This window comes from Mya arenaria, chromosome 9 (genome assembly GCF_026914265.1).
Source record: "Mya arenaria isolate MELC-2E11 chromosome 9, ASM2691426v1".
Taxonomy (NCBI): Eukaryota; Metazoa; Mollusca; class Bivalvia; order Myida; family Myidae; genus Mya; species Mya arenaria.
This window is the reverse complement of record NC_069130.1, coordinates 19,947,051-20,091,229: the sequence shown is the minus strand read 5'-3', so window position 1 is coordinate 20,091,229 and position 144,179 is coordinate 19,947,051. Positions and strand designations below refer to the sequence as shown.

The 144,179-nt window shown below is 38.9% G+C and overlaps 6 protein-coding genes and 1 pseudogene across 12 annotated transcripts in view; 4 read left to right on the top strand and 3 right to left on the bottom strand.

Annotated features, from left to right (window-relative positions):
* Positions 1-7,657, top strand: part of LOC128203068 (nucleolar MIF4G domain-containing protein 1-like) — a 23,887-nt gene extending 16,230 nt beyond the window's left edge. The window contains exons 12-15 of the mRNA XM_052904327.1: positions 118-245; positions 1,819-1,983; positions 5,216-5,347; positions 6,010-7,657. Of these exons, the coding sequence (XP_052760287.1) occupies positions 118-245; positions 1,819-1,983; positions 5,216-5,347; positions 6,010-6,288 (704 nt within the window). The 3' untranslated portion in view covers positions 6,289-7,657. The remainder of the gene's footprint in view (positions 1-117; positions 246-1,818; positions 1,984-5,215; positions 5,348-6,009) is intronic.
* A 2,356-nt stretch (positions 7,658-10,013) lies between these two features.
* On the bottom strand, positions 10,014-30,893 carry LOC128245839 (uncharacterized; annotated as a pseudogene).
* Positions 30,894-35,995: 5,102 nt separating this feature from the next.
* Positions 35,996-46,173, top strand: LOC128246442 (collagen alpha-2(I) chain-like). 5 transcript variants are annotated; one of them, XM_052964653.1, is made up of 5 exons: positions 36,208-36,574; positions 37,218-37,279; positions 43,169-43,755; positions 44,443-44,595; positions 45,086-46,173. In XM_052964653.1, the coding sequence occupies exons 3-5, from the start codon at positions 43,170-43,172 to the stop codon at positions 45,226-45,228; spliced, it is 882 nt and encodes a 293-aa protein (XP_052820613.1). In that variant the 5' UTR covers positions 36,208-36,574; positions 37,218-37,279; position 43,169; the 3' UTR covers positions 45,229-46,173. The 5 variants fall into 5 exon arrangements, with proteins under 5 accessions (XP_052820615.1, XP_052820613.1, XP_052820611.1 ...); XM_052964651.1 differs by having other exon boundaries at positions 36,223-36,574; positions 37,218-37,283; XM_052964654.1 differs by having other exon boundaries at positions 36,258-36,574; positions 37,218-37,283; positions 45,095-46,173.
* Positions 46,174-49,799: 3,626 nt separating this feature from the next.
* Positions 49,800-51,519, bottom strand: LOC128245837 (partner of bursicon-like). The gene is made up of 3 exons (XM_052964062.1): positions 51,497-51,519; positions 50,632-50,968; positions 49,800-50,265 (listed from the first exon to the last, which is right to left on the bottom strand). Exons 1-3 carry the CDS (start codon positions 51,517-51,519, stop codon positions 50,113-50,115), a joined length of 513 nt encoding a protein of 170 aa, XP_052820022.1. The 3' UTR covers positions 49,800-50,112.
* A 9,290-nt stretch (positions 51,520-60,809) lies between these two features.
* LOC128245836 (titin-like) lies at positions 60,810-104,610 on the top strand. Its single transcript, XM_052964061.1, has 13 exons — positions 60,810-61,012; positions 61,296-61,371; positions 62,789-62,899; positions 63,131-63,279; positions 64,962-65,083; positions 70,451-70,554; positions 71,748-71,895; positions 74,887-74,945; positions 75,558-75,688; positions 77,231-77,922; positions 78,558-78,573; positions 80,783-104,489; positions 104,587-104,610. The coding sequence occupies exons 1-13, from the start codon at positions 60,810-60,812 to the stop codon at positions 104,608-104,610; spliced, it is 25,542 nt and encodes an 8,513-aa protein (XP_052820021.1).
* LOC128245835 (extracellular matrix-binding protein EbhA-like) lies at positions 104,607-123,212 on the top strand. The gene has a single exon (XM_052964060.1). The coding sequence runs from the start codon at positions 104,607-104,609 to the stop codon at positions 122,814-122,816; it is 18,210 nt and encodes a 6,069-aa protein (XP_052820020.1). The 3' UTR covers positions 122,817-123,212.
* Positions 123,213-126,195: 2,983 nt separating this feature from the next.
* On the bottom strand, positions 126,196-142,221 carry LOC128202847 (uncharacterized). 3 transcript variants are annotated; one of them, XM_052904006.1, is made up of 10 exons: positions 142,205-142,221; positions 137,927-138,078; positions 136,244-136,319; positions 135,525-135,644; positions 132,123-132,297; positions 130,462-131,322; positions 130,020-130,198; positions 128,946-129,080; positions 127,737-127,866; positions 126,196-126,683 (listed from the first exon to the last, which is right to left on the bottom strand). In XM_052904006.1, the coding sequence occupies exons 2-10, from the start codon at positions 138,065-138,067 to the stop codon at positions 126,512-126,514; spliced, it is 1,989 nt and encodes a 662-aa protein (XP_052759966.1). In that variant the 5' UTR covers positions 138,068-138,078; positions 142,205-142,221; the 3' UTR covers positions 126,196-126,511. The 3 variants fall into 3 exon arrangements, with proteins under 3 accessions (XP_052759966.1, XP_052759965.1, XP_052759963.1); XM_052904005.1 differs by lacking the exon at positions 142,205-142,221 and adding an exon at positions 142,079-142,186; XM_052904003.1 differs by lacking the exon at positions 142,205-142,221 and adding an exon at positions 138,413-139,151.
* Positions 142,222-144,179: the final 1,958 nt, after the last annotated feature.

The window sequence follows — 144,179 nt, the reverse complement described above, 5'->3', positions numbered from 1 at the left end:
ATTACTGCACTTTGGTCCACTCTAATTTTGGAACATTGTCAATGTTTATACGGCAATTACAAGTCAGATAGAAACACTCTTGAACTTTAATAATCAACATTGGCCTCTCTTTTTCAGGGGATTCAAAAAGTAGTTCCAGTCTTGGTAACATGGAAGTTTCCAACAAGCTTCAGCAATTGGCACGGAAACAGCGTATGAATACAGAGTTGAGGAGGAATATTTTTTACATCATCATGACCAGTGAGGTAAGAATGTCTTGTATTAGTTTGTTCTGGTTACTTTTAGCTTGATTGTGACAAAAGCTCAGAGGTAACAGAAACCAGATTTAGTCTGTTTCCAGGGGTTGGTGGGGATCAAACCCACAACCTCTTTTGTGAGAGGCGTTCACCTTTATCACTTATGGCTATTCCATTTAAACATATAATCCCCGGGGAGAAGGCACTTTTTAATTATACCACCCCCCTACAGAAGCAATTTTACCCTTTTGGGGTCCAAATCAGTGAAAAAAGACACCCACCCATATACTATTGAAATAATTGCCTTCCCCCTGTAGGTTGTATGTTTTACTGGAATAGCCCTTAACCATTCTCACTCTCTTTTTTATTTAAGTACAGTGAAAACTCACTAAACCGGACAAGGTCCGGACTGGGCAAAATTTCCGGTTTAGTGAGGATTTCGGTTTAGTGAGGATTTGATGTACGGAGTAAGTTTACTCAAAATATTAACTGAGTTAACCTTTAAAGGGAGGTTGGAAATTGGAATAAAATAAAACACATAAAGATAACATTTATTTTACATCAACGATGGTTCAAGTAACTTGAAATAATGCATAGAGTATACATGTATATTCATTTATATATCAATGTACATTACAGATACAGTTTATACAGTTTTAGACGGAGGTTGAGACATGATTAAAGCACATGCAAAAGTGATAAACATAATTCTGCGTTTTTATTATCATCTTTTTTTCCGATTCTAAAAAAATAAAACATCTCGCGTAATTTAATGCTTGTTAAGTATGTTTGATAGTTTAATTAACGCACCGCTCTAATTTGATTCACTCATAGATGTCTTTAGATAAAACAACGCTCCAAAATGATCACTTAATAACCGTTTCTAGTTCTTTATTTACCGCGCGGCAGTCAATCCACAGCGCAATCATCATTATCGATTATCGAGTTATCACAACATCAAAGGTGCAATATTTAACGACGCATCGGCTGTCAAAACAAAGTGACAAAGTGACACGCGATTCGCGAATTCCTAATACACAAAATCATTTTGACATGTTTGAACAAATATATGTCCGGTTTTGCGAGGTAAAATTACGTTGACAACTAACAAATTTTCTCGATTTTTTGTCCGGTATCCGGAATTCCGAGGTTCCGGTATTGTGGGGATTATTTTACATTGAAAATAGAATGGGAAAATCGGGACTCTGAAAAAAGTCCGGTATCCCGAGGATTCCGGTTTTGTGGAGATCCGGTTTAGTGAGGTTCCACTGTAATACATTTGAACTGTTTTGAACTTCTAGCAACAGTGTCTGAGTTATCGAAAGCTGTGTGACACAGCCTGGTGAAATTGGAGAGGGACTGATGGTAAAAAATGCTAAATCAACAAAAGACAAAGAGCATTAGAATAGTTTGGCTTGGTCATGTACATGTATATACACAGGGATAGTCCGCTAGCTAAATGTGTTTATGAAGTTCTTCCATCAGGGCCTGAAGTCTGGAAGGCAACAGGGGTTAGTGTCGGTTATTAACAATTACTAAACCATTTAACCTATCAATGATTATATTGATATTGCACACACAGGACTACATAGATGCCTTTGAGAAGCTGCTACGTCAAGGCCTTAAATCCAGTCAACAACAGGAGATGGTGTTGGTCATCCTCAGCTGCTGTATGCAGGAGAAGCAGTATAACCCATTTTACGCCTACCTGGCTCAGAAGTTCTGTGAATACCATAGGACCTACCAGGTAATTAGCCCATTCTAGGTGTATCAGCCCAAAAGTCCTTTGCATGTCCTATGACCTACCAGGTAATTAGCCCATTCTAGGTGTATCAGCCAAAAAGTCCTTTGCATGTCCTAGGACCTACCAGGTAATTAGCCCATTCTAGGTGTATCAGCCCAAAAGTCCTTTGCATGTCCTAGAACCTGCCTGGTAATATAGCCTATTCTAGGTGTACCAGCCCAAAGGTCCTTTGAATGTCATAGGACCTACCAGGTAATTAGCCCATTCTAGGTGTACCAGCCCAAAGGTCCTTTGAATGTCCTAGAACCTGCCTGGTAATGTAGCCTATTCTAGGTGCATCAGCCCAAAGGTCCTTTGAATGTCCTAGGACCTACCAGGTAATTAGCCCATTCTAGGTGTATCAGCCCAAAAGTCCTTTGAATGTCCTAGGACCTACCAGGTAATTAGCCCATTCTAGGTGTACCAGCCCAAAAGTCCTTTGCATGTCCTAGAACCTGCCTGGTAATATAGCCTATTCTAGGTGTATCAGCCCAAAAGTCCTTTGAATGTCTTAGAACCTGCCTGGTAATATAGCTTATTCTAGGTGTACCAGCCCAAAAGTCCCTTGCATGTCCTAGAACCTGCCTGGTAATATAGCCTATTCTAGGTGTACCAGCCCAAAGGTCCTTTGAATGTCCTAGAACCTGCCTGGTAATATAGCCTATTCTTGGTGTACTAGCCCAAAGGTCCTTTGAATGTCCTAGAACCTGCCTGGTGATATAGCCTATTCTAGGTGTACCAGCCCAAAAGTCCTTTGAATGTCCTAGAACCTGCCTGGTAATATAGCCTATTCTAGGTGTACCAGCCCAAAGGTCCTTTGAATGTCCTAGAACCTGCCTGGTAATATAGCCTATTCTAGGTGTACCAGCCCAAAAGTCCTTTGAATGTCTTAGAACCTGCCTGGTAATATAGCCTATTCTAGGTGTACCAGCCCAAAAGTCCTTTGAATGTCCTAGAACCTGCCTGGTAATGTAGCCTATTCTAGGTGTATCAGCCCAAAGGTCCTTTGAATGTCATAGGACCTACCAGGTAATTAGCCCATTCTAGGTGTACCAGCCCAAAAGTCCTTTGCATGTCCTAGAACCTGCCTGGTGATATAGCCTATTCTAGTTGTACCAGCCCAAAAGTCCTTTGCATGTCCTAGAACCTGCCTGGTAATATAGCCTATTCTAGTTGTACCAGCCCAAAGGTCCTTTGAATGTCCTAGAACCTGCCTGGTAATATAGCCTATTCTAGGTGTATCAGCCCAAAGGTCCTTTGAATGTCCTAGGACCTGCCTGGTAATATAGCCTATTCTAGGTGTACCAGCCCAAATGTCCTTTGCATGTCCTAGAACCTGCCTGGTAATATAGCCTATTTTAGGTGTACCAGCCCAAAAGTCGTTTGCATGTCCTAGAACCTGCCTGGTAATATAGCCTATTCTAGGTGTACCAGCCCAAAAGTCGTTTGCATGTCCTAGAACCTGCCTGGTAATATAGCCTATTCTAGGTGTACCAGCCCAAAGGTCCTTTGAATGTCCTAGGACCTGCCTGGTAATATAGCCTATTCTAGGTGTACCAGCCCAAAGGTCCTTTGAATGTCCTAGGACCTGCCTGGTAATATAGCCTATTCTAGGTGTACCAGCCCAAAGGTCCTTTGAATGTCCTAGGACCTGCCTGGTAATATAGCCTATTCTTGGTGTACCAGCCCAAAGGTCCTTTGAATGTCCTAGAACCTGCCTGGTAATATAGCCTATCCTAGGTGTACCAGCCCAAAGGTCCTTTGAATGTCCTAGGACCTGCCTGGTAATATAGCCTATTCTAAGTGTACCAGCCCAAAAGTCCTTTGAATGTCCTAGGACCTGCCTGGTAATATAGCTTATTCTAGGTGTACCAGCCCAAAGGTCCTTTGAATGTCCTAGAACCTGCCTGGTAATATAGCTTATTCTAGGTGTACCAGCCCAAAAGTCCTTTGAATGTCCTAGGACCTGCCTGGTAATATAGCTTATTCTAGGTGTACCAGCCCAAAAGTCCTTTTAATGTCCTAGGACATGCCAGGTAATATAGCTCATTCTAGGCCAGAATTTATGTAAATAAAAAAAGAAACAAGTACAGTTGAACACCATTAATCTGAAGTCGTAGGGACCCAACAAATTACTTCGGATTAACAGTGTTTCGGATTAATAATTTTCCGCAAATGACAGCATTCGTGAATCATAGATAATGTGAAATACTAAGTCGTGAAAATTGCACTGTCAGTTACACATTACCAATACGATACACTCCGCTTGAGTTTATCTTTCGTATATAAAAATATTTGTTGATTTATTGTTGAATAATTGACAAGTAATTCGTTATTATACTTCTTTATTAAAACAACATAAAAGGCACATGTATGCATTTGAAACATAGCACAGTTTATAAAAAGTTTGTAACATACACGTGATCAATGTCATTCTTTAACAAGCGCTAATTGTGCTCCATTGTCACCTCAAGCCGATGCCCGAGTGCATTCAAAGTAAGGTGTGAAAAACAATGACAGGGTCAGGTTCGAATTAAGAATTGATAAATAGGTGTGAAATACCAAATCGGGACCATAATTTTTACTTCGGAATAGCGATTATTTGGGAATAGCGATTTCGGATTAAAGACCAAATATAAAGTTAAACAAAGAAGGAGTAAAATTGGGACCGAAAAATTAATTCTTAATAGCGATAATTTCGGATAAACGGTGTTCGGAATAGTGGTGTTCAATTGTAATATAACCCATTCTACACCTGTCTTGCTCAGAAGTTCCGTGAATAGGGCCTAATGGGTAATTGAGCCCATTTTAGGTGTACCAGCCCAAAGTCTTTTGAATGTCCTAGGACATGCCAGGTAATATAGCCGTTTCTAGGTGTATCTGGCTCTGAAGTTCTTTGAATATTATAGGACCTACTTTGTTATATAGCCCATTCTAGGCCTACATAGATCTGAAGTCCTGTAGATATCCTAGGACATCCCAGGTAATAAATTACAACCCATTAGAGACCTACCTAGCTTCGGAGTTTAAACACTTAAAGCCCAATAGCTTAAAAACATCAAGGCTGACAGTTTAAAGTATTGGAAATTATCTATATTTATTGTTTTTAGAATACAGTTCATTTACTGTAAATGAACAAATTAAATAAATGGTGAATTAAGAACATGTTTACTTATCTAACCACCCGCTATTTCAGATGGGTTTCCAGTTCAGCCTGTGGGACCAGTTTAAGGTGCTTGGAAGCCTCTTGGACAGAAGCCGGGACCAACTTGCAAAACTCCTGGCTCATCTGGTGTCCACTGGGGCACTGTCTCTATCAGTATTTAAAGTAGGTGTCTCCCTATCTTCTGTTATATTTTGTGTAATATATCAGTGTATGTTTAATGGCTCTTCGAGAGAAGTTTTATCTTGCTCAACTATTCACTCATTGGGTGTCTGGTGGTTTCAGTATTAAAGATATTCATTACTGCATATATAAACTATGTTTGCTTTTTAATTGTTAAGGGCTATTCCAGTAAAACATATAATCCGGGGGGGAGGCAATTATTTAAATAGTATAAGGATGGGTGCTTTTTTTGCTAATTTGGATCCTGAAAGGGTATATTTGCTTCTGTAGGAGGATGGTATTTTTTAAAAGTGCCTTTCCCCAGGCGGTTATGTGTTTAAATGGAATAGCCCTAAGTCAATTTCCATGACTATCTATTGAATTTGAGCTGTTTATTCTAAAACATACACTGTGTGTTGAATGGTTTTGTTTATATCTTTAAGAGTCACCAATTTTTGTGTTGAAATGCAAGGCAACAGACACTTCAGTCCCAATTTTATATGTGATCTACCAGTAGTCAACATTTCTTTATCCTAAATATTCATTGTTGGTTTATTTATGTTAAATGTATATCCTCATGGGGTTTTGAGCCAAAGTCAAAAACTCAATTTGTCACGAAAATGACTGTACAATCTACTACTATAAAACCAACTTGTTATCTTCAGACTGTCCAGTTTGGGACCCTGGACAAAGCCATGGTGAGGTTCATGAAACATTTCATGACAGAACTACTTCTGGAACACCCTGATGACAACGTGAAAGAAGTGTTCACAAGGATCGCGCACATTGACAAACTGAAGCCACTGCATGAGGGCTTAAAGCTGTTTCTGAAGCATTTCTTGGTGAAAGGGAAGAAGTCAGAGCCCAAGAGCCCCATGTTGATAGAGAGGGTGGAAATGGTGGAGAGGATATTGACCCGGGGGAAGGGCCATGTGTTATTGTGATTGTGGGAAATGTATTGTTTAAGATTCTTGTTAATTGGTCTATTTTATTTCCAAAAGAAGTCAAGATATTGCCACACCTTTGTCTTGTGAGTCAGTTGTCAGGTCTTGCCAAATTGATTTACGGTAGTCTGACATTGTCTGTTAAGAGTTATCTGGCTTGGAGGTTTTTGGGGTTTTCAAACAAACAAAACACAAACGCTATTCAACAATCAAAATAAAGCTTTGAAAACTGCATTTATGAAGCTTATATACGAAAAATGGAATTATTTTATTGTTCAAGGTTTACATTTTAAACTCAAGACAAAATTAATGGAACTTTCATGACATTTGCCTGGTTGGTAGGTTTTGAAATTGGAACCACTATGCTAACCATATAAAGAAACTGGAATTTCCTCGTGCTGTTCATGTTGGCCACAAGCCCATATCTAGAAGGTCCTGGAAAACATTTATACAAATCTTGACCCGTATACTCAGAATGAAATTGATATTTTGTACTTGTGTATAAAGGCCTATACATGTAGTTCATGATAGAATACTTGCTCAACTGAAAAACAGATCATCATTGGCATACTCTAGTTGTGCTCTTGCCATAGACTGCTGTACCAGTACAGTTCTGATACTGCAATTCATACAATGTAGCCTTCAAATAAAGTTTTAACGTTGTTAATGCTAATTGTTAGGTCCTCCTTTAATAGGAGCAAAGGAACTGAAAAATATCCTATTATGCAGTAATTTTGTTAAATATCACATATAAATAAGTCACATATTGAATTGAAAATGTTTTACAAATTCAAACTACAGTTACCTTGTCCATGTGACCAGTCAAACAATTTTTTAGAGTAAATGATATTAAATTCTATGAAAACAAATGATCATAACATATGATTGTTTATAGGAGGGTCCCAGTATGTATAAGCAAGGATAGATGTCCATGGCACACCTAATTTAAGAATGCCATCAATGTCAGTTTATCTTATTGTGTTAAAAATTGTGCCTAGTAAGAAATGATATTAAGCCATTGAAGAGTCAATACTAAATAGATACATGGCATTTTACAAATATGTGTTCAGTCTCGTAGACAAGTAAATTAATGAGATTTTAAGTGTTTTATTTGAATTAATTTTACAAGTAAATCACTGATTTTGTGTCATTTTGTCAAAGTGTCTGCACTGGTTTCACGTTCAATTTGGCAGCTAGTTCATTCTGAAAAGAAAAATGAATAAAATGTATTGCGTGCACATTATATTAATTCATTTTGGTAAAACACTCGAATGTGTACCAGAATGTTTTATCATTTTTCGCATCATATGTAACTTAGATTTATGAACTAAATGTTGCAATTAGAAATAAAATAAACCCATATGTGTAATATTATGTCACTTATTTTTGAAAAAAAAAAACAGTTGCACATAAGTTAGGAAAATGTGGGACTGACAGTAATATGTACATGTTTGTCAATTGGCAGACCAAATCTTGTCTGTAAAATAACTTGAAACGGCTTAACCTAATACTATGAAACTTCAGTGGTAGGTTGCCCCCGACCAGTAGATGACTCCTAAATTGCTTTTGAGGTCAAAGGTAAACATTCTCATGAAACGCACACTAACTTGAGAATATTTTGACCTAGGACCATCAAACTTCAGTGGAAGCTTGACCAGCTATGGCCTAGGACCATCGAACTTTAGTGGTAGATTGACCAGCTGTTGGTCTTGGACCATCAAACTTTAGTGGTTGATTGACCAGCTGTTGACCTAGGACCATCAAACTTTAGTGGTAGCTTGACCAGCTATTGGCCTAGTAACATCAAACTTCAGTGGTAGATTGACCAGTTGTTGGCCTAAGACCATCAAACTTCAGTGGTAGATTGACCAGCTATTGGCCTAGGACCATCAAACTTAAGAGGTAGATAGACCAGCTAATGGCCTATGACAATCGTACTTCAGTGGTAGATTAACCAGTTGTTGGCCTACAACCAAATAACTTCAGTGGTAGGATGACCCAACTGTTGACCTAGGACCATCAAAGTTCAGTGGTGGATTTACCAGCTGTTGACATAGGGCCATCAACTTCAGTGGTAGATTGACCAGCTGTTGGCCTAGGACCATCAAACTTCAGTGGTAGATTGACCAGCTGTTGGCCTAGGACCATCAAACTTCAGAGGTAGATTGACCATTAATGGCCTAGGACCATCAAACTTCAGTTGTTGGCCTAGGACCAAATAACTTCAGTGGTAGGTTGACCTAGGACCATCAAACTTCAGTGGTAGATTTACCAGCTGTTGACATAGGACCATCAACTTCAGTGGTATATTGACCAGCTGTTGGCCTAGAACCATCAAACTTCAATGGTAAATTGACTAGCTAATGGCCTAGGACCATCAAACTTCAGTGGTAGATTGACCAGCTGTTGGCCTAGGACCATCAAACTTCAGTGGTAGATTGACCAGCTGTTGGCCTAGGACCATCGAGCTTCCATGGTAGATAGACTGACCAGCTTATAAGCCCTATTGGTTTTGAGATTGGTCGTTCAAAGTCAGTCAATATTTTTATGAAAAAATGAAAGCATTGTCTTCACTTTCACAAAGTTCAACCATTAATTATCAATGCATTTTTAGCTCACCAGAGAACAAAGTGCTCAAGGTGAGCTATTGTGATCGGTCTTTGTCCGGCGTCCGACCGTCCGTCCGTCAACAAATGCTTAAAAAACATTTCCTCTAAAACTACCTGGCCAAATTCAATGAAACTTCACAGGAAACTTCCTCATGTGACCCTCTACAAAAATGCAACAAGGGGTCACGATTGATCAACAACAACAACAACAACAAAATGGCCGACTTCATGTTTTGCTTTAAAAAACATCTGCTCTGAAACTACCTGTCTAAATTCAATGAAACTTTACAGGAAGCATCCTTGGGTGACCCTCTACAAAAATACAACAAAGGGTCACAATTGATCAACAACAGCAATAACAACAAAATGGCTGACTTCCTGTTTTGCTTTAAAAAACATCTCCTCTGAAACTACCAGTCCAATTCAATGAAACTTTATTGGAAGCTTCTTTAGGTCACCTTCTACAAAAAAAGAGGTCATGATTGATCAACAACAATCTGACAAACTTCCTGTTTTGCTTTAAAAAACACCTCTGAACCTACCAGGCCAAATTCACTGAAACTTTACAGGAAGCTTCATTGCATGACCCTCAACAAAAATACAACAAGGCATTGTGATTGATCAACAACAACAACAACAACAACAACAACAAAATGGCCGACTTACTGTTTTGCTTTAAAAAAAATCTTTGAAACTACCAAGCCAAATTCAATGAAACTTTACAGGTAGCTTCATTACATGACCCTTTACAAATATAAAACAAGGCATCGTCATCAGTAAAGGTACGTTTAAATTGCAACATTTTTATTAATGTTTTATCACAGAGTTGTGGCCCTTTCCTTAGGTGAGCGTTTTAGGGCCATTATGCCCTCTTGTTTAATTAAACCTTTATCCAATTGTCCATCTATTTCCGACTAAGATGCGCTAAGTAGGCATAATGTTTGACAAACCTCTCTTGTCAGCCAAAAACTCTGTTGCAAGAAAGTTTGCAGGCCGCGGAGGGTACAGCCCATTGAATATAGTTATAAGAAGTAAATGGAAGACATTTAAAAGTTTTCGCTGCCACTTTTTTGATTTGGTTGGGATGGTAGAGTATGCCTCCTTGTTGGTCACACTTGGCCATGTGCTTCCGCTCAGGATCACCGGGAACCAGTACTTCCGTCTCTCCGTCCGCCTGAAATATACAACACAGTAATGTTATGTGGTGTTATACAATGACTTCCACTCTAGATCACCGGGAACCAGCACATCAGATCCACCCCCCCCCCCCCTCCAACCCTTCGAACTAAACAGAAACATGCATATTATGACTGTGCGGCGACATGTAACACCGATTGTATTATACCAAAATCCCCCTCAGTCTATATGATCAAAATGGCGTTAAATACAAAACCTACCCGTCTGATACACTATCATCGTCCTGATAGAGCAGTGGAAGAGCGTTCGTTTTGGCTGCGGGGGGTCGTAGGTTCAAACACAGGCTGTGTCAAACAAACAAAAAGTTAAGTAGCTCCATTGCCTAGCGTTCGGCACTAAAAGGGTACCGTAGTTCTTGGGAAATGTTGTACTCAGTATTGGTTAAACCAAGGTAAATTATATCCCCTTTTTCGGTGCTTTACACCGAGCATGTTCAAGAACCAAGAGGTATTTTCGCAGAGCTAAGGATATCACACCCGGACATATTGTATTTCACTATTTCACTCTGTTCAATCAACTCTTCTAATAAGATTGGGCATTGCACTCATTTCTATCTCATGTCACTTCTGACATTTCAAGACAATTTACATCATCACGGCGTCACGGTGGGAGGAAGCCAGAATGCCGCCAACAGGCTCTGGCAGACCTTCATAGACTCAAATAAACAAAACTAAGACACTATTATGCATTGCTTCTGGAACTATGTGACTATCAAAACGTTTCTCTTTCAAGCGCAACTGAAAAGATATTTTAATTGCTGGAAGCATTTACAAAGTTTACCATTCATTTAATTGTCAACTGCAAAATTAGAAAAAATGTCTACCGGTTAAAGGTTTCTGCAGTAGTCTATAAGATCACTCATCCTGTCTTCAAAACCGTCCGCAAACGCCCGGGGGTCTATCGCAACGAAACACTGACCCTTGAAAATAATAAAAATACGGCGATGAAAAGGCGTCAACACCATTACTAACAACTGCATGTTCAAACAAATACTTTATTTTGAGGATCCATCCAAAACCACCCCGATTCATCCCCGAACCACCCCGATCCATCCCCGAACCACATTGATCCATCCCCGAACCACCTTGATGCATCCCCGAACCACCCCGATTCATCCCCGAACCACCTTGATGCATCCCCGATCCACCCCGATTCATCCCCGAACCACCTCGATCCATTCCCGAACCATCTTGATACACCCCCAAACCACCCTGATCCATCCCCGAACCACTCCTATTCATCCACAAACCACCCCGATCTATCCCCGAACCACCCTTATCCATCCCCAAACCACCTGATCCATTCCATTCACGAACCACCCTGATCTATCCCCGAACCACCCCGTTCCATCATCGAACCACCCTGTTCCAACCCCGAACCACCCTGATCCATCCCGAACCGACCGGATCCATTCCCGCCCACCCTTATCCGACCCCGAACCATCCCGAACCACTCCCAATCTTAAAGAAATGTTTGTTACTAATATGTGTTTCAAATTCTCAGCGCAACTACCCCGAACCACCCTTACCCAATACCGAACCACCACTATCCGACCCCGAACCACCCTTATCATACCCCGAACCACCGCTATCAGACCCAGAACCGCCCCTACCCTGTATAAATCCAAATCTTAAGAGAAACTCTTGGTTTAGTTTACAGCGTAGCTACTGTTACAGGGAGACATGATCTTGAAACAGTTAATCATACGTACCTTAGAAAACATATGAATTTACCAGGTCGGCTTGCCGGTGCATTTCTCCCGGCCATTTCCGGATGCGGGGTCCATACTGTGCTCCGGCCAGAATTCCACAGAACACCTCCACCATCATGGCTAAGCCGTACCCTTTGTAACTAGCTGTTATTGTAGTAATACAGTATGTGCGTACATTAAGTACGGATAAATCAGACTAGTCCCACAGTCGCACGACAGCGCGAGCGCTTTAACTATTTCAAAGACGTCTCAAAATATTTTGAGTTATTTTCTGATTATTTCTGTAAATGAATCTTCACAACCAATAGTATACAAAACCATCCAGTGTTATTTACATTCATATTTATTTTTCAGAAATAAAAAATGGTCTGATTGTTACAATTTTACAATAAGAAGTTTTGGTATCTTATGAAGAAAAGACAAAACGAAGTTCTATTTTATATCAAAAAGACTATGACGTCATGTTGTTTGCTTTCGCCATATCTACAATAAGATCCATTTGTATTTTTGTTTTGATTCATGAAAGCACATCTCTTGTTTGTTTAATGTTAGTACTCTACATACACGTACACATGAATATCGTCTTACATACGTACATGTACTCTCTTCAGCACCCAAGGGACACATGCCGGCCATCTGTCCGGGATCCGTGGTCTTCTTCCCGTCCGATGTAAGTACCCAGCCCTCGGGTATAGACGCGCCCTTCATTTCCGCTATCCTCACCTGTGGTGGAATGGGTATGAGTTGGTATAAAGAGCGCTAAAGTGGGCAGGCCAAGACGAACTTGCTGGTGTCGCCCTGAGCCCCAACACTTCGGAATAGCCTTCATCCACATGCGTGTAATGATTCAGGGTGACCTGGTGCCGATGGTACGACCTCAGACGTTGCTGCCACATTTTGAAACTTCAAAGAACGGCACATACACGGAGTAAATACCGTACTGAAAAGTTCGATCTTGTCAGAAGCTACGACTGAAGATGCCAATATCGAATTAAAACTATGGTGGCATATTACTACCGTAAGTAAGATACGATTCATGTTATCAGTTACCTATATATGCATTACAGTTTCAGCTCTAACAGGTTACCAAGTTATGGTTGGCGAATTCAACTTAATAAGTAACATAATAACTGGAAAACTAGATAAGACCACACACTAAAGACAGCACAATAGGTTGGTCAGTTCACACCATAGGCATCTGAATCATTGCTTGTCACTAAAATGTTGTTTAAAACCATTTTGGGTACATACAATGATTTAGATGCCTGTGGTTCACACCAATTTTCAGCTGAATCTATGATGTTGTTCAGTTATTTATTTTACATAGCAGTAACAAGCAACCCAATCCCTTTCGAACGAAACTACTATAGGGTCACCAGCCGCATATTGTATATAACCGGTTCAAATTTCGGTTTATGCCAACCTTCCTGTCAAAGTTATCCAAAACATTTGTTGATTGGTCAACATGTATCCGATAAGAACTACTAACCAATCAAATTGCTTTAATGAGTCAACTTCATGGTTGTATACAACTTTGATCAATGTCCATAGTTTTTAAGCTACTAGCTAAAAGACTATGGACATTAATGAAAGTAGTATACAACCATTCTCGTACATCAGAGCGATGATGCTAAGCGTGCAACAAAATAGATTTATTATTAATAATCAAAATTAATTATCAAACCTCTGATGAATGAGAATGAATCCAAACTCAACATTATTTTCAATGGCTTGTCAAAACGACTCGTTCATTTATACATCGAAAACCTTTAGTTGATGTTGTCTTTTACTTATGGAAAAATGGAAAAAATGGAACAATTCATATTCTGACATCTGAATTGTTTCTCGAGATTTCAAATGATATGACTAAGACCTTTTAACATTCACTATTGGTCTACACGGAGCAACAGCACAACAGTTCGCGTACTCACTTTTTACGCATGTTTATTATGTATGACAATGTATATCAACTAATTGGTGAAAACCCGACCTTGCCCATAGCTACAGTGGTTTAGGCCATATCTAGCACAAAGCCGTCCCCGTCCTTGGCCGGAGCCGCACAACATATTGGATTGGTACCGAGGACGTTCTGAAAATATAAATGTTACATGTATGTGAATTGTTTAAAATGACTGGCAAAACATTACCATTTCTGAGAACCAAAGCTATTCTTCAAAGAATTCGTCACATTATTCGTATGTTTATGTTATTCGAATGCCGGTGGACATGCGAGCAAATTCCATGAAACGCGCGAGCTAATCGAAGTTCATCCAGCTTATAATGTGGTACAATAATAAGCCAATTGTATGAAAAATGTCCATATTTTATTTTAATGGTATAATTATTTCATATTGGGAAAAACTCAATAATGTGAATTGACTATTTTACTTCTAACTTTAAAAACCACTAACCTCTTTAGCTCTGGTTGGCACCATGCCAAGGGAGGTATTGGTGAAAGACATCCCCTGAAAATAACATAAGCACCTCTTAATTCATAACAGTGTTTAGTATGTATACAAAGTGCATTACAATGAATGAACATATTCGTCCCTTTATATGTATGATAAGAGTGAACCTCGGCAAACATGACCAGCACGAATTCAAAATAAGTTATTTGATTTTGAAAATTCCCTTACAACCATTCCCTGTTCCATAGCTCTGAGTCCGTACCAGCCAGCGATGCCGAAATGGTTCGAACCTGAATGGATATTAAAAATATATGCTTTGGTGGCAGCCTTCATTTTTAAAACACACACGCACACGCACGCACGTGCGCACCCCTACAGAAAAAGTAAACATAAACCATCTTTTCGAAAGCAGTACGTACTGGATGACAATTTCAAGAATCGTTATGGTGACATGTTATAGAGAGACGGCGAAACACTTCCAGTTTTGTGTCCGTGAACTTATACACGAACTTACATAGAAATTGAAATTGAGTTAAAACGTTATTTTAAGAATAATTTCAACGTGAACTCGTTTGCGCGCTGATACTAGCATAAATCAAGTTACCTCGTGTTTTCGCACAAGTCATTCTAAACTCAAACATGTACGCATACATTGTACTTCTATAACGTAGTGTAAAGGAGAAGCCCACATGGATACGTACAAGAACCTTTGCGCAACCTCCCTTGTGAGGAGCTTACCTCTGGCGACCACCCAGCCAATTCCCGCACTCCTGGCCTTTTCAATCACAAGATCCATACAAAATTTTCCTACAACGGGACCTGTAATCAGAAAAAATAATATACATTTTAAGATTATTTTCTTTTAAATTTAAAAGAAATTAAATTATTTACTGACAGTAGCCCTTTCTTTAACAAATAATTCCATGTAGTTTGGATAAAAGCATGGCATGGTTTTATAGTGCATAACAACCTGACCTCAATGAAACAACGCATATTGACTTAATACTTACCTATCACAAAAAACTCAATATTAGATCTAGATGGTCAATTCAGAAACACGCACCTAACACGTTGCATCCGTCCACGAGATATGTTGCCACTGTTTCCTTGATAACAGACGGGGAACCGGAAGTCGCCGTTGTGCCGTTCTTTACGTTCAAAATGTAAAATTCTGAAATAACGGGCGTTAAAGAAATATCAATTAGAAATTATGTTGTTCTTTTTCTCAAATGATTACGCCTTATAACCTTATTATGAAAGCTTATGTTATACAAAAAAATAATCAATGTCATTTTATATCTTGTTTTGCCGGAAACTCGCGAGAATACACTCGTGCAGGAAATACACGTATTGATTGTAGCTTGCGTCGGTTGCTTTAGTCACAAAGACTTAAATGCTGGTATTATTTATTGTGTAAAATGCTGGCATTAGTTATGGTGTAAAATGCTGGCAGTTTTATTATGTAATATGATGGTTATATATATGGTGTAAAAATGCTGGCATTATATATGGTGTAAAACACTGGCATAATTTATGGGGTAAAATGCTTGCAATTCTTATCGTGTGACTATTTATAGTGTAAAATGGTGGCATATTATCTTTGGTTTAAAATGCTGGCATTATTTTTGGTATAACATGCCGGATTTATTAATGGTGTAAAATTCTTGCATTATTTATGGTGTAAAATGCTTGCATTATTTATGGTGTAAAATGCTTGCATTATTCATGGTGTAGAATGCTTGCATTATTCATGGTGTAGAATGCTTGCATTATTTCTGGTGAGGCCTAAAAAAATAAATTGTGTGGTTCGGGTAACATGGTCCCCAAGAATAGGTAGGGTAGGTCGGGATTTTTTTTTTTTTTTAGTTTGGTACAGGTTTGTTTGCTTTGTTTTTGTCCTTTTTCAACAGAATTTCAGTTATATAAGGACATTGCTGAGCATCGCTGCAGTTAGGTGGTGTGTCATTGCTAGTTTTGTTGTCATTCGTCACACACCTTCCGAAAGCAAAACATATTGGTAATTAAATGTGACAATACTGACCTGCTTCAGCATCTCAAAATCATTTCTCTGCCATTCTCCAAGAAGTAAAGTTAGGAATAAATTATAAACTGTACAAATGGCAACATACCCAGGTTCAGTCCCAGTTCACATTTTGTCAGGCACCAGCCTATGTCAAAACTCCCATTATTCTATATTTCTTTTCTATACTAGTAGTATGTTTGTCCTGCTGCTATTTTATTTAAACTATTTTTTATGATTGCATCTGACAACATGACAAGTGAAAAGGGTCATGCCTTGTCCTGCAGTGGTGGGTGGGGTATATTAAAATTAGACCGGCATTCAATCTTTTTTTTTCTTTTTTTTTTTTTTTTTTTTTTTTTTCTCATTTATTTTTTTACACAGAATACAAAACAATTCACATACATTAAACCATTAATAGCATTATAACTATTCTATGTTTTTTATTTATTTATAAGCCCTAATCCCCCTCATACACACACGCACCTCATACACACACGCACGCCTGCACACAAACGCACACAAACACACACGCATCCGTTCACACGTACAAATTCTTTCAGTCTCTCAAGCTTTTTCCCCTAATGGATTTTACAAGCTACGTATTGTAGTTAGTTATACATACTTAAAGGTGGAAAGGTAATAATAATCAACTATTGTTATAATTTGCTGAATCACATACTGGTTATAATGAGTAATTTATGACCGTATTATACGTTATGTTAGAATGCTGAATTTTTACTTTTATCTAAGGATCGAGGTTTAAAACTTTCCATTTCTTCTCGTGGGTATCATATTTATCGTTCAACAGTGCGATTTGCGATTCAATTCTTTTTCTCAATGTCAAATACTGTTTGTATGAGTTAAAAGTCGGTATAGTGTTTTTATATTTCATAGAAAAGATATAAAATTTCAATAACACAATTAAGAAATTACATATGACTGTGTATTTTCCATTTCCCTGAATGCCTACACATGCTTCTTGTTTTGTTATCATAATATGTATGGATTGCGAAGCTATATAGATGTTAAGTTCTTCCCATAAAGGTTGTATCTTCTGGCAGTCCCAGAATACGTGTTCTATTGTTTCTGTTTCTATGCTACAAAAGTCACATAGAGGTGTTGATTTTATTTTACATTTATAAAGGTATTTATTTGTCGGTATTATTCTTAGTAAAAATTTATACTGAAAACTGCGCAGACACGTGTCTATTGTAGTAATATATGTTTGCCTGTAAATTGACTGCCATTTTTTGTCGTCATCTAAACTTGGAAATAATGTTCGCCATTTACTTTCTGACGACGGTTTTAAAATATCTCTTTGCTGTAATGAATAAAGGAATTTATTAGTCTGTTTCGATTTTAGTAATTTATCAGTTAATTTATCTTGTGGTATTTGGTTAATCGTTTCTTAGACGGGCATTCAATCTTATGTGTGGGGAAACTTATACTTTTATCCGGAGACATTGTGTTCCATTGTATATACCTTACTCGAAAAGAGCGAAAAGTCGGGGAATTTCCCGATTGATTGTACGACAGGAATATCGTACAGCTGTTCTTCATACAAACGGGTACATGGCCCCTTGTCGGATGTTGACATGTCAATCTCGGATACAGATCCCGGCTCGAACAAAAACATTATCTCTACATCTTCGAAACTCATCTTGGGTGTTATGAGCTTAAACTCCCAACGTTCTGGAGTGTTGTTTTTTTCGCAAGTCGCACCAAAAAAACAGTAGGGTCGGCGATATTTTCCAGGTAGGGTCGGGTGACCCGAACCACACAATTTATTTTTTTAGGCCTGATTAATGCTGGCATTTTTTATGGTGTAAAGTACTTGTTTTATTCATGTTGTAAAATCAAGCTTCATCCATGTTTGATGCTGGCTTTAGTTATGGTGTAAAATATGCTTTATTTATCGTGTAAAAACTCTTTTTTTATGGTGTAAAACCCAAGCTTTAATGATGGTGTAAAATGCTTGCTTTTTATGGTGATTAATGCTTGCTTTATTTATTAGCGTAAGCTTGAGTAATTTTGAAAAAAAAGGTAACTAAGAAGGTACATGTAGCCAGGGCCAATATTAACTAACATCTCGAGTCTGAGTTTGAGTTTTACTTAGTCTTAAAGCACAGAGATTAAACGATTTGACAACTTGTTTTATATTTTTTCTTGGAACGAGCCAATTCATGCGAAAATGCATGTAAACCAGTGATATAAGACTGCTGACTAAAGTAAGATCGTAGAGTTTTGTGTTTAAGTTAAAAAAATGATGTTTTATGCATTTTTCTTAAACAGTTAGTAACGGTTTTAGCCATAAAACATTTATTTCCGAACGGAAATATGAAAATCTGCGATTTGATCTTTTGTCCGGAACCCGAACTGACACCAGTCTATTAGCACTTACAAAATTGCATATTGAATAGATACAAACAAAATAACGTGAAGTTCATGATATGTGTTGCAAATTGTTTTACCCGAATGACCATATAACTAGTTCTAAGTAAGCCTCATACCTAGTGCATTTAGCCCATGACTAAAATGCCCCCCTGTAGTCGGCCGCAACAAGCAGCTCCGCTAGGGCGCCTCCGTCCGTCTCCGTTATCCCCAAGGATGCCATACACCGGATGACAAACGCGCGCAACTCTGGTAAATGTACAATTGCGGCAACGTCCGCCATGGCTTGCCAGTCAGTGTTAATGCGATTAACTTCCGAGTATTTGGAATAATATGAAACTATGGCTAGCACACATGTAGTTCCTGTAGCATATTACTTATGAAGAGAGTAAAACGACAGGGCGACAGAATCGTATTCAATATAGCGTACAAAACACGCTGTAGTTCATGAACAGTAGGGTATTGTGTATAAATAGGATAATGTCAAGATTATTACCCGCTTATCAGAGATGCAAGCCAATGACCCCATGGAGTAATAGTAACCTAATAAATATTCAGTAACCTTACCATACTTAATTTTGAACCAAAGAAGTTCAAAGTAGTACCCGTAAGCTTATTTGGTCCCCGAACCGTTTCTATGTTTTTACTTGAATATCCATCCGCACAAATTCTTGGTAATGTATTAAAAGCAACGTTCACCATTCCCAATAAATGTACATCGATATTTATATTTCAGATACAAATATTCATTTACGTACACATGTAGTTTTGATTTAGTTATTTCACCCAAAAATGGCTATTGAAAAACTTGCCATGTTTTGTGAACTTTTTTATTCACACCTGCTAACATATAAAAAAACTATTAAATGTAAACATAAGAATTCGAATGTTATATACATTTGTAATTCAAAAATGATGTTTTTAACCAAAATTCAACAGTTTTCACACTTTATTCCTACAACTAAATTTACAAAATTTTCATTGGTGCTATGTTGAGCTTCGCCGCTATGTCGTGCTGCAAGACAAAGATGAATTCATGGTTAACACACGGAAATATAATTTAATCGGCAGAGTTAATTGAAGAGACAATATGGCGTAAACAAATGAATGCATTTTTAACACAGGGAAGTATCACGTGATCGGCAAAGTACCTTAGACGGACAAGATGACGTAAACAGATGGATGCATCTTTAACACAGGGTAGAATCACGTGATCGGCAAAGTACCTTAGACGGACAAGGTGGCGTAAACAGATGAATGTATATTTAACACATAGTAGAACCACGTGACCGGCAGAATACACTAGGCGGACGAAATGGCGTAAACAGATGGATGCATGATTAACACAGGGTAAAATCACGTGATCGGCAGAGTACACTTGACGGATAATATAGCGTAAACAGATGAATGCATGTTTAACAAAAGGTAAAATCACGTGATCGGCAGAGTACACTAGACGGATAATATGGCGTTAACTGATGAATGCATGTTTAACACAGGGTAAAATCACGTGATCGGCAGAATACACTAGACGGACAATATGGTCGATCGGAATAAAACAGTTAATATTACCTATGCAGTTAAAACTGCTTGTAAACATCAGCTAAGGATATGCAGAAAGTTAAAATTTACCAGAAACATTCAATTTGATTATTTAATTATATAGATACCGCAAATTTAATTTGGTTGGGGTGGTAGAGTATGCCTCCTTGCTGGTCACACTTGGCCATGTGTTTCCGTTCCGGATCACCAGGAACCATTACTTCCACTCCTTCTTCCGCCTGTCATAGACAAAGTGATGTCATATCAAATGAATAAGAAATAATAATGTTGATGACTTTTATGAGCTTGTTAACTTAGTTTATACCAATTTATGGTAGTTCAGGGCTGGTATCAATATATTGGTCTTAAATGGATCTGAGAACGATGTAGCTGATCGGATTACTTGTAATTAATTACTGACTAATGGTGTGAATGAAGTCAGTGATGTATGACCATAAGCTTGATTTGAGTCGCATGTTAAATACCACCAATGTGAAAAGACAGTTTTCAGCCGATATTATTCACTCTCGATATCGTTTCTGAACAGGGTTGTTTACCCTGTTCAGTGTAGCCACAAACTCGACACTCACAACATAAAATGCATATTAATAGTAACAAGTGTCGTCTGCCTCTTTACCATCAAAAATATAGTTCGGACTATATAAATTGCAAGCTATGTTTCCAATAACCGAGCTAGATTTGATAAAGTAAGAAGCAATCATAACGCAACAGCTATTTTTATTATTTAATTTGTTGAAATTTGATAAAGATAATATTAAAGTAGTATCCCTGCGCCCAAAAATGAAAGAACATCGAAACGTAAACAAAGAATTACTATCCACTCAAAGCGCGTCATTCCATCACGTGACACAATAATCTCATCCCCCTTCGCACAGTTTCCCCGCTTAAAACATCACGTGATAGCCCGCATCCAATCCTCAGTCGTTATTTGATCACGTTGGAATAACAAGCGCACGCCATTTTGACAGGCACGTACTAAAAGTGCTGACGAGTTAGCTGATGATATAGAAATAGAAGAGAGTTGCTGACCATATACAAAGAAAGAAAAAAAATATAAAGAATTTTCAAGACTTATTCTGTTTAATTTATTTTATATACTTTTTATAGTGTACGTATAGACGGGTGTTTGTGTATTTCTTTTTCTGAAATTGGCATTTCATTGAAATGAATGAGTTATATTTCTTGCTGGTTTGGTGTAAATATGAGAAAATATCACGGATTTAATAACTATTTTAGGTGTTTCATTTACAATTGTTTGAAAGCAATTATTTTAATTTTGATCATTTTAATTAGTAACTATTTCTCTTTAATCTGTTGTATTTTCGAAGTTGTTTTGTGAATAACAAGGCACACATAGGCAAATCTTGCTAATTAGTGAAGTTTGATTAGTATATATTTCATTTTCTTGGTTGGGAATAGCACAAGCATTCATCCTTTTTATATTTTCATTTACTATTATTAAACCCCACACATTTACGGGGAGGAAGGCTTCGTGGAGTTTGTTTCTATGTTGTTTCAATAATTCACCAGCCGTTGCATATTATCTTTTTATCGTTCCTCTCAGGTGAGAATATTTTTTTACGTAAATAATGTATATATCATTTTAATATACTATTTACAATTTTAACAGTGGCCCTGAAAAGGATCGTTTTCAATTTAATAATTAGGATAGTCTTGGATTATGCCAACATCTAATTACCAACCGGAAACGGTTTTTGTGTATCTTTTTAATTCACCCTGGATGATCAACCAATTTCTATTTTATTTCTCTGGTTAATAAATCCTTGGCAAGCCTAACTCATATTGAAACACCATAGGATGGAGTCTTATGCTGGGGTTAGTTTTATTCTCCATCTCCATATTAACTTTATTGTCAATAAAATATTAATTTGTCATTTACCATCATGCTCCAATAAATCTGGGGCGCCCCTGTGGTTGGTTTACACGGGGACTCTTAGATTCACTGAGCAACATATCAGCACCTTATTAATAGACACATGATCGTGAATCATAATGGTGAAAAACCGTATAAAACCCTGTTCATGCAGCGCTATCAGCGCTTTGATCTGGGATGAAACTAGAACTACTGAAGTAATATTTTGATAAGCCATGAGATCCTCTCACTGATTGGAATCGAACCCAAAATTTCTTTAAGTAAATGGAGTGCATAATACATGCCACAATCTCATCCATCCCCATACCCACTCCATCCCTCCCTGATGATGTGTTGTCTGGTCTCGTAACTCTCGGACTGCACATTTTTTTTCGAAAACGTGTTTAAGTAAAATAAATTTATATAAGGGATGAATTCTCTGAACAATCTCGACTATTTTACTTCGGTGTGACTGAGGGGAGGGGAAGACAACCTACCGGTTGAAGATTTCTGCAGTAGTCAATGAGATCACTCATCCTGTCCTCAAAACCGTCCGCAAACGCCCGGGGGTCTATCGCCACGAAACACTGTCCCTGGAAGTGAATTTATGATGATCAGACATATATATCAAATGTCAAAGGTCTAACCTGGGACTAGATTTTGAACCGTTGTTAAAATGAGACGATTGATTTTAGAGCACGTATTGTGTAACGTCTGGCACTGTATTGTTTAAGGGCAAGCGTAGTGTGGTGTTCGGCTCTGTTTTGTTTTAGGGCAAGCGTACTGTGGTGTTCGGCTCTGTATTGTTTTAGGGCAAGCGTACTGTGGTGTTCGGCTCTGTTTTGTTTAAGGGCAAGCATAGTGTGGTGTTCGGCTCTGTATTGTTTAAGGGCAAGCGTAGTGTGGTGTTCGGCTCTGTTTTGTTTAAGGGCAAGCATAGTGTAGCGTTTGACCCTGTATTGTTTTAGGGCAAGCGTAGTGTGGCGTTTGGTTATGAATTGTTTTAGGGAAGACATAATGTGGCGTTTGACTCTGTATTGTTTCAGGGCAAGCATAGTATGGCGTTTGACTCTGTATTGTTTAGGGAAGACATAGTGTGGCGTCTGTCTCTGATTTGTTTAAGGGCAAGCGTAGTGTGGCGTTTGGCTATGTATTCTTTTAGGGCAAGCATAGTGTGGCGTTTAGCTTTGTATTGTTCTAAGGCAAGCATTTTGTGGCACTTGGCTCTGTATTGTTTTAGGGCAAGCATAGTGTGACATTTGGCTCTGTATTGTTTAAGGGCAAGCATAGTGTGGCGTTTGACTCTGTAATGTTTAAGGGCAAGCGTAGTTTGGCGTTCGGCTCTGTATTGTTTTATGGCAAGCTTAGTGTGGCATTTGGCTCTGTATTGTTTTAGGGCAAGCGTTGTGTGGCGTTTGTCTCTGTATTGTTTAAGGGCAAGCATAGTGTGACATTTGGCTCTGTATTGTTTTAGGGCAAGCGTAGTGTGGCGTTCGGCTCTGTATTGTTTTAGGGCAAGCGTAGTGTGGCGTTTGTCTCTGTATTGTTTATGGGCAAGCATAGTGTGACATTTGGCTCTGTATTGTTTAAGGGCAAGCGTAGTGTGGCGTTTGTCTCTGTATTGTTTAAGGGCAAGCGTAGTGTGGCGTTCGGCTCTGTATTGTTTTAAGGCAAGCGTAGTGTGGCGTTTGACTCTGTATTGTTTAAGGGCAAGCGTAGTGTGGCGTTCGGCTCTGTATTGTTTTAGGGCAAGCGTAGTGTGGCGTTCGGCTCTGTATTGTTTAAGGGCAAGCGTAGTGTGGCGTTCGGCTATGTATTGTTTTAGGGCAAGCATAGTGTGGCGTTTGACTCTGTATTGTTTTAGGGCAAGCGTAGTGTGGCGTTCGGCTCTGTATTGTTTAAGGGCAAGCGTAGTGTAGTATTTGACTCTGTATTGTTTTAGGGCAAGCGTAGTGTGGCTTTTGTCTCTGTATTGTTTTAGGGCAAGCGTAGTGTGGCGTTTGACTCTGTATTGTTTTTGGGAAGACATAGTGTGGCGTTTGTCTCTGTATTGTTTAAGGGCAAGCGAAGTGTGGCGTTTGGCTATTTATTGTTTTAGGGCAAGCACAGTGTGGCGTTTAGCTTTGTATTGTTTTAGGGCAAGCATTTTGCGGCATTTGGCTCTGTATTGTTTTAGGGCAAGCATTGTGTAGAATTTGGCTCTGTATTGTTTCAGTGCAAGCATAGTGTGGCGTTTGGCTCTGTATTGGTTTAGGGCAAGCATGGTGTAGAATTTGGCTCTGTATTGTTTTAGGATACACAAAGTGTGGCGTTAACATGTTAACCAGGTCAGTGCGAGAACAATTTGTGGATACTTTTAGTATGAAGGTTATGTAGCATACGTACTAGGTTTGCCTCGTTTTGGACCGGGTCTTTCCACTTGCGAACGTGGTGAGCGTACTTGGCCCCGCCCATGATACCGCAGAAAATCTCCACCATCATCGATAATCCATACCCCTTGTAGCCAGCTTAGGAAACACAACCAAGTTTATTAATTTTACATAATATATATCCTTGAAACGAAATCGCTAAATTCTTTCATATCAGCATCCTAACGCTACGACACTGTGCCGTCTCTCTCAAAAATTTAAGTTGTTTAGCATGTATTAACATCAAGATGGTTATTGCAATATAAACAAACAAATACAGTGTTAACAAATCGAAAATGCTAAATACTTTCTTGGCAGAACGGCTTTATTAATATTAATGTAACAAGGAAGCATTTACACGTGTTTTCTGCGCCTCCTAGCGGACAGAGCCCTTCCGCCTGTTTGGGGTCCTTTGTGGGTGCCCCTTCCGGTGTAAGTGCCCAGCCCTCCGGGATTGGCTGCTCCTTCCGGTCCGCCAGCTCAATCTAAAAATGGATCGTATGAACAGTAGTCTTCATACGTATTGGTAACCTCTTAATTTAAACAAAAAACGTATTTTTTTTTACTTTTTAACGTCATTCTCGTTAATATTAAACACAAAAGAAACTAACAAGAATTTTATATCATTGAGATATTTATTGGTAGATTATTCGCTTTATATATAATTATTTACTAAATGCTCTGAACTTCTAAGTAAGAGAGAGTTTGTTTTGCTGCTATGTTTGCCTCAAAACCTGACCTTGCCGACGGCTACAGCAGTGGTCGCCATGTCAAGGACAAACCCGTCGCCATGGTTACCAGGCGCTGCGACGCAGATCGGGTTAGTGCCCAGTACACGCTGTGAGGAGGGGAACCAAACAGGTTGGTTAGTTTACACAATATTATATCAATGGACCAGTACGAATGAAATGCTGGTCTGTGTATATGTTTGTATATTGAAGGATATGCATGCAAGGTACATACTAGGCTCTGGGTCTGGTATAGATAATGGCCTTTGAGTATATCTAGGGACAAATAACGAATGTCTGTTAATAGAAGGGAAAGTCGCACGGGTTAGGAGTAGAACAATATGACTATATGGTCTGTAGCCCTGGTTAAAAAGCAAAACTGAAATATAATGAAAGGTATTAACGGTGAGTTAGAAGTGGGTCATGGCTCTGTTTAGGAAACAATGTCATGCCCGCGTATACCTTCCCCAGGGCTACAGCAGTGGTCGCCATGTCAAGGACAAACCCGTCTCCATGGTTACCAGGCGCTGCCACACATATCGGGTTGGTGCCAAGAACGGACTGTTGTTCGGTGTTTATGTGTTGTATTTAATATAAGTAAGTTTTACAATTAACAAGGGCTTAACTCTGTAACAGTTTAAGTACATTTGAAGTCATGCTATATTTTGTGTGTGTTTAATCATAAAAGTTCTTACCTTTACAAAAAGATCATCTCATTTACATTACACACTTTTCACATATTCTTGAGTAATGATATATATATATAGTTTTGTTTTCTTTTTGAAGCCAATTACTTCTTTTATTTCCCTGTAATATATGATATGGGGTCATGGGTCTACATTACAAAACAAAACAAAAGCAAAAAAACACAAAAAAAAACAACAAAAAAAAACAACAACAACAAAATAAAATAAAAGATAATATGATAGGTCAATTTATTTTATGTAAACAATTTTTTTCAATAAAATATTTCATAATTCAATAAAAGTACGAATAACTATACCCGTTTGCCATATGTAAGGAGTATGTTATAAAAGTCCGAATATGTGAGACATCAGTATATTTTTAATACAGCCCCACCTAGAAAATCGTGTACGTACCAGTACGTATATTTTTATCATTGTGTATCTATCGCGAAAGTGTAAGATAATGGACTTAAATAACTATAACTGGTGTTACCTCTTTTGCCCGCGTCGGTACTAACAGTGGAGATGTGTTAGTGAAAGCCATTCCCTGTGAAATAAAGTTATAATAATATATATATAGCATTAATAATATATAAAGCATTTGGGAACACGGTCGTTTTTCTAGTCAATAAAAGCTGATAGCGATTCATTATTTTTTGCTAAAGCTTCCGTCATATATTCCAAACATGATAATGATTGGCGTGAAAAATCATAATCTGTATAAAATTCGATACCATCTTAAAACATAGAAAGATTACAATGGGCCGATAGTACAGAACTTTGTTATCGTTAACAATGTGATTAACGACATCGTTGTTAATTTTTACACGTGGAATATGTGTTGATGTGCTCGTATGTTTAAATATAAAGAAATACAGTCGACCACCGCTGGCTCGAACTCCCAAGGACCAGCGAATATACCTAGAGTCTCGGAAAAATCGAGCCAAGCGGGAATACTTACATTCAGCATAATACATTCGGTCCTAAACATTCACTTCGAGTCAACGAGAAATTCGAGCCACGCGAGTTCGAGCCAACGAGGTTCGACTGTACAGGTAATCATTTGTCTCAAATCTGGTTGGAAATACAGAAGATCACATATTTATCCATTTAACTTCCACGACAGAAACGATCTGGATGATAGATTCGATGAGGTTAACATCGCTGTTAACTTGAATAAGGTTCTGGGCATTCGGCCCACTGTACCAGTACTCACAATCATTCCCTGCTCCATGGCCCTTATTCCATACCAGCCGGCGATACCGAAATGGTTTGATCCTGGAGATGGGAAATACAATCAAACCATTGAAAACACCGAAGGCAGGGGAACAAAGGGACATAACTGTCAGAGGAGTAAAATAAAACCATTTCGAATCAAACCACTGAAAACGTCGAAGGCAGGGGAACAAAGGGACCTAACTAGAAATATTCCAAACCTAGATAAAGCTTATCAAAACTTGATCACATGAAAATGCATAAGAATGGTAAAATTTGATACGATTTTTGACAACTAGATTAAAGTCGAAACATCACATAACGAATGTGTCAACAACCAATGCGACACAAGAGAACAGTTTAAATTCTTCAACTTACTCCTGGCGGTTACCCATCCGATTCCTGCATTTTTCGCCTTTTCTATGGCCAAGTCTATACAGAATTTCCCGACCACTGGCCCTGAAAAGGTGGTTTGACCATAGAAAAAGAAACGGGACTATATAAATCCCTTTAAAATATTCAATAATGAAAAACCAATGACTATAGTAGATATAGCCGGGTGTAATTGATCAGAACATATTAATATCCGTCAATTATAATAGAAATGATTCAAACCATTCCTTGGTAAACAAAATGCAATTTCACTACGTTGAAATTTTCTACTCAGGTGTTTTGTGACTATGGACACAGTTGTTCCTTCACTTACTAAAAAAACTCGAAATTTGCTGATTTAATGTATGGAGGAGTGAACGCGCGAAAAGGGCGTATCTGCTCCTTCATGTAAATTCACTTAAACCTTTTCGCTTACATCATCGCTTTTACCTAATATGTTATTTCCGTCAACAAGGGCGGTGGCCACCGTTTCCTTGACAACGATCGGCTTACCGGAAGTCGCCATGGTTTTACTTGTTGTGTCCGTGATGTACATGTCTGAAATTCCAAACCACTCAGTTTATTTCAGATTCCCTTCAATGCATTATTTTACATATATATATGGCTATGTTATATAACTATGCAAGTTGTGGTCAGATGTGTGACCATGCATGCTGTAACGTGTGTTGAAGAATATCTTCCGTTCATTTGAAACAAAGCTAGGCTAATTCTATCACATAGTTGAGAAAAATAAACCTATTCCTTTAGGTGAAATGCTTCTGATCGGCATTTTCTGAAGACAGTTTGCCTTATTGTCGGAAAAACAAATCCGACAATGGCAATAAAAACAAACATTACTGTTATACTAATGCAGAAAAATAGCTTTCGGGAGAAAATCGTCGCATAATGTCAACATTATTTGGACAGCACATATTGCGACACTGACGTTAATCTATTCCCATGGCGCGCGGGTTGCTGGTAAAAAAAACATTTGCAGGAACTGCCGAGAAATGTACGTGATTGTAATGTCAGACCCTCTCTGAGAAAAAACTTGTGGGCGGAAATGACAAGCTGTTTAAAAGATATAAAGGTCTATTTACAAACGTTTATTTAGAAAACCAGTTAAGCTCCGACAGATATTTGCCCCATAATGAACACACGAGAAGCCGGAATAAATGGCTAACGGCAATCACATAATTGGCTACCATAGGTTGAGGCAATGGGGGCACTTGGTTTCAGTAATAAAGGTCCAATTCCACTCCACGTGACAATGTTACTCTCATTCGGATCTCCTCGGCCATTTCCGTCGAAAACAACATTGGATGTTGGTGGACGGTTTACAAAGCCACAATTTTTTACATTTAACTACGCTACAAGTAGATCGCGTAGTAATTTCAATTGAGCGGCTTAACCTTAGGGCTATTCTCTTAAGTATATTAATTATTTATGCCACTCTACAATCAATTTGAACTTGGAAATGCAATTCACGCGTTAAAACACTACAAAGGATCAAAATCACTAGTATCATTAATTTAACGAACTACTTCTACTGACATTCCGGCATACATCCGAGGTTGTGGCCAAGGATTTCCGAATGCCACGGTCTTAACCGTTTTCGATTTATTTATTCAATAACTGTGGGCAGTTTTAATGATTATGGTCGTGTTTTCAATGATCTTAGATCTGAACAAACGACACAAATGGCAGGACATTGTTGTGCTCATTTGTTAAACATGTTAAATTCACTAATATATGTAGCTTAATAGCGAAAATATAACAGTAAGATAATTTCAATTTACGACGAAAATCGACTTATATCTTTATTGAAACAGTCCCCAGAACAGTATATGTTTTTGTTTTAGTACCAAAATTGTCGAAGTATTATACAGGGTCAATAATAGCTTCTGTGTAAGATAGTAAGTCTCGACAAATGTGTTTTTACAGACAGAACGAGACGTGTTCCATCATAATATCCTATATATTATACTCTATAAGCCGCTGAAAAGAATCATTTTAAGAGTGCATCTGATCTCACCGAGTCGATTTAACCCATGGCTATAGTGTCCCCTGTAATCTGCAGCTACCAGCAGCTCCGCCAGCGCGCCTCCGTCCGTCTCCGGGATCCCCACAGCCGCCATACACCGGACGACGAAGGCGCGCATCTCCGGAAGTGGAACAATAGCACCATCGTCTGCCATTTTTGGTTACTGAAACACAAACTATAATATATGCAAATTGCGGAAAATCGCAACAATACATGGGCGCGTCAGATGCAATTGTTGTATACAAAGGTTTGGTCAGACCTTATTGCATTATTGATTTAGACGAATGGTGAATAGGATACTGCTGAGTTGTACAGGTCAAGAAAGTTTTCTTGCAACTGCTGGTTATTCACAGGGGCGTAGCTTGCCCTCTATTCATGTAGATTCATAATTGTGCTGGGGGCCCGGGGGCATGCTCCCTCGGAAAATTTTGAAAGCTATGGTGCAATCTGGTGCATTCTGGGCGTTCTGAGGTGCTTTATTTAGTACTGGAAAATGGACAGTTTTAGGATCATGTAGTCAAGTAGGCATACTGCATTTTTTTTTGTTAGAATGATGTGGATTCAGCCGCGTACTCGCGTATAGGCAGCTACGCGCCTGGTTATACAATATATGCATGAAACACGTGACCGATTGGTCTTGTATAACCCAAATGTCCAAATAAACCCAAACAAACACCGCCATGAACATATTTTCTGAAGTAAACGTTCGAAAGCAGGCTCTCACATTTTACAGTCAGACATTGAACGATCTAATATACAGTTGTGTGGTATGTGCACTTTTTGCATCTATATGGTTAATATAATCGTCATGCTTTAGTTAGCGGGCAAGCGTTAGTGGGCTATTGAAAATTGAATTAGTTCAAGCTGAAAATAACGATATCCGTGGTTTACTGTTTTTAAATGCTGAAAAAATAAACACAATTTGAAAACATTGATGAAAGGAGATCAGCAAAATGAAATATATGTATGTGACAAGGAACATAACAATAAAAAGTCATTGAAGGCAATCTGGTTTCATAAATAGAGTTAATAGTGTATGTCTAGTTAAAGCGAACATGTATGTGAATGTACCGTATATCTCCCGACCAGTAGAGGAATCTGCGACGACATATGTTAGTGATTAAAATATTTTATATTTACATGTATTTTAGTGTTCAGTGAGAAAACATTTTAAGCCAAGATTGCTTCAAATAATGAAATAACCACAATAATACTCACTGTTATATGAAATCCAAAACTTCTACACTTAATAAATGTACCTCAAGTGTACATGCGGGGTCAAAATCTTATCTGTTATTATTCACAGCCACGTTCTATGGTTGTGGTTTAAAGGCGCTAGCTCACACAGTTAAAATATACATATACTACTTTTATAGATTTAGCCAGCTCATTTATTCGCTTTATGTCCTTTATAACTTTAAATTAAGATTGACAATTGATTCATGTGCGTTTCACATTACAAACAAATCACAAGTTTGCAAGTGTAACTCTATTAATCGTGAAAACCTACATTTATCAGGGGCTGAACCAGGATTTTGATGTAAGAGGTTGTGTAACTTAGGGGCGTAACCTTTTGACTTGCGCCCCTCCCTCAGAACCAAACTTTATTTTGTTTAAAATGCTGGCAATTTGTAGTCAGAAATGGTGCATTTTGGGCATATTTTATTAACTTTATCTCCTATATTGTAATATTATTTTTTTCACGATTTAAGGGAAGGGAGGCGCCGGGTGCGCCCCCCCCCTGGCCGGGGGAGCCCCCCCCCCACCTTGGAGCCGCTAGTGTTAAAATATTTTGTTTTATTTGAATCCATAATGTACGTTCAAACGTTTGTTACCCTGTTTTCATTCTGTGTTTAAATTGATTAAATATTGAAACCAATGCAACCAATGCAACAACGGAAACCTTTAATTGAACAGACTTCCTTGTCCGGATCACAGTTACTAGGTATTTGGACTGCGTTTTTTTGGCCAGTCGAGCGATTGGTCCCTAAGGTGATCACTTGGACTGAGAATCATAAAAAAATGTGTTTTAGTACCCAATGATACACATAATAAACAAATAATCAACTTTTGGTCGTTTATTTTTATACATTAAATATTTTGAAATTTCATACATTCTTTATCATTCACAAGTTATGAAGGTTAGCAGATTTCGGGTTAAGACATATGTGTGGAAACAAGTTCAGATCTACAAGAATTTTTCGATAAAACAACTGTATACGTCGCATGCATGTTCAGAAGGGAGTTATCTCCAAGGTGCAATCGCTCAACAAGCACAAACTAGACGCGTGTTCTCTATTTTCTTTAATAACACTGCCAAGAATACTGTTTATATACCGACTCACAAATCTTCGCCAATACTTTTGAGTATGCACAAGATCCGAACCCGGCATGCGCTTTTTGGCTATACCACGGCCTCTAAACGCCAGCTCCACCACTTTACGGTGGTGCAAAGAAAAAGACCTGTCGACACTTCCGTGGTGGAGCTGTGCCCTATGTTTACATGAACAAACGTGAGTATGGTTTATATTTTATTTGATAATTTCATTTAACGGACATATTTCGAAAATCGGAGAATGTGGTACCGTGTAAGAACACTTCTACTTTAGGTTGGTTACTATTTCGTTTCAATATTGAGCAAACTGTGGTGCCAGGAGTTTTTCTCCCGAATCGGACTTGTGCATATTTTGAGATCTGATTGCATAGCAAGTACATTTCGGTGCTTACACACCCCGTAAGAACATTCTCACGCATGCAAACATAACTGTTATGTATAGTACCTATGCCAGAACACAACAAAACTGATAAGCACTTCTTAAAAAGAAGAAATGCACATTTTTATAAAAGTGGTGGCGCTGTTGCCCTAGTGGTGGCGCTGTCGAGTAGTGGTGGCGCTATCGACTCCGTAATCAAGTATGTTTTGCGCTTGAAGTAATATAAAAAGTTCATGCTTTTTGAATGAATACAAAGGTTGCTATGTTTATCAATCATTGTTATGCTGGTTATGCATACTACTTGCGGAAACAAAACTCTACGCGAACTACCTTAACCTTAATGAAACCTATATCGAAAACAAACGGCTAGGTGCTGTTAATATTACCATAGAACTATAAGTATCTATCATGTGTGTCCGGTTCTTGCATACCGGACGTGTGCTCCCGGTCAATTTACCAGTGCTGGAAAAACGCATCTTACACCACCATGTAAGATGAGTAACGCGCAACAACGTGCTACTTCTTATTTTTTTATTGTATGGTTTATGAAAAGAATATTATTTCATTTCAATAAAGCGCAATCAAATATATAAGTGTGCAATAATTAAAGCTGCACTCTCACAGATTGAACGTTTTGACAACATTTTATTTTTTGTCTTGGAGCGAGCCAATTAATGCGAAGATGCATGGAAACCAGTTACATAAAACTGCTGACAAAAAACAGATTTCAGATTTTTATATTTAAGTCCAAAAATTGATGTTTCATGCATTTTTCTTAAACCGCTTGTAACGGTTAAAGCCTTAAAACCTTAATTTTCGAACGGAAATATGAAAATCTGCGATCTGATCTTTTGCCAGCAATTTTTTATCATTGGTTTGCAAATATTTACGCAAAAATTTGCTCTTTCCAAGACAAAAAATAAAAAAAGGTGTAAAAACGGTATATCTCTGAGAGTGCAGCTTTAAAATAGATAATAAATAATCGTAAAAACTCGATTTACTGTAAAGGTTACTAATTGACATCAATAATAATTTGAAATTACTGCGCTTTATGACGTTAGTAAACAACGTAGCACGCGCATTTTGGTGAAATGTATAAAAGTGCGTTTTCTACGTCAAATTTTCCACAAATTGATAATTTTAGATATGCAAGAAAAACATATCAATCATACTTTTCCGGTCCGGATCGAAAAATCCCTCCCTCTGCAAACCTTGTTACCGGCTTACGCGCGTGCACTCGGGTCGGCTTTTTCTATCCGTACCGGACACACACGATAGATACTTGGTAATATTAACAGCACCTAGCCGTTTGTTTTCCAAATAGGTTTTATTAAGGTTAAGGTAGTTCGCGTAGAGTTTTGTTTCCGCAAGTAGTATGCATAACCAGCATAACAATGAATGATAAACATAGCAACCTTTGTATTCATTCCAAAAGCGTTCACTTTTTAATATTAGTTCAAGCGCAAAACATACGCGATAGCTACTCGACAGCGCCACCACTTGGGCATCAGCGCCACCACTTTTATAAAAATGTGCATTTTTCCTTTTTAAGAAGTGCTTATCAGTTTTGTTGTGTTCTGGCATAGGTACTATACATAACAGTTATGTTTGCATGCGTGAGAATGTTCTTACGGGGTGTGTAAGCACCGAAATGTACTTGCTATGCAATCAGATCTCAAAATATGCACAAGTCCGATTCGGGAGAAAAACTCCTGGCACCACAGTTTGCTCAATATTGAAACGAAATAGTAACCAACCTAAAGTAGAAGTGTTCTTACACGGTACCACATTCTCCGATTTTCGAAATATGTCCGTTAAATGAAATTATCAAATAAAATATAAACCATACTCACGTTTGTTCATGTAAACATAGGGCACAGCTCCACCACGGAAGTGTCGACAGGTCTTTTTCTTTGCACCACCGTAAAGTGGTGGAGCTGGCGATTAGAGGCTGTGTATACGCGCGGACGGGTACCAGTCATGAGGTAAACATTACCCCGGTTCCCATTCGCGCGTAAAGTTGAAAAGCGCATGCCGGGTTCGGCCGGTCAAAATTACTGGCGAAGATTTGTGAGTCGTTAAAAAAAGTGTTCTTGGCAGAGTTGTCAAAGAAAATTGCGAAAACGCTACTAGTTTGTGCTTGTTGAGCGATTGCACATTGGAGATAACTTCCTTCTGAACATGCATGCGACGTATACAGTTGTTTTATCGAAAAATTCTTGTAGATCTGAACTCGTTTGCACACATATGTCTCAAACCGAAATCTGCTAAACTTCATAACTTGTGAATGATAAAGATTGTATGAAATTGTAAAATATTAAATATGTAAAAATAAACGACAACAATTTGATTATTTGTTTATTATGTGTATCATAGAGTACTAAAACACATTTTTTATGATTCTCAGTCGAAGAGATCACCCTAGGGACCAATCGCTCGACTGGCCAAAGAATGCAGTCCAAATATACAAGTAACTGTGGTCCGGATAGCAGATTGCTACAGGTTGAACTTTTCAACTTTTATTAAAATAATTGTAAAGCGAATGTGTATCAGTCGAATGTTATTTATAAAGCAGAACATTTGTTTCGGCGAAACCGATAAAAATGCTTAACAGATAATACACGTATGATTATTGATTTTTATTTTCAAGTCATCGAATATTATTTTTTTTTAACATATAAATGTAAATACAACAATTATTCACGGACAAACAGTGCGTTAATCGCATTTTTTAATACTCCAAGGTTTAATTGGCACACTATTGGTTGATGCGATTTTTTTTAAATCAAAAGGATTGTTATGTTTAACTAATTTGCAAAAGCATATAGGTTGTCTTCAGTAAAGAAGTATAAGTCGTAGTTAACGTGTTTTTTTTTAATTAATAGCTACGTGGCCACAAACTCTCCAGTAAAAATAAGCGCCAAAATATCGCTTATAATATGTTTCTATCTGTACACAAATCATATGCATTTTTTGTTGTGATCGTTACAATTAAATAAAAAAAGCATCTAAATTAAAAACAGAACAATATTTTGCGTTTACCAATATAGTGTCCCTTTAAGGTTGCACGCAATGTTCCAGTTTTGCCCAGTATCTCTTAAACGTCTACATATGTTGAGATACCTCAACACTACACCGCCCTTGATCATATCAGCTCAAGTTCAAGGTCACATGAATGATAAGAAAAACCCGGAAGTTAAATTTCTGCATGTTCCCCTATTTTCTAACACAGAGCACTTCGTCATATAATGGTTATACCGTATCGAAACATGGGCTATTTTCCATCTTTATAGGGTTTGCAAATGTAAAAGCACTTGTTTAAGATGCTGGATTTAGTTGGTCTTCTTTTTTGCTTACATTTTCACCGCAGTTTACGCCTACGCCAGATCGGTGGCACTATATCGTATACAACGTGGCTACATTTAACTATATTTTTTTATTGAAAATTTAGAAATCTGCTAAACTTGGTTTATATGAGAGTTATTTGGTGGTATGTAACCTGATTGCAATTCCGCCGCAGTTTAAGCTCACGCCGGATCAGTTGAATTTTAATGAAAAGGAATAGTGGCTACGTTCAACTATTTTATTTTTCATAAACATTTAGAAAATCTCTTTTATGCAATTTGGTATATAGAAAATTGATTTGGTGGTTAATAAATTAAAGGCCATGTGTAAGCAGTTCGATGTCGGCTATGTATAGTTTTGTATCTGATACAATTATTATTTTTTCCACCAAACATTTCAACAGAAAATGGTCTGACGTGCAGTGTATGCCTGAAGTGAATATTACGCATTTATCTTGAAATGAAGTTCTGACATTTGTGATTAATTACAGCATGGATTGAAAGCTGCAAAATGAAGACTATTGTGTATTGTTATGATGAACAATTGGGACCTTGGTTTTGCAGTAAAAACTCATACATTTGAACCGAAAATAAAACAGCATCTTAATTGTAGGTGTTTTTTTCTGTGGAACACGACTACTAAAAATTACACCAAAAATACATCATTCGTTCGTCATATTAACAAGTATTATTTATACTTAATTATTCATCAGAAAATATGTCCGAAGTGCAGAATGATATACATGACAAAATTTGCGTACTTTCACCATTAAATAATGGTTAGGTAGATGTCGGACGCAACTCGCCAATATAAAACCACTCGTAATGTCTTCATTCATTAGTTCGTGCTGTCAGGTTTATGATATTGTTTCGCCATACGTAAGGGTCGTCATACATCCGTATGCCAGTTATGTGAATTAATTCGTAGGAACTGTTGAAACATTTGTATTTATTTATAAATCAGTTCTGGAATTAAAACAACTTGAGTTACAAATATCAGGTATTTATTATAAGAAAATGTTTTTTTTCTTTTATATGATCTGTAGCATTTTTTAAATACTGTATGAATTTGTATTTAAAGCTGCACTCTCACAGATTTACCGTTTTGACAACTTTTTAATTTTTTGTCTTGGAATGAGCAAATTTTTGCGTAGATATATGCAAACAAGTGATATAAGACTGCTGACAAAAGATCAGGTCGCAGATTTTCATATTTCTGTTCAAAAATTAATGTTTTACGAACGGTTTAAGAAAAATGCATAAAACATCACTTTTTAAACTTAAACATAAACATATGCGACCTAGTTTTTGTCAGCAGTCTAATATAACTCGTTTTCGTGGATTTTCACAAAAATTGGCTCGTTCCAAGACAAAAAAATAAAAAAAGTTGTCAAAACGTTCGACCTGTGAGAGTGCAGCTTCAAAGAAAGCCTCATAATGAAACAATCGTGTTTAAGACTATTGAGCGTACGGATTCTCTAATTGCTTCGCTGTTCGTTGGAGATATACACTTTTATTTAATTATCAGCAAATAAGTTGAAAGTTACGTTTGAGTTACGTAGGAGAGTTACAATAGGCAATAATTATGCGTGAAATAATCTTTTACGGAGATATTATTATTATATTTATATCGCTTCTTTAAGAAAAACAGAAGCTGAAGCTGGATTAAACTCATTCCTTTCGCAAGTGGCAAGAACGGAACAAAGTAAGTAAGTACATTTTAACAAATTACGTCAGAGACCCGTTTCGTTAACATGTCGTAGACATAACGCTGCTTAAAGCTGCACTCTCACAGATTGAACGTTTTGACAACATTTTTATTTTCTGTCTTGGAACGAGCAAATGTTTACGTAAATATCTGCAAACAAGTGCTAAAAGACTGGTGAAAAAAGCTCAGATCGCAGATTTTCATATTTCCGCTCAAAAATTGATGTTTTATGCATTCTTCTTAACCGTTAGTAAGCCATAAATCAATACATTTGGAATGGTCCTATCCTTGTCTTTTGTTACACTATCTATCCTTGTCTTTTGTAACACTATCTATCCTTGTCATTTGAAACGTTATCTAACTCTTTTTATCATTGTCCTTTGTAACACCCGTTATCATTGTCCGATGAAAAACCCTGTAATCATGTCCTTTGTAATACCTTTTATCCTGGTCCTGTATGACGTCCATTACCCTGATTCTTTGTGACATTCATTATCGTGGTCCTTTGTGGTATCCATTATCGTGGTCCTTTGTGACATCCATTACCCTGGTCCCTTGTGACATTCATTATCGTGGTCCTTTGTGGCATCAATTATCCTGGTCCTTTGTGACATCCATTATCGTGGACCTTTATAACATCCATTATCCTGGTCCTTTGTAACATTTATTATCCTGGTCCTTTGTGACATTCATTTCTTTGTGACATCCATTTTCCTGGTCTTTTGTAACATCCATAATCCCGGTCCATTGTGGCATCTATTACCATTGACCTTGGTGACATCCATTATCCTGGTCCTTTGTAACACATTTAATCCTGGTCCCTTGTAACATCCATTATCCCGGTCCCTTGTGACATCCATTATCCTGGTCCCTTGTGACAGCCATTATCCTGGTCCCTTGTGACAGCCATTATCCTGGTCCCTTGTGGCATCCATTATCCTGGTCCTTTGTGACAGCCATTATCCTGGTCCCTTGTGACATCCATTATCCTGGTCCCTTGTGACAGCCATTATCCTGGTCCCTTGTGACAGCCATTATCCTGGTCCCTTGTGGCATCCATTATACTGGTCCCTTGTGAAAACCATTATCCTGGTCCTTTGTGGCAACCATCATCCTAATCCCTTGTAACATCCATTACCCTGGTGCTTTGTGGGATCCATTATCCTGGTCCCATGTGACATCCATTATCCTGGTCCCTTGTGACATCCATTATCCTGGTCCCTTGTGAAAATCATTATCCTGGTCCTTTGTGACATCCATTATCCTGGTCCCTTGTGACATCCATTATCCTGGTCCCTTGTGAAAATCATTATCCTGGTCCTTTGTGGCATCCATCATCCTAATTCCTTGTAACATCCATTACCCTGGTGCTTTGTGGGATCCATTATCCTGGTCCCATGTGACATCCATTATCCTGGTCTTTTGTGACATTCATTATCTTGGTCCTTTTTCACATTCATTATCCTGGTCCTTTGTGACATTCATTAACTTGGTCCTTTGTGACATTCAATACCTTGGTCCTTTGTGACATTCATTATCATCATTATCCTGGTCCTTTGTGACATTCATTAACTTGGTCCTTTGTCACATTCATTATCTTGATCCTTTGTCACATTCATTATCCTGGTCCTTTGTGACATTCATTTTCCTGGTCCTTTGTCACATTCATTATCCTGGTCCTTTGTGAGATTCAATATCTTGGTCCTTTGTGACATTCAATATACTAGTCCTTGGTGACAGTCATTATTCCGGTACATTGTGACATCCATTATCCTGGTTCTTTGTGACATTTATTATCTTGGTCCTTTGTCACATTCATTATCCTGGTCCTTTGCGACATTCATTATCCTAGTCCTTTGTGACATTCATTATCTTGGTCCTTTATGACATTCATTATTCTGGTCCTTTGTGACATTCATTATCCTGGTCCTTTGTGACATTCATTATCATCATTATCCTGGTCCTTTGTGAAATTCATTATCTTGGTCCTTTGTCACATTCATTATCTTGGTCCTTTGTGACATCCATTTTCTTGGTCCTTTGTGACATTCATTATCTTGGTCCTTTGTGACATTCATTATCCTGGTCTTTTGTGACATTCATTATCCTGGTCCCATGTGACATTCAATACCCTGGTCCTTTGTGACATTCATTATCATCATTATCCTGGTCCTTTGTGACATTCATTATCTTGGTCCTTTGTCAAATTCATTATCCTGGTCTTTTGTGACATTCATTATCCTGGTCCCTTGTGACATTTAATAACCTGTTCCTTTGTGACATTCAATACCCTGGTCCTTTATGACATTCATTATCATCATTATCCTGGTCCTTTGTGAAATTCATTATCTTGGTCCTTTGTCACATTCATTATCCTGGTCCTTTGTGACATCCATTATCTTGGTCCTTTGTGACATTCATTATCTTGGTCCTTTGTGACATTCATTATCCTGGTATTTTGTGACATCCATTTTCCTGGTCCCTTGTGACATTCAATACCCTGGTCCTTTATGACATTCATTATGATCATTATCCTGGTCCTTTGTGAAATTCATTATCTTGGTACTCTGTCACATTCATTATCCTGGTCCTTTGTGGTATTCATTATTCTGGTCCTTTGTGACCCACATTATCCTGGTCCTTTGTGACATTCAATACCCCGGTCCTTTGTGACATTCTTTATCTTGGTCCTTTGTGACATTCATTATCTTGGTCCTTTGTGACATTCATTATCCTGGTTCTTTTGACATCCATTATCCTGGTCCTTTGTGACATTAATTGTCTTGGTCCTTTGTGACATTCATTATCCTGGTCCTTTGTGACATTCACTATCTTGGTCCTTTATGACATTCATTATCCTGGTCCTTTGTGACATTCATTATCCTGGTCATTTTTGACATTCATTATCCTGGTCCTTTGTGATATTAAATATCTTGGTCCTTTGTGACATTCAATATACTAGTCCTTGGTGACATCCATTATCCTGGCCCCTTGTGACATCCATTATCCTGGGCTTTGTGACACAACTTATTCTTGTCCCTTTTAACAGCATCTGCCATTGTAATCTGTAAAACTTTTTATACTTATGCTTTATATTACAACAATCGTAGCAATTTGTATCATAATTAATCCCCTTTCTTTGTTCCACTCTTTATCCTTGTCCCCTCCCGTTTGTTTCGGGTACTAACCCAAAGGCGGGCAAAATTCCCCTATTCGATATTCATTTTGTTATTTTATTAAATATTTATCATATATAATGTATATATTCTATAAAACTGTTTATAACATTTCACAGCAATTTCTTGACAATCAACATGCATATAGTTGGAAAGCACCATAATTGAGTATTATAGGTAATAACTAGCTTGTTTAACCATTTATGGGGCGAAAACCACACACACATGATGGAAATACAGAACTTGAGACCGATTTTGAATAGATATGAAGTTATTTGAACCATGATTTAAGTCCTAAGAGTAACTTTAAACGTTTATTAAAAATGATAAATGTAACATTACAACAATTTATTAGTTAATAACAGCTTCGCGCGTACGAAAGTGTCGGGTCATTTATTATTAAAAATGTCAGGCACGAACAACAATATTTTCTTGAACTGTTTTAAGGTAATTCATGCACATTTTAACGATTAGACTAGTTTCCGTTTAGAAGACAAATTTCGTAAACACGCCAATATATCATTTCGTTTTCAGTCTCAAAATTTGAAAGCTATGACTTAAATGTATGGAGGAAATTTTGCTGGTGATATCGCAATAAACTTTGAACACGGAGCGAGCACAACAACTGGAAGTTTACATACTGCCGCTCTTACCAAACATACCTTTATGCTACAATAAAGAACAGAACAGAACAGATCACAGTTTATTCGCTTTAATGTTCACAACCAAATATCTTTGTTGAATCGTATCTTCTGAATTTATATTTGAGTTTTCGATTTTGGCAATATACAATATAACCGAGACAGGCCGAGACAGGCGTAGCCCGTATTTTTTTTATGTGGATTGCCAAAATTGGACAATAACTTAAAGTGCAACTCTTATTCAAAATCAATAAATACATATGTATAACAAATATACATTTTGAGTGATAAACCTTTAACTAATCAGTAAATAATGCATTTATGGAAATTATTAATTACTTATATCAAGATTGTAACCGTGTATTTAAAAGCTGAAAACGCAAAAATATTAAATGATTGGCGAATGCTTAAAGATTTACTGTGATTTACTATCGTATTATAAGGTAAAATACCGTGTTTTCAGCACATTTCTTTTAAAATAAACTCGGTGTCCTTTATAAGAAACATTGTTTTCGACTTTTCTTCACCCTTTAATGATATTTTAAAACTATTTTTAATTGTGATAAATCTTATTCGGGAATAAGAGTGCATCTTTAATTGGTAGTTGTTGTAGCATTCGTTAGAATATATCTTTGTAAAAATATTCAACAGTAATTTGATGAATCCTCGATAGTTATTTGCTCACACACAAATATAAACAAGTATGCTACCTTTAACTACTGGCACTAGTTTACTACGTGGGAAACAGACTGACATAAATATATACGATAAGTCTTTTTATGGTGCATTCGTCAGAATTGATCTACTTAAAAAGTTAGAATCAATCAACAGAAAAATTGAAAAGTCCTCGTTTGTCATTGGCCCTCACAAAAATGTAAACATCAAGTATATGCTACCTTTTACTTCAGACAAATTCTAACTGAAAAACACTTTATGAATCATTTTGGGGCTGCTGGCACTAGTTTAAAACTGCACTCTCACATATTGAACGTTTTGACAACTTTAAAAAAAAATGTATTTGAAGGAGCCAATGTGTGCGAAAATACATGCAGACCAGTCATATCAGACTGCTGACAAAAATTAGATCGCAGATATTTATATTTAAGTTCAAAAAATGTTTTATGCATTTTTCTTAAAACCGTTAGTAACGCTTTTAGCCATAAAACATTAATTTTCGAAAGGAAATATGAAAACCTGCGATCTGATCTTTTGTCCGCAGTCTTTTATCACTAGTTTGCAGATATTTACGCAAAATATTGCTCATTCCATGACAAAAAATATAAAAGCTGTCAAAAAAAACAGTTAACATGTGGGAGTGCAGCTTTAACACGTAAGCCTTGATGGACTAAAGTATGCTTGAAATACTGAAGCTGTCTTTTCATAAGTAAAATGCATGTACAGAATTGTTGAACAATACTCGATTATCATTGGCCTACACCAAAATGCAAACACCGAAAAAACAGAGTAAACAAAACTATAAATAGCTAATCGAGTGACGAACAGTAAATAAATGACACATGGTAACACGTTTTTTTTCATTGACTAATAGATAATTTGTGGTCGCACCTTAGGCGCGAAGACACCACTTAGCCGGCGCTAAAACCGTCATAAATGTCTAAAACCGTCCTCATACCGTATCGATTCTGGACAGATATTGTGCGTTTGTTTCAGAAATAATATAGTTAATGTCTGGTCTACGGTCAGTCGTCCGCTCCCACGTCGCAACTAACAGTATTACCTACAATGTAAAGTATAGAAAAACACGTAAGTAGATAAATAAATAAATACATGCACTTCTGTGGGTGGCTGTCCCAATGGCAAACACATGGTTGTTTCGGCATGTTGTTTGGTACATAGCATGTTCGTGTTATATCAGTTTGAGCTGGAGCCACAGGTACTTGGCTAAATGTGAAGGTCAGAAGTACTGTGCTAATTCAAGATAACCATAATTGTAAGTCTTGTGGTATTCAAAGGTCATACGTTTAAATTCTGACCTCACCTTGAGCCAAGCAAAATGGCCGTAGCCCAAAAAGCATCTCAAAGAACAATCCTATTTTGTATGTTTTCAGTATGTCTCCACGTGCATCAAGCATCCCCGTATTCCTCCTGGCTGTAGCCTGTGTGTGCCTTGGTCAGAATCAACAGTTCCCCTATGAAAACATGATCGTAATGGCTCGTAACCTTGACCCAACAAACAGGCTCGCAAGCGGGCTCGGTCCGAAAAGTGGGCTCGGTCCGATAAGCGGACCCGGGCCGTCAAGTGGGATAGGTCCGTCAAAAAGTGTCGGTCCTTTCGGTGGAGTCGGTCTGCCAAGTGGAGTTGGTCGGTCCAGTGGAGTTGGATCGTCCAGTGGAGTCGGTCCGTCAAGCAGGCTAGGTTCAAACAGCCGTATCGGTCCGTCAAGCGGGCTCGACTCGTCAGCTGGGCTTGGTTCAACAAGTGGGCTCGGTCCGTCAAGTGGACTTGATCCGTCGAGTAGGTTCGGTTTGTCAAACGGGCTAGGTGCAACAAGCAGACTTGGTCCGTCTAGTGGGCTCAGTCAATCAACTGGGCTCGGTTCACCAAGTAACCTCATTGAATCAAAGGTCGGTCCGTCAAGCGGGCTGGGTTCAACAAGCATGTTCGGAGCAACAAACATGCTCTTTCCTGATCAGAGTACGTGGACGACTTTACAAACAATATATAACTCCATTGATCATAAAGATAACTAAACAAAGGCATCTGGATCTCCCATTTATGTTAAATATATATGTCCCTGCATCAAAACACCTTTCATACTGTTTGCATTGTGTCTTGGTAAAGTACACGGACGTTTTTCATCCTTTATTCCAAAACGTCCGTGCACTTTATCAATTTTGTTTTTTTGCTCATTTCCCCCTTGAAATAACTAGTTGAAATAAAACCATGGCCTCTGATACCTACAAAATGCATAAAACTTAATGAAAATATGATTATCGTATGGATAACTTACGGCTAACACAACTTTTAGTAATATATGTGTCAGGAGCCGTGTACAGAGCCGAAATTTCCACTTCCCAGAAATCAGTTGGTCAAGAATTTCAGAAAAAAAGTTAAGGATTTTAGAGAAAGTTGTCTATAACCGTGGAAAGTGCTCTTAAAAATTATCCCAAAATTAAGAAAGTTATCTTTAAAAAAACCTACCTGAATCGAGACATTTTTTTAACATTTTTGCCTTGAACTTTACCAATAAGTCACATGGGTTCTCCATTGTGTTTTTGTAGACGAAACTGTCCATTGACACTGAGCAAAAATTACATAAAAACAAATTGGCAATTAATTCAACCGAAAATGATTTTTTAAATAATTATTGTTTTTGTTTAGTTCCTGATCCAGACTGTCCGTTAGAGATTCACCCGGATACCGATACAATGTTCATCCAGCGTGATGCTGTGGGAGATCCTAAACCACGCAACTGCCCACCAAGGACATATTTCCTGCGTTCTGTTTGCTCCTGCGTGAATATACCGCGCGACAGTAAGTAGGTTACATTCTACTAAATAAAGAGTATAGGTATGTGAACAGGCCGGGTGAATCTCTAACGGACAATCTGGACCAGGAACTTGAGAACCAGAAAAACAACCGTATGGAAAACGGATGTAGTCCTTCTATAGTCTCAAGTTAAGGTCATGTGTACCCACAAAAGCCTAAGTATTTCTTAATGACCATCTTAATAATAATAATAATAATAATAATAATAATAATAATAATAATAATGATAATAATAATAATAATAATAATAATAATAATAATAATAATAATAATAATAATATAAGCTTTGACACGACCTTTTCACAAGGCACTTTGAGTTCAATACCTGCGGCATTTGTAGCGAAAATTATGGCTACATTACAAAGAACAGTACAGTTATTCCAAAAGCTGTCGATCCAGAATGTATCCAAAACTGAAAAGAAATTATTCGTTATGTAATCACATATGAAACAATGCAGTATCTCAATTTTTGTAGCTTTTCCAGAGTGTAACCTCCGACCATCTGGGCTCGGTTCCGGCTGGTACGAAGAGAATGTGTTTGGAATGTGGATCCAGCGACCATGTGGACCCGGCTCCGCATTTAGCGCGTCAACGTGCGAGTGCTCGCTCGCAATATAGTTACGTCATCAATTTGTGTGTATATACTATTCGGGAAGAGTAAATTCTATGAAATAGGGCTTTTGGACAATATTTTGCACAAATATGCAGAATACCAGAACGTGTGCGTTTTATTTAAATAAACTTAGAAAGTGACAACCACACGTGTATACACGGGTTCTAGGGACCCTATATTTATTGTCTTGTATGTTCTGAAGTCCGTGTATCTGTATGTTGTCACTGTAGTTCAAATCAAAGAAAAAAGTCGAAGCAGTTTCTCAAATATTGACCTAGCTTCTGTTTCACCTGTACGACTTACTGATGGCTCATTCGGAACACCTCGGCCGTTTTTACCGAAAACTACCTCGTATGTATAATGGTACATTAGTAGAAGTAGTTCGTAAAATTTTGAAATCTATTTTAATAAAATGTAGTGTTTTAGCTACTATTTGTAGATCTAAGTATGAATAGATTGTCAGTGAAGGGTATTATTTCAAACATATATAAGATTCCTAAGTGTTAAGTCATTAAGTTTGACTATAGATAGATTATTAACATTGAAAGCCGTCCATATTCATCTGAGGTTGTTTTCGAACAAAATGTCCGAGGAGCTCCGAATGACTGATAACTTACCAAAAGTACTGTACCGCAGCTTTGAAAACGCTGCTTTCCATTGGATAAAATACAAATTAAAAAATACCACTGTAATGTTTTGGAACGTAAATGTCTGGTATTTAGCTTATGAAACTGCATTTCAATAAATAACTCGTTATTATCAAGGCATTGCTGAATAAAACATCTTTTGTCGCCAGACTGATTAATTGGTTTGACCATATGTGTGTTGTCATGTACTTACACTCATTTATTAAAACTTGTCATTTTATCAGTTATTTTTTTTCCTTGTTAATTGACATTTCATGTGTATAGTCTTGTTAATAATTGTGAAATAAATACTTCCAAATGACATGCTTGACGTTATTTATTGCCTGCACTGTTGAACTCATACCTGGTTGACGTACATGTCCAGGGAGTGTTGCGATGCTCTCGTTATTAGTTTTAACACATCACCAATTAAAGCTGCACTCTCACATATTTTTTGCCGTTTTTACAACTTATTATTTTTTGTCTAGGGATGAGCGTAATTTTGCGTAAATATCTGCAAACCAATGATATAAGATTGCTGACAAAAGATCCGATCGAAGATTTTCATATTTCCGTTCGAAAATTAATGTTTTTTTATGGTTAAAAGAAAAATGCATAAAATATCAATTTTATAATTTAAATATGAAAATCTGTGATCTGATTTTTGTCAGCAGTCTTATTTCACTGGTTTCCGTGCATTTTCGCATAAATTTGCTCGTTCCAAGACAAAATAATAATAATAAAAAAAATGTCAAAATGTTCGATTTGTGAGAGTGCAGCTTTAAAAACTACCATCGATTTTTTTTTATTAATATTTATGAACAAAACCAACACCTGATTATAACTGTAGTGTCATCCGTGCTGGAGGTGTATGTCCACCAAGCGTAGCACTGGGCCAAAGTTACTCACGTTTTAATCTGAGTTGGAGGCTGAAGATATTAGTTTTATTGTGAACTTGAAATTGAAAGAGAGGTAAAGACATGCTTCATTCCCTGCCATTATGAAGAAACATAAATAACTCATTGTATTAAACATACAAAGTAAATTAAATTCATTCTGAACTTGAAATTATAAGAGAGCTCATTTTCATTTTCACGATTATTAAGAGACATTAATAACTCATATAAATAACCATACAAAAAAATCAGACACACATTAATGTTACACACTAAAAGTGAATGTAATGAGGATATATTAATAAATATATAAATCCTCAATTTGACAACAAATAAAAAATAGTATAAAAATGTTGTTGTTTTTTATGTTTTAAACAAAAAGAAACAAAGTGGTTTAAAATGTTTTTGTTGTGCACATTTTCTGAATGCGAGTTGTAGACCTTTTCCAATGTCACCAAGTACTCGATCATCAAAAATTACCAGTCAAATCTCAATCTCAAACTCTTTTTCCCATATAAGAGCTTAGTATGATTCAAAATATCCAATGTTTTTACTACATTTAAGCTGGGAGTTGGATTAAATTGGTCCCAGATTTAAGAACGTATTTAATGTACTTGAATAATTGCTTACACACTGTTAACCGATGCGTTGTACTTAATACTTATTACTTTTTTCTGCAGTACAATAAAAAAGGAATCTTCATCAACGTTTCTAATCCACATATCATGATAAGAGAAAGTTAAACAAACTCGTCCGATTTTCAATATTTTGACGTCACATGTTCTTCACGAGTTGGAAATGGAATTAATATTAAACTATTTTTCATGATATTGCTTGCCTGTAAATAAGGTTATGAGTTTAATCGGACTGAGTCTGGTCCTTGACGTTTCAGTAGTGAATATTGGCTTATACGAATCTACATGACTGAATGAACAGATACACCTCTGTCAGCTTTCGTAACAGCTCGGCAATCTCCGGCAAGCCTCGGGAGAGACCTCGTAAATAGGCTACAAGATATACGAAAATGTAATGAGGCCACCGGCGATTTACGCATTATCATTACGCTGGGTAGACCCATTCGATAACGGACACAATATACTGAAATTATATTCAAAGACATTATACCCATTCGTTGAAATATTGACAAAGCTGAATTGTTCTCATATAACAAGTATGGTTTAATATTTATACATCAAAATATACATTAACAAGATGCGGATAGTATCCGATTCAAACACTGACAATATCATAAAAATAGTATGTATGGTGCAAAAGTTACAGGGGTCTGAACAGGGTCACTAACGCAGACCCGGCGCACACCGGATGCATTGTAATGACGTTAACAGCGTAAACGACGTCAACCTCGTATTTTTCAAAATAATCGCCGTCACAGTGAATGCACATTTGGTGCTGATGAATCCATTGGTATCGGGATACATCTGTATACGTCTCAGAGTCATATTGATTGATCATTTGTGATGTCGCCTTGAGGAGATCTGTCAGCGAATCAAAACGATTTCCTTTCAATTGGGTTTTGATTGTCGGAAAGATGGCAAAATCAAACGGTGACAAATCTGGGAAATATTGTGAGTGGTTGTTTAAAAGTTAAACTGATTTGTTAAAATACTAAATACCGTGTATTAATTCAAATATTAAGTTATATAAATCCTTACAATAGGCAACTTAGTTTAATAAATTATTTCCGTTTTTTTCTTTTTCTAATTATAATACGTTTCTTTAACATATCGATGCTGTAGAGAAATAATATTTTATATCGCACACACCATCGACAATTGTAGAACCTCATTAAGTATTCTATGAATTATTCCATAGCCGACACCGAACATCTCTGACAACGTTCTGACCTTTAACCGTCGGTCCTTAGCTTATGCGTCAGCGATTGACGTCACCAACAAGGTCGCACCGTATTTCTTTTTTTCTTTCTCTACTCTCGTCATCTTCAAGGCTCTCTCTGCCGTCACAGAAACACCGGTGCAATTCAACCTGCTACCCGTAATAACCAAAATTTGCAAAGTAGATTTCATCAGTTGATCCCTTTCGCTGACAAAGAGTTGATTAATTGTCATTGACAAGAAATCCTTCACCACTTTTTATATCTTATTTGTTGGTAATGCTGGCACTTTTTTGGACAACTGATAGGTGGAAAAGGACGCATATGATCTGTATAAAGAAAACAACATCAGACAACGAGTGGTAATAAGAGTGGTAAATTGTTTAATGAAAAGTCACCAAGCAACGTAACTTTCACCATTTCACCCGTAACGATATGACACGGTGAATGTGAATTCTATAGGGATGGCAACCAGTACCCGAGTACTCTATCAAACATCCGAGTACCCGAGTACCAAATCACTACTCGAGTACTCGAAAAGATCCACACGATTTACAGACGATTCTATAACAATTAAAACTTTTGTTTCGTGTTCATCTTTATTCTGCTTCGATAAACAATGGCCCCGGCACATGTGACTAGTATATATATAGCTTGTATATGAAATGTATATCAGGGTGGTTCAACTTCCAGGAAGAACTCTACACGGGGTTCCCATGTTACAGTGGTCGGTGGTGTGTAGTATATTTTAGTGGTGCGGCGTGGAATCGAACCTGCGACCCCCGGAATAAAAACAGCCAATACGAAGTCATTTTGAGTGCATAAGTAATATTTACATTTTCACCATATTCCCCACTATATATTGTGGTCTTTAAGTTTGAGAGTACAGCGATCAGTCATTTTTCGTTAAATGTGGAAAAGTTTTACACATGTAAAAAACGTTTCATAAAACGAAAAACTTTTTTATCTTAAGACAGTGTCACTGCTCAATTTCATTAAGTTGAGTGAACATGCTAGTATTAGTACATTAAAAGGAACTTTGCAAGAATTCTCTCAATCCATCGTGACATAGATAACATATTTGGTCGTCATGTACACATATCGTACACATTTCTAGGTGGCGTGACACTCAACAGGTAGCAAGTGAACACGTACCGAAAGTTCTTCACTGCATCACTTGTAGTTAACACACCGTCTGTATAAGAGGTCGTTTCGATAAAGGCTTTTAGTCGTAAGTTCACCATTCTTAAAAGTATTCAAAAGCACAGATTGCAACACACTGACTTTTTTTCAATTTACGTCTTAAAGCGACTAAGATTTTCATCGAAACAGCCCCTAGCGAATAAGCCAATATGGTTGTCTCTAATAATGCAAGCTCCTAGAATTAATAGCATATCGCCAAGAAAAAGTTGCAATGCTTTATATAACTCAGCGTCATGATATTGAGCGAGCATACAGGAAACACACGAAACTGGGGCGAAGAGAACGCGCAAACGAATTATCGTCGCTGATTGTTCAATATCGACTGCATTCCAGGCATGCGCACTCGGTAGGTTCGGTGATGTCGCGGGTGATATCATATCCGAACACCTCGTTCGAGTTGATATCACATATGGAGAAAGTAACAGGCGTCCTTCTTCTGCTAACGTCCTTACAGCAGTTGCACGACTGAAAACAAGACATTGGAAATGCATACTATCGTATTGGTTCAAGTGCGACGTTTATATAGATCATATAATGAAACAGAACTCTGAAAATGGCCAAAGCTATATCATATCATTATTACATTTCATTTTCTCAACGAGTTGATTATTGAAAATACTCATGGTAAACTGCGCTTTTTGGAATATAACTATAAGAGGTCAATCAGAGTGCGAACAAGTGCAAACCGTTGGATAACAATAAAATGACCATAATACTAAGATACACATCATAATAAAGCGGGGCCTAATACGGTTCAAACAAGACATGCACAAGGCAGTTCACTGAATATGGATACAAAATAATTAAGTTGAAAAAAACATCAGCACTTACCCGTTCGAACCCGTCATAGGCGGTTACATCCGGTCTGACGAGAGATCTACACAGCCCCTCGCACTTGTTAATCGTCACACGCCCTGTGCACGTGAGCAAGAGGGGCCCATTATGTGTGTCGATGTACTGCCGGAAACGCATGTCCATTTCCACCGTCTCCATTTTACACTGTTCAACGTCTCCTGATGGCCGTTTTTGTGGCGGCGGGAGAATATCTGATGAATATTTCAATTCATCCGCGTTATGAGGTTTGTTGTTTATCTCTGACGATGCGTTGACATTGTCAGAACTATTTCTACTTTTGTCAAGTTTGTTTTCTGATGCACGTTTCACAAACCTATGGGAACGAAATGTTTGACTTTTACCGTCGTTAATATTTATTCTGTTATTATATCTGTTATTTTTCTCTATTGGATACGGCGGTGTCACTTTTATTCCATCCGTTTCGATATCATCCCTTTTCGCGTAGGAATATTTACCGCCAGTCAAAATTGAATCAATGGGGTACCCGTATTTTCCCGGGGAAAAGTTATAATTCATAGGTCGCAATAATGCTCTGGACATGAGTAAATTGTATAAAAACATATTCTCCATATATTTGTGAGATATTGCCTTCGAAGAAACGTCATCACTTGTTTGATAAAGCCCCAAGTTTGGATCTGAACCGTCGGGCACAGGAACCGAGAATTTCACTCTATGTAAAACCGGTGTTTTCAGTATATTTTCGAGATATTCCTCACTGGATTCATCAGTGCCTGATTTATGTCTTAATGTGTCGCTACGGGTGTCAATTTGTCCGAATCGAGATTGTCCGAATGTATGAGCGGAAGTAATTAGAATTGCATGATGGAAAACTATCACAAACAGCACCGGGAGGAGCAGCGCCATCTTAGCTCGTAACAGCCTGAAAAATATAAATGGTTATTTTCAAAGTTACAAAACATACAATAATATATTGTGTCATATTCTGCATTATAAATTGAAATAAATATTTTTAAACGTTCTCATAAATCAGCTGACACAAGTCTGCACGTTTTCAATGTCGAACACATAAATCTTTCAAACCCAACTCTCAAAAAAAGAATTATCATCGAAAAGCCTGTCATTATTCATTATTGCACTTGATACATTCAACATGCATTATATTCCATTTTTTTTAATAAACCGCTAATTTTAGTTCTTAATGTTTGCAAGTATATTCCCATCATATCTCCGTGTATCAATGTAAGGAATATATCTGTACGAGAAATTACAGAAAAGGATCTTGACAAATACTTGTTGAAATGCGAAGTGGCGTTAACTGACAAGAGAAATACGTTGTGAAGCATCATATAAATGTCGCGTCCTCTTCAATCTTTATTGGAGTTCCACTGTGTGATGAAATGGCTGATCCTCGTGGCAAAAGCCAGATAAATACCGAGAAGCACCCACAACAATTATTTCCATAAAAGCCAAAACAAGATCTGTAATACGCCACATTCTATATAAAGACATGGCAGATTCCAGATTGTGCCTTAAGCGTCATTAAATCATCGTAAGAAAGCCGTAAATAAGTTATTAGTCGACTGTTTGGTTTAATGCGTTAAGAACTTCCATATCATTCATGAGGTATGACTTTGTCTTGCCGCTAAGTGCATGAAAATACTCCATTTTAGTCAATATCATGAGATAAATTAACCCTCTACAATTGGCATTTCATTTGCAGTTCGCTCTGAAAATAAAAGAAATAAAAAGTGTGCTGTAGAAAGCCATTTAACAGGAACACATCATGCCTATGCCCATCCCACACAAGTATTTACGAACATCGATACCTAATAAAACGATGGTTGATATATAGGGGCAAGGCCAGAAGCCAAACACAAGGCCGCATAGACACTGTCAGAACGAAAACACAAAACGTTCATAACGTATACTGTATATATCAAACTATTTATATCAATAGTTTAACTAGTTCAATGCCCGCTTTCATCATCATCATCATCATCATCATCATCATCATCATCATCATCATCATCATCATCATTATCATCTGAAGAACAACCACAAACACGACGACCACAACGACCACCACCACCACCGCAACCATCATCAACCCCACCACCACCACCACCATCACCACCACCTTTACCACCACCTTTACCATCACCACCACCACCACCACCACCACCACCACCACCACCACAACAACAACAACAACAACAACAACAACAACAACAACAAACCATCATCAACATCATCAATAACATCAACAACAACAATATCAACAACAACAACGGTAGCACCACCATCAACAACAACAACATTTGAGAAGAAATTTAATTTCTATATATCGCAAAAAAAATCTTCTTCTCGTTCCATCGCGTCTAGTCTGATTTTAATTTGTGTATCATAATAAAGAATGAGTTTTCCTCGTAACATAAGCGACGACCGATTGAATAGTCCGAAATAAATTGTTCAAATGAATACGATAAATGTTCTTGTTTGCGATAAGGTAGACTTCTATACAATAAGTCAATCCACAGATGTCAATTTAAATTAAAATATTAACCTTGAACGCAGTGCATACAAAAAAAGCTTTGGTTAATGTTATAAGGAGTCGTAAATCGTATAATATACAGGGAGTTTTATAAATAAGGCTTATGATAAAAGAATCAGTGAAATATTAAATCAAGTTAAAGGCAACGAACGAGTATATAAATGTCAGAAAGCATATTTTCCAATATAAGCAAACAATATATCAATGTCGGTAAACAGCATGTCAATGCCAGAAAGCAAACATTTAATATCAGCCAACAAGATGTCAATGACGGAAAGCATTCAGTCAATGTCAGCAAACACGATGTCAATGACGGAAAGCAAACAGTTAATGTCAGCAAACACGGTGTCATTGTCAGCAAACACGATGCCATTGTCAGCAAACACGGTGTCATTGTCAGCAAACACGATGCCAATGTCAGCAAACACGGTGTCATTGTCAGCAAACACGATGCCAATGTCAGCAAACACGATGCCAATGTAAGTAAACACGATGCCATTGTCAGCAAACACGGTGTCATTGTCAGCAAACACGATGCCAATGTCAGCAAACACGATGCCAATGTAAGTAAACACGATGCCATTGTCAGCAAACACGGTGTCATTGTCAGCAAACACGATGCCAATGTCAGCAAACACGATGCCAATGTAAGTAAACACGATGCCAATGTCAGTAAACACGATGCCAATGTCAGCAAACACGATGCCAATGTCAGTAAACACGATGTCAATGTCAGTAAACACGATGCCAATGTCAGCAAACACGATGCCAATGTCAGTAAACACGATGTCAATGTCAGCAAACACGATGCCAATGTCAGTAAACACGATGCCAATGTCAGCAAACACGATGCCAATGTCAGTAAACACGATGTCAATGTCAGCAAACACGATGCCAATGTCAGTAAACACGATGCCAATGTCAGCAACACGATGTCAATGTCAGTAAACACGATGCCAATGTCAGTAAACACGATGTCAATGTCAGTAAACACGATGCCAATGTCAGTAAACACGATGTCAATGTCAGTAAACACGATGCCAATGTCAGCAAACACGGTGTCATTGTCAGCAAACACGATGCCAATGTCAGTAAACACGATGTCATTGTCAGCAAACACGATGCCAATGTCAGTAAACACGATGTCAATGTCAGCAAACACGATGTCAATGTCAGCCCGCAAGAAGTCAATATTAGCAGATGGTATGTGTCAGCAAGCAAACTGCCAGTGTCACTGTCAGCAAGCAGAATATCCATGTCAGCAAGCAGAATATCAATGTCAGCAAGCAGAATATCCATGTCAGCAAGCAGAATATCCATGCCAGCAAGCAGAATATCAATGTCAGCAAGCAGAATATCCATGTCAGCAATCAGAATATCCATGTCAGCAGCAGAATATCCATGTCAGCAAGCAGAATATCAATGTCAGCAAGCAGAATATCAATGTCAGGAAGCAGAATATCCATGTCAGCAAGAAGAATATCAATGTTTATAGCAAAGAAAATATCAATGTCAGCAAGCAAACTGTCAGCAATCACTATGCAAATGTCAGCAAGCAAATTAACAAGGTCAGCAAGCAAAATGTTAATATCGGCAAACACGACGTCGATGTCAGCAAAAAGAATGTCGATGTCAGCAAGAAAGTGTCGAAGTCAGCAAAGAACATGTCGATAGCAGCAAGGAAGATGTCTATGTCAGCAAGGAGGATGTCGATGTCATTAAGGAACGTATCGCTGTCAGCAATAAAGTGCTGATTTCTAGAATAAGGGTAGATGGCAGCAAGAAAATGTCGATGCTAACAAGGAAGGTGTCGATTTCAGCAAGAAAGATGTCAATGTCAGTAAGGAAGTGGTGTCGATGTCAGTAAGGAAGATGTCATTGCCAGCAAGGAAGATGTTGATATCAGCAAAGAAGATGTCGATGTCTTCAAAGAAGATGTCGATGTCAGGAACAAATATGTCGATGCCAGCAAGGAAGATGTCGATATCAGCAAAGAAAATGTCGATGCCAGCAAGGAAGATGTCGATGTCAGCAAGGAAGATGTCGATGTCAGGAAGGAAGATGTCGATGTCAGCAAGGAAGATGTCGATGTCAGCAAAGAAGATGTCGATGTCAGCAAGGAAGAAGTCGATGTCAGCAAGGAAGATGTCGATGTCAGCAAGGAAGAAGTCGATGTCAGCAAAGAAGATGTCGATGTCAGCAAGGAAGAAGTCGATGTCAGCAAGGAAGATGTCGATGTCAGCAAGGAAGATGTCGATGTCAGCAAAGAAGATGTCGATGTCAGCAAGGAAGATGTCGATGTCAGCCAGGAAGATGTCGATGTTAGCGAGGAAGATGTCGATGTCAGCAAGGAAGAAGTCGATGTCAGCAAAGAAGATGTCGATGTCAGCCAGGAAGATGTCGATGTCAGCAAGGAAGATGTCGATGTCAGCCAGGAAGAAGTCGATGTCAGCAAAGAAGATGTCGATGTCAGCCAGGAAGATGTCGATGTTAGCAAGGAAGATGTCGATGTCAGCAAGGAAGATGTCGATGTCAGCCAGGAAGAAGTCGATGTCAGCAAAGAAGATGTCGATGTCAGCCAGGAAGATGTCGATGTTAGCAAGGAAGATGTCGATGTCAGCAAGGAAGATGTCGATGTCAGCCAGGAAGATGTCGCGAAGACAATATAATCCGATATAAGAACAAAATCGGTTATTGTGCATTAAATATCAGGTTAATCGATCATGCTTGGAGGTTCAACTATTGCTACAATGTATTGTTTCAAGTTAAATGAAGGTTATCCTTTATGTAAATGGTTTATTTATCGACCAAACAAAAGATCCATGTTATATATAAGCTATATTTGCTAATGTCGGGCATGAAAGAAAATATTACATTACAATCTTATGATAAAATGAAAGGACCTGGATATTTAAAAACGAAACGATTTATGAAGATCACATACAACAGATAGAGAACTTCACTTATTCTTATCTGGCTTATTGAAATCATCTATCCATTTCAACGTTTTCAGTGCAATAGACTCGCTCCTTAAAAGGCTTTTTTCTTTCGCTCACAATGCATATCTCCTGAACAATACATATTTAATGATATATTTTTATACTTAAAATGACGCATGCTATAAGTTGCCTAAAGTCCCTTGTGAAAGTTTAATCTCGGGGCCTTTGTCTGCTAATAAAACACGACGGACAGATACAAAGCACGGAAATCCCATTGGAAATGGCCGTTCAATTCATGTTTATAATAACTTATAAAATGTAATTACTGTAACCACGATTCAGTCTGGAATGGAGATTTCCTTGGAAAGTTTGTAAATGTTGATTTTAATTAGTCTCAGATGGAATAAATTAAAGTTTGCTCCACAAGTAATAATTAGTTGATTGGCCATACTCGAACGACTAAAAAAATACCTTGACCAGAAATATTTTTAGCTTCGTTATTTTTTTCGATTTTCATTACAAACTAAAGGCATTAGGAAGTAAATGTAATAATCTCCCATCCAACCCCTTAGATTGTAATGCACCAGTCAATTGTAACCACGGCCCCCAGGTCCGGAGGTATACCGGGGATAGCCGGGTAAAAGGGCCGTGTTTTTTCTTTCCAGGTGGCCCCCACAGGGCCGGGTGACCGCGGTGGTTTTGTCTAAGCGCCAAATTAAGCTGAAATTGGGCCTTATATAGAGTCTCTGGGGTGCGGGGGCATTTAGCCGGGGTTTAACCATCAGTTCGTCCCCGCAGTGCGGGGATTTTACCCGGGGTTGGCTGGACCGAAAGTCAAAGTCCCGGCTATTCCCCGGACCTTGGGGGTCGTGGTTACAAATGACTGGTGCATAAGTCGGGAGGGGCAAAACAAACTATTTTTAATTGTGGCCTCATTATTATTTCTTAATTGGCAGAACCTTAAATAAACCATTTCCTTTTGTACTCACATGCGGAATGTTTAATACATTTTGATAGCAATAAGAATAGCTTACGAAGCTTAACATTTATATCCAATTTAAAGGTGGTACCCTACAAATAAGATCAGATCGATTGATCTCTGTACTCTATATATCTCGTCACGTGACTTTAATCCTTTAACCACCCAATGTATACATTGTGATCAAGCCCTGGAGTCTGTGATATGTAAACTGATTTCACTTTTTCAAATCAGTTTAACATCCGATGCGGGATGAATTAGACTCAAAATTTTACTATTAATATTTTATTTTTCTTGTATTAAATTTAACCATACCTAAATAAAGATGTCGAAAAAAGATTTAAAGGACATATCGGAGCTTATCCGGAAAAAACTGTAAGTATGAGTGTTCTATATGCAGGTTTAATCCAGGCTTAGATAATCTGTCAACAAGTTAGGAGTGATACGGTTGTTTATTTTGATTTATTATTTAGGTTGAAATTGACACAGGTATTTGACTGGTTTTGCCTTGTAAGTGTAGCTTTGACGTGAAGTGTTTCTAAGATAAATAGAGATAAAAAAGAGCTAAATAGACATCTATATGCATATCTGTTATTAAAAACGCATCTAGAAGCAAGAACATTGCTTGCCTTCAGCAGTCATTATACAAAAAATAAATAACGTGAAGCAAGTTTCATTTCTTAAAGATGAAATCTTACTCCAAAATAAGATACACCACAATTAACAATAGTGTTTTAATATTCCGAAAAAGGAGGAACAAATGTCGAAAACAATGGTTCTTATGAATGATACCGAGTTTAATTTGAAATAAATGAGCATAAAACACGGTATTTCTAGACTAAAGTAGACCACAGTAAATCTTTTAGCATTCATCAATCATTTAATATTCTTTGTGCTTTCTGCTATATAAAACACGGTTACAACCTGGTTATCAGTAATTAATTTTTTTCCATAAATGCATTATTAAGTAAGTAGTAAAAGGTTTATCAGCCAAAATTGGTGTTTGTTATACATGTGTATGCATTGATTTTGAATAAGAGTGCCACTTCAATATTTGCATGCTCAATTCATCGAAATATAATTATAACAATGGATTATATAACAATGGAATCTTTGGCGCATTGAACGGCAGATGTTGGGATCAAATGATAGCCAAATAATTGATAGTCATGTAATTGGTAGTAATATAAGGATCATTTAGATACTCCCGTTAACTATGGGAATTAGTTCAATACTAAATGGTTTATGTGACCCTACTATTAAAGATCAATGTCCCGTCATTATAGGTGTATTAATTGCAATGTAAACTGGGTGTAATTTTATATAACACGATTGCCGGTTGCGGGCTGTTTAAACATTTTAAATCCCACGCCGGCTTTCAGACTAATGCTTCAGTCAATATCTCGGTGTAAGATATTATAATTCTGTAAAGAATATTTTAATAGGTGAGATAAGGCAAACATCATGTATATTGCGTACTGAGTGCACAAAACGTGCACTTATCTGATTCCAAATATAGCTATTCAATTATTGAATCTTAAAGAATAAATGCAGTGAATAAATGTTCCTTTCATCCAATAAATACGTCTCCATTACAAGCTCAGCATTCGTGGAAGTGATTAAAAGAAAGTTCAAACGAACATAGAACTCGAGAATAAACTTTTATAAAGGCAATGGGGTGACACGTTATGAGGACAGAAAGGGGGTGGGGCAAACCCCTTCTGAAAGTTACACTCTTATTCAAAATCAGTACATAAAATGCATAACAAAAATAATTTTTGAGTGATAAACCTTTACCTACTTACTGGATAATACATTTATGGACAATATTAACTTCTGAAAACAAGATTATTACCGTGTTTTTAATAGCTGAAAACGCAAAAATATTAAATAATTAAATGCTAAAAGATTAACTGTGATCTACTATAGTCTAATAAGGTAGAAATACCCAGTTTTCTGCACCTTTCTTTAAAATGAAACTCAGTATGCTTCACAAGAACCATTGTTTTCGACATTTATTCATCTATTTTGGTATATCAAAACAATTTTATTAATTGTGGTAAATCGTAGTTTGTTGTAAGAGTGCAACTTTAAACATGCTTGCTAAAACAACATACAGTATCAGTATCGTGAAACCGAACCTTTTATCTGAGCTCATACGATTTCGGAATTTATTTGTGTTAAATGTCCACGCAAGACAACATTACAGAAAATAATTTTACAAAAACTGAACAAACCGAAGCCTGAGTTCCGACTACTGCCATAATTATGTTGTATGTGACATATTCTGTTACGACGTACCCTTGTCTAATGTACCGAGTACTTCTTAAAAAGCCCTGAATATCGCGTACCACAAGAAGGGGGGGGGGGGGGGGGGGTACGGCCTTATCCTTGTCGGGTTGAGTATCGTCGTGTGATCATTAAGGGACTAGCAAATGTATTAAAGGATCTGACATCAATAACAAAATACTCGTGTGATATGTGAACAAAATGATTGCTTTTATGATATCAACTGTTTAAAGATCTCTCAGGTCAATTTCTATTTCAATTAAATTGAAAACAGATTGCCGAAAAGTGTTAGTAACCCTATTGAAAATTTTAAGACAACAGGTCTGAGTCTACAAAATTCTGTACATATGAGTATCTACCATAACTTAAGATTCAGTTATGTTTAAAAGCGAATCCTTGAGAAAAGATGACTGTGACTGAGTCAGTGTATGCGCTATATAGAGACTAACTTCAACTTTACAGAAATTTTCGGAACAAAATCTCGGTTAATTTTCTTATTATTGCTGAAGGCTTTTTCGGAAAACAAGTCAATATGTTGTATTAATACTACAATGTACTTCAGATCATTTATATTTGTGTCATCTATTCGTTAAGGCTGCCCCTGGACAATTCTCATTGCTGACGCTGGCCGAGATTTTCAACGTATTCTTGTTTTCATTAACGGATGCCTACCAGGGGCTCGCAATATTTCACAGACTCAAATTATTTCGCAGAAGAAAATACTGTTTCTTGAATAAAATGACCGTCTTTTAGCACCAAATGAGTTTCCTGGCAGCTACAGTAGGACAATATTCGTGCAATAACGAGAAATAATTGAACAGGCATTAATTTTATACTCCGGTACTTTCAAAATGGAAAAAAATACATATTTCAATCCAAACATCTTTTCAAAAAGAGAATTCTTAAAAATTAGTGCCTTCACGGTTTGGAACTATTTGCTTAGGGAAATAATCTCAAACTAATGGACAAACATTGGATTAGAGTTTATTTTTTTCGTGCTGAGAGGAAATTCAGCATTATCACAAATTACTGTTTACATGTATTAAGTGCACAAGCATCGCAGAGATTTGTGCCTTGTGTAATTAAGAATAGAGCGCCATATAATAGAGTTGATCGCCATGAGCAACACAACATTCCGATTGTCATAATGTATTAAATATATGTACGATCACACAACATTGCTGAGTGTCACACTGTACGATATGTACGATCACCCAACATTGCTGAGTGTCACACTGTACGATATGTACGATCACCCAACATTGCTGAGTGCCACACTGTACGATATGTACGATCACCCAACATTGCTGAGTGTCACACTGTACGATATGTACGATCACACAACATTGCTGAGTGCCATAATGTACGATATGTATGATCACACAACACCACACTTTACGATATGTACGATCACACAACATTGCTGAGTGCCACAATGTACGATATGTACGATCACCCAACATTGCTGAGTGTCACACTGTACGATATGTACGATCACCCAACATTGCTGAGTGTCACACTGTACGATATGTACGATCACACAACATTGCTGAGTGCCTCAATGTACGATCACCCAACATTGCTGAGTGCCTCAATGTACGATATGAGCGATCACCCAACACTGCTGAGTGCCTCAATGTACGATATGTACGATCGCTCGGAATTGTTGATATCCATAATTTACAATATTTATTCATACGTAGCATTGTTTATTGCCATATTTTAGGGTCATAAAGCATTGCTGGTTGCCATATAAGCCAATATGTATGATCACAAAGCATGTATGTTTGCCATATTTTACAATACTAAGTATGTATTATCACATGTAGGTTTTCTGATTGTCATATAATACCTAGTGTACGACTGTCCATTTTTTCTCTCCATATTTTACGATATGAACGGTTCTACATCTTACTTCCAGTGAAATGTACATGAATGTGGAACGCAGGGAAACCAGGTTTGACCCACGTGGTCGTTTCACCACCACTCCCAGAATGGTACGTACAAATATGTTGTTATTTAATTCATTTTACAATTGAACTTCCGCCAAACAATCTTGATATAAATATTAATTGCAAAAATGTACTATCAAACAAATAGCACATGAAAACCCTGGACGAACACATCCACGTATACTTGGTTTTAAAAGATTATATCGTTATGTTCTGTTCTGTTAAACGAAGTAGGTAATTCTCGAGGGCGGTCTTAATCCGATTGAGCGTCATGTCAAATATAATTGAGCCATCTTAGGCCGTTTTTGTATAATAAACAGGCTTATTTTAGTAGTGTTTGTGTCTACGGATTATTGATAAAGCCACGGGAGCATCAAGAACAACCCACATATTCTTATTTGATTGAGGAACACCATGTTTATCTCAAGCAAAGGGTGGGGGGCGGGATGGCGTGGGTGGGTGGGTTTGTATGGGTGCAATTGGATTGGATGGGAGGGATGTCAGCAGGGGTTGGGTTGGGTGGTGTGTAAGGTGGGGTGCGGTTTGGTCGGGGTTTGGTTGGGTGGGGTGTAAGGTGGGTTGCGGTTTGGTCGGGGTTGGGTTGAGTGGGGTGTAAGGTGGGTTGCGGTTTGGTCGGGTTTGGGTTGGGTGGTGTGTAAGGTGGGGTGCGGTTTGGTCGGGTTGGGTTGGGTGGTGTGTAAGGTGGGGTGCGGTTTGGTCGGGGTTGGGTTGGGTGGGGTGTAAGGTGGGATGCGGTTCGGTCGGGGTTGGGTTGGGTGGGGTGTAAGGTGGGATGCGGTTTGGTCGGGGTAGTGGTGTCAGATGGGGTAAAGATGTTGAGTTGCGTTAAATTCAGTGTATGCATGCATGTCCACTCCTATAATAATTGATAGTAATAGTCAAAATATCCCATTCAAAATCTTAAAAGTACAACGCCGACAAAGTCGTTTGTCTGATAAAACGTTGAAGTGATGTGATACCTAGGCATTTAACTTCCTTTTTACTCCGGGTTAACGGCGTCACTGGAAGCAATTTCAAGTTTTGAGGAACAACTTTGAGCACGGCGTCATGAATCTGACATTTCGTTTTTCCCGAAGATTTTTTAAATCTTACGAGAATCTTTAGACGGACTTATTGTTTGAAAAGTACATCAGACTTCAAATGAAAGAAAAAAGGGTTACAATGTTAACCGGTCGTGTAGTGTGGGTTCTGCCAACGGACATCTCCTTGCATGAACGAATGTAACCGATCGTGTTGTGTCAAATCGATAAGGGAACTTCTCTGGTGAATTATCAATAAAACAATCACCAGGACCGCAAGGGGGCTATTGCTTGAATGATATCATCTGCTGTAGTATATGCCTTTACAATCGAACTTACAATTCAGTAAAATATCTAATGCAAGTTTAAAATAAGATTTTCATATAGCTCCTCAGCAACAAGGCTTTATTCCAATACTTCAGCACAAATACGACTTTCTGTACAAAGTGCTCGACTCCACTGCCCTGGAGGCTCAGCACCGGAAGTCACGTGCGCGGAGGGACGACGCCGCTAGGCCAAAGACTTCCGTCAAGGTATAAATTGTTTGGGTGTTTTTAAAAGGAAAGAAAACAAGAAGTTATTTTAAACAATATATGTTATTTCTTTAAACCTTTAAATACCGCTGCCTGTCTGTATATGTGCGTATGGTGAAAATTGTGATGTAGGCTGTGGTGGCGATGATGGTGGCGATGATGATGGCTAATTGTCTTTTTGTTTGACACGTTCGTGATAATGTTTTAATTGGAACTTGATTTGTTTCCCAGTCTCCAGAGAGAACCAAGTCCACCCGAAAGTCATCAGAGCGGGTAAAGTCTAGCCTTGTTCGATCCTCAATGAGCCCAAAACGGGAGAGGCGAACGGCAAGGCGAGTGATCTCCCCTGGGCCGAGCGATAAACGACGGGGAGAATCTAGGTACGAAACACTCACCACTAAATGTGTGTTCCTGTTTTTTGCATACGTAAAATAATGGACCGCATTTGAGAACCTGCGTACCGAATACCGCATGTGTAATGCGTACCTCTTTCTTGTGTACCGAATGCTCAATAAAACATTTGAATAACGCGTACCAAACACACAGGGTCTCATAGCTTCATTGATTGGCTAAAAGTACTGTTACCCTTTTACGTTGTAATTAACACGAATCCTTGCTCATATAAGGCACCGCACCTAAGCAAGCTTATATAACGTTTCTATGGTATCAATGTAGGCGGTGTTAGGGTCAGTTGCTATTTGAATGCATGTTTTACAATGTTGTCCAACCAACAAACTATTCGATACATACGATTGGTTTGATCTACATTTGTAAATAGTTTGACATACACATCTTTGTTTGACAAAGTTAAAACAAGCCGACCCAAGGTATTTGTACCTGTCACATATTTTGATCTTTTGATGTGTTTATTTGCAATCAAGGATTGGTTAATAATTTGTTCAAACAATTGATGAGTATTAAAATCCTCAGAGCAAATACTTTTCAAGTTGTGTATACATGTAAATGGATACTCTGGGCGCTTAAGTTAAACATTCGAGTCCCCATTATGTTCATAAAAATCTGAATTAATTCCGCCTTTTAGCACCTCTAATATCAAGTCAACATATTTCGCATTAATAACCATGCATCTATTGATTTCCTGGTGAACTTATCATTGATAGCATTTCTTATTCAATGGTATCAATGAAAACCTGTACTTTTTGGATACTGATATACTCTGTCAACATATGACGCCGTTAAATTTATTATCGTATTCGTATTAGTTTAAACTTATTTACTTAACAACTAATTACAACATAATAATAATCACTTTCGTTGGCACGATGTTGCGCTAGAGTGTGGTCTTGTGTTGTGGGGGAAACCGGAGTTCGCGGAGAAAACCCACTTGTCGGGCTTGGTGACCACAAAACAAACTCACATGCACCCGGGCCGGGAATCGAACATTCGGATCTCGCCTTGGTGAGAAGCGATCAGTGCGCTAACCACTGCGCTAACCGGGTAACCGGTTGGGTTGAAGTTCATATGGGCAATTTAAGGAATTCATGTTGTTCAGTATAAAATCTATACAACAATGTTTTGAACTGAAAAAGGCCAAATCTTACTGAATCTACCCGAACAATAGTTTTTAAAGGCGCACAATATGAGTACATGTATTTGCATTTTATATTTTAATGCATCATACTGTTTGGCATTAATGATCAAGGTACAAACAAACATATTAACGATGTTTAGGGGCACTTTTAACTGGAGAATTTGTGGCCACGTAGTTATTTTTCAAGGAACCCATTTATAAAAGCTCTTATAGTTTATTTGTTTGCCCTTTTCCTCCCACACCCTTTCTGTTTTTTCATCATTTAAGTCAACTGGGTTTAACATGATCATGTATTAATTTCGTTTTGCCTCAACCTGCATTGTGCGCCATAAAAGATACCAGCCATGGCATTTAAACAAACAACCTCTTGGTGTTTTATAACATCGCACAAGGTTCAGTAAGAAACAGACACTGTTGTGTAAGTCAACTTGATATTTGTACGCCGTTTTATGTCCCACCTTTACATAGTTGTGGCTGTTTACATACTGTGTATGTCCTCATCCAATCCAGGTCTGCAGTGACGCGTACAGACGGACGGACTGACAAGACTGGGCGGGGCTATCCGCGGTCCGACCCAACCCCCTTCCAGGATGACGCCCAGGTCACACAGTCGGAACACCTCGACATTCACAGTAAGTCTAAACCATTTGGCCCATGAACGCGAAAATAATAAAATCGGAGTTCAGCAGCGAGCTTTCAGGCAAACCACTATTCGCCTAGTTCACACATTAACTCTACGTTCCTAAGCAATGGTCCGCTTCTCGAAAGCGTTTTTATAAAACAAATATGTTCATGGAAAAAGAGCGCGAGAGGTTAAGACCCGCATCCAAAAAGTTCAGATGTGTTTACAAAGTATAGTCACAGTACAGTACGAACTACAGCTTTCTTGTTCTTAATTAAGCGACCGAGAGCTAACGCATCCAAAGTTCAGTGTTGAAAACTGCAATTCCTAGATCCACTGTAACTTTCTTTCCGGTGTATGTGTATATTACATGTCACACATTTATTAAGACTATAACTAGTATTTAGCAGTCGGGTAACACAATAATGGCGAAATGTATGTAATTTTTTATTACCACAATATTCTGAACGATTATACGTGGTACTCATTAAAGTTGGATAGGCGTCATGAAGGCGAAATACATTATCCTAATTTCATAACAATTCTACAAGTCTGGTCCGATGCGAGTCTAGCGTTCTTGCCACTGGGCTCTCTAAATGCACTAGCAATAACAGCAGTTTTGAAAATGTGTAATATATAATAACGATGTGTTTCAGAAGATAACTGTATATGATGTTCTGATGTATTCAAAACTGGCTCCGACAATAAAAGCTGATCAGTAATACAAATAAACCAGAAGAATGTAGTTTTAGCTATAGTTTCTTTTACTCGGACACTTTTTTCAATATTTTACAGACATTGACTTGAAAGTGGCAGCAATAAATATATTAGAATCATCAACATCTAAACTGATATCGTCTGGAATCATTCTCTACCACCGCGAGGTGTAATCTTGACAAAATGTCAGCAATGTCAATACAGGAATTTCCCTGAAGAAAAACACACACACACCTTTTTTCAAGAAAACGAAGTATTAGGAAATAAATCTGATTGGCTTTATACTGAAACCGTTACTTTTGAACTGTCTGGAGAAATACCACAGACATATATACTCGCCTTAATTACTCCTGGGCGGGGATATTGCATCTGCAAATGCGTCTGATATTGTTTTTTTCATTAATCTGTAACAGTAGAGGACATCAGTTGTGGTTGTTGTCACATGCTGATATTATGTTACACTGTGTACTCATTCTACAATGGAATTATTTTTTTCAATAAGACGTATTAAACATGAGATATATTTGTTCCCGCTTCACGACATACATAAATATTTTACGCTCAATTCTTAATTGTTTTTGCAAGCAGAAATAAACACCGTTATTTTTTCTCTTTTTTCAAATACTTTTCTGTTGGTAGTTTCTTGAAAGACGCCTAAATGAAAATAGACGATGTGTCGACAGTTTTCAGTGGCATTAACTTATTAAGACACGACTAAAATGATATCCCGACCTATACATACCAGTGATATCGCAAGGACGACCCATTTCATCCGCTTTCAAAATTGTTTAAAAAAAGTGGAACAAGTTCTTTAAACTCTTCCAAAAGTTGAAGAATACGAAAAATATGTCCTGAAATAACTTTTGCTTAAGCCCTTGAACTAAAAAAAGTGAACAACTTCATAGTTAACGCAACGCCAATGACAACAGTAATGATACCAAGTCTAAATGAACGTGAGCAAGAACTATAAAGGGTACCTTAGCTAGATACTGTCACACCCATCGCGTGCAAGAACTATAAGCTCTAGCTAGATACTGTCACACCCATCGCGTGCAAGAACTATAAAAGATACCTTAGCTAGATACTGTCACACCCATCGCGTGCAAGAACTATAAGCTCTAGCTAGATACTGTCACACCCATCGCGTGCAAGAACTATAAGCTCTAGCTAGATACTGTCACACCCATCGCGTGCAAGAACTATAAGCTCTAGCTAGATACTGTCACACCCATCGCGTGCAAGAACTATAAGCTCTAGCTAGATACTGTCACACCCATCGCGTGCAAGAACTATAAAAGATACCTTAGCTAGATACTGTCACACCCATCGCGTGCAAGAACTATAAGCTCTGGCTAGATACTGTCACACCCATCGCGTGCAAGAACTATAAAGGGTACCTTAGCTAGATACTGTCACACCCATCGCGTGCAAGAACTATAAGCTCTAGCTAGATACTGTCACACCCATCGCGTGCAAGAACTATAAGGGTACCTTAGCTAGATACTGTCTAACCCATCGCGTGCAAGAACTATAAGCTCTAGCTAGATACTGTCACACCCATCGCGTGCAAGAACTATAAAGGATACCTTAGCTAGATACTGTCTAACCCATCGCGTGCAAGAACTATAAGCTCTAGCTAGATACTGTCACACCCATCGCGTGCAAGAACTATAAAGGGTACCTTAGCTAGATACTGTCACACCCATCGCGTGCAAGAACTATAAGCTCTGGCTAGATACTGTCACACCCATCGCGTGCAAGAACTATAAAGGGTACCTTAGCTAGATACTGTCACACCCATCGCGTGCAAGAACTATAAGCTCTGGCTAGATACTGTCACACCCATCGCGTGCAAGAACTATAAGCTCTAGCTAGATACTGTCACACCCATCGCGTGCAAGAACTATAAGCTCTGGCTAGATACTGTCACACCCATCGCGTGCAAGAACTATAAGCTCTGGCTAGATACTGTCACACCCATCGCGTGCAAGAACTATAAGCTCTAGCTAGATACTGTCACACCCATCGCGTGCAAGAACTATAAGCTCTAGCTAGATACTGTCACACCCATCGCGTGCAAGAACTATAAGCTCTAGCTAGATACTGTCACACCCATCGCGTGCAAGAACTATAAGCTCTGGCTAGATACTGTCACACCCATCGCGTGCAAGAACTATAAGCTCTAGCTAGATACTGTCACACCCATCGCGTGCAAGAACTATAAGCTCTAGCTAGATACTGTCACACCCATCGCGTGCAAGAACTATAAGCTCTAGCTAGATACTGTCACACCCATCGCGTGCAAGAACTATAAGCTCTTCGAATTACTGAATAATTTTACTAATAATTTCTCCCGTTGGAGAGTGGTTTTATTATGCATGTTCGTGCAAAATGAAATGGAGCCGCCACTCGGCTTCTTATAAGTACTTCGCTTTTATGGTTTAGACATGCAGTTTTACAACTTTACTGACATGATGTCATAATGTTATTGCAGACAACGCGTAAGTCAGTAGAAACATATTGTGTACAATCTAAATGACTCAGAAGGACTCGTTCGATCCGCTCACTCCGCATTCCTTTATAAAGTTTTCACAATATGTTTTAACTATCACAGTGTAACCAAGGTTATGTTACATTTCCACATTTACATGTGTGCTCCATAAAACTGTATTTATCTCTGACTTTTCTGTGAAATGTTCGTGACAAATTACAATGTGAAATGTCCTTTCATGAATTAAATAAATGCTATTCAAAGGTATACATTCATTTCATTTAACTTTAAGGCTATGGAATAGATAAAACAAAACAGCAACAAAAATAGCACCCCGGATTATAGACCTTAAAGACACTTAAATCATTCCCACTGCGACCAATTAAAAAAAAAACTTTAACAAACTGTTAAAGGAAATCTCCATTTCAGACAGTCATGCTAACAGTAATTACACTTCGATAAGTATGAACGAAACAGTCATTTCCAATGGGAATTCCGTGTTTTGAATTGGTCCGTCGTGTTTTATTAGCCGACAAAAGCTTTGAGATTAAACTTACACAAGAAGATTATCTGGGGACTTTTGGCAACTAATACCATCGGTCACACCAACTGAACTATTTTTAAGTAAAATTACATAAGGGTTTGACAAGTAGCAGTGAACGGTAATGAGGACGTGCTACCAGATGTGGTGGTGATGATGATGATGATGATGATGATGATGATGATGATGATGATGATGATGAAAGTTAAGTTGATTATGATGATGATGATGATGATGATGATGATGATGATGATGATGATGATGATGATGATGATGATGATAAAATTTAAGTTGATAGTGATGATTATGATTATGATGATGATGATGATGTTGTTTTTGATGATGATGATGATGATGATGATGATGATGATGATGATGATGATGATGATGATGATGATGATGATGATGATGCTGCTGCTGCTGCTGCTGCTGCTGATGATGATGATGATTATGATGGTGGGTGTGGTGGTTGTGGTGGTAGTGGTGGTGGATGGTGATAATGCTGATGATGGTGGTTGTGGTGGAAAATGGTAACAATGATGATGGTGGTGGAAGTGGTGGTTGTGGTGGTGGTAGTGATAATGATGAAGATGGTGGTTTTGGTGGTAGTGGTGGTAGTGGTTGAAGATGGTAATACTGATGATGATGATGGTGGTAGTGGTTGTATAGGTACTTTTGGTGGATGGTGATAATGATAATGGTGTTGGTTGTGGTGGTAGTGGTGTTAATGATGATGGTGTGTTTTTTTGTTCTGTTGTGGTGGTAGTGGTAGTGGTGGTGGTGATTTTCATGGTAAAATGGCCTTAATCAAACCTTCCCACGTATATGTGTGGATAAATTATTACAGAATGAAGATGTTTCCAAGACATAGCATAAAAATAGGCCGGCACGATTTGTAATTTAGCCTGAAATGATTGGGAGAAACGTCTAAAAAGAACATTTACTGGGACAATGAGAAATATCAGTCTGTAAAAAGTCTGGTATTGGCTGCGTGGGTGAATTGGTTGAGAATGTCAACAAACAGTATTAGTTTTTAACCACTTTCAGCTTTAAACAATGCTAAAAGGGTATTGTTTGGCTAATAAACGTTTTTAGACGACATAATTTCTTATGAAACAAATTATTGTCATACTTTCTGTTTAAAAAACAACATAATAAATGTGAAGATGCAATTACTGTTTGCAGACAGTAGCTTTGCGTTTAGCAGAAGACGCATTTTGTGTTAATAAACGCCATAAACGTATTTGTGTATTATTTTCTCAATGCAGATATCGATGACATTTATTCCGTTTGCACACGTTTGTTATGTTTAGGTAGACGACATATTTTCAGATATAACTCTGTCAACAAGCATCAAATTTTCAATTGTGCAGATGATGCATTTATATAAACCATTCTCCATAGTTTCTGAACAAGTATGCACACATCCTAATATATTTTTGTTTGCAGAAGGTCTTCCGTTTTACGTACGACATATATTCTGTTGTAGACGACATACTTTTTTCTTATTAAGTTTTTGTTTTATATAAAAACGACGTTAGTGACCAATTTCTGTTTCTTCTCTAAACAAGCGACTCTAAACAATTCATTTTGTGGTTGTGGACATCATCTTTTCTGTTATATTACAGACGACAGGCGTCCGCTGATCAGCCCCCGCCTCTCTGATACCAGCAGACGAGTGGTGCTACACAGAGAGTATGACAGGCTCGCCAATTATGCAAACGGCATTTTCGTAAGTAACGACCAGTAAACCACTGGAAAATGACCAGAAAACCACTGGAAAATTACCATTGAACCACTGGAAAATGATCAATGAAACACTCCAAAATGATCCGTGAACCACCGGAAAATGACCAGTAAACCACTGGAAAATGACCAGTGAACCACAGGAAAATGATCAGTGACTCACTCAGAAAATGATCAGATAATCACTCTGAAAATGATCACTCGGAAAATGATCAGTGACTCACTCAGAAAATGATAAGTGAATCATTCCGAAAATGATATGTGAATCACTCGCAAAATGAATAGTGAACCACTCGAAAATGATCAGTGAATCACTCGAAAAATGGCCAGTGAATCACTCGAAAAATGGCCAGTGAATCACTCGAAAAATAACCACTGAACTACTTCCAAAATTACCAAAATGACCACTGAATTACTCGCAAAATAACCACTGTATAAAACAATTTATGCACATTTAGTTAACTTACGTTTATAAAGAATCTGCATACAATTTTCATTTTATAAACATCCGGTGTTTGATCCAAAGTAGACACCTATTCAATATAAATCATCCCTATATCGCATTTACTGACTTTTCTTCTCTTAACCACAGGCGATAGTGATAATTATATCTATCATCTCCGTGGAAACGAATTGCGTATAAACAGCGGAGCTTATTTATAACGCCCATATCGTCATAATTATTCAATAATCATAATTAAATTGACACCATTATAGCAACTTTTCCCCCAAGAGTACGATGTATCATCTATACAATATCAATGGTTTATTTATTTAATAGCAAAGAGAAAAGCTTTTAATGTAAGATGTTCTTGGATTTTTGTGTTTTGTCATTTTTAACCGAAAGTGAAGACCGATATTTTTATTCTTCTACAACTACAGATGTGTTGTTTTTTCGAGTAAAGTGCGTCCAGATTTGATTCAAACCCACCCTCCTAACCGACCCCTTGCGAGGTTCAATCATTCAAGCACCTGTTCGTTCATAAATACACTTTTTTGATTTCAAGACTCTAAAGTTTCATTTATTATTAAGCGTCATTTTGCCGGGTCCAAAATTATTGACGTCATAGAGTAAATGGCGACATTGAACTGGACGATACCGGTTCATGTGTGAAGCAGGGTAAACATTTGCATTATTTTTAGGTAAACTTAAAACATGATAAAATTTCCTGTTTACAGCATGACCTCCCTCTCCGCGAGGTTCAAGTCATCCACCGGTACCGGCCGACTGCTGGACCAACACACGAGCCCAAATACCAGGGCTTCAGTCGACATGTGGGGTCAATACTCAAGTCCAAGGACTTCGTAGACTACTACAACCAGGAAGGTATGACTGTTATCCGTTTAATTAAGCTCATTTGGGAAGACAGATCTAAATTGGAACACCTCTGTCATTTTCCATCGAAAATAACCGCGGATGCATGCCGGTACACTAGTAGAAGTACATGTACTTCGTAAAATTATTAATTATATTATTATTTCATTGTACTGCTTGGGCATGTAATTTGTGTTACTAATTTCAAATTGATTTCCAGTAAAATATATTATTGCATGAATAATTAATATTCGTAACAGTAAAGTTCTGAATTGAAATTACTACACGATTTACTTGCAGCGTAGTTAAATATAAATAATTCTGACATCGTCAACCGTCCATAAACAATCGGAGTTGTTTTAGATAGGACATGGCCGAGGTGTTCCGATTGGACAGATACATGCTAGATCACTCTCGAGTCCATTTCCAGAGTAGAAATCAGTACTGGTGTTCTTTTCGAGAGTAGCCATGTTTGAAACTACGCTCTCTTGAATAGGAGACTGATACCTATACCACTTGACCACTCTCGCCCGACCTTAGTTTAACATTGTTATCAGTTCCCCATTTCCTTAAATGAGGTAGAGTAACAGGGGTTCAATCGACATCAGACCTTCATATTCAAATTAACCCTTTTTCAATTTTGAATGTTAGCTAATTATTTAATTCTAAGCCACTATACACTAGCAGTTATAACAATTTTCGCTCTTTTAACGCGCATTTGGTATTTTTTGAAAGACCATTACTTGCAAATTTGGAAGTAAAATGGCCTGCTATACAATGTTTCCATGCCACAAAAGCTGTGGCCGTATGATGTGCACATTCGTTCTCTAACCTGAAAGTTTAGTCAGTTTAGAGGAAATGGTAACTAGTTTTAAGTTTCAAATACAAACAAAATCTTATTATAAAGTAAATCAAATATCTTACGTTCTTACTAAGAATCTCAGGCCAAAATATTGCTTTTTTCTCACATCTAAGCGAGCATACACCATGAGTGTCAAAATCAGGTGCGTAGCTGCCTATACGCGAGTACGCGGCTGAATCCACATGATTCTGACAAAAAAATCTGCCAAATTTGCAGTATGTGTACGTGACTACATGAACCTAAAACTGTCCATTTTCCAGTACTACATAAAGCACACCACACAACGCCCAGAATGCACCAGAATCATGAATCCACATGAATAGAGGGCTAGCTACGCCCCTGAAAATCAATTCATAAACCATGACAAACAACCCTCACGCAAAACTCGTACGTTTATGAATGTCCTTATTTCGTGCATCCGTTTCCAAGCTGGATGACATATGACATATTACATATGCTACCAAATGACACAAACTCATGGAGAATGCACCTCTTTTTTCACTCTCGTGAACGTTTAAACAGCAATGTTAACAAATACGTCATATAAGGGTATGTTTATTAACGTAGCCAAAACGACAGAGAACAGCTCTCAATTGCTTCTGAATATATTACGGGGTCATTAGGCATCCATAATGCACCAGTCATTTGTAACCACGGTCCCCAGGTCCGGGGAATAGCCGGTACTTTGACTTTCGGTCCAGCCAACCCTGGGTAAAATCCCCGCCCTTCGGGGACAAATTGATGGTTAAACCCCGGCCAAATTCCCCCGCACCCCAGAGACTCTATATAAGGCCCAATCTCGGCTTAATTTGGCGCTATGACAAAACCACCGCGGTCACCCGGCCCTGCGGGGCCACCTGGAAAGTAAAAACACAGCCCTTTCACCCGGCTATCCCCGGTATACCCCCGGACCGGGGGGGGGGGGGGGCATGGTTACAATTGACAGGTGCATAATTCACAAGTATAATCGATTTTTTAAACACAAAAACAACATATACTTATGTTCAGTGATTATTCATATAGGGTTGTGTTTCAGTCCGTAATGGTCACGATAACAAAGTGGCTTCATTTTCTTCCCTGATATTTCGTGTTATACCGCCATTATGAGACACATACCGAGGTGAAAGTGACAGGTCGCTATCTGCTGCTATACTCAAGTACACTTTCAACCCATTCGTTTTCGTTCCTCAGTATCTAGTATCCTGACTGTACTTAAAGCTAGAAATCACGTTCCTAAAACAGTTGCTGGATGCTATATTGGGATGTCATTTATGCACTTACCAACAGATTTATATCCTAGTAGGATCGGTGAAGAAACTCAGGGGATTTAGAAAATTTGCTTTTTTGTCGAAATCCCAAGCCCTGGGGTAGAGAAAATTGTAAAAATATTTGGAATCGGAGTTGGAGCTGTCCTTTGCATCCTTAATCCAAAAGAAAATGAAAGCGCTGAGACTGTTGAAATGCTGTAGCGTGATTTTACTGATTTACAATTCTTTTCACATGCAATCGATATTGAATCCAAACAATCTTACGAATGACTTCAAACTGTAACCGATAAGTGCTTGTCATTACCTTAGGTAATGTTAGTTGATGTTTTTTTAACATGATCAGCTGGTTTCAAACAATTACTGATACACCAATATGTACAAGGTTATATGAACATTGCTTTCATCTTGCAAGTGTATTGCTAGAGTTATGGTAATTCAAATGAAACCCGATATTTGGCTGAGGGCGTTTTGACTATTTGTAGTAGTTATTCTAAGACAGGGTCTTTTAGTGAAGACATTTTATTTTGTAGCGTATTTATCTATAATTATCTGTTTGCCCCTGGTTCTCACTAAAACCTTCGGCTTGCTTTCAAATTCTTATTAAAGTTGCAATCTAATGCACGTATTTAATTATAATGGTCTTTTAATTCGCACTACTTTTAACCGAATAACACCGTACATCCCATTTTGTAACCCCAGCGCATTAATTCTTTTAAAATGTAAGGTCAAAAAGTAGAATAATAATAATAATAATAATAATAATAATAATAATAATAATAGTGCTGTATTATTTGATGTCCTTATATTTTCAAAAATTATTGGCGGATGTAATCATTGTCATAGATGTGTGATTTGATCTCTTGAAATCTTCAGGTCTGCGAAACGCGTTAGAACAAGAAACCCAGCTTGACAGACGCTCCAAAACAGCAAAGGTACATTTTCATTACGTATATCAGTATACTTTACAGCTCTGCTGTCTCACGTTACAGTGGACATCAAGGCCTCTAGACGGTTGGATGTGTGCTTTTTCGGTCTTACAAATATCTTTTTACTAAAACAAACAATGGAATAATATACTGTTCAATACATCTGTAAAACTGTATCTCTTCCGATACAATTACGCTTTGTTGCAGAAATAGAGTATATTCTTTGTTATGATTTTCCAGTATATAATTAGTTTGATTGGAGCTTGCAGCTGCGTTATAAAGAATGTCAAGGTTTTTTTTTTACTTTAATAACAGTTTTTGCTTTTAAAGTTTTAAAAGTACGCATTGTTGCAGAAAATGAGTAAATGTTTATATAAATATTATTATTTTCAAGTAGAATATAGATTGTGTGACGTGGGCTTGCAGCTTGTTATTTACAGAGTTCAGTTTCTTTTACTATTTTAATTGTGTTTGCTGGGCAGGTTTTAAATAGCTTCGCATATACTTTTCATTGCAATTGCAGAATTTTAAAAAACAAAAACATTACTGATACATCAATTAACAGAGCTTATGATTACCATGCTTATTAGTCATTTACTACTTCCTTCACACCTGTAGAAAACTAGATCGCCCGTACGGGGCGCACGTGTAAAGCAGACGACAAAAAGTGCCCGTGACGTCAGTAGGTCTCGTGACGTCACAGGGTCACGTCACACGACTTATAGTACTATAGAAGATACTGTACCCCGGTGAGTTGGGCATGCACCCCTTTCCCCATTCCCCACCTCTTTTCTGAAACCTCGTTTTGAAAATATCCACCGACTTCTTTTTACTTACAATAAGAATATACACTCTTTTTATTTTGCATTGTTGCTTTTCTCTCAACGGTTTGTAACATTTCATTCCATTTCTAAGATGTCTTATCATCGTATTTCCGTCCATTTTGATCACCAGAGTTCATTTGTTTGCTTCCCAATTATTTTCAGTGAAGTAATTGGATCATTATTTTTCTTCACAAGACATATAAACCAATAGATACGAATAAAATAACGGTTTAAACACCAAGCTCCATCAATATTATTTGGTGAAACTTCACTCCAAACACCTGGTAAATAGTATATATCTGAACGGATTGATTCTCTTCATAGAAATGAATGTTTCTTACTTTAAAGATGCACTCTTACTCCCAAATAAAATTTATATAAAATTATTGCAAATGTTTTGATGTACCAAAAAGGATGGATACACGTCGACAAAAATGGACTTTGTAAAGGATACCAAGTTTAATTAGAAAGAAATGTGCAGAAAACAAGGTATATCTACCTTATGAGACTATAGTAGATCACAGTTAATCTTTTAGCATTCACCAATAATTTAACATTTGTGCGTTTTCAGCTATTAAATACACGGTTACAATCTTTTTATCAATTTTAATATTTTCCATAAATGCATTATTTAGTAAGTAGTTAAAGGTTAATCACTCAAAAGTTATGTTTGTTATACATGTGCATGTACTAATTTTGAATAAGAGTGTCACTTTAAGACAAACGGAAAATAATAGTTTTTTTTCATCGGATGATCTGTGGGGTCTCATACCTGAACCATAGGTGACAATATCGGTCCGGGGTGGTAACACGTTTAATATTATAAGAAACACAATAATTATACGCATGCATATAAAGTTTCATCAACAATTCTTTTGCCCATCCCTGACCAATACCTTTACCTAGGAAACAAAGAAAACAAGGAATACTAAAAATCAGTCCGTATTTCCTATTTAATCATTCCTTTTCTTACACAAAACAATAAAAGAAAGCGTACAGTTGATATATTTCTGTTCACAAACCCTATAAATCATTGTTTAAGAATTAATGAAACAACTTCCTTGTTGCGTGCGAGTGCAAATCTGGTGCAGCCATAAGGAGCTCGTTAAACATGAGGTTCATGAAATAAACACCGTCTGGAACAGACCACTAGTACATTAAAGAAAATGATGTTGTGCAACTTGCGAATATGATTAAATGTATTTTAAGATAATATGAGATGATATAGATTTAAAGCCGACAAGGCAAGATAATTAAACATAAGTGTGTTGCTTTCTTAACCGACCATGTATAGAACTTAATACCCTTAGAGCGGAAGTATGTACTTGAACAATATCTGCGTGACTATTTCACATGTCTATGTGCGAACGTAGTTTAACCGGCTTCCTATGAGAGACCGACCCCGTGCATTTCGTTCACGTGCATTTTAGACAAGCATGGGAAGTTGGTTCCCGCTTCCTTTGTAAGAAGCGCTGGGAAAAAAAACGACCCCGTGCATTTCGTTCACGTGCAATTTAGACACGATTGGAAAGTTGGTTCCCGCTTCCTTTGTAAGAAGAGCTGGGAAACAACCGACCCCGTGCATTTCGTTCACGTGCAATTAAGACACGCTTGGAAAGTTGGTTCCTGCTTCCTATGTAAGAAGCGCTGGGAAACAACCGACCCCGTGCATTTCGTTCACGTGCAATTTAGACACGCTTGGAAAGTTGGTTCCCGCTTCCTGTGTAAGAAGCGCTGGGAAACAACCGACCCCGTGCATTTTGTTCAAGTGCAATTTAGACACGCTTGGAAAGTTGGTTCCCGCTTCCTGTGTAAGAAGCGCTGGGAAACAACCGACCCCGTGCATTTTGTTCAAGTGCAATTTAGACACGCTTGGAAAGTTGGTTCCCGCTTCCTGTGTAAGAAGCGCTGGGAAACAACCGACCCCGTGCATTTTGTTCAAGTGCAATTTAGACACGCTTGGAAAGTTGGTTCCCGCTTCCCATGTAAGAAGCGCTGGGAAACAACCGACCCCGTGCATTTTGTTCAAGTGCAATTTAGACACGCTTGGAAAGTTGGTTCCCGCTTCCCATGTAAGAAGCGCTGGGAAACAACCGACCCCGTGCATTTTGTTCAAGTGCAATTTAGACACGCTTGGAAAGTTGGTTCCCGCTTCCCATGTAAGAAGCGCTGTGAAAAAACCCAAGTGCATTTGGTACCCATTTGTGTAGATAATTATTAATCTCCATCTTAAATTTCGTAATAAAGTATTATAGTACTCTTTGGTAAATAAAATATGTAAAATACAGAGATATCACTGAATACCAACCAAGGGTATTAGAATTCGTTCCATTATTACAGCTAAAGACTATGAAAAATTAACGAATTATATTTAAACAGTCGAAGTTGTTCCCTTATAAGTCAAGAGAGGTATACAAAAATTCCATTAATTTATGAAAATGAATAACTTTGGCGGCGATTCAATTGAAAATATATACGAAGCCCATATCGGAACAGAACAGAACAGAACGATTTATGAACGAATGATTTATATGGATACAATCTTAATTTTACTCATTAATACAGAAACTAACATTGAAACAATTATGATCAAACAGTAGCATTTTTATTTTGAAATTCTGATTTCAGTAGCTTCATGTGTTAGCGACCCTAGCATTATTAACATACCCGGGTTTTACCAAGACAAAAAATACAGAAAGAAATGTTTCTTACCGCCGATAAAAAAATAAAATTCGTATTTCAGTAACGATGACAACTCCTGCAATTTCTACATATCTAAGTTTCTTGTGTAAAGACAAAATTCTACAGAAGTATGAGTTACTTCAGATGAAAATTACCATTATTTAATAAAATAAAACTGTCTGTATAAATGAAATATTTTTTGTCCGATCAGTTTTAATCATTTGAAAACCTCACTGCATTACATAAAGGGAAACACAGCGTGTTTCGTTCCCATACAACGTAAGAGTACACGACACTTTAACTAACCTTGCAGAAGTGTTTAGAGTCTGTGTAACGTTGGTTCACTGCTAGTCATTCTCAGCCAATAACCCTTCTCTCAGCTTACGTCTCAGGCCCACACAACAGTCAAGTGTTGACCAAGCTACCAGCAGTCACAGACTATCTCACGGCTTCCTGTCGCGCTGACTTATATTGGACGACACAGGCAGCTTAGCAGCCATGGCAGAGGCAATGATGTGAACATAGCTCGTATAAAAACGTCATGTTATTCCTCAGATAGCAATAAGCGTGTAAAATCTGCCAGAATATTGTTCATTTGACAGACGATAGCTGTCAATGTTGTTTGATAATGTATAACATATAACATTTGAGCACACACAGGACTGTGTCACTTTTGTCGGATCATTGCAGGACAGACAGGTACCCAATGCTTAATGTCATTGTGTACGTATGCTGTTTTGCTACCAAAATATAACGTTATGGTAAAACAGATGCATTTTCATATTTTAACACAATGTCAGACTGTGGACAGATCTATAATTGCCCTGTCCGAATTTCTCGAAAAATCTTAGCATGATTTAGTTTCTTAATTCATTCAGCAATAACTAATTCTTCAACTTGAGTTTACAAAACACACACACACAGACAAAAAACGTATATATACATCTTCAGTATAGTTAAGTCGAAACAAAAATAGCTTGAGTCTGTTATAATTAGTTTAAGACTGTTCGAGAACATTGGGGATGGCCGTGCGTTTAGAGTTTCTGAACCGTGTTTACATGTTTTGGAATAATATGAGCTGTGGTCTTGCATCAAAGCCATCTATGATTCCGGAGATATAGTCAATGATAAAGGTACATTTAAAACAAAACGACAGTAAACAGCTAATATTTTAAATCCAATATCTAAACATTTACTTACGATCTCAGTGGCTAAGTTTATTTATTAACAGGAACACGTTGACGGCGTTGGTATTGGCGCTATCCTGCGTGCTGTGTTTCACTATTAACACATATAATTGACTTTGGAACCGTTTCTAACTCTATATTATTAAGAATTATGCATGCATATAATACATGTACTCCATTTCATTTTACCATATTGTTACTTAAGTGCATGTTGATTTTTTAAGACTCGTTATTCGAGACCTGCCATTTTTATACTTTTTTTATAACTTCACTGTGGGTTAGAACATTCTTGACATCTGACATTTTTGCCATTGACAGCTCATTTCAGCTCGTCTTTTTCGAAATGTTTGTATGTCGAAGTATTTTATCGCATTGATATCTCTTCGTCGTCAAATTGTAGTCATCGTGAAAACTATATACAGTCGAAACCCTTTGGCTCGAACTCGGTTGGCTCGAACTCCTAGTTGGCTTGAACTGTATGTAAAGGACGGTTCCTTTATATTGAAGGTAAGCATTCCCGCTTGGCTCGATTTTGCCGAGGCTCGAGGTATTTTCGCCGGTCCCTGGGACTTCGAGCCAACGGGGTTCGATTGTATTACAATACTACTCATTAGTTGAAACACCCGGAGAAGCTTGCAATATAGACTCAAGAAAACATACTAGGGGCCCTTTAAACTTGTAATGTCAATATAGCACACGCATGAAAAACAAAATGATGCAAGAACACCATTAGAAATTTTAATAATAAGATCACCAATATTCGTTTTGTCAATGACAGTTTGTGAAGATATTAAACGTTTAAGATTCATGGTAAACTACTTATATAAATAAACGACTCTAAATTTATTTTGCTGAGCTTATTACTTTTCCTTTTGCACACACATTATTAGATATGCTTTATTACTAAACTGAAATTTATTTAACAGAACTTTTCAGAAACCACATTTTACAGTTTCGTAAAGATGTCACTTGTTGAACAACGACGCATCTATATTCGCTACCTTTATTTTTTCTGAGCAGATTGCCAATGGGATAAAGTTAATTAGTTCTGTACATTCATTTCTTAGCATTTTAATTTTATCCCAAATCTAACTTTATTGTAACCGTATAATTTAGAAAAAACTCGAACTATGTGTACCTGTAATTTCAGAACGACGAGACATGCCCTACCGCAAAATCTGACGACCTGGGAGAGAGACCACAAGCAACTACCGCCGTCGGCCCTGTATCAGAGGGGCCTGCCGACGGGGAGCATTGACCGCCCTCCGTCCCCTAACTACATCCCCCACCCCTCCATCGACACCACCTCTTCATACCCCCACAGCCATGACCCATACAGACCGCCTGACATAGAAACACCTTCCTCACCCAAACTCCGCTTAAAGCGATCTTTGTCAATTTCGTCTATAACTTCTTCGGTCAAAGTTTGCTTTGATAGCGAAGATAAGTCGGATAAAGGATTCACAGGAAGTACTCAGTCAATTGATAAAAATAGCCCGGAAATTAATGACACTGGTGGACGCGACGTCAAAGATGATGCTATGATACCAAATGACACAACTCCTTCAAAAGACGGGAATGTCAAAATAAGAAGTAGGTCAAATAGTATAGAGATAAGAAAAGAAGAAACAATACGTAACAACGATCAGAGTTATAATGTCAAACAAATAGTTGTCGTTTCTAGAAATGAAAAGCAAGAACCGACCGCAAGAAATGAAGATACTCCAAAGCCAGAGGGGCATTCAATATTGAATGACACATATTCTACAGATTTGGACCAACATAACGGTGATATCTCGGATTTAAATTCCACCCAGAGAACTATAACGCCGTCATTTGACAATCACTTAGAAGACACGTCTAAACAAGAAAAGGCAAAAGTTAATGAAGTTAAAACTAAAGCTACAGAACCCACTTGTTCCACACCACAGTCGACCCCAAGGCCAGCAAAACTAGCCCCTCTTGATCACACACCTGTGTCTAGTCCAAGAGAAGGAAGACGGACAACCAGAAGGAAACGGGGAACTACTGGAAAGGACTCACCCACAACTGATTCACCAAGACGATCGAAAAAATCTTCAAGAGAAAGCAAGGAACAACAAAACACATCAGTGGATTCTACTGGCAGTGCTTCTACTCCAAGGAAGCAGCTTGCACAAAGGAAGCTAGAAAAACAAATAGCTAGTCGGAGTCCTCGAGTGAATGACGAAAGTAGAAAAGCTCGAGTGAATGACTCGAAAGTTTTCTATGTTGTAGGAACCAAAGAATCTAAAGGAAAATGGGCAGCTAAGTCAGAGATAGAAGAACATGATAAACACGAAGAATATGACAAGTTAAGTCTACAGGATATTAAGTCGGCTGACACAGAAAATGAAAATGATACTGACAGAAATGTAACACAAGAAAATGAAGTACCGAGACTTGATCTAAGGACAGTAACGGACGTGACTGGGGAAACTGACGTCAATAGGCATGAGAACAATAATGTTAATGAAAAACATGAACACATTAATAACAAAGTTACAAGAACAGTCAATATGCAAGAAGAAATGACATTTACTCCTGCAGTAGATCAAAATAACTCAGCAGTTACAAAACGAGACATTTGCATTGATACAACTGAACCAAACGAAAAGGCAAACGAAGTTATCTATGAAGATGATTTTGAGGAAGTATCAGATGAAGAAAAATCAGTCCCTAAGGTGAAGGAGAAAGGCATTTATGATGAAGAACCTATCAGTCTAGACAATGAAGTACGAAAGAAAACCTCAAAAATAGAGACAGGTGTTGAACTACAATCTGATACAAACCGTGTAGTTGTAAAGAGCGCGGCCACAAGTGACATATACAATGCTCGGGACATGGATGTGGTAAATGTAAGCAAGGAAGAACTAGAGATAAAAACACAGCATCCAAAGGAAAGCCAAGGTCAGAGTATAGGTACGGTAGTTATATCAAATTCAACAATCAATACCCTTGTCATTTCTAGCGACACTGCTCTTGATCTAAGCAAGTTGAACACAATGGGTGTAAAGTCAGAGGAGCCCTCTGATGTATATCAAAGTGGGAAAACACAAGAAACAACTGATGACTTGCCTACACCGGATGTTGTCTCTGACCCAAAAATTATAGATGACATTCTCCCAGAACCAGACGTGCTGTCAGAGACTGACAAACCTTCTGATGCTGCTGAAGTGAGGAATGTAGTACAGCAAGGTACACTGAACGGTGATGCAGTTAATAGGCGCACCGGGAGGCTTGCACTTATAGGTGAAAGGGTAATAGAGCTCATGTCAACGGAAATGCAAACAATTTGTGAGGGATCTACACAGACTGAAAATTCAGTGCATGTACAGACAATCTCTGAAGCACAAACACAAACATTCACATCTAAAGAAGAACACACAAACAATGAACCAGAAGCAATTGAAGGCAAATCACTAAATAATGCAACAGATATTCTAGCGAAAACAGATAGCGAACATGTATCTGAGCTGATTCATGGCAAAGTAACTGAACGTATAGTTAGAGAAGACAAAGTACCAGCAACTAAAGCAACAGAAGACAAAGTACTTAAACTTGAAGTGACAGCAGACAAAGCAGCGCAACATAATGTAATAGAAGACAAAGAATCTGAACCTGAATTGTCAGAAGACAAGGAAATTGAACCTGAAACAACCAAGCATAAAGTGTCTGAGCTTGAAGAACCAGCAGACAAAGTATTGGAATCTGAAGAGAAAAAAGATAAAGCACCGGAACCAGAACCAACTGAAGACAAAGTACCACCAGAACATGAACAGACAGATGACAAAAAATCGGAACATGAAGTCACAGAATGCAAAGAAAAGGAACCTGAAGTAACGGAAGACAACGTATCCAATCCCGAAGTGACAGAAGACAAGGCAATGGAATCCGAAGTACCTGAAGACAAAGTGGTTACACTTGAAGTCACAGAGGACAAAGTATCGGAACTTGAAGTGACAGAAGACAAAGTATCCGAGCCTAAAGTAACAGATGACAAAGTGCCGGAACATGAAGCGACAGAATATAAAGTACCGGAACCAGAAACAACAGAAGACCAAGTACGAGAACATGAAATGACAGAAGACAAGTTACCGGAACAGGAAGTAACGGAAGACAACGCAGCGGAACCTGAAGCGACCGAGGATAAATTGCATGCATTTGAAGCAACAGAACACAAAGTATCGGAACCCGAAGTGAAAGAAGAAAATGTTACAGGAACTGAAACAATAAAAACTCAATTGCATGAAAAATCAGAAGACAAAGTATTCGAACCTGAAATTTCAGAAGAAAAGGAAACGGAATCTGAAGGAACCGAATTCAAAGAGCCTGAACTTGAAGTAACGGAAGACACAGTGTCGGAACCTGAAGTAATAGAAGACAAAGTGTCTGAAACTGAAGTTATAGTAGACAAAATCTCGAGACCTGAAGAAACAGAAGATACAGCACCGGAACCAGAAATAACAGAAGACAAAGTTACAGAACCAGAAGCAATAGAAGATAAAGTGCAAGAACCTGATATGACAAAGAATACAACACCAGAACATGAAGTGACAGTAGACAAAGAACCGACAAGTGAAGTAACAGGAGGTATAGAAGATGCACCTCAAGTTACAAAAGACAAAGTAATGAAACCTGAAGTACCAGAAGGAAAGGTACAAGGCAAAGAGACAAAAGACAAGGTACCGGACTCTGAAATGACAGAATGCAATGTTACTGTACATGCAGCAACAGACGACAAAGTTACAGAACCTGAAACTACAGACCAAGAAGTACCGGAACAAGAAGTGACAGAAGACAAAGCAGCAAAACCTAAAATGACAGAAGACAAAGCTCCTGAACCTGAAGTAACAGAAAACAAACCTACTGAACCCGAAGAAACGGCGGACAAAGCACCTGTATCTGAAGCAACAGACGACAAAATAACGAAAACTGAAATAACATACGAAAATGTTCCGGAACAAGAAGTTAAGGAAGACATGGACACAGAGCTAAAAGTGACAGATGACCAAGTACCACAAGACGAATTGCCAGAATCTGAGGTGAAAGAAAATAAAGTATCGGAAACTGAAGTGACAGATGACAAGATACATGAAACTAAAACGACAGAAGATAAGATACCAGAAACAGTAGTGACAGAAGACAAGGTACATGAAGCTGTTGTGACGGAAGACAAGGTACCGGAAACTGAAGTGACAGAAGATAAGGTACCGGAAACTGAAATGCCAGAAGACAAGGCATCTGAAACGAAAGTGACAGAAGACAAGATACTTGTAACTGAAGTGACAGAAGACAAGGTACCTGAAACTGAAGTGACAGAAGACAAGGTACATGAAACTGGAGTGACAGTAGCCAAGGTACCTGAAACTGTTGTGACAGAAGACAAGGTACTAGAAACAGAAGTGACAGGAGACAAGATACCTGAAACTGAAGTTACACAAGACCAGGTGCCTGAAACTGAATCGATAAAAGACAAGAAAACTGAAATTGAATTGACAGAAGACAAAGTACCTGAAACAGAAGTGACAGAAGCCAAGGAACCTGAAACTAAAGTGACAGAAGAGAATGTACCGGAATCTGAAGAGAATGAAGACAAAAGACCGGAAACTGAAGTGACAGAAGAGAAAAGACCGGAAACTGAAGTGACAGAAGATCAGGTACCTGAAACTGAACTGACAGAAGAGAATGTACCGGAAACTGTTGTGACAACAGACAAGGTACCTGAAACTGAAGTTACAGAAGATAAGGTACCTGAAACTGAAGTGAAAGAAGATAAGGTACATGAAACTGAAGTGACAGAAGACAAGAAAACTGAAATTAAAGTGACGGAAGAAAAGGTACCTGAAACTGAGGTAACAGAAGCCAAGCTTCCTGAAACTCTTGTGACGGAAGACAAGGTACGGAAAACTGCAGTGACAGAAGACAAGATGCCTGAAAGTGAAATAACAGAAGATAAGGTACCGGAAACTGAAGTGACAGAAGACAAGGTACCTGAAACTGAAGTGACAGAAGACAAAATACCTGAAACTGAAGTGACAGAAGACCAGGTACCTGAAACTGAAGTGACAGAAGACAAGATACCTGAAACTGAAGTGACAGGAAACAACAAAACTAAAATTGAATTTAGAGAAGACAAGATACATGAAACTGAAGTGACAAAAGACCAGGTGCCTGAAACTGAATCGACAGAAGACAAGAAAACTGAAATTGAATTGACAGAAGACAAGGTACCTGAAACAGAAGTGACAGAAGCCAAGGAAACTGAAATTGAGGTGACAGAAGAGAATAAACCTGAAACTGAAGTTACAGAAGCCAAGCTACCTGAAACTTTTGTGACAGAAGACAAGGTACGGAAAACTGAAGTGACAGAAGAAAAGGTACTGGAAACAAAAGTTACAGAAGACAAGATATCTGAAACTGAAGTGACGGAAGATTTGGTACCTGAAACTGAAGTGACAGAAGACAAAGTACCGGAATTTGAAGTGACAAAAGACAAGGTACCTGAAACTGAAGTGACAGAAGATAAGGTATCGGAAACTGAAATGCCAGAACACATGATACCTGAAACTGAATTCACAGAAGACAAGGTACCGGAAACTGAAGTGACAGAAGATAAAATACCGGAGACTGAAGTGACAGAAGACAAAGTACCGGAAACTGAAGTGACAGAAGACAAGTTACCTGAGACTGAAGTGACAGTAGATACGGTACCGGAAACTGAAGTGACAGTAGACAAGGTAGCTGAAACTGTTATGACGGAAAACAAGGTACCAGAAAAGGAAGTAACAGGAGACAAGATGGCTGAAACTGTTGTGACGGAAGACAAGGTACAGAAAACTGAAGTAACAGAAGACAAGGTACCAGAAACTGAAGTGACAGAAGATAAGGTATCGGAAACTGAAGTGACAAAAGACAAGATACCTGAAACTGAAGTGATAGAAGACAAGATACCTGAAACTGAAGTGACAGATGACAAGGTACCGGAAACTGAAGTAACAGAAGACAAGGTACCGGAAACTGAAGTGACAGAAGATAAAATACCGGAGACTGAAGTGACAGAAGACAAAGTACCGGAAACTGAAGTGACAGAAGACAAAGTACCGGAAACTAAAGTGAAAGAAGATACGGTACCGGAAACTGAAGTGAAAGAAGACAAGGTAGCTGAAACTGTTATGACGGAAGACAAAGTTCCAGCAAAGGAAGTGACAGGAGTCCAGATAGCTAAAACTGTTGTGACGGAACAGAGGGTATCGGAAACTGAAGTAACAGAAGGTAAAGTACCGGAAACTGAAGTGACGGAAGACAAGATACCTGAAAATGAAGTGACAGAAGACCAGGTACCTGAAACTGAAGTGACAGAAGACAAGATGCCTGAAAGTGAAGTTACAAAAGACAAGATACCTGAAACTGAAGTGACAGAAGAACAGGTGCTAAAAACTGAAGCGACAGAAGACAAGAAAACTGAAATTGAAGTGACAGACGATAAGGTACCTGAAACTGGAGTGACAGAAGCCAAGGTACTTGAAACTGTTGTGACGGAAGACAAGGTACCAGAAACGGAAGTGACAGGAGACAAGATACCTGAAACTGAAGTAACACAAGAGAATGTACCAGAAACTGAAGTGACAGAAGACAAGGTACCCCCAACTGATGTGACAGAATATAAGGTACCGGAAACTGAAGTAACAGAAGATAAGTTACCGGAATCTGAAGTGACGGAAGACAGGGTACCAGATACTGAAGTGACAGAAGATAAGGTACTGGAAACTGAAGTGACAGAAGACAAGGTACCTGAAACTGAAGCGCCAGAAGACATGATACCTGAAACTGAAGTGACAGAAGACAAGATATCTGAAACTGAAGTCACAGAAGATTTGGTACCTGAAACTGAAGTGACGGAAGAAAAGATACCTGAAACTGAAGTGACAGAAGACAAGATGCCTGATAGTGAAGTGACAGAAGACAACGTACCGGAAACTGAAGTGACAAGAGATAAGGTACCGGAAACTGAAGTGACGGAAGACCAGGTGCCTGAAACTGAATCGACAGAAGACAAGAAAACTGAAATTGAATTGACAGAAGACAAGGTACCTGAAAGTGAAGTGACAGAAGACAAGATGCCTGAAAGTGAAGTGACGGAAGACAAGGTACCTGAAAGTGAAGTTACAGAAGACAAGATGCCTGAAAGTGTAGTGACAGAAGACAAGGTACCTGAAAGTGAAGTTACAGAAGACAAGATGCCAAAAAGTGAAGTTACAGAAGACAAGGTACGTGAAACTGTTGTGACGGCAGACAAGGTCTCAGAAACCGAAGTGACAGGAGACAAGATACCAGAAACTAAATATACACAAGAGAATGTGCCAAAATCTGAAGTGACAGAAGACACGGTAACCGCAACTGAAGTGACAGAAGATAAGGTACCGGAAACTGAAGTAACAGAAGATAAGTTACCGGAATCTGAAGTGACGGAAGACAAGGTACTGGAAACTGAAGTGACAGAAGACAAGGTACATGAAACTGAAGCGCCAGAAGACATGATACCTGAAACTGAAATGACAGAAGATAAGATACCTGAAACTGAAGTGACAGAACACAAGGTGCCTGACAGTGAAGTAACAGAAGACAAGGTACCGGAAACTGAGGTTACAGAAGACAAGGTACCTGAAACTGAAGTGACAGAAGACAAGGCACCTGAAACTAAAGTGACAGGAGAAAAGGTACCGGAAACTGAAGTGACGGAAGACAAGGTACAAGAAACTGGAGTGACAGAAGTAAAGGTACCAGAAACTGAAGTGACAGAAGACAAGGTACCTCCAACTGATGTGACAAAAGACAAGGTAACTGAAACTGAAGTGACAAAAAACAAGATACCTAAAACTGAAGTGACAGAAGACAAGGAGCCTGAAACTGAAGTGACAGTAGACAAGGTACCTGAAACTGAAGTGACAGAAGACAAGGTAACTGAAACTGAAGAGACAGAAGATTTGGTACCTGAAACTGAAGTGACAGAAGAAAAGATACCTGAAAATGAAGTGACAGAAGACAAGATGCCTGATAGTGAATTTACAGAAGACAAGGTACCGGAAACTGAAGTTACAGAAGACAAGGTACCTGAAACTGAAGTGACAAGAGATAAGGTACCGGAAACTGAAGTGACGGAAGACCAGGTGCCTGAAACTGAATCGACAGAAGACAAGAAAACTGAAATTGAATTGACAGAAGACAAGGTACCTGAAATTGAAGTGACAGAAGACAAGATGCCTGAAAGTGAAGTGACAGAAGATAAGGTACCTGAAAGTGAAGCTACAGAAGACAAGATGCCTAGAAGTGAAGTGACAGAAGACAAGGTACCGGAAACTGAAGTGACGGAATACAAGATATCTGAAACTGAAGTGATAGAAGAACAGGTGCCAAAAAGTGAAGTTGCAGAAGACAAGGTACCTGAAACTGTTGTGACGGAAGACAAGGTATCAGAAACGGAAGTGACAGGAGACAAGATACCAGAAACTGAATGTTCACAAGAGAATGTGCCAAAATCTGAAGTGACAGAAGACAAGGTAACCGCAACTGAAGTGACAGAAGATAAGGTACCGGAAACTAAAGTAACAGAAGATAAGTTACCGGAATCTGAAGTGACGGAAGACAAGGTACTGGAAACTGAAGTGACAGAAGACAAGGTACATGAAACTGAAGCGCCAGAAGACATGATACCTGAAACTGAAATGACAGAAGATAAGATACCTGAAACTGAAGTGACAGAAGACAAGATGCCTGACAGTGAAGTAACAGAAGACAAGGTACCGAAAACTGAAGTTACAGAAGACAAGGTACCTGAAACTGAAGTGACAGAAGACAAGGCACCTGAAACTAAAGTGACAGGAGAAAAGGTACCGAAAACTGAAGTGACGGAAGACAAGGTACAAGAAACTGAAGTGACAGAAGTAAAGGTACCAGAAACTAAAGTGACAGTAGACAAGGTACCTGAAACTGAAGTGACAGAAGACAAGATAACTGAAACTGAAGTGACAAAAGACAAGATACCTAAAACTGAAGTGACAGAAGACAAGGTGCCTGAAACTGAAGTGACAGTAGACAAGGTACCTGAAACTGAAGTGACAGAAGACAAGGTAACTGAAACTATTGTGACGGAAGACAAGGTACCGGAAACTGAAGTGACGGAAGATAAGGTTACGAAAACTGAATTGACAGAAGACAAGATAGCTGAAACTGAAGTGACGGAAGATAAGGAACCTGAAACTGAAGTGACAGAAGACAAGGTACCTGAAACTGAAGTGACAAAAGACAAGATACCTGAAATTGAAGTGACAGAAAAAAAGGTACTGGAAACTGAAGTGTCAGAAGACAAGATACCTGAAACTGAAGTGAGAGAAGACAAGTTTCCTGAAACTGAAGTGACAGAATACAAGGTAGCTGAAACCGTCGTGGCGGAAGACAAAGTACCGGAAACTGAAGTGACAGAAGATAAAGCACCGGAAACTGAAGTGCCGGAAGACATGATACCTGAAACTGAAGTGACAGAAGACCAGGTGCCTGAAATTGAAGTGAGAGAAGACAAAATGCCTGAAAGTGAAGTGACAGAAGATAAGGTACCGGAAACTGAAGTGACAGAAAACAAGATACTTGAAACTGAAGTGACAGAAGACAAAGTACCGGAAAAAGAAATGGCAGAAGACAAGGTAATTGAAACTGAAGTGACAGAAGACAAGGTGCCTGAAACTGAAGTGATGGAAGATAAGGTACTTGAAACCGAAGTGTCAGAAGACAAGATACATGAAGCTGAAATGACAAAAGACAAGGTGCCTGAAACTGAAGTGACGGAAGACAAGTTACCTGAAACTGTTGTGAAAGAAGACAAGTTACTTGAAACTGAAGTGACAGAAGACAAGATTCTGGAAATTGATGAGACAGAACTCAAGTTACCGGAAGAGAAGGTTACGGAAAGGAAAGAGACAAAAGACAAATTAACGGAAACTGAATTGACAGAGGACAAATTGTCGGACACTGAAATGATAGTGGTCAAGGTATCGGAAACTGAAGTGACAAAAGACAAAGTACTGGTCCCTGAAGTTGTAGTAGAGATGGTACTGGAATCTGAAGTAACCGAAGACAATGTACCGGAAACTAAAGTAAGAGTGGACAAGGTACTGGATACTGAAGTGACAGAAAACAAAGTAACGGACACTGAAATGATGGAAGACGAAATTTCGAAAACTAAATTGACAGAAGACAAATTACCGGAAACCGAGGCGACAGAAGACAAAGTTCTTGAACCTGAAGCACCAAAAGACAAAGTGACAGCAGACAAGTTGACTGACCGTGAAACAGAAGAAAAATCACCTGAAAAGATAGAATACAAGGTACCGGAAAATAAATTTTTAGAAGACAAGCTTACGGTTACTGAAGTGATAAAAGACAAAGAACCGGAACCCGAAGTGGCAAAAGAAAACTTCCCGGAACATGTAGATACAGAAGATAAGGAACCGGAAACGGAATTAGCAGAAAACAAAATACCGGAACCTGAACTGACAGAATACAAATTACCAGAAACAAAAGTAACAGTAGACAAATTACAAGAAGCAGAAGTAGCTGAAGACAAAGTTACAGCACCTGAACTGTCGAACAACAAGGTAACAGCACTTCATGAAACGATAGACATAATTAAAAAATCTGAACTGTTAGAAGACAAGGTAACTGAACATGAAGTCACAGAAAACAAAGTACTGGAACCAGATTTTACAGGTACCAAAATTTCTGAGCCAGAAGTAACGGAAAACAATGTTTCCGATCCTGAAAGGGCAGAAGAAAAAGTAAGTGAACCTTCGGTTACAAAAGACAAAGAACCAGAAGCAGAAGTTAGAGAATACAATGAGCCCGAGGAAGCAGAAGTCAAGGTACAAGAACCTGATTTGACAAACGAAGAGGTACCGGAGCCTAAAGTAACAGAATTCAATGTATCAAAAGCGGAAGTAATGGAATACAAAGTATCGAAACAAGAAATGAAAGAAGACAAAGTATCAGAACCTAAAGAAACAAAAGAGAAAGTGCCTGAACCTGATTTGACAGAAAACAAAGAACCAAAGCTAGCAGAAGTCAAGGTACAAGAACCTGATTTGACTAACGAAAAAGTACTGGAGCCGAAAGTAACAGATTACAATGTATCAGAAGCGGAAGTATTGGAAGACAAGGTGCCGAAACCCAAAATAAAGGAAGACAAGGTATCAGAACCTAAAGAAACAAAAGAGAACGTGCCTGAGCCTGAAATAGCAGAAGACAATATACCGAAACCCGAGATTTCAGAAGAAAAAGATGTTGACATACTAAGAAGGAAAGCACAAGAACGTGAAAAATCTCAAAAAGTTGTAAATGTATCTGAAATATCAAACTATAATGAAACAGATGAAAAAGAACAATCGAATACCAATATTGTTTTATTTGGGCCAGCTTGTGAACCAGTAGAAGCAATTTCATTCGAGTCACTGCATCAAGATATATTTCCAAATGATACTCCAATAGGTTATTCCCACTATGAAAGACAAACTCGTCAACCATTAAACGATACGTTGTTTTTACCTATAAATATTACATCACATACCGATACCGACGAAATATTACCTGGGGACAAAGGCATTGAGATCAATAAAGATAAGGGTACAGAACCTGTGAAAATAGCAGATAAACGCGAGACCGTGGTCATTGAGACAACTGAAGACAAGGAGCAGGACATCGGGGTCACTAAGACCACGGAAGACAAGGAACCAGAGGCCGAGGTATCTGAGATCACTGAAGGTAAGAAACCAGAGGCCGAATCTAGTGAAGAAAAAGAATCAAAGGCATTGGTAGTGTTATCTGAAAACATGCAACTAGAGACCGAGGCCGCTGAAATCACTGATCACATGGACTCAGAGGTAAATGTCACTCAGATAAATGAGTTCCTAGAAGACAAGAAACCAAAGGCCGCGGTTACTGAGATGACTGAAGATAAGGAACCAGAATTTGATGTCACTGAAGATAAGCAATCAGAGGCCGAGGTCAATGACGACAAAAAACCAGACGCCGAGGTCACTGAGATCATTGAGGTTAAGGTAACCGAGACAAACGTTAATGGAATCACTGAAGACAAAGAACAAGAGACAAAGGTAACTGAGATTACTGAAGACAAGGAACCGGAGGCCAAGGTAACTGAGATTACAAAAGACAAGGAACCGGAAGCCGAGGTAAGTGAGATCATTGAGAACAAAGACAAAAAGACCAAGGACACTGACATCACTGAAGACAAGGCACGAGAGCACGAACAGAATGAGATCCCTGAAGACAATGAACAACAGGCTAAGGTCACTGAGCTCACCGAAGACAGGGAACCAGAGGAAAAGGTCACTGAGATCACTAAAGAAATAAAATCAGAGTCTGAGGACATTGAGGACAAGAAACAAAAGACCGTGGTCACTGAAGACAGGGAACCAAAAGTTGAGGCCAATGAGATCACTCAAGAATGGAAACATGAGGCCGAAGTCACTGACATTTGTGAAGACAAACTACAAGAGACCGAGACTACTGAAGCCAAAGAAGCAGAGGTCGATGTCACTGAGATCATTGAGGACAAGGAACAAGACGTCAAGGTAACAGAGATCTCTGAAGATCAAGAACAAGAGGAAGAAATGACTGAGACTTTTAAAGACAATGGGCAAGAGGCGAAGGTTACTGAGATTATTAAAGACAAAGCTTTGGAGGTCAATATCACTAAGAAAACACAACAAGTGGCCAAGGCGATTCACATCACTGAAGACAAGGAATCAGATGCCGAGTTCACTGAAGACAAGGAACCAAATGCAGAGGCCGCTGAAGACAATAAACCAGAAGCCGAAGTCACTAAGACCCCTGACGACGAGGATCAAGAGGCCAAGTTCACTGAGATCAGTAAAGACAAAGAACAAGAGGCCGATAATACTGAAGACAAGGATCCAGAGGTCGAGGTAAGTGAGATCAATGAGGACAAGGAACAGGAAGCCACTGAGATCAGTGAAAACAAAACACAAGAGGTCGAGACTATTGAAGACAGGGAATCAGAGGCACATATCACTGATATCACTGAGGACAAGAACCAGGAAGACAAACTCACTGAGATCACTGAGAATGAAGAAACAGATTCCGAATTCAGTGTGGTCATTAAAGACAAGGAAAAAGAAGCGAAGATCACTGAGATCACTGAAGACCAAAAACGAGATGCAATACCCATGTTCAACGAAAAAACTAAAGATCAGGAAGCAGAGAACATGGTCACTGAAGACAAGGAACAAGAGACCGAGGTCATAGAGATCAGAAAGGACAATGAACAATATGCCAAGGTCACTGAGATTAGTAAAGAAAATAAACAAGAGGCCTTGGGTCCTGAATACAAGGAAGGAGATGCCAAGGTCATTGTAAACACCGAGGACAAGAAACCAGAGGCCAAGGTCATTGAGACCACTGACGACGAGGAACAAAAGGCAAATGATGGTGCAATCACGTATGACAAGGAACAAGAGGCCGAGATTATTGAAGAGAAAGAACCAGAGGCCACTGAGGACAAAAAACAAGAGGCCAAGGTCACAGAGATTTTTGAAGACAAAGAACAAGAGGCCGAGAGTACTGAAGATATTAAACCAGAGGCCGAGGTAAATGAGATCACTGATGTCAAGGAACAAAAAGCAAAGCTAACTGAGGTCACTGAAGAACAACATCAAGAGGGCGAACTGACTGAAATTCCTGAAGACAAAGGACACGAGGGGAAAGTAACTGAGATCACTGAATACAAGGAATCAGAGCCCGAGGTTATTGAGGACAAAGAACATGAGGCCGAGGACACTGACATCACTGAACACAAGGAACCAGAGGCCGATGTTACTGAAGACAAGCAACCAGAGGCCGACTTGACTAAGTTCACTGAGGACAAGTCACAGGAGACCAAGGTAACTGATAGCACTAACGTAAAGGAAATAGAAGCCGAGGTGACTGATATAACTGAAGATATGAAAGCAGAGGCCAAAGACACTAAGATCACAGAAGGCAAGGAACCAAAACACGAGGTCATTGAGATCACTGAGGAAAAGGAACAAGAGGCAAATGACATCAATATCACTGATGATAACAAATTAGAAGAGGTGATTGAAGAGAAGGAACCAAAGGCCACTGAGGACAAGGAACAAGAGGCCAAGGTCACTGAAATCCCTGATGACAAGGAACAAGAGGTCAAGGTGACTGAGCTCACTGAAGATCAAGATCAAGAGGGCGAACTGTCTGAAATTCCCGAAGAAAATGAACACGAGGCGAAAGTGACTGAGATCAGTGAAGATACACAACAAGAGGCCGAGGCTAATGAAGACAAGGAACAAGATGCCGAGGGAACTGAAATCCCTGATGACAAGGACCAAGAGGTCAAGGTCACTGAGATCACTGAATACCAAGATCAAGATCGCGAACTGACTGAAATTCCCGAAGCAAATGAACATGTGGGGAAGGTGACTGAGATCAGTGAAGACACACAACAAGAGGCCGAGACTAATGAAGACAAGGAACAAGAGGTCAAGGTCACTGAGATCACTGAAGACCAAGATCAAGAGGGCGAACTGACTGAAAGTCCCAAAGATAAAAAACACGAGGCGAAGGTGACTGATGTCACTGAATACAAGAAATCAGAGACCGAAGTTACTGAGGACAAGAAACAAGAGGTCAATGATACTAACATCACTGAAGACAAGAACCAAGAGGCCGTGGACACTGAAGACAAGCAACCAGAGGCCGAGTTGTCTAAGATCACAGAGGACAAGGAACAAGGGGCCATGGTCACTGAGTTAAGTGAAGACAGATCACAAGAAGCCGAGGCTAATGAAGATAAGGAACCAGAGGCCGAGGTAACTGAGATCACTGAGGACAAGGAAGAAGAGGCCAAGCTCTCTGAAATCAATGAAGATACGGAATCAGAGGTGACTGAGACTATTGAGGACACACAGCAAGGGGCTGAGACTACTGAAAAAAAGGAACCAGATGCCGAGGTTACTGGGATCACAAACTACAATGGACAAGAGGCCAATGTCTCTGAGATCAATGAAGACAAGCAATCAGAGGCCGGGGTGACTGAGATAACTGAAGACATGGAAGCGAAAGTCGGTGAGATCACGGAAGACCAATATCAAGAGGGCGAACTGACCCAAATTCATGAAGACAAAGGACACGAGGGGAAGGTAACGGATATCACTGAATACAACGAATCAGAGCCCGAGGTTACTGAGGACAAAGAATATGAGGCCGAGGTCACTGACATCACTGAACACAAGGAACCAGAGGCCGAGGTTACTGAAGACAAGGAACCAGAAGCCGAGTTGACTAAGATCGCTGAGGACAAGGAACAAGAGACCAAGGCCACTGATAACACTCAAGAAAAGGAATTAGAAGCCGAGGTGACTGCTATAACTGAAGATATAAAAGCAGAGGCCAAAGTCACCGAGATCACAGAAGGCAAGGAATCAGAATACAAGATAATTGAGATCACTGAGGAAAAGGAACAAGAGGCAAATGATATCGATATCACTGATGATAACAAATTACAAGAAGAGGTCATTGAAGAGAAGGAATCAGAGGCAACTGAGGACAACAAACACGAGGCCAAGGTCACTGAAATCAATGAAGGCAAACAACAAGAGGCCAAAGCTAATGAAGACAAGAACCCAGAGGCCGAGGTAACTGAAATCCCTGCTCACAAGGGACATGAGGTCAAGGTCACTGAGATCATTGAAGACCAAGATCAAGAGAGCGAACCGACTGAAATTCCCGAAGAAAATGAACACGAGGCGAAGGTGACTGATATTAGTGAAGACACACAACAAGAGGCCGAGACTAACGAAGACAAGAACTTAGACTCCGAGGTGACTGAGATCACTGAGGACAAGGAACAAGAGGCCAAGATCACAGAAATTAGTGAAGGCACACACCAAGAGGCCGAGGCTAATGAAGACAAGGACCCAGAGGCCGTAGTAACTGAAATCCCTGATGACAAGGAACATGAGGTCAAGGTCAATGAGATCACTGAAGACCAAGATCAAGAGGGCGAACTGACTGACATTCCCGAAGAAAATGAACACGAGGCAAAAGTGACTGAGATCAGTGAAGACACACAACAAGAGGCCGAGGCTAATGAAGACAAAGAACCAGAGGCCGAGGTATTTGAGATCATTGAGGATATCGAACAAGAGGCCATGGTAACTGAAATGAGTGAAGGCTCAAACCAAGAGGCCACGGCTAATGAAGACAGGGAACCAGAGACCGAGGAAACTAAAATCCCTGATGACAAGGAACATGAGGGCAAGGTCATTGAGATCACTGAAGACCAAGATCAAGAGAGCGAACAGACTGAAATTCCCGAAATAAATAAACAAGAGGCTAAGGTCACAAAAATCAGTGAAGGCACACAACAAGAAGCCGAGGCTTATGAAGACAAGGAACCAGAGGCCGAGGTAACTGAAATCCCTGATGACAAGGAACATGAGGTCAAGGTCACTGAGATCACTGAAGACCAAGATCAAGAGAGCGAACCGACTGAAATTCCCGAAGAAAATAAACACGAGGCGAAGGTGACTGAAATCAGTGAAGACACACAACAAGAGGCCGAGGCTAATGAAGACAAGGAACCAGGGGCCAAGGAAACTAAAATCCCTGATAACATGGAACATGAGGTCAAGGTCATTGAGATCACTGAAGACCAAGATCAAGAAAGCGAACCGACTAAAATTCCCAAAGAAAAAAAACAAGAGGCCAAGGTCACAAAAATCAGTGAAGGCGCACACCAAGAGGCCGACAATAATAAAGACAAGGAACCAGAGGCTGAGGAAACTGAGATCACGGAGGACAAGGAAGAAGAGGCCAACCTTTCGGAGATCAATGTTGATAAGGAATTAGAGGCCGGGGTGACTGAGACTACTGAGGACACACAAAAAGAGGCCGACACCGCTGACGAAAAAGAACCAGAGGCCGAGGTTACTGAGATCACTGACTACAATAAACAAGAGGCCAATATCTCTGAGATAAATGAAGATAAGGAATCAGAGGTCGAGGTGACTGAGATAACTGAAAAAATGGAAGCCAAAGTCAGTGAGATCACGGAAGACCAATATCAAGAGGGCGAACTGACTCAAATTTATGAAGACAAAGGACACGAGGGGAAGGTAACTGACATCACTGAATACAAGGAATCAGAGCCCGAGGTAACTGAGGACAAAGAACATGAAGCCAAGGTCACTGACATCACTGAACACAAGGAACCAGAGGCCGACGTTACTGAAGACAAGGAACCAGAAGCCGAGTTATGTAAAATCATTGAGGACAAGGAACAAGAGACCAAGGTCACTGATAGCACTCAAGAAAAGGAATTAGATGCCGAGGTGACTGATATAATTGAAGATATAAAAGCAGAGGCCAAAGTCACCGATATCACAGAAGGCAAGGAACCAGAACAAGAGGTCATTGAGATCAATGAGGAAAAGGAACAAGAGGCAAATGACATCGATATCACTGATGATAACAAATTAGAAGAAGAGGTCATTGAAGAGAAGGAATCAGAGGCCATTAAGGACAAGGAACAAGAGGCCAAGGTCACTGAAATCAATGAAGGTATACAACAAGAGGCCGAGGCTAATGAAGCCAAGGAATCTAAGGCCGAGGTAACTGAAATCCCTGATGTAAAGGAACATGATGTCAAGGTCACTGAGATCTCTGAAGACCAAGATCAAAGGGGCAAACTAGCTGAAATTCCCGAAGAAAATGAACACGAGGCGAGGGGGATTGAGATCAGTGAAGACACACAGCAAGAGGCCGAGACTAATGAAGACAAGAAATTAGAGTCCGAGGTGACTGAGATCATTGAGGACAAGGAACAAGAGGGCAAGGTCACAGAAATCAGTGAAGGCACACACCAAGAGGCCGAGGCTAATGAAGACAAGGAACACGATGCCGAGGTTACTGAAATTCCTGATAACAAGCAACAAGAGGTCAAGTTCACTGAAAACCAAGATCAAGAGACCGAACTGACTGAAATACCCCATAAAAAAGAACACGAGGCGAAGGTGACCGATATCATTGAATACAAGGAATCAGACTCCGAGGTTACTGAGGACAAAGAACATGAAGCCGAGGTCACTGACATCACTGAACACAAGGAACCAGAGGCCGAAGTTACTGAAGACAAGGAACCAGAAGCCGAGTTGACTAAAATCACTGAGGACAAGGAACAAGAGACCAAGGTCACTGATAGCACTCAAGAAAAGGAATTAGAAGCCGAGGTGACTGATATAACTGAAGATATAAAAGCAGAGGCCAAAGTCACCGAGATCACAGAAGGCAACGAACCAGAACACGAGGTCATTGAGATCACTGAGGAAAAGGAACAAGAGGCAAATGACATCGATATTACTGATGATAAGAAATTACAAGAAGAGGTCAATGAAGAGAATGAATCAGAGGCCACTGAGGACAAGGAACAAGAGGCCAAGGTCACTGAAATCAATGAAGGTATACAACAAGAGGCCGAGGCTAATAGAGACAAGGAACCTGAGGCCGAGGTAACTGAAATCCCTGATGACAAGGAACATGAGGTCAAGGTCACTGAGATCTCTGAAGACCAAGATCAAGAGGGCAAACTGACTGAAATTCCCGAAGAAAATGAACACGAGGCGAGGCTGACTGAGATCAGTGAAGACACACAGCAAGAGGCCGAGACTAATGAAGACAAGAAATTAGAGTCCGAGGTGACTGAGATCACTGAGGACAAGGAACAAGGGGCCAAGGTCACAGAAATCAGTGAAGGCACACACCAAGAGGCCGGCGCTAATGAAAACAAGGAACACGATGCCGAGGTTACTGAAATTCCTGATAACAAGCAACAAGAGGTCAAGGTCACTGAGGTCACTGAAAACCAAGATCAAGAGACCGAACTGACTGAAATTCCCCATGAAAAAGAACACGAGGCGAAGGTGACTGATATATTTGAATACAAGGAATCAGAGACCGAGGTTACTGAGGACAAGAAACAAGAGGTCAAGGACACCGACATCACTGAAGACAAGAACCAAGAGGCCGTGGTTAATGAAGACAAGCAACCAGAGGCCGAGTTGTCTAAGATCACTGATGACAAGGAACAAGAGGCCATGGTCACTGAGATCAGTGAAGACAGACCACAAGAGGCCGAGGCTAATGAAGATAAGGAACCAGAGGCCGAGGTAAGTGAGGTCACCGAGGACAATGAAGAAGATGCCAACCTTTCGGAGATCAATGAAGATAAGGAATTAGAGGCCGGGGTGAATGAGACTACTGAAGACACACAGCAAGAGGCCGACACCGCTGACGAAAAAGAACCAGAGGCCGAGGTTACTGAGATCACTGACTACAATAAACAAGAGGCCAATATCTCTGAGATCAATAAAGACAAAGAATCAGAGGTCGGGGTGACTGAGATAACTGAAAACATGGAAGCCAAAGTCAGTGAGATCACGGAAGACCAATATCAAGAGGGCGAACTGACTCAAATTCATGAAGAAAAAGGACACGAGGGGAAGGTAACTGATATCACTGAATACAAGGAATCAGACCCCGAGGTTACTGAGGACAAAGAACATGAAGCCGAGGTCACTGACATCACTGAACAAAAGGAACCAGAGGCCGAGGTTACTAAAGACAAGGAACCAGAAGCCGAGTTGACTAAAATCACTGAGGACAAGGAACAAGAGACCAAGGTCACTGATAGCACTCAAGAAAAAGAATTAGAAGCCGAGGTGTCTGATATACCTGAAAATATAAAAGCAGAGGCCAAAGTCACCGATATCACAGAAGGCAAGGAACCAGAACAAGAGGTCATTGAGATCACTGAGGAAAAGGAACAAGAGGCAAATGAAATCGATTTCACTGATGATAAGACATTAGAAGAAGAGGTCATTGAAAAGAAGGAATCAGAGGCCACTGAGGACAAGGAAAAAGAGGCCAAGGTCGCTGAAGTCAATGAAGGCATACAACAAGAGGCCGAGGCTAATGAAGACAAGGAACCTGAGGCCGAAGTAACTGAAATCCCTTATGACAAGGAACATGAGGTTAAGGTCACTGAGATCACTGAAGACCAAGATCAAGAGGGCGAACTGACTGAAATTCCCGAAGAAAATAAACACGAGGCGAAGGTGACTGAGATCAGTAAAGACACACAACAAGAGGCCAAGACTACTGAAGACAAGAAATTAGACATCGAGGCGACTGAGATCACTGAGCACAAGAAACACGAGGCCATGGTCACAGAAATCAGTGAAGGCACAAACCAAGAAGCCGAGGCTAATGAAGACAAGGAACCAGAGGCCGAGGTAACTGAAATCCCTGATGACAAGGAACTTGAGGTCAAGGTCACTGAGATCACTAAAGACCAAGATCAAGAGAGCGAACCGACTGAAATTCCCAAAGAAAATGAAAACGAGGCGAAGGTGAAAGAAATTAGTGAATACACACAACAAGAGGCCGAGACTAATGAAGACAAGAAATTAGAGTCCGATGTGACTGAGATCACTGAGGACAAGAAACAAGAGGCCAAGGTCACAGAAATCAGTGAAGGAACACACCAAGAGGCCGAGGCTAATGAAGAAAAGGTACAAGAGGCCGAGGCTAATGAAGACAAGGAACAAAAGGCCGAGGTTACTGAAAATCCTGATAACAAGATAGAAGAGGTCAAGGCCACTGAGGTCACTGAAACTCAAGATCAAGAGACCGAACTGACTGAAATTCCCGAAGAAAAAGAACACGAGGTGAAGGTGACCGAAATTATTGAATACAAGGAATCAGAGACCGAGGTTACTGAGGACAAGAAACAAGAGGTCAAGGACACAGACATCACTAAAGACAAGAACCAAGAAGCCGTGGTTAATGAAGACAAGCAACCAGAGGCCGATTTTACTAAGGTCACTGAGGACAAGGAACAAGAGGCCATGGTCACTCAGATCAATGAAGACAGACCACAAGAGGCCGAGGCTAGTGAAGATAAGGAACCAGAGGCCGAGGTAACTGAGATCACCGAGGACAAGGAAGAAGAGGCCAACCTTTCGGAGATCAATGAAGATAAAGAATCAGAGGCCGGGGTGACTGAGACTACTGAGGACACACAACAAGAAGCGGACACCGCTGACGAAAAAGAACCAGAGGCCGAGGTTACTGAGATCACTGACTACAATAAACAAGAGGCCAATATCTCTAAGATCAATGAAGATAAGGAATCAGAGGTCGTGGTGACTGAGATAACTGAAAACATGGAAGCCAAAGTCAGTGAGATCACGGAAGACCAATATCAAGAGGGCGAACTGACTCAAATTCATGAAGACAAAGGACACGAGAGGAAGGTGACTGACATCACTGATTACAAGGAATCAGACCCCGAGGTTACTGAGGACAAAGAACATGAAGCCGAGGTCACTGACATCACTGAACACAAGGAACCAGAGGCCGAGGTTACTGAAGACAAGGAACCAGAAGCCGAGTTGACTAAAATCACTGAGGACAAGGAACAAGAGACCAAGGTGTCTGATAGCACTCAAGAAAAGGAATTAGAAGCCGAGGTGACTGATATAACTGAAGATATAAAAGCAGAGGCCAAAGTCACCGAGATCACAGAAGGCAAGGAACCAGAACACGAGGTCATTGAGATAACTGAGGAAAAGGAACAAGAGGCGAATGACATCGATATCACTGATGATAACAAATTACAAGAAGAGGTCATTGAAGAGAAGGAATCAGAGGCCATTAAGGACAAGAACCAAGAGGCCAAGGTCACTGAAATCAATGAAGGTATACAACAAGAGGCCGAGGCTAATGAAGACAAGGAACCTGAGGCCGAGGTAACTGAAATCCCTGATGATAAGGAACATGAGGTCAAGGTCACTGAGATCTTTGAAGACCAAGATCAAGAGGGCAAACTGACTGAAATTCCCGAAGAAAATGAACACGAGGCGAGGGTGACTGAGATCAGTGAAGACACACAGCAAGAGGCCGAGACTAATGAAGACAAAAAATTAGAGTCCGAGATGACTGAGATCACTGAGGACAAGGAACAAGAGGCCAAGGTCACAGAAATCAGTGAAGGCACACACCAAGAGGCCTGCGCTAATGAAGACAAGGAAAACGATGCCGAGGTTACTGAAATTCCTGATAACAAGCAACAAGAGGTCAAGGTCACTGAGGTCACTGAAAACCAAGATCAAAAGACCGAACTGACTGAAATTCCCCCAGAAACAGAACACGAGGCGAAGGTGACTGATATCATTGAATACAAGGAATCAGAGACCGAGGTTACTGAGGACAAGAAACAAGAGGTCAAGGACACAGACATCATTGAAGACAAGAACCAAGAGGCCGTGGTTAATGAAGACAAGCAACCAGAGGCCGAGTTGTCTAAGATCACTGAGGACAAGGAACAAGAGGCAATGGTCACTGAGATCAGTGAAGACAGATCACAAGAGGCCGAGGCTAGTGAAGATAAGGAACCAGAGGCCGAGGTAACTGAGATCACCGAGGACAAGGAAGAAGAGGCCAACCTTTCGGAGATCAATGAAGATAAGGAATCAGAGGCCGGGGTGACTGAGACTACTGAGGACACACAACAAGTGGCCGACACCGCTGTCGAAAAAGAACCAGAGGCCGAGGTTACTGAGATCACTGACTACAATAAACAAGAGGCCAATATCTCTGAGATCAATGAAGACAAGAAATCAGAGGTTAGAGTGACTGAGATAACTGAAAACATGGAAGCCAAAGTCAGTGAGATCACGGAAGACCAATATCAAGAGGGCGAACTGACTCAAATTCATGAAGACAAAGGACATGAGGAGGAGGTAACTGATATCACTGAATACAAGGAACCAGAGCCCGAGGTTACTGAGGACAAAGAACATGAAGCCGAGGTCACTGACATAACTGAACACAAGGAACCAAAGGCCAAGGTTACTGAAGACAAGGAACCAGAAGCCGAGTTGACTAAAATCACTCAGGACAAGGAACAAGAGACCAAGGTCACTGATAGCACTCAAGAAAAGGAATTAGAAGCCGAGGTGACTGACATCACTGAACACAAGGAACCAGAGGCCGAGGTTACTGAAGACAAGGAACCAGAAGCCGAGTTGACTAAAATCACTGAGGACAAGGAACAAGAGACCAAGGTCACTGATAACACTCAAGAAAAGGAATTAGAAGCCGAGGTGACTGATATAACTGAAGATATAAAAGCTGACGCCAAATTCACCGAGATCACAGAAGGCAAGGAACCAGAACACGAGGTCATTGAGATCACTGAGGAAAAGGAACAAGAGGCAAATGACATCGATATTACTGATAATAAGAAATTTGAAGAAGAGGTCATTGAAGAGAAGGAATCAGAGGCCACTGAGGACAAGGAACAAGAGGCCAAGGTCACTGAAATCAATGAAGGCATACAACAAGAGGCCGAGGCTTATAAATACAAGGAACCTGAGGCCGAGGTAACTGAAATCCCTGATGACAAAGAACATGAGGTCAAGGTCACTGAGATCTCTGAAGACCAAGATCAAGAGGGCAAACTGACTGAAATTCCCGAAGAAAATGAACACGAGGCGAGGGTGACTGATATCAGTGAAGACACACAGCAAGAGGCCGAGACTAATGAAGACAAGAAATTAGAGTCCGAGGTGACTGAGATCACTGAGGACAAGGAACAAGGGGCCAAGGTCACAGAAATCAGTGAAGGCACACACCAAGAGGCCTGCGCTAATGAAGACAAGAAACAAGATGCCGAGGTTACTGAAATTCCTGATAACAAGCAACAAGAGGTCAAGGTCACTGTGGTCACTGAAAACCAAGATCAAGAGACCGAACTGACTGAAATTCCCCCAGAAAAAGAACACGAGGCGAAGATGACTGATATCATTGAATACAAGGAATCAGAGACCGAGGTTACTGAGGACAAGAAACAAGAGGTCAAGGACACAGACATCACTGAAGACAAGAACCAAGAGACCGTGGTTAATGAAGACAAGCAACAAGAGGCCGATTTTACTAAGGTCACTGAGGACAAGGAACAAGAGGCCATGGTCACTCAGATCAATGAAGACAGACCACAAGAGGCCGAGGCTAGTGAAGATAAGGAACCAGAGGCCGAGGTAACTGAGATCACCGAGGACAAGGAAGAAGAGGCCAACCTTTCGGAGATCAATGAAGATAAAGAATCAGAGGCCGGGGTGACTGAGACTACTGAGGACACACAACAAGAGGCCGACACCGCTGACGAAAAAGAACCAGAGGCCGAGGTTACTGAGATCACTGACTACAATAAACAAGAGGCCAATATCTCTAAGATCAATGAAGATAAGGAATCAGAGGTCGTGGTGACTGAGATAACTGAAAACATGGAAGCCAAAGTCAGTGAGATCACGGAAGACCAATATCAAGAGGGCGAACTGACTCAAATTCATGAAGACAAAGGACACGAGAGGAAGGTGACTGACATCACTGAATACAAGGAATCAGACCCCGAGGTTACTGAGGACAAAGAACATGAAGCCGAGGTCACTGACATCACTGAACACAAGGAACCAGAGGCCGAAGTTACTGAAGACAAGGAACCAGAAGCCGAGTTGACTAAAATCACTGAGGACAAGGAACAAGAGACCAAGGTCACTGATAGCACTCAAGAAAAGGAATTAGAAGCCGAGGTGACTGATATAACTGAAGATATAAAAGCAGAGGCCAAAGTCACCGATATCACAGAAGGCAAGGAACCAGAACACGAGGTCATTGAGATAACTGAGGAAAAGGAACAAGAGGCAAATGACATCGATATTACTGATAATAAGAAATTAGAAGAAGAGGTCATTGAAGAGAAGGAATCAGAGGCCATTGAGGACAAGGAACAAGAGGCCAAGGTCACTGAAATCAATAAACGCATACAACAAGAGGCCGAGGCTTATAAAGACAAGGAACCTGAGACCGAGGTAACTGAAATCCCTGATGACAAGAAACATGAGGTCAAGGTCACTGAGATCTCTGAAGACCAAGATCAAGAGACCAAACTGACTGAAATTCCCGAAGAAAATGATCACGAGGCGAGGCTGACTGAGATCAGTGAAGACACACAGCAAGAGGCCGAGACTAATGAAGACAAGAAATTAGAGTCCGAGGTGACTGAGATCAATGAGGACAAGGAACAAGGGGCCAAGGTCACAGAAATCAGTGAAGGCACACACCAAGAGGCCTGCGCTAATGAAGACAAGAAACAAGATGCCGAGGTTACTGAAATTCCTGATAACAAGCAACAAGAGGTCAAGGTCACTGAGGTCACTGAAAACCAAGATCAAGAGACCGAACTGACTGAAATTCCCCCAGAAAAAGAACACGAGGCGAAGGTGCCTGATATCATTGAATACAAGGAATCAGAGACCGAGGTTACTGAGGACAAGAAACAAGAGGTCAAGGACACCGACATCACTGAAGACAAGAACCAAGAGGCCGTGGTTAATGAAGACAAACAACCAGAGGCCGAGTTGTCTAAGATCACTGAGGACAAGGAACAAGAGGCCATGGTCACTGAGATCAGTGAAGACAGACCACAAGAGGCCGGGGCTAGTGAAGATAAGGAACCAGAGGCCGAGGTAACTGAGATCACCGAGGACAAGGAAGAAGAGGCCAACCTTTCGGAGATCAATGAAGATAAGGAATCAGAGGCCGGGGTGACTGAGACTACTGAGGACACACAACAAGAGGCCGACACCGCTGTCGAAAAAGAACCAGAGGCCGAGGTTACTGAGATCACTGACTACAATAAACAAGAGGCCAATATCTCTGAGATTATTAATGACAAGGAATCAGAGGTCAGGGTGACTGAGATAACTAAAAACATGGAAGCCAAAGTCAGTGAGATCACGGAAGACCAATATCAAGAGGGCGAACTGACTCAAATTCATGAAGACAAAGGACACGAGGGGGAGGTAACTGATATCACTGAATACAAGGAATCAGAGCCCGAGGTTACTGAGGACAAAGAACATGAAGCCGAGGTCACTGACATAACTGAACACAAGGAACCAGAGGCCAAGGTTACTGAAGACAAGGAACCAGAAGCCGAGTTGACTAAAATCACTGAGGACAAGGAACAAGAGACCAAGGTCACTGATAGCACTCAAGAAAAGGAATTAGAAGCCGAGGTCACTGACATCACTGAACACAAGGAACCAGAGGCCGAGGTTACTGAAGACAAGGAACCAGAAGCCGAGTTGACTAAAATCACTGAGGACAAGGAACAAGAGAGCAAGGTCACTGATAACATTCAAGAAAAGGAACTAGAAGCCGAGGTGACTGATATAACTGAAGATATAAAAGCAGAGGCCAAAGTCACCGAGATCACAGAAGGCAAGGAACCAGAACACGAGGTCATTAAGATCACTGAGGAAAAGGAACAAGAGGCAAATGACATCGATATTACCGATAATAAGAAATTAGAAGAAGAGGTCATTGAAGAGAAGGAATCAGAGGCCACTGAGGACAAGGAACAAGAGGCCAAGGTCACTGAAATCAATGAAGGCATACAACAAGAGGCCGAGGCTTATAAAGACAAGGAACCTGAGGCCGAGGTAACTGAAATCCCTGATGACAAGAAACATGAGGTCAAGGTCACTGAGATCTCTGAAGACCAAGATCAAGAGGGCAAACTGACTGAAATTCCCGAAGAAAATGAACACGAGGCGAGGGTGACTGATATCAGTGAAGACACACAGCAAGAGGCCGAGACTAATGAAGACAAGAAATTAGAGTCCGAAGTGACTGAGATCACTGAGGACAAGGAACAAGGGGCCAAGGTCACAGAAATCAGTGAAGGCACACACCAAGAGGCCTGCGCTAATGAAGACAAGAAACAAGATGCCGAGGTTACTGAAATTCCTGATAACAAGCAACAAGAGGTCAAGGTCACTGAGGTCACTGAAAACAAAGATCAAGAGACCGAACTGACTGAAATTCCCCCAGAAAAAGAACACGAGGCGAAGATGACTGATATCATTGAATACAAGGAATCAGAGACCGAGGTTACTGAGGACAAGAAACAAGAGGTCAAGGACACCGACATCACTGAAGACAAGAACCAAGAGACCGTGGTTAATGAAGACAAGCAACCAGAGGCCGAGTTGTCTAAGATCACTGAGGACAAGGAACAAGAGGCCATGGTCACTGAGATCAGTGAAGACAGACCACAAGAGGCCGAGGATAATGAAGATAAGGAACCAGAGGCCGAGGTAAGTGAGGTCACCGAGGACAATGAAGAAGATGCCAACCTTTCGGAGATCAATGAAGATAAGGAATCAGAGGCTGGGGTGCCTGAGACTACTGAGGACACACAACAAGAGGCCGACACCGCTGACGAAAAAGAACCAGAGGCCGAGGTTACTGAGATCTCTGACTACAATAAACAAGAGGCCAATATCTCTGAGATCAATAAAGACAAGGAATCAGAGGTCGTGGTGACTGAGATAACTGAAAACATGGAAGCCAAAGTCAGTGAGATCACGGAAGACCAATATCAAGAGGGCGAACTGACTCAAATTCATGAAGACAAAGGACACGAGGGGAAGGTAACTGATATCACTGAATACAAGGAATCAGAACCCGAGGTTACTGAGGACAAAGAAAATGAAGCCGAGATGACTGACATCACTGAACACAAGGAACCAGAGGCCGAAGTTACTGAAGACAAGGAACCAGAAGCCGAGTTGACTAAAATCACTGATGACAAGGAACAAGAGACCAAGGTCACTGATAGCACTCAAGAAAAGGAATTAGAAGCCGAGGTGACTGATATAACTGAAGATGTAAAAGCAGAGGCCAAAGTCACCGAGATCACAGAAGGCAAGGAACCAGAACAAGAGGGCATTGAGATAACTGAGGAAAAGGAACAAGAGGCAAATGACATCAATATCACTGATGATAAGACATTAGAAAAAGAGGGCATTGAAGAGAAGGAATCAGAGGCCATTAAGGACAAGGAACAAGAGGCCAAGGTCACTGAAATCAATGAAGGTATACAACAAGAGGCCGAGGCCGAGGTAACTGAAATCCCTGATGACAAGGAACATGAGGTCAAGGTCACTGAGATCTCTGAAGACCAAGTTCAAGAGGGCAAAATGACTGAAATTCCCGAAGAAAATGAACACGAGGCGAGGGTGACTGAGATCAGTGAAGACACACAGCAAGAGGCCGAGACTAATGAAGACAAGAAATTAGAGTCCGAGATGACTGAGATCACTGAGGACAAGGAACAAGAGGCCATGGTCACAGAAATCAGTGAATGCACACACCAAGAGGCCGAGGCTAATGAAGACAAGGAACACTATGCCGAGGTCACTGAAATTCCTGATAACAAGCAACAAGAGGTCAAGGTCACTGAAAACCAAGATCAAGAGACCGAACTGACTGAAATTCCCCCAGAAAAAGAACACGAGGCGAAGGTGACTGATATCATTGAATACAAGGAATCAGAGACCGAGGTTACTGAGGACAAGAAACAAGAGGTCAAGGACACATACATCACTGAAGACAAGAACCAAGAGGCCGTGGTTAATGAAGACAAGGAACCAGAGGCCGAGTTGTCTAAGATCACTGAGGACAAGGAACAAGAGGCCATGGTCACTGAGATCAGTGAAGACAGACCACAAGAGGCCGAGGCTAGTGAAGATAAGGAACCAGAGGCCGAGGTAAATGAGATCACCGAGAACAAGGAAGAAGAGGCCAACCTTTCGGAGATCAATGAAGATAAGGAATCAGAGGCCGGGGTGACTGAGACTACTGAGGACACACAACAAGTGGCCGACACCGCTGACGAAAACGAACCAGAGGCCGAGGTTACTGAGATCACTGACTACAATAAACAAGAGGCCAATATCTCTGAGATCAATGAAGACAAGGAATCAGAGGTCAGGGTGACTGAGATAACTGAAAACATGGAAGCCAAAGTCAGTGAGATCACGGAAGACCAATATCAAGAGGGCGAACTGACTCAAATTCATGAAGACAAAGGACACGAGGGGGAGGTAACTGACATCACTGAATACAAGGAATCAGAGCCCGAGGTTACTGAGGACAATAAACATGAAGCCGAGGTCAATGACATCACTGAACACAGTGAACCAGAGGCCGAGGTTACTCAAGACAAGGAACCAGAAGCCGAGTTGACTAAAATCACTGAGGACAAGGAACAAGAGACCAAGGTTACTGATAGCACTCAAGAAAAGGAATTAGAAGCCGAGGTGACTGATATAACTGAAGATATAAAAACAGAGGCCAAAGTCACTGAGATCACAGAAGGCAAGGAACCAGAACACGAGGTCATTGAAATCACTGAGGAAAAGAAACAAGAGGCAAATGACATCGATATCACTGATGATAAAAAAATAGAAGAAGAGGTCATTGAAGAGAAGGAATCAGAGGCCACTGAGGACAAGGAACAAGAGGCCAAGGTCACTGAAATCAATGAAGGCATTCAACAAGAGGCCGAGGCTAATAAAGACAAGGAACATGAGGCCGATGTAACTGAAATCCCTGATGATAAGGAACATGAGGTCAAGGTCACTGAGATCTCTGAAGACCAAGTTCAAGAGGGCAAACTGACTGAAATTCCCGAAGAAAATGAACACGTGGCGAGGGTGACTGAGATCAGTGAAGACACACAGCAAGAGGCCGAGACTAATGAAGACAAGAAATTAGGGTCCGAGATGACTGAGATCACTGAGGACAAGGAACAAGAGGCCAAGGTCACAGAAATCAGTGAAGGCACACACCAAGAGGCCGGCACTAATGAAGACAAGGAACAAGAGGCTGAGGTTAATGAAATTCCTGATAACAAGCAACAAGAGGTCAAGGTCACTGATGTCACTGAAAACCAAGATCAAGAGACCGAACTGACTGTAATTCACCCAGAAACAGAACACGAGGCGAAGGTGACTGATATCATTGAATACAAGGAATCAGAGACCGAGGTTATTGAGGACAAGAAACAAGAGGTCAAGGACACAGACATCACTGAAGACAAGAACCAAGAGGCCGTGGTTAATGAAGACAAGCAACCAGAGGCCGAGTTGTCTAAGATCACTGAGGACAAGGAACAAGAGGCCATGGTCACTGAGATCAGTGAAGACAGACCACAAGAGGCCGGGGCTAGTGAAGATAAGGAACCAGAGGCCGAGGTAACTGAGATCACCGAGGACAAGGAAGAAGAGGCCAACCTTTCGGAGATCAATGAAGATAAGGAATCAGAGGCCGGGGTGACTGAGACTACTGAGGACACACAACAAATGGCCGACACCGCTGTCGAAAAAGAACCAGAGGCCGAGGTTACTGAGATCACTGACTACAATAAACAAGAGGCCAATATCTCTGAGATTATTAATGACAAGGAATCAGAGGTCAGGGTGACTGAGATAACTAAAAACATGGAAGCCAAAGTCAGTGAGATCACGGAAGACCAATATCAAGAGGGCGAACTGACTCAAATTCATGAAGACAAAGGACACGAGGGGGAGGTAACTGATATCACTGAATACAAGGAATCAGAGCCCGAGGTTACTGAGGACAAAGAACATGAAGCCGAGGTCACTGACATAACTGAACACAAGGAACCAGAGGCCAAGGTTACTGAAGACAAGGAACCAGAAGCCGAGTTGACTAAAATCACTGAGGACAAGGAACAAGAGACCAAGGTCACTGATAGCACTCAAGAAAAGGAATTAGAAGCCGAGGTCACTGACATCACTGAACACAAGGAACCAGAGGCCGAGGTTACTGAAGACAAGGAACCAGAAGCCGAGTTGACTAAAATCACTGAGGACAAGGAACAAGAGACCAAGGTCACTGATAACATTCAAGAAAAGGAACTAGAAGCCGAGGTGACTGATATAACTGAAGATATAAAAGCAGAGGCCAAAGTCACCGAGATCACAGAAGGCAAGGAACCAGAACACGAGGTCATTGAGATCACTGAGGAAAAGGAACAAGAGGCAAATGACATCGATATTACCGATAATAAGAAATTAGAAGAAGAGGTCATTGAAGAGAAGGAATCAGAGGCCACTGAGGACAAGGAACAAGAGGCCAAGGTCACTGAAATCAATGAAGGCATACAACAAGAGGCCGAGGCTTATAAAGACAAGGAACCTGAGGCCGAGGTAACTGAAATCCCTGATGACAAGAAACATGAGGTCAAAGTCACTGAGATCTCTGAAGACCAAGATCAAGAGGGCAAACTGACTGAAATTCCCGAAGAAAATGAACACGAGGCGAGGGTGACTGATATCAGTGAAGACACACAGCAAGAGGCCGAGACTAATGAAGACAAGAAATTAGAGTCCGAGGTGACTGAGATCACTGATGACAAGGAACAAGGGGCCAAGGTCACAGAAATCAGTGAAGGCACACACCAAGAGGCCTGCGCTAATGAAGACAAGAAACAAGATGCCGAGGTTACTGAAATTCCTGATAACAAGCAACAAGAGGTCAAGGTCACTGAGGTCACTGAAAACAAAGATCAAGAGACCGAACTGACTGAAATTCCCCCAGAAAAAGAACACGAGGCGAAGATGACTGATATCATTGAATACAAGGAATCAGAGACCGAGGTTACTGAGGACAAGAAACAAGAGGTCAAGGACACCGACATCACTGAAGACAAGAACCAAGAGACCGTGGTTAATGAAGACAAGCAACCAGAGGCCGAGTTGTCTAAGATCACTGAGGACAAGGAACAAGAGGCCATGGTCACTGAGATCAGTGAAGACAGACAACAAGAGGCCGAGGATAATGAAGATAAGGAACCAGAGGCCGAGGTAAGTGAGGTCACCGAGGACAATGAAGAAGATGCCAACCTTTCGGAGATCAATGAAGATAAGGAATCAGAGGCTGGGGTGCTTGAGACTACTGAGGACACACAACAAGAGGCCGACACCGCTGACGAAAAAGAACCAGAGGCCGAGGTTACTGAGATCTCTGACTACAATAAACAAGAGGCCAATATCTCTGAGATCAATAAAGACAAGGAATCAGAGGTCGTGGTGACTGAGATAACTGAAAACATGGAAGCCAAAGTCAGTGAGATCACGGAAGACCAATATCAAGAGGGCGAACTGACTCAAATTCATGAAGACAAAGGACACGAGGAGAAGGTAACTGATATCACTGAATACAAGGAATCAGAACCCGAGGTTACTGAGGACAAAGAAAATGAAGCCGAGGTGACTGACATCACTGAACACAAGGAACCAGAGGCCGAAGTTACTGAAGACAAGGAACAAGAAGCCGAGTTGACTAAAATCACTGAGGACAAGGAACAAGAGACCAAGGTCACTGATAGCACTCAAGAAAAGGAATTAGAAGCCGAGGTGACTGATATAACTGAAGATGTAAAAGCAGAGGCCAAAGTCACCGAGATCACAGAAGGCAAGGAACCAGAACAAGAGGGCATTGAGATAACTGAGGAAAAGGAACAAGAGGCAAATGACATCAATATCACTGATGATAAGACATTAGAAAAAGAGGGCATTGAAGAGAAGGAATCAGAGGCCATTAAGGACAAGGAACAAGAGGCCAAGGTCACTGAAATCAATGAAGGTATACAACAAGAGGCCGAGGCCGAGGTAACTGAAATCCCTGATGACAAGGAACATGAGGTCAAGGTCACTGAGATCTCTGAAGACCAAGTTCAAGAGGGCAAACTGACTGAAATTCCCGAAGAAAATGAACACGAGGCGAGGGTGACTGAGATCAGTGAAGACACACAGCAAGAGGCCGAGACTAATGAAGACAAGAAATTAGAGTCCGAGATGACTGAGATCACTGAGGACAAGGAACAAGAGGCCAAGGTCACAGAAATCAGTGAATGCACACACCAAGAGGCCGAGGCTAATGAAGACAAGGAACACTATGCCGAGGTTACTGAAATTCCTGATAACAAGCAACAAGAGGTCAAGGTCACTGAAAACCAAGATCAAGAGACCGAACTGACTGAAATTCCCCCAGAAAAAGAACACGAGGCGAAGGTGACTGATATCATTGAATACAAGGAATCAGAGACCGAGGTTACTGAGGACAAGAAACAAGAGGTCAAGGACACATACATCACTGAAGACAAGAACCAAGAGGCCGTGGTTAATGAAGACAAGCAACCAGAGGCCGAGTTGTCTAAGATCACTGAGGACAAGGAACAAGAGGCCATGGTCACTGAGATCAGTGAAGACAGACCACAAGAGGCCGAGGCTAGTGAAGATAAGGAACCAGAGGCCGAGGTAAATGAGATCACCGAGAACAAGGAAGAAGAGGCCAACCTTTCGGAGATCAATGAAGATAAGGAATCAGAGGCAGGGGTGACTGAGACTACTGAGGACACACAACAAGTGGCCGACACCGCTGACGAAAAAGAACCAGAGGCCGAGGTTACTGAGATCACTGACTACAATAAACAAGAGGCCAATATCTCTGAGATCAATGAAGACAAGGAATCAGAGGTCAGGGTGACTGAGATAACTGAAAACATGGAAGCCAAAGTCAGTGAGATCACGGAAGACCAATATCAAGAGGGCGAACTGACTCAAATTCATGAAGACAAAGGACACGAGGGGGAGGTAACTGACATCACTGAATACAAGGAATCAGAGCCCGAGGTTACTGAGGACAAAAAACATGAAGCCGAGGTCACTGACATCACTGAACACAGTGAACCAGAGGCCGAGGTTACTCAAGACAAGGAACCAGAAGCCGAGTTGACTAAAATCACTGAGGACAAGGAACAAGAGACCAAGGTTACTGATAGCACTCAAGAAAAGGAATTAGAAGCCGAGGTGACTGATATAACTGAAGATATAAAAACAGAGGCCAAAGTCACTGAGATCACAGAAGGCAAGGAACCAGAACACGAGGTCATTGAGATCACTGAGAAAAAGAAACAAGAGGCAAATGACATCGATATCACTGATGATAAAAAAATAGAAGAAGAGGTCATTGAAGAGAAGGAATCAGAGGCCACTGAGGACAAGGAACAAGAGGCCAAGGTCACTGAAATCAATGAAGGCATTCAACAAGAGGCCGAGGCTAATAAAGACAAGGAACATGAGGCCGATGTAACTGAAATCCCTGATGATAAGGAACATGAGGTCAAGGTCACTGAGATCTCTGAAGACCAAGATAAAGAGGGCGAACTGACTGAAATTCCCGAAGAAAATGAACACGTGGCGAGGGTGACTGAGATCAGTGAAGACACACAGCAAGAGGCCGAGACTAATGAAGACAAGAAATTAGGGTCCGAGATGACTGAGATCACTGAGGACAAGGAACAAGAGGCCAAGGTCACAGAAATCAGTGAAGGCACACACCAAGAGGCCGGCACTAATGAAGACAAGGAACAAGAGGCTGAGGTTACTGAAATTCCTGATAACAAGCAACAAGAGGTCAAGGTCACTGATGTCACTGAAAACCAAGATCAAGAGACCGAACTGACTGTAATTCACCCAGAAAAAGAACACGATGCGAAGGTGACTGATATCATTGAATACAAGGAATCAGAGACCGAGGTTATTGAGGACAAGAAACAAGAGGTCAAGGACACAGACATCACTGAAGACAAGAACCAAGAGGCCGTGGTTAATGAAGACAAGCAACCAGAGGCCGAGTTGTCTAAGATCACTGAGGACAAAGAACAAGAGGCCATGGTCACTGAGATCAGTGAAGACAGACCACAAGAGGCCGAGGCTAATGAAGATAAGGAACCAGAGGCCGAGGTAACTGAGATCACCGAGGACAAGGAAGAAGAGGCCAACCTTTCGGAGATCAATGAAGATAAGGAATCAGAGGCCGGGGTGACTGAGACTACTGAGGACACACAACAAGTGGCCGACACCGCTGATGAAAAAGAACCAAAGGCCGAGGTAACTGAGATCACTGACTACAATAAACAAGAGGCCAATATCTCTGAGATTATTAATGACAAGGAATCAGAGGTCAGGGTGACTGAGATAACTAAAAACATGGAAGCCAAAGTCACTGAGATCACTGAAGACCAATATCAAGAGGGCGAACTGACTGAAATTCCCGAAGAAAATGAACACGAGGCGAAGGTGACTGAAATCAGTGAAGACACACAACAAGAGGCCGAGACAAATGAAGACAAGGAATTAGAGGCCGAGGTGACTGAGACCACTAAGGACAAGGAACAAGAGGCCAAGGTCACAGAAATCAGTGAAGGCACACACCAAGAGGCCGAGGCTTATGAAAACAAGGAACAAGAGGTGGAGGTAACTGAAATCCCTGATCACATGCAACAAGTGGTCAAGGTCACAAAAATTACTGAAAACAAAGATCAAGAAAGCGAACTGACTGAAATTCCCGAAGAAAAAGAACACGAGGCGAAGGTGACTGATATCATTGAATACAAGGAATCAGAGACCGAGGTTACTGAGGACAAGAAACAAGAGGTCAAGGATACTGAGATCAGTGAAGACAAGAACCATGAGGCCGTGGTAACTGAAGATAAGCAACCAGAGGCCGAGTTAACTAAAATCATTAAGGACAAGGAACAAAAGGCCAAGGTCACTGAGGTGAGTGAAGACACACAACAAAAGGCCGAGGCTAATGAAGACAAGGAACCAGAAGCCGATGTATTTGAGATCACTGAGGATAAGGAACAAGTGGCCGAAGTAACTGAGATGAGTGAAGGCTCAAAACAAGAGGCCGAGGCTCATAAAGACAAGGAACAAGAGGCAGAGGTAACTGAGATCATTAAGGACAAGGAAAAAGAAGCCAAGCTCTCTGAGATCTATGAAGACAAGGAATCAGACGCCGAGGTGACAGAGATAACTAAAGACATGGAAGCCAAAGTCAGTGAGATCACGGAAGACCAAGATCAAGAGGACGAACTATCTGAAAGTCCTGAAGACAAAGGACACGAGGGGAAGGTAACTGATATCACTGAATACAAGGAATCAGATCCCGAGTTTACTGAGGACAAAGAAAATGAGGCCGAGGTCACTGACAACACTGAACACAAGGAACCAGAGGCAGAGGTTAATGAAGACAAGAAACCAGAAGCCGAGTTGACTAAAATCACTGAGGACAAAGAACAAGAGACCAAGGTAACTGATGACACTAAAGAAAAGGAATTAGAAGCCGAGGTGACTGATATAACTGAAGATATGAAAGCAGAGGCCAAAGTCACCGAGATCACAGAAGGCAAGGAACCAGAACACGAGGTCATTGATATCACTGAGGAAAAGAAACAAGAGGCAAATGACATCGATATCACTGATGATAAGAAATTAGAAGAAGAGGTCATTGAAGAGAAGGAATCAGAGGCCATTGAGGACAAGGAACAAGAGGCCAAGGTCACTGAAATTAGTGAAGGTATACAACAAGAGGCCGAGGCTAATGAAGACAAGTTACCAGAGGCCGAGGTAACTGAAATCCCTGATGACAAGGAACATGAGGTGAAGTGCACTGAGATCACTGAAGACCAAGATCAAGAGGGCGAACTGACTGAAATTCCCCAAGAAAATGAACACGAGGCGAAGGTGACTGAGATCAGTAAAGACACACAGCAAGAGGCCGAGACTTGTGAAGACAAGGATCCAGAGGCCGCGGTTACTGACATCACAAAACACAAGGAACAAGAGGCCAAGCTTACTGCGATCAGTGAAGACAAAAAACAAGAGGCATTGACTACTGAATACAATGAGCCAGAGACCGAAGTCATTGAGATCTGTGAGAACAAGGAACAAGAGGCCAAGGTCACTGCGATCACTGACGATAATGAATCAGAGGCTGAGATCACTGAGATATATGAAGACATTGAAGAAGTAGCAAAGGTCAATGAGATCACTAAAGACGAGATACCAGAATCCGAGGTCACCGAGTTAACTGAAGACAGGGAACCAGAGGCGAAGGTCACTGAGATAACTCACAAAATAGAACAAGAGGTAGAGGTCGCTGAGATCATGGAATACAAGCAATCAGAATCCGACATCATTGAGATCACTGAAGACAATGAAAAAGAGGACAAGATCACTGAGATCATTGAAGAGAAAAGTCCAGAGGTCACTGAAGTAGAGAACGAGGTCACTGCGCTCATGGAGGACGTGAAACAAGAGGCCAAGGTCACTGAGATTTGTGCAGACAAAGAACAGGAGGCCTTAAATACTAAATGCAAGGAACTAGAGGCCGAGATCACTAAGAACACTGAGAAAGAAAAACAAGATGTCAACGTTACGGAGATCACTGAAGACCAAGAACAAGCGGGCGATCTGATTGAGATCTTTGACGATAATGAAGAAGAGGCGAATGTTACAGTGATCACTGACGACCAGGAACCGAAGGCCGTGGTGACTGAGATTACTGAAGACCAACAACCAAAGGGTGAACAGACTGCGATCCCTGAATACAATAAAAAAGAAGCAAAAATCACTGAGATCACTGAAGAACTAGAACAAGAGTCTTTGGTCATTCAGGAGAAGAAACAAGAGTCAATAATTGCTGGGGACAGGGGACAAGAGGCCGAGGTCACTCAGATTTGTGAAGACATAGAACAAGAGTCCGAAACTACTGAATCCAAGAAACCGAAGGTCGAGGTCACTGACATCACCGAGGACTATGAACGAAAGTCCAATGTCACTGAGATCACTGAAGACCAAGAACAAGACGGCGAACAAACTGAGATCCCTGAAGACAATGAACAAGAGGCGAAGGTCACTAAGATCACAAAAGAAATAGAACAAGATTCCTTAGTCACTGAAGTTAAGAAACCAAAGTCAATGGCCACTGAAGATAGGGAACCAGACGTTGAGATCACTGAGATCACAATGAAAGGGGAAAAAGAGGTCAAGGTCTCTAAAATCACTGAAGGCCAAGAACAGCAGGTAGGACTGACTGACACATTAGAAGACAATAAACAAGAAGCTGTTGTAACTGTGATCAACGATAACAAGGAACTGGAAGCCGGGGTAACTGAGATCACTGACAACAAGAAACAAGAGACCAAGGTCCATGTGATCACTGAAAACAATGAACAAAAGGCCGAAATTACTAAAGACAATGACCCAGATGCCGAGATTACTGAGATTACTGAGGACAAGGAACAAGAAGCCAAGGTCACTAAGATCAGTGAAGACCAACAACCAGAGGCCGAGGTGACTGAGATCCCTGAAGGCAATGAACAAAAGGCGATGGTCACTGAGATCTCTGAAGAAATAGAACAAGATAACTTGGTCACTGAAAACGAAAACCCAAAGTCAATGGACACTGAAGACAGGGAACCAGGGTTTGACGTCACTGAGATCCAAAATGACAAAGAACAAGAATCCTTGAATACTGAAGACAAGGAGCTAGAGGCAGAGGTCACTGAGATCACTAAAGTTAAGGAACCAGAAGCCGATGTGACTGGGACAATTAAAGACAATGATTCAAATGCCGAGGTTATTAAGAGCATGGAGGATAGAGAACAAGATGCCGATGCTACTGAAAACATAAAAGACAATGCTTCAGGGGTAAAGAGCACAGAGATTGTAGAAGTGAATAAACAGGAGACCGATGTCACTGAGATCACCGAATACCATGAAAAAGAGGCCGAGATCACTGACGTCATGGAACCAGAGACCGAAATCACTGAAGACAGGGAACCAGAGGCCGAGGTCAATGAAATCTCTGAACACAAAAAAATAGAGGCCGGGGTCACTGAGATAACTGAAGACATGGTAAAGGAGACAAATGTCACTAATATCACTGAAGACAAGGAACCAGAAACCGAGGTCACTGGGATCTCTGAAGACAATGATCATGAGGAAACGGTCACTGAAATAACTGAAAACCAGGAACAAGAGAAAGGGGTCACTGAGATCACTGAAGAAAACGAACAAGAGGTCAAGTTCACTGACATACTTGAAAACAATGAATCAGAGGACGAGGTCACTGGGATCATTTTAGAGCAGGAACTAGAAGCCAGGCCCACCAAAGAAACGGATTCAGAAGGCGTGGTTACTAAGATGACTGAAATCAATATACCAGAGACCGATGTCACTGAGATCACTGACGACAAGGAACAGGAGACCGATGTCACTAAGATTATGGGAGACAAGGAACAAGAGGCCGATGTTACTGAAGACAAGGAACCAAATGTCCAGGTCAATAAGGTCACTGTGAACAATGAGCAAGATGCCAAGGTCACTGGGATCACTGAAGAGAAGAAAGAAGTGAACATTGCTTCTAAAGGTAAGGAACCCGAGTCCGAAATTACTGAGGACCAGGAAAATGAAAAAAATGTCACTGAAAAGAAGGAAATGGATACCACATTCAGTGAAGACAAAGAACCCGAAATCGCCGAGGACAAGAATGTCGAAGCAATTATTACAGAAGAGAAACAACTAGAGGCCGATATAATTGAAGACAAGAATGTCGAAGCAATTATTACAGAAGAGAAACAACTGGAGGCCGATATAATTGAAGACAAAACGGTCAGAGCAATTTTGACTGAAGAGAAGGAACCCGACACCGAAGAAATAACTAGTAGTGACGGAAAGGAATCTTATATCACTCAGGACAAGGATGTCAAAATCATGGTCGCTAAAGCGAAGGAATCTGAAAACGAAATCAGTGAATACAATGAGGTCGAAACCATTGTAAATGAAGAAAATGAACCCCAAGCAGACATCACTGGGGACAATGAGGTCGAAGCCATTGTGGTTGACGAAAACGAATCCGAGCCCGTGATCACAAATTCCAAGGAGCTCCAAGTCATTGTCACTGAAGAGAATGAAGCCGAGGCTGAAATGACTGAAGACAACGAGGTCACAGCCATTGTGGCTGAAGAAAAAACAACCGAGGCGGAGATCACGGAGGACAAGGAGCTCGAAGCCATTGTCACTGAAGAGAATGAATCTGAGGCCGAAATTAATGAAGACATGGATGTCGAAACCATTGTGACTATAAAGAAGGAACCCGAGGACGATATCACTGAAGACACCGATGACGAAACCCTTGTCAAAGACAACAATGAATCTGAAGCCGAAATCACTGAAGACAATAAGGTCGATATCGTTGTAACTGAAGAGAAAGAAAACGAAGCCAAGATCACTATTGGCAAGGTGCTCGAAACCATTGTCACTGACGAGATGATACTAGGTACCGAAATAATCGAAGACAAGGAGGTCGAAGCCATTGTGACTAAAGAGAAGGAACTCGAAGGCGACACCAGTGACGACAAAGAAGAGGAAGCTATTGTCATTGGTGATAAAAACATTGAGACTGATGCCGCATTCAATAAGGAAGTCGAAGCGATTATCAATGTAAATAATGAGTATGTTGCTAATGTAATTGAAAGCAGAAAAGTTTCAAAGGGCGATAAAGATCTCGAGTCTGAAGCTGCTCCCGATACTAATGTCAAAGCCATTGTCGCTGTCGATAAGGAACATGCCGACATCTGTAAAGACAAGCAATCTGAAGCCACGATCACTGAAGACAAAGAAACGGAGGCCGTACTCACTTACGAAAATGAGATCAGAGTTATTGTTACTAGCGAGAAGGAAGCGGAGGCAGAGCTCAACGAAATCCTGTATAGTGATGGCGATAACGACACATACGCGGATACGTTTGAATCTTTATCCGAAAACACGTCGACACAGCAAATTACGAATACCAAGAACACAAAAATCACATACGAAGACACCGATGGTAAATACAACTTTGGCAAGGAAGTCGATGTTATAATTTCTCAAGAAAATAATAACAAGGTCGCAGAAGAGAGACAAACTGACCAAGATTTTTCGGAAGACAACAAAACTGATGCCGACATGAGAATAGAGAAAGTGACAGAAAACGAGTTTACTGATGACAATAATATCGAACAAGGTTTTATTGATCAATTTGAACAAATAATATTTGAGATTGAAAATGAGGAACACATAGATCATGTGGATAAAATAAAAGAAAACGAACAATCAAAGCGCACCTCTGACGAAGAGAATACCCTCATTACAATGGAACATGATATCACAGAATATAGTCAAGTAGATATTTCTGAAAACGAATACATTTCAAATGGAGAAAAATCACAAAAGTCTGACAAATCAGATGACAAAGAACCAAAACTGGATATCATAAAAGATAAAGAACCAAAACGTATCACAGATTGTGATACAGAAGTCACCAAAGACAAAGAAGGTATGGAAAACAAGGAATCAACACCTAATATAATTGCAGACGAATCTTCGGTCGCAGTCTATAATGGGAAAGCATCTGAAACCGACATTACCGATAACAACACACATGAGGTAGACTTTACACAAGTCGGTACTCCGGAAGATCAGAAAAACTGTTTCGAACCTGTGAACACAGCAGAAAAACTATCCGAGATCCAAATGGAAGGCAACATAGTAGAACTCAACGAATCAGAACACAAAATTGATGAGCTAAATGTCACTGAATTGACAGAAACCGAAGTCATGAAGATCGAAGAGGCTCACCAAATTGCCAAAGAATTAGTTGAGAAAATGTTCCAAGAACTCCTAGAACAAAATCATGTAGATTTAGATGACATAGAAACAGAAACCAGTTTCACTGTAGAAAAAGAGCCCGCAGATACTATCAAAGGAGACGTTAAGCCAAAACCACTTAGCGGAAATGTAACCGGATCCAATGTCTCAATTGACAATATGCCAAAAGATGATGTTTCAGAGGACAAAAACATCCATCCAGAAATTATAGAGACCAAAGCGTCAGATTCGGAAGATGTAGATATCAGAAGGCTGGAAAATGACATAGACGATCATATCTCTAAAATGTCCACGCTGTCAGATATAACGTCAAAGGAGCTGTATTCTTACGAGGAAACCCCACTGTCCGCGATGTCAACAAATAGTGATGACGTCACTGACACATACACCGATACTTTTGAGTCATTGTCGGAAAACCTATCTTCACAGCAAGGCACAGACACGAAAGTAATGAAGACATCAAACGAAGCCATGCTTACCGGGAAGTCTTTACTTAGCTCCGAGTTGCTTTTCAGGAACCAGAAGAAATCTTCATTGTCCGATTTTGAAGACCTACCGCTTGAATAAGGATATTAAAAAGGACTAAATATCAAATGTGTTGGAAAATTTAACAATGTGAAGTATTTGTTGACGCACACATACTGGACCATATTATGCTATATAATAAGAATACATGTTTAGGTTTCTTTTCAATATCATGGATTGTATATTCACTGTTAGTCTGTAGGGGGTTTATATTTTACATTTTGTGTATATGAAATCATTATCATTTCCGATTGCATTTATATTATAATATGTATTATAGCCTGTATTTATGTTAATATATTGAATATATCTTCCTGCTGTTAAGTTGTACATGGTTTTGCCAGTACAGGGTGTATACTTATGTACATATTCCGTTTTTAAGTTAATTTATGATCAACTGCCAAATTGTTGTATTCACAGTTTTTGTGATTAAAATGAATTGATATGAACTAGTTGTAATTTATTTGAGATGCCTCTCAAAACACACCTATATAATAGATTTTGAGAAGTAATGGCAACCTAGAAAATAACTATGCTAAGATCGGATCTTGAGCTTTATAAATTGACAGTTAGCTAAGTGAAAGTAATTTTAAAAAAATCTCTACTTACTAGGAAGTCGTGGTAATCTCGGGAAAATCCATACTAAAGTTCACAGTAAACTCTATACGGTGGCGATAAAGTAACTGTGCATGATCAAAAACATGCCTAATTATAATCTCAGGATGTTGTCTGATTATTCAGCGCATTAATTATTCAAGAAATCTCTGATACAGAGGGTACTCCCCCATAACATGCAGTTTTCTAGAATACCGGTACTGTGATCTTAACATATGATAGCTTTAAGGTTAAGAAATAAAAAGTATCTTACACGAGTCGTCATATAATAAACAATTATATTCAACGAGTTCAATAAATTTGTTAGTAAGCGAGACTTTAGCGAGCTTACTGATTTATTTCGTTGCGTTGAATGACTAAACCTGTAAGTGTTGCCATGACCTTTCAGGTTGGGACACGACCAAATATACTCGAAGTGCATATATGCAGAATTCCTAAATGATTAAACTTTATGGGCCGACAGCGATGCAAAAGTGGGTGGGGAAGGTCAAAAACTAAAACGTTCAAAAAATACATGTATTATTAAGCTTTGAGGAACAATCTTTTTTGGGAGTGAAACATTTATTCTTGGCGACATATTTTGGTAAGTTAGGAGTTAAGCAAAATTTACAAAAGAAGGTTTTAACAGATTTGGATAAAAAACATTCACATTATTACGGAAAGGTATGTCGACATTAGTACTTCGTTTTATGTCAAAATACCCCAGACTACCTATTCAATAATGACTTGAGAGATCTTGATGATATCTTGTCTACTGAGAAAGTTATTCCGAAAAGTGATGAAATTTCGTGGATGAAATTCATTTCCGGGTTACAAAAATGCATATATATTTTTTTTTAAAATAGATGCAATCAACACAAAGCCACGAGACATTATTTCTTGGGCAGTTCCGATAAAGCTGGCCCACAAACATATTCTTTTTGTATCAAGACATTTCCGGGAAAACGTAAATGATTTTTTATTGAAAATCTGATAAAATATTCTTACGTAAAAGATGCTAAACTCTTATATACAGCCTTTCATGTTGCATCGGACATATGTGTCATGCTTGTGAAATATTGAACCTCAAAATTAAATGGAAATTGATTTTTTTAAACATTTACAATTTTGGTCCCTCTTTCGACTTTTGCATCGCTGCCGACCCTTAAGTGTGATCTTAGAACTTTGTGGTAGGGTCGCCGATTTTCCACCAGACTATATGTGCTAGAGTCATAGTTCTTGTACACTGCACTTCCTGTCATTGTGCTTTACCATTATATGAAGTTTCATCCAATCATTTTTAATTCATGCTCCGGACAAAAGAAACGTATCATAGGCTAATAACTCTAAAAAATAAATATAGCCATGGATTTTAATCACTTTACTTCCTCTCTTTGTGCTTTGTCATTACATGAAGTTTCAATAAATTTCACCCAGTAGTTTTCAAGTTATAGTCCGGACAAAAGTTGAACACCAAAAAGACACAACAAAGGGCAGTAACTCTGCAATTTGCTAAAATATAGATATGGCTCTTTTATACTGCACTTCCTCTTATTGTCCTTTAACAATTATTTGAAGTTTTAATTAGATTAAATCTGGTAGTTTTCACGTGTCCGGACATGAAAAAGTAACAAAGGAAAAAAGCTTCAATTCGCAAAAGCAGAGTTATGGTTCCTATACAATGCACTACCTCTCATCATGTTCTACAATTATATAAAGTTTAATTAAATTCCATCTATTAGTTTTCAAGTTGCGCTTCGGACAAGGAAAATTGTAAGGGACCAACCAACCCACCACAGGGTAATTCGAATTTACCCCCTTTACATTTTGGGGTTTGTCAGGGGTAAAATACTGTTTCTTTTGCACAACACTTCTGTTCAACCAAGTCAATATGTGTGTGAAGTTTGCAGAGCAATACCTCAAAAACAGATGCAGTTATAGAGAGAAGTAAAAAATTAATAATAAAAAATAAAAGTGCAATAGCTCTAAACAAGAGGCCCATGAGAGCATATGCATGACTTTTTATGTAACTCTCATTCGTAGGGAACGAATCATGTTTCCATTGGGCAATGTTGAAGAAAATTGTCTCTCACAAGGGAAATAAAACTACTACAATAATACACAACCAAGTTATCTCCCTTAGAATATAATTTTGTATGGCTGCAGTATTTCATAATGATTTGGATGGTTTAAGAGAGTAACCAAGCTCTCATATGGATATCTGACTTATGTATAAGTTTAATTCAGATACAATAAAAAATGAAGCCTGTATTGCTTTTACAAGCATTTGTATACAGACGCATGGACGACCGACACTGCGCTTTCACATAAGCTTTTTTGGCCAGTAGAGCTAGAATCATTCAGAAAATAATGTTTCCTTTGAACAGCACATCTGCTCTACCAAAATTGTGTAAGAAGTTTAAAGTCAATAACTCAAAAACATATGGAGTTATGGAGATAAGTGAATAAAACTAAGAATAAAAAATAATATAAGGGTTTAACGCTAAAAATACAATTCACAAAATCATGTTGTATGTTTGCACAACACATCTCCTCAACACAGTCAATATGTGTATTTAGTTTGAAGTCAATACCTCAAAAACATTGATTTATGGAGAAAGTTACGAGTTGTCTCGATGTCCCAGGATCAACAGCTATGAGTTATTAGGAGGATACAGTGGAATCCATTAAATAATAACAATGTTAATGCTGAGACAAGAATGTAACTGACAGACACACAAGTGCATGCATGGACAGTGTGATTAATAAATGCCACCATTTAAGGCCATAAAAAGGCAACATTTACAACAATTAACAGCACCAAGCATACTTGTACACTTATTTTATTCCAAAATTCAATCACAATATTAATAAATAATTGTTGAAAACTTGACCCAAGAGCTTCAAGATGTTTATGTACATGACTATAAATTTGACTCAAATTCCTGAAATGGGTTCAATGTAGCTACACATGTAAGACTTGTTGAACACTATAGTTACTAGTATTAACACAGATCATGCATGAATTGTCAACAATGCTGGAAAGTCATACATGCCATATTTTTGGACATTTTTTTCATACTGAGACTTGGGACTGTTTGTTGACATGGGCCCAGGTCTTAACAATCGTATCAAAGGTATGTTCAAGTATGAGGAAAAGTGGCTGCACAAGGTCTCGAATCAATTTCTCTTTTAAAAAGTCTCAGCTTCTGTACACATCCTGCTGTGTTGTTCACCGCTGGAAATCTCTCTGCATATCTAATAGCATGGTAAAGCACGAGGTCCGCATAGCTCAGCTTGTCATCAAATAAATACCTGGAAATACACAAAAAATGTATATAAAGTTGCAAACTGTTCATTATGATATGTACACTGTAATATGTGATACAAGAACCATCAAATGATGATAAGGCCCCTTATGATAGCATATTTGACAGGGGAGCAATTTAATGGCACGTAACTAGTCAACCCGAATAACTACAAAATATGGGCAATGCAGAAAACTGTTGTTCTTAGATCATTAACATTTCCTTATTATTTTGGAATGAAAAGTAAGTTATGGTCAATTTCAGCACAAATCCCTATTGTTATTGTCCAATCATAACAATAATTATTGGCTTCCTTCACAAGTTATCATTAAAATCCAGTACTTTCTATTCAATGTCAAGCATTGATCAGTGTTTGAACCAGACACTTATGTTCCTGGGACACAATTAAATAAAAAAAATTAGTTGTTATTACAATTATCTTAAATCTGTATAAACGTGACAGGTGGTAATACATAAAAAATATTTCCCGAACATTGTGTCCATTTTCAATGCCAGCGAAAGTTCTATTCAAAGAAATGCTATAGAAAAAAAAATGAAACTATGGAAGTTAAGCAATTTCAATTTTTCTATTGAGATAGCCCCCGGAGCCCTACAAATAACCCTCTTGGTAGATTTCAAATTATGAGTGATATTAATGTACATAATAATACATACTAATTTTATAATATTGGTCACATTAAGTTGTCCTATGTAGTAATATGTGAACTTTGTTGCTTAGTGACCCCATATTATTAGGGTATCATAGTTTTAGAAATTAAGAAAGGATTAAAAGGATTTGAAAGTTAGAGAAATAATATGCAAACATCATAGAAAAAAATTTACCTTACAAATTTGTTTCACCATGAAAGAACAAAAACAGGCTTTCAATTTTCATTTATTGTACCGGGGTACATAGTGGTAACTATTAAAAATCAGCAAATACTACTCCTTGAAATAATAACAAAATTATAAAGAGGACGCCAGGCATCAAACAAACGCCAATGGTTCATTAAACTGGCAAGCTTGTCTGTACAAACAGAAGTCAAGAGTAGCCCTATACCTGCATACACTGTTGCCCGCGGAAACAAGGTGCTCGAAATATTTCAGCCAAGGGGGAAGTCTAACAGTCTGAAACAGGCTCAAGGACTCTTGTTGAAGGTTGTTGCTTGGTAGATGTTGGTGAAGTTCAGCTGAAAAGTTGAGGTTGTACAGTTAATAACATGAGATAATCAATTTTCCATAAAGAATATTGTAAACAACATATATGCATATATCTGTCATTAAAATAATAAGCAAAAAAATCATTAGAATTAGAGAATTATGGTGTGTGGGTGAATATTTTTTCCACTACACTAACAGCTGGTTTCCTTGCTCAACTCTTTCAGGTTTCCTTGCTCAACCCTTTCAGGTGTCTTTGCTCAACCCTTTCAAGTTTCTTTGCTCAACCATTTCAGGTTTCCTTGCTCAGCAATTACAGGTTTCTTTGCTCAACCCCTTCAGGTTTCTTTGGTCAACCCTTTCAGGTTTCTTTGCTCAACCCTTTCAGGTTTCTGTGCTCAACCATTTCATGTTTCCTTGCTCAACCCTTTCATGTTTCTTTGCTCAACCCTTTCATGTTTCTTTGCTCAACCCTTTCATGTTTCTTTGCTCAACCCTTTCAGGTTTCTTTGCTCAACCCTTTCAGGTTTCCTTGCTCAACCCTTTCAGGTTTCCTTGCTCAACCCTTTCAGGTTTCTTTGCTTAACCCTGTCACTTCTCTTTTTGCAGTGGAAATGTATCTTAAACTGGCAAGCTGTACAATAGATGTCAGGAGTATTCCTATACCTGCATACATTCTTGCCTGCAGAAACAAGGTGCTCCAAATATTTTAGCCAATGAGGAATGTATCTAACAGTTAAGAATGGTCCAGAAAGGACTTGGGAGGCTCTGGTCCATTCTGCTGAATATTCTGCATAGGATATCACTTGTTTGTTTTCTCATGAGAGTGTCGAGGATAAACATAAAATCAATTTGGTTTGGCCTAAGTTTAAGCTGGACATTGATTCAGTGTAACACTGGTCAGCAAAGAATTAAGTACACTTGGTAGGGAGAGAGAAGTGATACTGCTTGCTAGTGAGTGTACAGATCACTGTTATTTGGTCTGATTTAATCCAACACAGATCGTCAGCTTCCTTTGAATAAAATCTCACAATGGTGATTTCTTCTCACCCAAAGTCCAATTTCAGCTCTTAGCCAATTTAGTGCCCTGCAAATCATTCAGAGTCTATACCTTCAGTTATGAAGTCATGGCAGTTGCTGCATATCTGCTCTGCCTGTAGTTGAGCGTGAACGTTTGCAGGGTAGAGATCAAACTGCTGAGCGAGGTACTTGCAGATCACTGGGGTGGCTGATAACTTCAAGGTTCCTAAAGTGATAGGGTAAGATCTTTATAATCAAATGAGGCTACAGATAAAAGTTTATAGAAAGGATAAGGTCAAATTGCTGGGCCAGATAAGTGCAGATAATTGAGATGGCTGATAGCTTTAATTTTTCCTGGTACCATATTCATGAAGCATCTTAGTGTATATTTTCAACTTGGTAAAATTTTGTAATTTTGAAAAAAATAATATTTTAAATACTCTCCTTTTCATCAGATTTATTCATATATGGATATATTGGTTAGGCCATTTTCTTGCTTATTTTCATATTTTTGGTGTACAAAATAATAAATAAGTAAATAAGAAAATGCAATTTTGCACTTAATTAAAATAGTCACTAAGAAGCTTTATGAATAAGGCCCCTGGAATCATAAGCTAATAAAATATCAGAGAAAAAATAATAAAAATAATATAAGGGCATTAACTCTAGTGCTGTGGTGCAAATGCCATGTTTGACTGTAGTCATTATTTCTATTACATGTATTTCAGTCAAAAGAAATAAAATCAAAGCCAAAGTGCTTGGCCTTATTGAACATCAGGCAATGTGTGAACCAAGTTTCGTTTGAACATCTTTAGTTATGGCCAAATTTAATCTTGTATGTTTATACTCTGTTTAAAAACGTATTCCTAATGGCGTGTGTGGATGGAAACATACTCTAGAGCAAAAAAATTAGCTTGAGTAAAAGTTAAAAAGCAACGAGTTGTACTCAATTATATTACTTGGTGTTAAATAATTTTTCTTTGGAATCTTGACCAAATTTTTTAATCAACATATTCTATGGGAGAAATTCAATGAGCTTTTAAAAAGTGTATAACACATTTTGAATAACTTTTGATACTATGATATAAAATGAGTTGAGATTGAGATTTGACTTAAGTATTTCTGTGATATTAGGGTCAGATATGATACAAATGAAAGTGCTTACCTCTCCTTAACACAGAACATGATGGGTTTGGAAACTCCTCTGGTGTTCCAATAACAGCGCTGTAAGCCTCCAAAGCCATTTCCTGGTAAGCTACACCAGCCTCTGCAAATATCATCTGTATAATGACAGACTTGAAGTCTCCTGGATCTCGGTACAGCACCCAGTCATTATCAGGGTCTCTGCAAGTATCAAATTTGTAAATTACCTACAAATTAATATGTTTTCACTTTATGCATGAGAGTAAAACTGACCAATAAGAACTCATTTGTACTGTTGCCTGACCTGTTACTACTTAACTGAAAATAAAATGATTTCTGCCATAACGACCTTGATACAAAAAAGCATTTCCTAAAAAGATTGATGTTGCCTTAAATAAATTTATTATTATTATTTATTATTTATTACTTTCCATACGGTTTCAATCCATTAAATAGATTTATACCTTTCCATAAGGTTTGAATCCATTTTCTGTCTTTTATTAGCAGGCATGTTGTCATCTTCAGACTGGACTGTGCCAATCTGTTTCTTCTGAAAATCAACTACTATTCTGACCTTTCTACTACCAGTCCTTTTAAAATCCCCTGAATTTGAAACAATTTGATCTACCTCACTGTCATTCGATTGCTGTTCCTCAATTTTGTTCAGATATTCCATTGTTTGAATGCATTCAATGTCACTAGGATTCTTTAATATTGAACTATGATGGGAATCAGGTTGGTAGTCAACTACATTCATTTGAACAGCATCAAGACTTACAGAAGAATGCCTTTCATTTTCAAGAACCTTTTGTTCACCACTATGAGTTTCACCAGATGATGATTTGGATGTCAGAATGGCTCTAGCCATGTGTATAACATCAGTTGTTTCGCTGTCACCATGAACATGATATTCAACACTCTGATCACCTTCATGACCTTCAACCTCGGTTGTATGCTTTGAATGGTCATCTAATCTGTCTGATACATAAATATCTTGAGTATGACAATCTTGCCTCAACAGATCTTCCTGTGAACCATCATTTTCTATTTCCACTTCATCTACTCCACCCTTATCAGTAGTCTGAGAGTCATCATTTGCAGGAGCTTGCTCATCGATCTTTTCAGCAATAAGTAACGCCGAGTCTTCAATGACAACACTGTCGTCATTGGTGTCCAAAATCTCACCTCTACAGAGCTTGGAAAAGGTGCTGTTTTCATTTGTCTGGCTGTTAAAGGTTGTCAGGTAGCTTTCAAACACACATTGTGACTTAATGACATGCCGAAGAAGATTGAAACAATCCTTACAGATGTACACTGCCCTGGGGCTGGAATAAGATAAGACATTTGTAATAAAACTATTCATTGAAGTGATCTCATGTTTCACTAACCCTTCCAACGGGATGAATTCCATCATTTATCTATACAGCTATTTTGTGTGGAGTTTGCATTTGTGTATGTTGTGTTTATACATTTGTGTCTCAAATTATTGTTGTTTGCATCCTTGCCTTCTGCCTCTAACCATGGTTTATTCATAAAATATTCTGACTTCTGGGCCTGTCCCTGTAGTTTTAATTGTATTAATGGTATAAGCACAATTATTAAAATTAGAATTGTGCAAAAAAAGTTTTGGCTGTCAGGACCATTATTTTTCAAGAAATGGACCATGGCCTTGACATCCTAATCTAAAGGGGTCATTGATTATGAGCAATGTTCATACCAAGTTTAAATACTCCACATCAAGTAGTCCAAAATTATTGATTAAACCGAAAGTGGTAAACTGACAACGCCAGAGCTGTTGTAGAAATTGACAACAATTGACAAAACCATGCTATTATAAAAAACCAAATGAAATTCAGAATATCAAATATATATCTAGTTATTTTAAGTTAATCTTTTTCAATTAACAGTTATTATTTCGCAAAAGTGAAAACACATTGGCACATTATCTCTCAAAAGTTTAGCAAAATCATATTTGCTTATATAAAATAAAATAAGAAAATTGGACATAACATTGCATAAAAGAAAACATATATATTTAATATAATTATGCCAGAAGTGTGTTCATTAAATAATCTAAGTGCAAGAATCACCATATTATCCTAGTTCTTTGTTGTTTGCAACTTACTAGAGTCCAAAAAGTGAGTCAGCCTTCTCTCCTAGCAATGATTCAATCCCCTCCATGACATTCAGACCATCAACAAGCTCGGTACTCATGTTCATTCGCTTTTTCTTATTGTCACCTTCCTTGAACTGACAAAAACACGACCAGCATTGTCCAGGCTTGTCTGTGAAGACGTCACCTGAAAATCATCACTGTCAGATGTGAAAACTTCAACTGAAAATCATCACTGTAAGATGTTACTAGCAAAGTCATGGATTAAATAATGGTTTTTACATAACCCCCAGAGATCTCGCGGTGCAAGCTCTGCTGACCGTTGCGAGGCAGTAAACCCAATATTTATTCAAGAATATATTTTAGGGATGCAAACGAATGGCAAAATTGATTTTCAAATATTCGGTAATTCTTTCGATCGAATATTGGAATATTCAATTACCGAAATACATATTTTAGAAGATGTAGTAAACTACTATTATTTTTTGCTAAAGTAATAGCCGGGGCATTTTTACCCTACTTTGTCATAGCCAGTACGCAGGTCGGACCCTGACTTTCCCCAATTGAGCCTTCGAAATTTTCCATTTTCAGGAAGAAAAAAGCAATACATTATAAACAGAAAAATAACACAATTGAATGATTCAATTCCACTGCCTTTATATTTGTAGTAAACAATGTGAAATTAGACGGATTCCTAGTCAAATAGTGTTTTGCGCCAATGGAAGGTCTTTCCGTAGGATGATCAGCCCCATTCTGAGAAACAGTTTAAAGCACATATATTTAACAACATTATTGTAGCACATGGCATTCATATATCACGTCTATTTGAGCTATGTTGCACAGCTTAATTTTCAGCCAAGACAACACATTGGTGTTAAAACTGATTCCTAGCCAGTTCTTGTAAAAGTAGGGAACTTTTTATAGCACCCTTTCGATATGACCCTAAATGACATATGACGCGCGTTTTAGTCATCACATTTACAAGTCTGGCATTAGGGGTCAATCGTTGTAAAAAGAAGAAAAACAAACTTTATAAACAACAACAGTTTTGTAGGCAAATGTGTTTTATTCTCTTTATTGATCTTTTTTCAAATATTCGAATACCAATTTTGACATTCGAATACCAAACTTTTGATCGATATTAATATTCAAATATTCATTTGCATCCCTAATATATTTAGATGTTTGGATGGTGTGTGTTGTAATATTCTTTTATGGCAGCTGTGTGTCTTTCATTAAGTGTTTCTTTAGTCCTTGAAACGTGAGTCTCTGAACAGGGATATCCTTAATTGCTTTGCTATTGGGCTTGTCCCTGTAGTTCCCATAGTATTATATTTAAATAACAGGGGTGAAAGCAAAAGGTTCTATCTTCTTCTTTATTTAATGTCACTAAGAACCTTTTCGCATTCATCCCTCGAAATTTATTGGATGTACCTCATCTCATCCACAGCATCATTCTGAAGTTGACCCCCAGCTTTGATGCCTTTTTTCTATTCTGTTTTTAGTTTTAAGGAGTTCCAGTTTCAGTGCTTGTAAGGCATGTCATTATAATCAAGTACATATCCTTATTGTAAGCTGGTGTTTTAAATGCAAACACAATGGGGTGATCAAAGTTACAGAAATTAAACTACAATATAATTTTCATATATAATCATAATCATATGCTTCTGGTGTTTGTAAATTTGACATACCAACACCTTTCCTTTAAAATGTCAACAGCTGAGACAGCTAGTACCTCTTATACCTTAATTACTATCAATTTTCATGAATAGATGTAAAGGGCAACTACTCATTTTAAGGAAGGGCATTTTACATCTGTTATTACAATTTGCAAATAAAACTGTTTTGTTTGGACAAACTAAGCATGTTTTTTATTCAAACAAAGTGCGGCAAAGCTGACTCCAACACTCAAGAACAATGCGTATTCCTAGACAATAATTATAACCAGGGTTATGGGCCTTGCTGTACATGAGTTTATTGTAACTCGCTATATGTGTTCCAAGTTTTTATCAAAAATATTTTATGAGTTATATGAACAAGGTTCAAGTATTGCAAACCACTGACACCTGAAAGGCATAATTACAATACCCCATTTTTTTCTTTAAAAAACGGACAAACTAAGCAAAAGTGCCAAGGAGCAAAAAGCAGCCACATAGAAAACCCCTGCTTACTAGTTTTTTAAAGTGACATTCTTATTCAAAATCAATACATACACATGTATAACAAACATAAATTCTGAGTGTAAACCTTCAACTACTTACTAAATAATGCCTTTATGGAAAATATTAATTACTGATAAGTTTATTACCATGTATTTAATACCTAAAAACACAAAAATATCAACTGCTTGGTGAATGCTAAAAGATATACTGTAATCTACTATCCTTTTATAAGGTAAAATACTGTGTTTTCTGCACCTCTTTTTAAAATCAAATGCAATGTCCTTCATAAAAAACCATTGTTTTCGACATTTAGTAATCCTTTTAGGTAAATTAAAACAATTTTATTAAATATGGTAAATCTTATTTGGGAGTAATAGTGCATCTTTAAAGTTTCATTTCCTGGTTCATAATTATAGTTTGTGTGACATGCATGATCCAAGATTTTGTGACAGAAGGAAAAGGGACAAGTTACGTTACACTTGTTCATACAATATTTCTACCTTTGCTTTACACTAATTTTTAAAACCAAATGAAGGATTCAATATTAATTGAATTATTATGGTAGATTTTGTATTCTGCGTCATAATAAATTCACAAAAAATGTTTAAAATTAAACCATTTCAAGATTTAAACAATCTGTTTTATATAGATTATCTTTAGTATATAATATTATGAGTCAAAGGCATCATGTGATCCTGCTTCAGCCTTCCCATACAGTATATAGGTAGGCTCAAGCAGGGCTCACATCATGCCTTTAAAATTGCACAGTTATTTATCCATATCGAAAATAACCATTAATACCTAAAATAAAAAAAAATTAAAATAAGATTCTGTAGTTTTGTACATGATCTTAATATGTCACCTTCTTAAAATAAAGATATTATTATTATTATTATTATTATTATTATTAAAGCTAGCGTTAGTTGTATCGTTGTAAACCCCTAGACCCCATTTCGGTAAAGGTCAGAAGGCTTAATATTGTAATTTTTCAGGTGAAACCAGGGTTTTGATGTAAACTGCATTTCAATAAAAATGTTGCACGGATATTTATTGCATTAACTCTCCGATAACTTTACAGGTGAACCTGAGAACTCTAAAGCAGCGTGAGATATATCTTATTGAAATTGGTTTTCTGCACCTTGTTTCAATATAATTTCTTCACTGTAAACTAACCTTTACACTGTTTAAGAGTGCTCTGGTTTAACCATAAAGTTACCGGCAGAACCTATGCAATAATTTTTTTTTAACTTACTTGTGTAATATTGCGACCTCTGTTCATTAGACACCTTGTCTGTTATGCTGATCAACTGCTTCATTGATCTGTCCACCTCACACTTCTTGTTGATTGCCTGACGCAGGTACACCTGACATTCTGCGATAGTGTATGTAGGTTATAATACATGAGTTCAAGCAGGAATGAGGCTTTAGTGTAAGTTGTTGTACAGTTATTCATGGCATGATATAAAATATGGTATTCATAAAAAAGATTCAAAACTACCTCTGACCCCACCTGTTGACCCTCCCGTTGTCCCTACTGTTGACCACACCATTGACCCAACTATTGACCAGACTGTTGACATCACCTGTTGACCCCACCATTGACCCTACCAATGACCTGCTTATTGATCCTACAGTTGACCCTACATCAGACCCTACAGTTGACCATCACAACAGGTCACACCATATGTTCACCATCATTTTAATTTTAGTCATATTTCTCTACTATGACATAAAAATTATATATATATACTTAAAGACCAGTATTCCTCTTTGCATATGAGTCTTCACATGTATTTTATTCAACAATTCATTAACATATTTATGACAACCAGAAATTGAATCTACAATTTTATTTTTTTATCAGTTGCACTTCAAGGTGTTGGGAGTAATCAAGCTTCAAAACCTTGAAATGGTAAGTATTTAATGAAGATGTGCTCATTTCGAAGACTGGTTTAATTTTATAGAACTTACCATGACATACAACCCTGGAAGAATGGATCTTCAGTTTTGCGAGTGAAACCTCTCCATCACAAATATCCTCTAGGGCCTGAATCAAAATATCAAAACATCCATTTGGGTTTATACTATTAGTCAATGTGTGAAATTTAAATCTTATTTGATCTCTCATAAATTAATGCAATCTCATTGGAGTTGTTTTCCAAAGTGTAAGTATGTAACCCCCAGGAATTTATATCCATCTCCTGTTCCTCATGTAATCCCCAGGAATTTATATCCATCCCCTGTTCCTCATGTAATCCCCCAGAACTTATATCCATCCCCTGTTCCTCATGTAAGCCCCGGGAACTTCTATCCATCTCCTGTTCCTCATGTAAACCCCGGGAACTTATATCCATCCCCTGTTTCTCATTTAAACCCCGGGAACTTATATCCTTCCCCTGTACCTCATTTAAACCCCGGGAACTTATATCCATCCCCTGGTCTTCATGTAATCCCCCAGAACTTATATCCATCCCCTTTTCCTCATGTAATCCCCAGGAATTTATGGCATCCCCTGTTCCAGAATTTATATCCATCCCCTGGTCTTCATGTAATCAATCCCCTGGAATTTATATCCATTCTCTGGTCTAGAATGGGAATGTAATTCCCCGGAAGTTGAAAAATAAGACAATAAAAAATGTTTGTGATTGGGTAAAATGTAGAAAAGAGTGCTTGTATGTTTTTACAACAAACTTACACACAATGATGGTTTAAATACAATCCTACTAAAAGTAATAGACTCAAAAAAAGTATGCTGCTGCCAGAGCAAATCCCCTAGTTGAGGAACAAATCCCCTTGTTGAGGAACAAATCCCCTGGGTTTTTAAGCCAAATCCCCTAGAATTAGCAGAGGTACAGAATGTAAGATATATCAACATATTTTCTATACATATTTATATAACCTTGGTTTTTGTCAAAATCTCTTGGGTGTTCTAACAAAATCCCTTTGAGATGACTCCAAAAATATGCATTACTACAGAGCATAATTATATTCACTTCCGTGAAAACAAAAAGATAAATGATTCAGTAACTTATCAAATCAACAAGTGCACAGCAACACTAATCAGTTTTCCCAGTTATTTAAGGGACTGTGAATCAGGAATTGTGAAGACTTGACAGCAAACAAATTGATATTTTGTCACTGGTAAATAAAATATGCATTAACATGTTAAATCTGCACTCTCAGAGATATACCATTTTTATAACTTTTTTTTATTTTTTGTCTTGGAAACATCAAATATCTGCAAATCAATGATAAAAGATTGCTGACAAAAAATCAGATCGTAGATTATCATATTTCCGTTCGAAAATTAATGTTTTATGGCTTAAACCGTTACTAACGGGTTTAAGAAAAATGCATAAAACATAATATTTTTAACTTCAATATAAAAAAACTGCGATCCAATTTTTTGTCAGCAGTCTTATATAACTGGTTTCCATGGATTTTCGCAAAAATTGGCTCGTTCCAAGACAAAAAATAAAAAAAGTTGTCAAAACGTTCAATCTGTGAGAGTGCAGGTTTAAGGGCTAAACTGTTTGTACAAGGACAATGGCACTGACACTGCCAAGATCTGTGAAAATATCTTGACTTTTTTCTTTAAAAACAACAACATGAAGAACAACAACAACAGTAAAGTCAATAGAGTTAATATCACACCTGCATTATGGAGATGTTTGGTTTCCCAGATTCTGGGCTCCATTTTCTGTTCTGTAAGTTATTGGACAACTGATTTGGGCGCTTGTATTTGGTAGAGTCTTCACACTCAGTCAACTCCACACAGCAGTTGAAGCAGGACATGGCTCCCAGTCCTGTATAGACAAAATGTACCGTAACCCTGGTTAAAGCTACCCTGGTTCTTTTACGTGCACCAGTGTATAGCACTGTCACATAGGACCCCCATTAAACATCCCTCCCATAAGACGCTTAGTATTTTTTCATTGGGGCTGGCAGGGAATCAAACCTGTGACCCCTGGATGGGAAATGTACAATGCTATTTATATATATAGATTAAAAAATCACTTTCTAAACAAAATATTGTGAAAGATGTATTATTGCCAAAGTTAGTATGAATGACTCACAAAATAATTTTCTTGTTAATTTTGATCATTTCTTAAAAATATTTTAAAACAGATACCAACTTACTCGAAGCGGGAGGTGACACACCTCAATCAGTGGCCCCTTTGAATTAAAACTTGTTTATGGATCGTTTCGTTTATTTTTTTACCACTGTGGTTTGAGTAAGGCTGATTACCGGTTCTGGTGTCAAATCATATACTGGTAACGGCTAATGTCATTAGGTTGATATATCGTTCCTAACGTTCCTGTATCATTAACTTTTTTTTCTTTGTTTAGTTTTTCATCATGGGTGGCGCCATTATTGTATTCCTAAATATTTTACTGGTGCTGTATAGTACGTACTGCTAGCGATTTTCTCACCCGACAAGTTAAATGAAAGTTTATGTACCGGGGGAACATCAAATTCAGAACTTTATACAAAAAATTTTTAAGTACACGATTAGTGCATTTCAAGCTCAAAAGCAATTGTCTTTCAATTTTTCAAGCTTTTTTAATCGATTTTTATTCTTAACAAAAGATGTCCAACTTTAATTAACCCTTCTCCTCATGTCAAACCAAGCCATATTAGGTCTGCCAATGTATGGCTTATCAGTACATTGATTATCAGTACTCAATATATAATGAGCACCTATAAGCATCCCTACGGCATAGCAGATTATTATAAAAGAATATTGGAAAATTGACCCCTAAACATTTAAAAAAATTCTAGTATTTCTTTTAGTTTTATTATGATATTCATGATCAATATTAAGTTGGCAGGTAATTAAATTTCCAATCCAATAATTTTTATTCTCTTATCTAATTTATTTTGGAAAACTATTTATAAACAAACACAACTCATGTAAAGAGATGAAGATGTTTCAGTTTATTTCATATAATAGACTGAAATTGACAGCTATACATTACAAACTTATTTTTGTAGTATTTCTTTAAATTTAATCAATTATAGATGTATAAAAAGTTTGTAGCGTATTAAATTTTAAATACAATGACCTAAGTTTTATTTAAAAGGATATATAATAAATAAACGATGCACGTTCATTGTGTTTTAAATTAATTGAATTCAATCTTTAATTCTAAGATCCAAACAAAAAATATTGCTTGGTCAGATTCTGGCACCCGGGTTCACACATTATTCGGGTTTCTTATGAATGGATTTGATGAACTCAACATCATACTAGATATTGTACTAGATATTGCCCTAAATAAAGCCATTCAATTCAGATATTGTTAATATTGCTATCAAATAAAGTGCCGAAATTCAATTATGATATAATCAAACTTTGTCAACATGAGAATAAATCAAAGTCTGAAATGCATGGGCAACTACAACAGCATTTTTGTGTTATTCTCGAGAACAAGAGAACACATGTTTTTACAGCTGTAAAACTGGGTCATGTCACATAGTATGATATTATTATAATCCGGGTATTCATAAAAAAATACTAACTTTGATAATCTAACATACATTATATACATGTAGGTTCACATTTCTATTGCCGGATTACCATTCCATTTTTGAAAACAAAAGTGACAAATGACATTTGTTTATATACAAGCCCAACTCTGTTAAATGCATCGCAAATTAGCAATTTTGACACAGTTCTGAACCATGGCCTGTGACATCATTCACGTGTGATCTATAGGATATATTTATATGATATTTATTATTGCTACATAAAAATTGCTTATGACTTGTTTGGCAATTCTACATTATAAAAAAGATGGCAAAAACGCACTCAAACATGCGCTGTGAATTTTGAACACACGTTTTAACCCCAGTCACGGGTTAACGATGACTTTAAGATAATACTAGCATATTTTTTACAAACATTTTCTGAGAGCTGGTTGTTTCTTCTTAACAACGATACCAAAATTTATTTAATTAGTAAAGATTTAAAAAGGTTAGACCCTAGGGTCGTGTTCTTCTTATCTATACCTTCGTAGAGGCCTTATAGGGCCGGATTTTATACTCTCCCCAGTCACTATCAGTCATAATTTTCTTTAAATCTTTAAATACAAATTTACTTACATAGTCTATTTTTCGTGAGTTATTTTTTATTGATGTTTACACTTCATTAAAACGCCTTCGTTGCGAAAAAATAAGCAACAGATATGTTTATAAATTACCCTAACCAACAATTGGCACAATCATGTGGGAATCGGTCGAGAATCATGCAGAAGTGAATAAAGGGGTCATTTGAAGTAATCATACGGGAATAGATAAAAGCACATTTATCATGCAATTATGCGGTAAAGGGTTAAAATACTGAGAATTAAATTATTGAATGTTTTGGCAAACATATTACAAAGTCAACACATCACTGTGATAACCCAAGATGTTATAATCAATTAAGTGGGATAAGAAAGTTAATTTTTTTATCGCTTGACTTTCAGCTTGTATGATTTCGAGATTATACAGCTTAATTAAAGTCATTCTAAAGCAAGTGTGATGACAGGGGAGCTCACTGTGTCTGATAAAAAATCTATGACTAACTGACTACTGGTTGAGAAGCAGTTTCCGACGGAAAGCAGTTTCGGACAAATCGCCTTTTCGCGTACTTTCTTTAGATCTTCATAAAGAAGGTACTTCAATTTAACTATATGGTTACTAGGCAATCAAAAGTTGAAATTCTTATTGAGACACGTCAGTAACTTTTATCATTATTTAATGTTTAATGTTTATTTTTCATTTTGTACACAAACTTGCACGTGGGGGATCGGCACGCGCAGTGTATTGCGCATGCGTGTGAACCTAATTTGCATATTTATGAATAGCTACAAGGTTTTCCTAAATTGGCTTATACAAACGATGATCATTGTGTACATATTTGTGAACACTGGTGTCATGCTAGTTTCGCACCCACATTCACTTAAATGTATACAAACACAAGTTTCTATCAGAAATGAATCAAAATATTATTGATATTCAGTGTCTGCCTGATATTGAGTATGAATTGGCTGTAGTAAATTTTAAGGTTTAAATTTTTCATAAATGCTGAACAATTTAAATAATATTTCTCTTATAACAGTCTTATATTCAGTATATTAAATGAACGGATTATAACAACACACAATAGGTACATTAAATCTGACCCGCATTCGATTTGTCGGAAACTGCTTCTCATCACAAGCTAACCAGAACAGTGTAAGTACCCTCTTTGCGCCCCTATTAGATACACTATATGTGACGTCACACATGTGAAAAATATATCGACAATAGCAGCTTGAGCTGTAGGTATCTTAAATATGAACAATTTTAGTAGTTATTTAAACATGTATAAATAATTCAATAAAAACATATAAAAACTGTCGGAAACTGCTTCTCAACCAGTACTCTTCAAAGAGAGTCCTGTCAATCATTGTCTGCAAATATGCCACATCCCAAAAGAAAAAATGCAACCTATATCCCTGATGTTAAAAATGTGAACATATTTTGCCTGTGTTTCCTTTTATGCGAATAAAAAGCTCAAGCTGTTGATAGATCATAAAATCTTCCTTTATTACAAATTTTAATCCTAGAAAAGCATTTGATATATCAATATCCTGAATGTATGATGCAGAACCCAACAACTGCTACTAGTACACTTTAAATAACACCCGTATTTTCTGTTTTGAGAGTGTTCATAAAGGTGTGTAAATGATAAAATTTATAAAATAAAAAATAACAAAAAATAACGAAGCATTTAGTCCCTTAAACTTGGAATCTTCTCATAACATGTAAATTCCTACGCGTGGTTCAGCTGCACCATGTCAAAGTGCTACGATTTATTCATATAAAAAGATTTAAAATTAGACTAAATATCAATCAAAGACAATTATTGTATGAAGAATACGCTGTATCAAATCGTTTCTAACCAAATCTTATTGGAAAATTAATGACAAATTTTAGTACAAGGGGAGCAACTCATAAGATAACGATATGGTTTTTAATATAGTTGCCGTACAGTTCCGTACTAAGAACTTATCACTTCATTTTGCCCAGAGCTAGGTGTACGCAGGTACACGAGCGATTCGGTCCTTAAGGTGATATTTTGGTCTGAGAATTATAATAAAAAAATGTGTTCTTGTACTCTATGATACACATAATAGACAAATAAGCCACTTTTGGTCGTATATTTTTACATATTAAATATTTTAATATTTCATATTTGTATAGCTTTATCCTTCACAAGCTTGTTTGAAATATTAAAATATTTAATATGTAAAAATATGGTCTCATGACTCTTCCCTGCATTTGATGTGTTTTCAAAATGTGGAGACTGATGCGTCTTTCTAATTTTAAACCTCGTTATGGAGAGCTATGTCTGATAACTGTCTATGAATGACTTAATTCATTGTACTTATTAAGAGCTTGCTCTATTGGTCCGGCTTTATTCCTTGATGTTGGTATCCGGTCGTTGAGTACTTATAGCTATATAGAAATCAGTTTAATCGTATATATCTAATTGTGTGTTTTATTCTTCAATGAATTAAAGTTTATGCATGGCCTGATGAGGCTTATTTATTTTAATTTAGTAATGATTGATAAATGATGGGACAACATAGGTTATGGTCATGCTAACTTGTTTAAAAGCCCGCATGCAGAAGACTCGAGTTCCAGTGAACTCTTGTTTTCACTGGCCGTTCCAAGGCGGTAATCCCATCATTTATCGGTAAAACAATTTTGATGAGGGTATTGTTTGATTGTATTTGTGTATGTGGTGTAAGGTTTCTTTGGTGTTTGTAATTGTGTATGAGATGTTAATGTGCTTGTGTCTAAAGTTTATTGTCGTCTGGGCCCTTGCCTTGTGTCTAAAGTTTATTGTCGTCTGGGCCATTGCCTTGTGTCTAAAGTTTATTGTCGTCTGGGCCCTTGCCTTGTGTCTAAAGTTTATTGTCGTCTGGGCCATTGCCTTGTGTCTAAAGTTTATTGTCGTCTGGGCCCTTGCCTTGTGTCTAAAGTTTATTGTCGCCTGGGCCCTTGCCTTGTGTCTAAAGTTTATTGTCGTCTGGGCCCTTGCCTTGTGTCTAAAGTTTATTGTCGTCTGGGCCCTTGCCTTGTGTCCCTAAACAGAGTTTAGTTTTGAATGTTCGACTCCTTGGCCTGTCCCTGTATTTTTCATTGTATTATTGTTCCCAGCTCCTGAATGGCCTCGCTTTGTCCAATTTATGGTGTACTTAATTAATCTCAGTCAAAGTATACATTATGGCACAATGACCTTTCCAATGCGTAATTTCAGGGAACGGACTGTTAATTATGTATGCGTTATCTCTACGAAATCGAAGTAAGTGAACATCGTGGCTGACCTGTTGCATATATAACACAATATTCCCCTTCTATAGTTAGCCCGAGCAAGTCTTTGTGTTCGTGGTTAAGGACAGAAAGGTTTGCGGCCTTAAAGATAAGACAGAGTTTAAAACATCTGGCCTTTTGACACCACGGTCATTAGCTGTACAGGTATATTGTTTAACGAATTCAAACCTATATATTTCACCTGTCTGTAGATACGCTGTTTGTCTATATGGATATTATATATACTACTTATTTTGAAATAATATTTTTAATCTTTATTTTAAAAGCCGGTATATTTATTTTCATTACAGTTTTTGAACGTGAAATGTTTAGGTATGTGTGTTTCTTTAACTGATCTGATGGCCCTCAATTTTATTAGTTTTCACCTATATACACTCCCGGTAAACTCCTGGGTTCAATGTTCCAAAGTGTTAACATCAAACATGGCAAAACAAACTTTAAATACATGTGTTATATTTAACGTTTATGTATGATGTCGTTTGTGACTTCAGACGTGGGCTGCGTCTTATATAGGAACGTACGAAAAAATATCTTCAG

Excerpts from the sequence above, each read along its gene's own strand:
- LOC128246442 (XM_052964653.1), top strand. The coding sequence starts at position 43,170 with ATGTCTCCACGTGCATCAAGCATCCCCGTATTCCTCCTGGCTGTAGCC. Across the intron at positions 43,756-44,442 it reads CATGCTCTTTCCTGATCAGA|TTCCTGATCCAGACTGTCCG; the intron begins GTACGTGGACGA and ends GTTTTTGTTTAG. Across the intron at positions 44,596-45,085 it reads CGTGAATATACCGCGCGACA|CTTTTCCAGAGTGTAACCTC; the intron begins GTAAGTAGGTTA and ends CAATTTTTGTAG.
- LOC128245837 (XM_052964062.1), bottom strand. The coding sequence starts at position 51,519 with ATGGCGCTGCTCCTCCCGGTGCT. Across the intron at positions 50,969-51,496 it reads GCGCTGCTCCTCCCGGTGCT|GTTTGTGAAACGTGCATCAG; the intron begins GTTTGTGATAGT and ends TCGTTCCCATAG. Across the intron at positions 50,266-50,631 it reads CCTATGACGGGTTCGAACGG|TCGTGCAACTGCTGTAAGGA; the intron begins GTAAGTGCTGAT and ends TCTTGTTTTCAG.
- LOC128245836 (XM_052964061.1), top strand. The coding sequence starts at position 60,810 with ATGTACGATATGTACGATCACCCAACATTGCTGAGTGTCACACTGTAC. Across the intron at positions 62,900-63,130 it reads GGCCAAAGACTTCCGTCAAG|TCTCCAGAGAGAACCAAGTC; the intron begins GTATAAATTGTT and ends TTTGTTTCCCAG. Across the intron at positions 71,896-74,886 it reads AGACTACTACAACCAGGAAG|GTCTGCGAAACGCGTTAGAA; the intron begins GTATGACTGTTA and ends TGAAATCTTCAG.
- LOC128245835 (XM_052964060.1), top strand. The coding sequence starts at position 104,607 with ATGACTGATATCATTGAATACAAGGAATCAGAGACCGAGGTTACTGAG.
- LOC128202847 (XM_052904006.1), bottom strand. The coding sequence starts at position 138,067 with ATGTCCTGCTTCAACTGCTGTGTGGAGTTGACTGAGTGTGAAGACTCT. Across the intron at positions 132,298-135,524 it reads GAGGTCGCAATATTACACAA|GTGACGTCTTCACAGACAAG; the intron begins GTAAGTTAAAAA and ends GATGATTTTCAG. Across the intron at positions 131,323-132,122 it reads GACTCACTTTTTGGACTCTA|CCCCAGGGCAGTGTACATCT; the intron begins GTAAGTTGCAAA and ends ATCTTATTCCAG.